This window comes from Pungitius pungitius, chromosome 1, assembly GCF_949316345.1.
Source record: "Pungitius pungitius chromosome 1, fPunPun2.1, whole genome shotgun sequence".
NCBI classification, from domain to species: domain Eukaryota; kingdom Metazoa; phylum Chordata; class Actinopteri; order Perciformes; family Gasterosteidae; genus Pungitius; species Pungitius pungitius.
In genome coordinates this window covers 12,721,913-12,866,091 of record NC_084900.1, presented here as the reverse complement: position 1 = coordinate 12,866,091, position 144,179 = coordinate 12,721,913, and the positions used below count along the sequence as shown (strand labels likewise).

The window sequence follows — 144,179 nt, the reverse complement described above, 5'->3', positions numbered from 1 at the left end:
CATTGATCCAGTATTGAGTTAACTGATCATCTGAACCAGTGAAGAGATTGATCATGATTGATTTGATCTGCCTCCTAGATTTCCCATGATTCAGTTCAATGACGAACCCCTGCAGTAGCAGTTGACACCAGCAAGGGTCCAAAAGCAGTAAGCCCGATTGATCGTCAATGACGTAAAGGATGGTCCAGTGGTTCCTATGCTAAAGGAGCTAAGTAAGGAAGAATTGAAGCTCCTTTCCTTAGCATCAGAGAAGAGAACAGCTCTTAGCGCCACTTACACTACAACACTTTACATTCCATCACATGTCATTTATCTGAGGCGTTTATCCACAGTGACTTACAATAAGAGCATTTCAACCATAAGGAAACAAACTCAGAAGAAGAAGAAACAAGAAAATGCAAATTTGACAACTCCAAATCCAGCCCGTTTCCTACCTGTCTGGCTGAGCAGCGCCGGTTAGACGGATAAACCAGGAATTTGTAGAGCAGGTCGACGGCCTGAGGGGAAGAGTCCGGGACAATCTGCTCCAATGGGATCGCTGGATTCTCCTTGAAGGTGATTTTATTGTAATCTGGCAACTCCACAATCTCCTAAAAGAGAAAAACTTCTACTAATACTATATACTTCTGTGTACTTACATATGAATGTACTTAACTTCCAACAGCTTTTACCCTCCAAAATAAGACAAACCGTCTCAACATAAATATATGAAATAGCAACACCTGAAGTTCTTCTTCAAGGACGACATCAGCCAATCAGAGAGCAGAACGGAGCCTCAACGTCCAATAAAATGACCCAATTTATCTTATGCAATTCTTACATTGGTGATGTAAACAACAATGTGAAGTAAGCAGAAGAAGAAGATGCAGAAGTAGAAAGTGTCCCTGAGGGGCGGTGTCTCACAGGCCAGCTGTCCTCGGTCGGTGTCCCCAGCACTCGGAGGACACAGCACAGCTGTTCAATGTCGTTTTCTCCAGGAAACAGAGGAGACGAGTTCAGCAGCTCCCCGAAAATACAGCCCACCGCCCTGAAACACACACGTTTTTATTATGAAGGGCTGCAGGAAGAGGAACATCTAGTCTGATGGGGGGGTGGGGGGGGGGGTAGAGACTATGAAGGACAAAGTCAACCTTCTTTTAATAATATTAGTATATTCATATAAATACTATTATTGAAATAAACAGAGAAAAATCTCAAACTTCTTATGATCATGTTATAATAATAGTCTTACACTAATTACTAGTTACTATTATATTAATAATATACTAATAATGATAATATATAACCTCATTAAATTCATATCTGGAATAATGCTATCCTTTATGAATTATTAGACCTGATGAGCATCAGCTGTGATAAGAGGAGGAGGTGCAGTTTTTGACCTCCCGTTAGAACTAATTTTAGTGAAGTTGGAAGAAACTGCAAATAATTTAATTAGATGATGGAAACACAACAGGCGTCTGCAGAGTTATAATTTTGGACGTAATGTGGCACAGAAATGAGGAAACACAAAAAGCAGGCCATCTCAGTACTGGTCGTTATAGTAGTAGTAGTATTGGTAGTACTCTCTGTAGTATTGGTGGTTGTCCTGGTAGTGGTGGTAGTAGTAGTAGTAGTGGGAGTATTTTCAGACAAGTTTTCTCACCACAAATCAACTCCTTCGTCGTACTTTCTGGCGCCGTACAGCAGCTCAGGGGCTCTGTACCACCTGTAAGTGTAAGTTGTAAAAAATAGAGCATTAATGGATTAATAATATGGTAAACATTATTGTGATGATGAGACTAAATTATAGATTAAATCAAAAGTAAACAATAGAGTAATAGAATAAATAAAGCCCTAATAATAGAGTAAATAATAGAGAATATAGAACAGTAATAATAAAACTGTTATGGTTTACTAAATAAACCAGTAATATTATAAAACAGTAATAGCACAGGAAATGATAATGGGGTAAAAAAACAGCACAACAGTGTGTGAGCACAACCTGGTGGCCACCTGGTGGCTGTACAGTCGGTCTTCCTGCTCAGTGAACAATCTCGCCAAACCAAAGTCTGCAATTTTCAGATGACCCGAAGAGCTGATGAGGAGGTTTGCTGGCTTCAGGTCCTACACACAAACCCATCAACACACGCAAGCACACAGGCACACACACACAGACCCACACATACATCAGAGCAAAGGAGTTAACACTGCCTGGTTTTTTCCTAACTCCTCATGAAATCCATCTTTCTTTGACCTTGTGACGTTTTCCACAGGTCATTTTAATTCAAATTGCCATTGAACAGCTCTTATCACGGCGGCCACTTAAATACTTTCGGGTCATTTCACTCAGTTAGAAACCTTCCCAAGAAATAAAGACTATTTAAAAGCAGCCACGGTCTTTCTCACTCGGTGCATGATGTTGTTGTGATGCAGGAAGGCCACGCCCTTCAGCAGCATCATCATGTAGCCTTTGACCTGAGCCGGGGTCAAAGGTCGCTGGAAGTTCCTGATCACCTCAGAGAGGTCGGACAGCATGAAGTCAAACACCAGCACAAAGCCCGTCCCATGAGGGAAGACGTCCTTCAGCTTCACCACCTGAAAACGGAGAGAAGTGTGAGGCTGACCCCTGACCTCCGACCCCCTTAACCCCGACACTCACATGCTTGTTGTCCTCGATCTCCTGCAGGGCCTTAATCTCCCTCAGAGCCTGGTTGGGAATGCCGTCCTCCAGCCGCCTCAGAGCCACTTTCTTCAGAGCCACTGTCTCTCCAGTCTGAAAGACGACGTCATCAACACTTTCATTTGATTGGTTTCATTGATAACCCAGCGGGGAGAAAGAGCTGTATCGTGTATTACCTCAATGTGTTTGGCCTTGAAGACGATGCCGTGAGCTCCCTCACCTATCCGACCAAGAATACCATACTGCTCCATGTCATCCACCTGGACGACAGGTGGTGGTACCGATGGACTACTCTTTAGCCCCCAGTTTACTATCTGAAGCCAAAAGGCAGGATTAAAAGAAAAAAAATCAACTCCAATGATAAATCAATGAATTCACTGACGTTGCGCTCATTTCTTGAAATGTACTCAACAAAACGTATTTTAATTGAAAACTCTCATTCAGTGCTCAAGAAAACCCCAAAGAAAAAAGGTGTTGTAGAGGAACAAGGTGCAGGAAATAAGGTGCCTGCTAACTTAGTTACCTGTTGGCTGACGTTGCCTTGGTAACCTGCTAGCTAACCTAGCTCACGTTAAATCCATCAACCGTAACATACTAGATCCAAACTGCTGCTGGTGTCGCCCCACAACGTGTCCGACAAGAACCACAGTGACACGGAGTTCCGGCCGTTCACCGGCATGTCTGTTCTTTAAATGCTTTAAATGAAAGCTAACGTTAGCTACAGAGCTTCTAGCTATGCGCCTCGTTTGTTTACAGGGACGACATAGAGCCAGAGCCGGTAGAAGAGACTCAGCTTCTGATATTTACATGTACTTTTATTATATGTATAATTAAATGTATTGTATATATTATAGTACTTATAGTATAGTATATATTATATACATATATTATAGTATAGTATAGGCATTTAATTCAATACACGCACACAAATGTACAATTTATTTTTGCTCATGTTTTATTCGTAATGTCTATATTTTATTTATTTATTTAACAATACCTTTATGTATATATGAATATTATTTCAAAGAGTATTAAATAATGCTTGGGTGAAATACCTTTGTGGGTTAGGGTCAGAAATTGTACTATTTCTGAGGTTTAGATGTGCAGAAAGAAGTATCATGTCCAGGAATCAACAAACGCCCAAATGTTATATATGGAGTCGTCTCAATCATACCATGTGTTTATTTATTACTATTTAAAATGAAACTTAAATACATTTCCACCACCTGGTATTCATTAATAATGTACACTTTAAAAATTGCTCTCTTTTGAATAACTGAACAAAAAAGACAATATTTGATTCTTCATTGCAATGCAGGAATGTAACAAAGTACATTTACAAGTACTGTGTGAAATTACAACTTAAAGCAGTTTCAGTCTTAGTCACTGGTGTATTATTGATCCTAGTATTTTCTTAGCTTTCGTCTACTCCACTTGTATTACTACAGCTGTTATTTCCTAGGTTAATTAATACAGAAATATATGATCAGTGTATATATATTAATCTGTATTACAGATTTCATCATCCAACATAATATAAAAGTTATAACATTTAAATCTCATCTATTTACTTTACCTCTGTGGCTCTAGCTTCTGCTGCTTTAGTTTTGAAATCCGGAAGTACTTTTTAATCCACATCCGGGGCAGCTCGATATTTACGTCAGGCTTCCAGCGTGCTTACCGTTTGTAAGAAAGTGAACGTAACGTCGTCAGTAAGAGATTCACCGGTTACCGGAGTTAATGTTGCTCACGGAACCGGAAAAAAACACAGACACGATGTATCCGCCTGATGATGCTAATGCTAATGCTAACCTGGACCAGAAGGTTGTGCAGTATGAAAACTTCATAAATGAAGTTCTGAGGAGAGACTTACAGTAAGACACACACTTACCCTCTCTCTCTCACACACACACACACAAACATTGACTCACACGCATGCACACGCTGTGTTATTTTATTGCTGAAGTGAAACAGTTAATAATCGGCAGGCATTACAGGGCTCTATTCCCCGTACGTGGTTCAACTAAGTCGATGAAATATCCCAATATCCAACTCAAAATAACCAGATGATTGAAGTCGGGCTATTTTGACGCGAGGAACGTAAGGAGCCTCCAGCAGCTCTTCTGCTGTTCGCTAATAACAGCAGTAAAGCAGCTAGCAAGACTAAACACACGTTATTATTTACTCGACAAATAGATTCTTATGTGTTGTACTTTTTAATCCTGTCATATACAGTAGTCTAATGCGCTTGTGCATATACTGGGTTATACGGTAGTTGGTGTGATGCCTGTAAAAGGAGACACAGGGTGATCCATTAAATTAAGAAGCCTCTAATGCATTTATTTACAAATGCCATTTTAAATTCATCTCAAAATTCTGGTATATAGGGACATCAGGTGTTTTGAGACAGCATAAGGAAAACGCATTTTACCTCTTGTCTTGAAAAGGCTATGGTAAAGTTAGGTGTGATAGTGCATTGCTTAGGAAGCATATAACTAAAGCCACATGACATAACGCAGGTGACATCACACAGGTGTGTGGTCAGCCTCAACAGGAAGCAACCCTCTACAAAAATGTCCCAACATACCCGAATCCACCCTAGCACTTATTATTGTTCTTTTTTAGCTCTATTTAGATGTGGTGTATACGTGTACTTAACTTGCACTACAGTGATGGTAGTACTTTAATGAATAAGCTTCAAGTGAAAATGGGGGTCTGTATCGGAGCGTGTCTGAGTGTGAGAGTGTGTGCGTCTGTGAGTGTAGTATAGAGAACAAGTTCTGACGTTAAAACAAATCCTGTTAAATTTTCTGATTCGTATTTGTTTGTTTTTTATAAATTAATATGTTCAAGGAGCAACCTGTACATATATTTGCAATGTGAATTTGGAGTTTTGTTTTAGAATAAAGGGTTGGCAATTAAAGCTTTTTAATGCTGTTTTTAATTTCCAGATTCATCGATTATCAAAGTAATCGTTAGATGCAGCTCTACTTGCTCTACTTAGTATGTAGCAGCATTAATCACTATATTATACACATAAAATATTGGGTTAATTACCATTAATGTAGAGATACAGAAGAGGTTCAGGTGCATCTTCAATTTTATTTATAGTGATGTTTGTTCATTTAACCTGGATGACGACTACCACTCTGATTATTGAGCCTCTTGATGTTTGAGTAACAAAAAGACAAATGGTGGGTGTGTGTGGAATTTAGTCAAATATGAACTGTTTAATTGTGTTACTGCATTCAACCGTCTCTTACTTTATGAAACCATTATAAAGCAGTGTGATGTAACAACAGGGTCGAGTTGGGCAAACGGGTCACTGGTGCTCTCTGCCCGCTGCTGCAAGCGACAAACATATTTGCGACATATTAATGTCAGTGAGGAACTGCCGTACGTGGATAAAAATATCAAAACCAACAAAATTCTAAAAACTTTTTTTTTAATTGCACACGTCATAATGGTAGGGGAAACACTGCAGTGTGTGAGACACTGATGCTCGGCTGCAGCGTGTGGTGTTTGTCACATAACGTTACTGCTCCAGGTCTTCTTGTACAGAAATGATTCTATCTTCAGCATCGATGGCGCTCGTACAGAAAAGGATGTCATAACGGATCTTTGTGATGTCGTAGAACTCCCTTTATTAAAGCAATAAGGTACGAGAGGCTGTACTTTATCGTCCAATAATGTAACAGTTCGAGGGTGTAGTGAGGCAACCCTCGGTTACAATGTTGAAGATAATGTAGTGCCTCAAGTACCTTATTGCTTTCATAGTGTATAGCATGTAAACGCACCATCTCATCCACCTTAATTGTCCGGTTGCGAAAGCTCGCTTTGCCTCAAAATGATAATTTGTGGGATTTCCGGGGGGGTTTCTGGCGATCTCCACCGAGCTAAAAGCTAAAATGTCAACTAACGTTTGCACAAAATCCAATGTGTTACTTTGAGTGCACAGTGATATGGAAAAAAAGAGTACTTATTGTCTGTATTGAACTGACGTGCAAAGCAGATAAGATTCAAGGTTTCAATTTGCAACTGTGTCTGAAGAAGGGAGGGTGAGTCAACTTGTTCTCACAACAAATGCTCAAACAAAGGAACATTTCATACGTGCCACTGAGGATGGCCTTCACATTGTGTATAAAAGCTCTGCGTTTTCACTTCTCGAAGACGCCATCTCCACAGAGCACCGTAATACGTGCCTGTGTATCTGACCTCCTGCTTGCAAGCAATAGATGGACTTTCTGCAACTTTCGTCATTCATCAAGACTCTGTTTTATGAACTTAGAAACAAATCATTCTCTTCTCCCGAACTTTTATTGAAATATTCCACAATACTCAACCAATCAGAACGATGGATTTCATTTACCTGTGTTATAAAAAAACGTTAATCTCACTGATATCACTACTTCATCACTGAGGAAGAGAGCTGCCTTTTTCCTGGGGAGTGGTGAACTAATCCAGCTGACTTAAGTTAGCCTTCTCCGGAGCAGGTTCACGTTTTTGGATGTTGCTATGGTGATCAAACCCACTTTGGGCTACCGAAAAGCCTGATCTACATCAGCTTATCCTGAAAATTATCAAGCTAACTCCGTTATCCAGGTATGAGGAACGGGGCCCTGGTTTCAATTCGGTGTTTCCCCAACCACTGAAAACACTTGAATATGTCCTTCTGCGTGGACAGAAAGCACCGGCAGACAGACTGATGATGACGAGTGTCTCCACAGGAAGGTGTTGGAGCAGAGAGATTCAGTCTATGAAAAGATTTCTCACTACCTCCAGTTGAAGAACTCTATCCAGAGTCTGCAGGTAAAACTATGATGAACATTTAGGATGTCTTCTTACCTCAATGATTCAATATCTTACTAAATGAAGAAAAACATCTGTTTAATAGAATTTGGGGAAAAGAATCTTTTTAATCAAAGTTCTCTCTGTACATATGTCCCTGCAGCATTCCGGTTCTCAGCTGAAGACTGATGTTGATCTCGGCTGTAACTTCTTCGTCCAGGCTGAAGTGTAAGCCATTGATCGGGCAGAGACAGAATGACTTTAGCATTAGATAAACACTCGTCGACTTCTTCCAGCTGATCAAAACCAACAGAAAACATGCTATCGACCTTAAATCATTACCCAGAAGCCTCTTCTTTTTCTTCTTCTTCTTCTTCTGTCAGGGAGGACTCGTCCAGGATCTTTGTGGCGGTCGGTTTCGGTTTCTTTGTGGAGATGACCCATGACGAGGCTCTGCGATTTATTGAGAAGAAGACGAGTCAGCTCACTGCGTCAGTTCTTTTACTTACTCTTAGATCAACTTTACTTACTTACTTTACTTTAGATCAACTTTACTTGCTTAGTTTCTGTCGATAACGTTTAGTGAAAAGATGAACTAACCTGGTGTGTTAGCTCGATGCTAGCTGAGTCCCTTACTGTGAGTGAGGGAAGCTAACAGTGCTAACTTTGTGTTTTTAGCTTCACAGAGCAGCTCACCAAAGACTCTGCTAAGATCAAAGCCAACATCCGCATGGTGATCGAGGTTAGCGAGTTGTCATCTTCATCTTCGATACTAACAAGCAATACTAACAAGCAATACTTATAAAATGCTTCTCTTCCTCTTCCCTCCGATTCTACCTCATCTTTAGGGTCTGAGGGAGCTGCAGGGATTGACAGACATTCTCTAAACCCATCCTTCAGGACGTGTTCACCATGGCGATGTGATACTGTGGTCTGTGACAGAATCTCAGAAGGACCAAGAGTCTGCATGGGGAGAGTCTGAGTCACAAATCATTATTGTGATCAGAGACTTTTTCCTTTGATGAATGTGATTCTGGGTGGAAGTATCCGTGGACCTTGGATGTTTTTTTTTTTTTAATTATTGTTTAGTATTATTAATAATATTCACTCTGTTGATGGTTTGATAACAAGAAAATATAGCTATAAATGAGATGTTGAATTCAGATGTTTTGGCAACAACTCAGAGCCTGTTACCTTGGAAACTGATGCTGAAAAAAATGATTGAAGCAGCTGAGCGATGACTGGAAATAGACTCACACATGTAGGTATTTGTGTGTGTATATATATACATATATTTATATTTCTGAGAGGGAGAAATATGAGTCATATTAAACACTCTAAATATACAATATTCAGATTCTACATTTTTTCTTTTTTAATTGCTGATTTTATTCTTTGTCCATTGTTTTAAAATTACCTGGTTTTATTGTAGGGTAAAATCTAATCTATCAAACTACTTTAATTTTGAAATACTTGTTTGTTTGAGTGCCTTGCTCAGCAAGGGGCATCTGCACATTCCTCCTGTTAGAGGAAAGCCTCCACTAAACAGCAGTATGTTAGCAAGTAAGTAAATAAAAAAGTATAAAGTACGTGAGTATGTTCAAAAGTATGATACTGGATAGTGGATCAACAAACAAAAAAGAGACATGTGTTCAACAATAAGATCAAATCAAGTACTACAATATTGTTTTTTATAAAGTAAATCAATACAAATACTATTATTTTGAAATTGATCATCGGAAGTGTGGTTCCGTGAACGCCGGCTAATTTCATGCAGGTAAAAAGTAGCGAGGAGGCGTTCTGCTCCAAACAGGAAGAAACCGGCAAAACACACCGAATTCGCGGACGACTCGCTTCGTTAAACCGACACAAACAACCGGGAGCATCTTACGGTTGGCTTTCTGTCCGTGTCGGAGGTCTCTGGACGGTTTCCGGTGCACTCTTAAGTCCGCAGTGAGCAGCACTGTACGGGGGCCGAAGTGTGGTGGGGGTGGGCACAGGGGGCTGTCAGTGCAGCAGGCTAGGCTAAACCGAACCAACGTTACGGTAGCTGGTTAGCACGTTATGCTATACCTAATCTGACAGGATGAGACAAGAGCGCGTTAGCCTGCTAGTGTTACTGTTGCGAGTTAGCTAATTAGCTACTTAAGCTAATCAGCTGCGAGCGCTGCTGAAACAAACTACATGTCAAACTCCCCTCCGGTCGGTGTGCGTCGTTTCCCAGAGCTGAACTTTTAAGTGTGTCCATTAGCATTAGCATTAGCATGGAGGCTCCGCAGCCTGGCAACGGCTGCAGCGGCAGCCCGGAGCGGTTACATAACAACGGCGGGGCGCGCGAGAAGCTGCGGAACGTCACCTCATTGGACCGGCTCTGACGGCTGACCGCAGCTCCGACGACACCCCCCCCCCCCCCCCCCCCCCACACACACACACACACACACAGGTAACACAACAAGAGGCAGCATGGAGAATGTTTGCTAGGACACAACACAGGACGTAAGATGGAGTCCAACCCGCTGATTAACGGTGAGAGACGGTGCTGTGTTTACATGCTGCAGGTGTTTGTGTGTTTTCTGTGCAGAATGGAGGGAAGCATCGGCATAGCAACAGGTGTGTGTGTGGAAGCTGCTGAGGCCTGCTGCAGTTTGTGCATGTTTTTTGCGTCTGTCTGTTTGTGTTTATGCGTGTGTGTTTACATGTGTGTAGAAGCTGGTCTGGAGGCTTGTGACATTTCATCTCAACCTCTTTGAGGTCATGATGTCACACCTCCCTATATCACAGCTGACTTCTTCCTGTAGAGTTCCCCCTCTCTTCTGTTTTTTGTTCAATAAATAATATACATAATGGGTTTATTATTGACCCAAAGCACACATTTGGATCAATACATTTATATCAACAGATCACATGATTCATTGAGTAACAGATGAACAGTTGATCAAACTGAACGGGGACTGAACACAATGATCGATCACCCAGAGTGACAGGGGACGTGAAGTGGTCAGAGCTTCGTCACCACAACAATAAAACACCTCGTTGGCGTCTGAGAGAAAAGTATAGATTCTTGGGGAAGATTTTTGCCTCAGAGGGCTTTACAGTCTGTACATGTGGGATATCCTCCATCCCAAAACACTCCCATCGACACAGGAAACCCCCCCCAAAAAACGTCATATTCTATTTGAAGAATATTGTGTTATTGAAACATTTCCAAGAACTCAATGTTATTAAATTCTTAAGTCAATATGTTTTATATTAGCGTTTAGCCTCCCAAATTAAAGAGATAAATCCTCAGATCAGCTGAAGTCCCTTTAAGCAGGGTAATCGTTCCCTGGTTACCGATGATGAGAGGTCCGTCACCATGACGATGTTTTCCATGGTGTCTGATAAGTTGGTGGTGTGGACCAGCGATGCGCTAGAGGATCTTTGGCATGCTTGGACTAGGACTAGGACTACTACCAACATCTGGATGTGTTCACAGAGGCTGTAACTTCGGCTTCTGTGAGGACAGCTGTGTACCATCATGCACCAGGTTGAGCTATAACAACGACAAACCCTGGTTCACAGCGGAACTCAGAAAACTACGATTGCAGAAGGATCAGGCATTTAGGAGTGGGGACAAAGACTTGTACACAGAGTCTAAATACAGGTTTAGCAAGGCGGTGAGAGACGCTAAACGACTGTACTCTGAGAGACTCCAACGTCAGTTCTCAGCTAATGACTCTGCTTCAGTTTGGAGAGGCTTTAAACACCTCAAAAACTACAAGCTGAAAACCCCCCACTCCATGAATGACATCAGCCTGGGAGACGAGCTGAATGAGTTCTACTGCACATGTCCTGACTCCATCCCCCACAATTCCACCCTCTACGACGCCCTCCTGGACCCCCTGCAGTTCGCCTACAAAGCCAACTGGTCTGTAGACGACGCTGTCAACACGGCCCTCCACTTCGTCCTCCAGCATCTGGACGTCTTCTGCTCTACCTTCGAACCCAACATCCCGTCTCTGTTGTAGGACAAACCTTCTCAGCTGCACGTGCCCGACTGTGTGTGGATCACTGACTTCCTGTCCGACAGGACGCAGCACGTCAATCTGGGGAAGTCTCTGCCTCTCGGACCATCAGCACCAGTTCCCCCCAAGGCTGAAGACAGTGGAGATGAATGTGGACTTGTTAACAACAGGCTAACACGCTAACTGCTGGCCAGTTGTGCGCAATTTGGCCAGCAAGAGGTGAACAGCTGTTCGGGTAGCCGCGGCCGTTTTCGGGTTCAATGAATGAATGCGTTTACTTGAAAAAGCAATACTGTGATATACCGGTATACCGTTTAGAACGTTTCCTAATACAGTGATAGGGATTTTTGGCCATACCGTACAGCCCTACTTTGAGCCCCTTCCATCTGGCAGGAGGCTGTGGTCCATCAGGACTAAGACCTCCCGCCACACAAACCGTTTCAGGCTCATCAACAGAGTCCCCCAAAGACTCTGACATCTCACCGGCCATCCCTTCACACTCCACATGCACATACACATTCACTTGTCACTTTCTGTTCCCTAGTGCACTTTTAACTTATTTTTAAATTTCTCTTGCACTCACACATGTTCTCTTGTAGTCCATAGTCTTACTGTCTGCTGTTATGCACCAACCGCCTAGTCAAATTCCTTGTGTGTCTGACGTATTTTGGTAATAAATGTTCCTGATTATGAGGCTAATTAACATCAGCTAATTGATGTGTTTATTCATCAGTTAGGATGTGGCATGTGTACAGACTGTAAAGCCCTCTGAGGTAAATTTGTGATTTGGGGCTATACAAAAAAGTTAATTGAATCTTCACAGGATATTCAGCACTTTTCTACCCGTGACGAGCAGGGGACTTCTCTCTTGATTTATTCTCTCAGTAAACATAAGTTTATGGTTTTAATCTCTACTTTAAAGTCTTCTTCAATACAGCATGATGTTCATGGCGATGTGCTCTTCCTTATCTCAGTCGCAGTATTTATGATAGAGAACTGGTCCCTCTGCCTCTCTGTCCTTAGCTATGGACCCCTCCGTCACGCTGTGGCAGTTCCTGCTCCACCTACTGGAGGACCAGCAACAGCATCACCTGATCTCCTGGACAGGAAAGGATGGAGAGTTCAAGCTGCTGGACGCTGAGGAGGTGGCTCGCCTCTGGGGCCTCCGCAAGAACAAGCACAACATGAATTACGACAAGCTGAGCCGGGCCCTCCGGTACTACTATGACAAGGTAGTATCAGTAGTACTACTGGTGATACTAGAGCTGTGTCTCGTTTGGTGGGCTCCATCCTCCTGAGGAACTGGCCTTCTGGTCTACGTGGGCCAGGTCCCCCAACAACTGAATCTGAACCAAGCGGTCCCTGAAATGGAGACTTCCTTTTTGCGATATAGCTCTGCCACTCCCGTTGCCTAGCAACCTGCTGCGCTTGAAGGTAAAAGCCTTAGAACCCTGGAAACCCCGTAGATTTCATTTCATGTAGGAAGATATGCTTCACCTTTGGAGCATGATAGATTTCAGGCTCAGAGAAGAACACTCACCTTAAATACAAATCGGTTAAGTAATATTGCAATCTTAAGGCAGAAGAAATCAATCAATACAGTCAATAAAATCCACCGCAGCAAACACATTCATTAACTTGTATGCACAGAATTTATTTCTTGCACATGAGCTACTTTAACTGTAACTTAAGATATTACAGAATATGTCCAAGCTACAGAAGCTGAATGTCACCTCACACATGGTTCTCCTTCAGCTTGATGCTTTCTCCTGCTCCATAAAACACAAATAAATGTAATGTTTATAATCACAAAACAAAGGGAGCAAAGCAAGTTCAGTTTCTTTGTGTATTCTCGCAATTTGTAACATTACTGGACTATTTAGAAAACTATGAAATGTTTTATGTGTATTCTAAAAACTCCCACTTCCCCTTGCTGTCGGCTCATCTGTCTCCACCCTGAATAAATTCAATTTAATTCAGCCGAATCCTAAGATGGATCAATTGTGTCTCTGAATTGCCGCTTGGAGACCTGCATTCTTCAACCGCATTCGGAGGAGCCAAAGTGACAAATGCATCCTTCATCCATCCATGAGGGTGCAGCCAACCAAATGAGACATATCATAGGACAGTGGTTCCCACACACACACACATGTATCGAAAAATATAATAAAATAATACCAAATAGTAAAGCTAGGGCACTATATCAAATGGTGAGGGAATGGTGAGATTGCTTGTTAGTGATGAAGATGACGACTCGCTAACGTCAATCACAGCGTTCGCTTTGATCTTAGCAGAGTCTTTGGTGAGCTGCTCTGTGAAGCTAAAAACACAAAGTTAGCTTCCCTCACTCACCGTAATGGACTCAGTCAGTTCATCTTTTCACTAAAGGTTATCGACGGAAACTAAGCAAGTAAAGTTGATCTTTCATTCTTACTCTTCTGAAAACCACAGAAGAAGAAAAGCGGAAAAAAGAGAAGACTGACAAGAAGTAAAAGAACTGACGCAGTGAGCTTACTCGTCTTCGTGTTGCATCATCTCCACAAAGAAACCAAAACCGCCACCAAGATCCTGGACGAGTCCTCCCTGACAGAAGAAGAAGTAGAAGCCGAGGCTTCTGGGTATTGCCTTTAGATCTAACATGTTTTCTATGATCAGCTGGAAGAAGACAGGAAGTCCTGAATGATCTCAAACCTGATGGCAACACGGCCATGCAAGGCATATCTGTCCCTCTTCACAGGAAGAGAGGCCCCGTGTGTCGAGTCTTTAAATACTGACAGCAGACAGCCTGAAGCCTACCGAACTAAAGACACTTGGAAACCAAAGCTGACGATTTAGGTGTATGTACTTATTTTAGAAAGTTTATACATCACAAAACAAAGATACTACCTCAATGTTCATAGGGGCAATTGCCAAAAAAGGTTTGGGAACCACTGTACTATGAAATGTCAGTCATTCATATCAGTAGTACTGTATATTTGTAGTACTCATAATGAATGTATTTGCATCCCTCAGAACATCATAAAGAAGGTGAGCGGTCAGAAGTTTGTCTATAAGTTTGTGAGTCAGCCCGACCCCGCAATGCATGATGGGATACGTAACGTAGACCAAGGCCAGAGGATGGACACCGCCGACCCCATCAGCCAATCAAAATGCCCAGGGGGCGTGGCCTCACCCTATACATCAAAGGGCTTACCCCAGGTACCCGTCTCTCTGTCTCCATTCGGTCGCTCTATCGATCACTTATTGAACAATCTGTGTTATTGAACCAGGCTCTATTGACACCGTATGGATATCAGGTATTGATTGATCTCTTTTATTGATCCAGCGCTCGTCACCCAGCTCCCAAAAAAGCTCCCGTAACGACTACATGAAGTCCGGCCTCTACTCCACCTTCACCATCCAATCGCTGCAATCTTCGCCCGGCCCACAGCCAATCAAAACAGAGTTGCTGCCGCTGCTGCAGCAGGATTCCGCCTCCAAGGCCAGAGCGGTGAGGGGTCGCCGATGGTCGAGTTCACACCAGTAAAATGATGGTGGTCAATGGGTCTTTATTTATTGCGTTATTGCAATTTTCCGACCAGCTTCTTACTGCGCTGATCAAACATTTTGATTGTTGGTCAGAGAGACACAGACCTGCCGCTTCATCCATGTGAATCCATCATGATTTATGTATTAAAAGTACATTTTGTAGGTGGGTTTGATCTCTCGTAGCTATTAGTTCTCTTGGTGAATAAAAAGAGCCCTGCAAAAAAAGTCATCAACCAATCAGGTCATAAGAAATGAACATATTCCATACATTTCATGTTTATGAGAACTTTATTACTCCTTTCAATATCTGAGACGAACAATTGTCCTCTTCTGTCCTACTCCCATCCCCCCTCCTGCTCCTCTCAGGTGTGTGTACAGGCAGAGTCCACGTCGCCCCCGTCAGGAGGAGGAGCAGTTGAGTCCTCCCTCCAGGTGATTGTGACTCACCCGTCTCCCTGCGAGAGCCCAGCTCTAAGCCCACAGATACCAGTCAGCACCACCAGCCAATCCGAGGTCAGCTCCGCCCCCTGTGTGGTCACCCAGTTCCAAACTGGTGTTAAGCTAGTTTCTTCTCCTCTCCCAGAATCCTCTTGGTCCTCCAGTGGGCGAGCCTCCTCAGATTTTCCTCACCAGAGTGGGAGATCCGTCCTCCCTCATCCCCCTGGGGGCTGCTGGGCGGGTCGGGAGTCCTTTGCCTCCCCCACACGTGTTGATGGGCCCCCAGCAGGATGACTTTGGGGGGGCCACCAACCACCCTCCCGTCTTTGTCATCATCAACTCTCCTCCTAACCATCAGCAGTGTGCTCCTCCCTTGGTCATCCCTCCCCCCGCCCCCATCGCCATCAAGGAGGAAAACCTGCTGTCGGAGGAGGAGCTGCTAGGGATGGTGTCTCTGGAGGAGAGACGGGTGGAGGAGGTCAGAGGAGGAGGTGTAGGTTCCTGCTGATTCCTCCTTTCAGACTGATTACTAATGACACCTCTGCTCCTCCTCCAGGTCCCTCAGCTGATCTGTGGCCCTGGAGATCCAGAGCCCTCCCTCACCATCACAGAGAGCCCGCCGCCTCCGTGCATGGAGCCCGGGGTCGTAGGGCAGCCAGGGCAGGACACGCCCACAGGTGATTCTACTTCGCAGCTTACCTATATTCTGCGATAAGTCAATGTATTGCATATCACAACGGCCTAATAATATACACTCACCTAAAGGATTATTAGGAACACCTGTTTAATTTCTCATTAATGCAATTATCTAATCAACCAATCACATGGCAGTTGCTCCAATGCATTTAGGGGTGTGGTCCTGGTCAAGACAATCTCCTGAACTCAAACTGAATGTCAGAATGGGGAGGAAAGGTGATTTAAGCAATTTTGAGCGTGGCGTGGTTGTTGGTGCCAGACGGGCCGGTCTGAGTATTTCACAGTCTGCTCAGTTTCTGGGATTTTCACGCACAACCATTTCTAGGGTTTACAAAGAATGGTGTGAAAAGGAAAAACATCCAGTATGCGGCAGTCCTGTGGGCGAAAATGACTTGTTGATGCTAGAGGTCAGAGGAGAAGGGGCCGACTGATTCAAGCTGATAGAAGAGCAACTTTGACTGAAATAACCACTTGTTACAACCGAGCTATGCAGAAAAGCATTTGTGAAGCCACAACACGCAAAACCTTGAGGCAAACATTTCTAAAGAATGCTTTCAGCACCTTGTTGAATCAATGCCATGTAGAATTAAGGCAGTTCTAAAGGCGAAAGGGGGTCAAACACCGTATTAGTATGGTGTTCCTAATAATCCTTTAGGTAAGTCTATAATAACATTCGCACTATGTCACAGTAAAGGTTATAATAATTCAGTTGATTCTGATTCTCTCGCTAAGTAGAGCTTGACATCACTTCCTGTTTTAACACAGAGCCTACCGCCCCCCCGGTGACCTCCTGCTCCTCGACAGGGCCTCCTCCTGTGACCTCCGATGCTGCTCCTTCGAAACCCAAGAAGCCTCGCGGCCTGGAGCTGCCCTCCTCACCCTCCCTCCCCCACGGCCTCTCCCTGGATAAGGTTCATGGACAGGGTCATGTGACCTGATCAATGGATAACGTAGAATGAGCCGCAACGGGTGTGACATTACTTCCTGTTTCCGCCCCCAGGTGAATGCTGCTGTGAACAGTCTCCTGAATCCTGGATCAGCAACCAACAGCCTGACGCCCTCCGTCATCACCTCCCATGCCCTGGTGTGTGTTTGTGTGTGTGTGTGTGTATGTGTGTGTGTGTGCGCGCGTGTTTATGTGCGTGCGTGTGCATGTTCTAATGACTCATTGTGTGTGTTACAGACCCCAGTCCTCCTCACTCCTACTCCTCTCCCCTCCACCATACACTTCTGGAGCACCCTGAGCCCTATCGCGCCTCGCTCTCCAGCCAAACTGTCCTTCCAGGTAATAGTCTCTGCCCAGCTCTGTAATAGATCAGCTTTGTGTTTGTTACACTTTGTTGGCTCCTTCTGGTTCAGATGAGAAAAACAGGCCAATGTTATATAACCCTAACACCTAACCCTATATATATATATGGTGTAAGACGCAAATTTCAGTGCTCCTGCAGAACCGGCACTATTTTGATTAAAAAACAGCTCCTAATACAGAAATACCAGCCTAAAATCTCACGAGGACACCTTAAAAGCTGTGCAAACTACGTTGTTTTAAATGGCCTAAAAATATAAATATAGATCCGGCTCTGGCTCATCAGGGTTAGCTACAAAAACCCACGAGGCAGAGCCCCCCAGAAGAGTGCGCTAGCTGAAGCAATACAGTCCAAAATTGCTAAAAACACGACGCTATCCAAACAGAAGACTACATGAAAGTCGACATACAAAGAGCAGCTATTCAACATCAACATGCTACTATAACCAGCCTCCAAAGACAGATCCCAACTTTAACAGGCCGATGCGAGGATATGGAAGGGAGAATGAGACTTTGTCATATCTGAATAGCCGGCATTCAAGAACAACCAGACTCCCATTCCCCGAAAACAGTTTCCAGTTATTAAAGAAGCCCTATAGATGGACCAGGACATAAAGATCGACCGATCGCACCGCAAGTTTGCCACCAGGAAACCAGGGGACCGCGAGAAAGCACGAGTGATCATCGCTAAACAACACAATGACAGAGATGCAGTGGAGATTCTGAGGAGAGCCCGAGACAGCAGCGCTGGTCTACAACGACAACCGGATCGCTATCTTCCCAGACTACACACCCGGCTGCCAAAGCCAGAGCCGCGTTCACAACCATACGGAAGACTCTACGAGGGAAGAAGTGAGTCCGCTACGGCCTACTGTACCCAGCCAGACTTCACACAATAAGGACGAGGAGTTTCTGGATCCCAGCAAAGCCAGAAGAAGGTTCTCCCATCTACTGAGGCTGCTGACTAAATGCATCCTTACCAATACTGTTAACCACAATAAGGTCTGACCAGTGACTTTTGCAATTTCACATATTGGCATATAATTATTTCCAACATTAATTTTATATGTGAAATATTTATATAATTATTTATTTATTATAACACTCGAATTGCACCTGAGAAGGGAAAAGGAACATTTATCTCAAAGCTAATATTTTCAATTTCGGGGGGGGGGGGATTAGTGATGTGTTGGTTGGGTTCAGCCGCCACATGGACATTTTTTCACAGTAAAAGAAATATGTGTGTGTGTTGTCATAGCGATTATGTAAGTCACTCTTGATTATTATGCAACAGTGATTTATCTCATTTACAAAATTTAAATGAGATAAATCAAGTTTTCTGGTGACGGAAGCCAGCGTTTTGAGACACACGCACTTCAATCAGTTCACACGCCACATCTTGAGAAGACAGTGTTAAACCGTCTCGGCCACCGTACGTTTGTTACTAAGCAACAAAGAACGCGCGAGAACATGTGATAGGTGGAGGCTTTTGATAGAACTGCACAGGGAAGGTGAAGGATGTGGCGGCACAGAGCAGGTGGAGGAAAACTTGGAGGACAGACACAAGAAACAAAGACTGGTCATGAAACCCAAAGATAAAGAGGAGAGAAAGAGAAAGAACTGTGAGAGTCGAGTTGAGAACGGTTGGTTCATGATCCAGCCCAAAAAATAATGTATTTCACCGATTGTAGGACGTTAAGGGGTCTATTGTTGGGACCAGCCATTTCACAGTGGAAACAATAAAGGACAAAAGACAACAAAGTGTTGCGTTTAGGTCAGTGGAAGTCGGTGGAATTTTACACCCTTGCAAATATGTTGAATTACCTTGTAAATGAATGCTTGTTAAAAGCCAAATCCTTTCATTTAATTTTTTTTCACATGTCATCTATATTAGCTCACACAAACACTTCATCCCTTTGTTCCTGGCCCCTCTGTCAAATTTTAGAACCCATTGTGGCCCGCCAGTCAAAGAGTTTGCCCACCCCTGCTATAGAACTATCCTAGGAGGCATAGGCCTAACCATTGGGGGGGGGGGTCGTGTCCCCCCCAATATACAGCAGAAAATATGTAAAATATTTATGGATCTGTCTCTCGGCTCGTTGGTTCTCGCACATCGCTGCCGGCATCTTTCTCTCCAACGTTTCACTGCGCAACAAACTGGACCAACTCCAGCTGCTGGTGAGGAGAGACAGATACTTTTCTACATCCTCCATGTTGAGCTTCATGGAGACCTGGCTCTATGGATCGATACTGGACTCCGCGCTCCGGCTGGCGGGCTTCAAGCTGCTCAGTGTGGACTGCAACACGGAGCAAGACAAAGGGTGGAGGAATCTGCTTCTACTCCAACAGCAGCTGGTGCAACGACGTAACAGTGATCCAACAACACTGTTCTCCTGATGTGGAATCTTTATCTTTATCATTAACTGTAAACCCTTTTACTCCCCCTTGAGTTTGCTTCATTCATCTTGGTCAGTGGCATTAAATAGAATACAGGTGGACTCTATCTACTAATTATGTGACAGATCTTTTTGAGGTGATTTACAGTAAAGAGGGTGAATACTTTATTTTAACACTTTTCAGATTTTTATTTTTAAATCTTTTTTAAATCCCTGTAATCTTTCCCCCAACTTCCAGTTGATGGACCATTTTCTTTTGTTACATTTGTAAAATCCCAATTTAATACATCTGAATCTATGGTTATACCATGACAAGATGTATAAAAGTCCAAGGAGGTGAATACTTATGCAAGGCATTGTGTGTATATGTGTGTTTGTATGTATATCATTTGATGACTTTATGAAATGGATTCTTTTTTTGATCCCTTATCTCCATCAGTTTGACATTTAGAACCATTACAACGGTTTTAATGCTCCTCAAACACACGCCTGATATAAATCTGTACATGTGTTCAGGGATTGTCAGTAAACCCTAAAGAAGCTGTTTCAAATGGACTTCTCTCTGTCTCTCTCCCCTCCCCCCTCCCCCCCTTCTGACCTCTAGTTTCCCACTAATGGCAGTAATCAGATCCACATCCCGGCTCTGAGTGTGGATGGTCTCTCTACCCCTGTGGTTCTGTCCCCTGGCACCCAGAAGTCATGAGTCCCCTCCGTAGGTGCGGAGGACAACTGGATCTCAAGTCCAACCAGGAACCACGTTGTTGCTTTGGGGAGATTTGATTGGTGAAGTCACAGGAGAAAATAACTTCTTCCTCTCCTGTAGTGAGAAGAACGGATGTTTCTCTGGAACCCTGAATGCATCATGAGAAGTGGACCAGACAATTTTTTCTTCTTCTGCGGATGCTGAAACGGGCGTAAGGGGCGTTTCTTCCGGTCGCTGGATTATTTATTGGCGAGGAATTTTTCCTGGAATTATTGATTTCCTGACCTTTGAAAATGAGCTTCGTAAATATTCTTGAGGAGGTCTTTTTTATTTTGCTCTTTACTCTCTGTTTTTATAAGAAAATGTTTATTTATATCCGTTTCCTGTTTCAAGCTGCGGGTATTTGAATGCGAATCATCATCGAGGCTCATGATTGGTCTCTACCCAGTGACTATAAAGTTATTTTGCTTCGCTCTCATTGGCCAATTTTTCAAGGCCCGCCTTTCTCTTCTTATGCATGCTTTGTTATTGGACTGGAGTCCACAGCACTGTTTTTGACCCAATCAAAAAGGAGGGATAATGATGATAGATTGTATATTTTCTAAAAGAGTTTTCAAATTTTTATTGATGAATGACTGCAGATCTTTTTAATTACAGAACATCAGTCTGTCTTTCCACGTTGTTCCTGAACGCATTAAACTTGTTTCAATGTTCCTCTGCAGTGATGTTGCCTCAAGTTGTCATAACAGCAATGCTTCACATTCAACCTGGGACAGAGCGACGTGAAGACCCGAAGACCTCAAGACGACCTCATGACCTACAGACAACCTGGACAGCTAAAGTCAAACAGAAGACCTTAAGACGACCTGGAGACCTAAAGGCAACTCGACACAACCTGAAGACCTTAAGACGACAGGAAGTCCAACCCACTGCTCCTGTTAAGTTGAGTAGATTGTGACAGCAGTTTTTATACAGTAACTTTCATCTGGACCCTGGAGACCTAAATACTGCCTTAGGACCTAAAGACGACCTAGACTTATGGACAACCTGGAGACCTAAAGACAACCTGAAGACCCAAAGGCAACTCGACACAACCTAAAGACCTTAAGACGACAGGAAGTCCAACCCACTGCTCTTGTTAAATTGAGTAAATTGTGAAAGCAGCTTTTCTACAGTAACTTTCATCTGACTGTTAAAGCTCCTCAGAAGTAGACCACTAGGTTTGATAGAAAGCCTGAGGACCAACAAATGGGAGGAGCTTATCAACTTGTGACAATGCTATTGAACAAAACATCCGCAAACACAAAGTCTTCTTTGAGACTGAAGCGGACTTGTTGCCGCCCTGCAGGTTCCTTATGAAGGTCCTCGCTACGACTAGTACTACGTACTAGAGGAACCTATTGTATTTCAAGGAATTATTTGTACTTTTACTCTGTTTGCCTTTTTGGGGGCTTTTTCAAATTCAAAAAGTTGTTAAGTTTGGCATGCATATCTGGACTGGTGAAAAATGTGAGAATTTTGGCGTATAAAGAAATGTCTCTATAGCGCCCCCTAGAAATTTGAAAAGTACCACAGTAGGCCAGTTTTTTCCCCGATGCCTCTTAGACATGCTCTACAAAAAAGTCAATCATGGTATGCAAATACGCCATTTATAATTTTGCCACACACATTTTTGTCCATTTCTCCTACTAAACGCTGTGTTACAAAATCTTCAGTGGATCGTTATTGGTTCCAAATCGTGTTGATATCTCATTGCTTTGAAATTAATCAGATCCCTCTCACTCAAATGTCAGAAAAGACCTAAGACCTTAATAATGTTAAAGATTAGGTTTGCAAAGCATCATTCCCAGCATCGACTGATTTGCAGGTGCAAGTTTAAAATTGTTTTCACAGTAAAAACATCTAAAATAAATTAACTTCTTCAGAATTCACAGTAGAAAAAGATTTAATTTCAGTCTTTTTAAAGTAGTTTCACAGGAATGAAAAAAATAACGTTTATGATTGAAATAAAACATCAGTAATATTCTTCTCTTCCAAAATTCTACTTGGTTCTCTGCAGATGTTTTCAGATCATTTTTGAGATTATATATATGGGTTAGGGGTTATATGGTATTCATTAATCACATTCAACCAGGTGACTGATCAGCTGTTTAAAAGGCTTTCATTTATGAGTATGCACACACATACATACCAATAAAGAATAGAATAATAAAGACTATGTTCATCCTCAGATCAGCTCCTGGCGGTGAGATTTCCCAGCCACTGCAGTGCCTGGAATGCATTACCGAGCCATCATGTCCCGACTGTTCTCTACTTTTACAGCATGACTTTATTTTTCTACCAGAGAAATGATTATATTGACTTCAAATAGACGAAGCCTTTAAGAAGAAGTAGTCATTTCCAGAGAAATTAGGAACTTTGGACACAGGTTTCTCAAACCAACGTCTTTCAGCGTCGACAAAACTTTTCTCTACAACGGCAGCATTCAAAAGAATGTAGTGGCTGAAGCCAGTCACTTCCTGTCATGTGGCGCCATAGATGGAGCGGAAGGTTTCCTGTGCTTTTATCATAGTTTCTTCATCTCTGAATGGCCTTTTTTCTTTCTTTCGCCAGTACAACATGAATAATGTCTTAATATTGTTTAGGACAACGTTGCATTATGGCTAGTCCATAAATGGAAATACACACAAAAAAATGATGTGCCACCTATAAGATTTTTTTTTTATTAACAAAGTTTAGAAGTACTGTGTTACCGTTGTAAAAGTAAAAATGCCACATTGTAGAAGTACTTGGTTAAAGTGGCACATTATTATTTTGCTTGTTGGTGTTTGATTGGTGGATAGTGATTTCACAGTGAAGCTCTCTGATTAGACGATGAACTAACATGGCTAAAAGTATGTGGACCCCCCCCATTCCTTCTTAAAGTGATCAAACTTATTGATCAGAGAGTTACTATGTGGTTAACATGTGTGAGGGTCCAACACATGCTTAACCTTCCATTTCAGGGTATGATGACTTCATTGTTAAAACCTGCTGTGACCTGATTGGTCGATATATTTTTTATTGAGTGTAAACATGAAACATCAATGTTATAAATACTATAATAATCTCAATATAATCTATAATATTTTGTCCGGCTGAGGAGTCTTAATGACGTCTTGTTTCTGTAGCCTAACGTCACTGTCATGCTTGGCCCTGCCCCTCCCCAGCTGTGATTGTTCGGGTGGGTTATTGATGTAAAGGGGCTTGCTTTTTATTTTTCTGAGAGTTCTACGTGTCATTTACTGGAAATATTAAAAGATATTATTTTGGGACTTTGTTTAATGAATCATTTCCAGAAAGACCAAACACACATAACCACACATCCACTAACACTTATATTTAAACACCTGTAAACAAAGATCAAACAAAGTACAGCTGAAACTATTAACATGAACTTGTTTTCGGAGAAAGCATGACCGTAGTTCAAGATGGAGAGGGCTTTTTGCAAGTTAAACAAACAGATGTAACGTACAGTGAAGAACTGTGCAGAGGAATTCCTACATGTCAAACAAGGGGGTAACGGACCATTTAAAGCACCGCCATGCTAAGCTAGCTGCTAGGCTAAGCTAGCTGCTAGGCCACTTCCATCACGATATCTGCCCTGCAGAGAAGCACTACTGTGTCAAAAATAAATGTTTAATCTGTCTAGTTTATTTTCCAACTCGGCCCAAATTTAACCACGATCACACCTGACAATGATTACGTGTTTATTGTTCCATTTCATTACAAAACTGAAGGCCTTCATGAGTCAGGCTCCTATCACCTATACCACAGACAACCACCAGGGGTGATGGATATTTTGCCTCAACTCAATTAAGTCAACTTTACTTATAGAGCAATTGAAAAACAAACAAGGAGGAAGTGACAGCAAAGGGTCTCTTAACAGAGGTAAAATGGCACTCTTAAAGGCTATAAAATGCAAAGTTGATAGTGAAAACAGGTCCTTTAATGATGACTGATGACAATGGACTGAGATGTACGCATTTATCATGCCAACCTTCAGAAATGCCTCACCAGTATGTCTAATTTGCAACAGTTGCTGTAGCAAAATAATACAATCTGCGCCGTCACCACGACACTAAACATTCAAATTTCAAGATTTCATATCCTGAGCAGTCAGAGGCGCGTCAGAGAAAGATCGCCACATTGAAATTGGCCTACTCCCGTGCAAGTTATTGCATCTGTCAAACAAGTTGCAGTTGGACGAGGCAGCCATTCACAGCGAGCTGGCTGAAATTCAGGCCGCAGAAGACATGAAGGCTGCTCTCCGTGGTGCTGAAAGCCTGAGCGCTTTTCGGGTATCTTGTCCCGAGGTCTATGGCGCATTGAAGACGCTGGCTATGTATGTGCTCACCATGTTCGGTTCAACCTGCACCTGTGAGGCTGCGTTCTCCAAGATGAACTCGATTAAAATGCACGAGAGGAACCGACTGTCAACCCAGTCTTTGGAGGACTGTTTGCGCATAAGTCTGATGTGAAAAAGTTGGTGTCAGTTGGAAAATGTAACTTCAGCCATTGATTAAGTAGTGTGAGTACAAGTCCATTTCAGCCTTGTGATTTGATTTTGCTATATATAGATTTCGCCACTTAACGTTTTATTTGAGACCTGTTTTGTTCTGGTTCCAGGCTATTTATTTACCATGCTATTTTAAGTTGTGCCAGATCTTTTTCCCTTTTTTAGTCCCGAGGAGTCTGCTAGTTCCAAGCATGTTGTTGAGACTTTGAAATAAAAACCAAATGTTATGGGAATGAGGAAAAGTTATGTTTTTTTTAAAACTGTGTGAAACAATAAATACTAAACAATGTAACAAGTCTGTCCTCATTACGGAGTGCAGCCTAAATAGAGTCATAAATGGTGGTGATTACTGATAAGAGACTCAATTGTAGCTGTTTTACCTTTAATAGTGTGGAATAGGCCTACATATCTTCTCTTTGATCCTCGCAATTTTGGAATCCAGTCACAGGCCGGATCGAATGGCTTGGCGGTGCGCATTCGGCTTGTTACCAGTTGATGATCACTGATCTATAGAGAGAGAGAGACTCCCATGTGGAGGCCCTCTGAGTCCACCTGCAGAATGTCTTCTTTGTCTTTACATTACACGCATTTAGCTGACGCTTTTATCCAATGCGACTTAGATCGCATTATAACCCATTAGGGGTCAGGTGTCTTGCTCAGGGACACTTCGACATGGCTCCCAGTGCATCACACCACTCCATGCGCACCATCGCGTCTTCATCACTTGAACTGAAACGCTGACTCAGCAGCACTCCACCACTGACCAGGTGACGTAGGGTAAGTCTCCAAGGGGTCAGAGTTACGGGAGACACCGGTATTGGGCATCACACTGAAGATTTACTGGATATCTGTGACATCATCAGCGACCTCATCAGTGATGTCACAGCTGTTCCCTATTTCTTCTTCTCTTGTTATTGATTAATTGAAAACTATTAAAAACAGGTTTAGGATTGTCTTCTGGGATGGCAAAAAATATATTTCTGTTGTTGTTGTTGTTATAGTTGTACTACTTTGTATATTTGTACTGTGTGTACTTTGTATACCTGTACAGTACAGGCTTTCATGTCGGGAGAAAAGGGTTAGAAGAGGGTAGTGAAAAATGCACGGACTCGTCAGGGGAATCTGGAGCATTACGTCATTTTCGTAGATTTATCCCCCCCCCCTCCCCATATTGCCACTGTGCAGCATCCGAGTTGTGATTGGTCCGTTGGCCCGTGGCCTATGAAGCACATTGGCTGATCGCGAGTCATGCTGCGGACCTGATAGAGGACGGGGGTAAAAGCTAAAAGCGGCAGCAGCGGGACTCTTCCTTTAAACCCGAACCGAGCACCGACTCTCCGGCTGCCACCGGACCTGGCTCCTCTCTACCGGACCCGGCTCGTGATCCCGGTGTAGCCCGTGAGGTGAGAACGTGGGCGGCTTTCCACCGACTGGTAGCGCGCGCGAGGCTCTAAGGGGAGATGGAAATTAATAATAGTAGTAAAAATAGTAATAGCGTTAATCATTCGGTTATAAACCGAGAGTCTTTCTCCGGTCGCTGCTTTTAGAATAATCTGAATCATCTATTGTACGACGGTTCGCAAACGCATCACTCGGCAGGTGTTAAAACACATAAAAGTGTATATTGTAATAATTAGAAACGAGGACAACCACGGTGACGTGTAAACTGTTACTATATTACTTTATTATCTTTGGTCTATTGATTTAAACCATCATATATATATTTACACAACTATTGGGTATAGTATTATCTGAACAATTACTGTAAAACTAATAATATAAAATAAATAACAGATTTAAAAAATAGTTCGACATTTTTCTGTGAGAGTACAGAGCTGGAGTCCGAAATTACTTAGAATAGAGGGGACGGTTGCTGCGTGTTGATTGTCTTTGATCAACATGTTTTATTTCCTTTTTTATTTTATTTTAAAACAAAGAAATATTTATTCACTCAAGTTCGTGTCCTTTCCTTGTCTCCTGTATTGTGTCCTCGTCTTGGCTCCTCAACTTGTCCTAAGTGTTGTGTCCTAATCTCGGCATCTCATCCTCTCTCCTTGGCTCCTCTTCTTGACTCCTCTCCCTGTCTCTTCTCCTCCTCCCCTATTCTCTTTGCCTCCTCTCTTTGTCTCCTTTCCTCAGAAATGGTGGGATCAGTGGATTTGTCATAGATTCATTGTTTTTTTTATTTTTTACTTTGAATGACTTTGTTTCCCATTTGGAACATTTCCATGACAACTATGTTTTGTCTTTTGTGCTCTATGTTCTCAATGTTCTGCTCTTTTTTTCTTTGTTCTTGCTGTGTAATGTTCCAATTATAGTTTTAAAAAAACTATTAAATGATAACGTAAATTCTCTTTTTTCTAAAGTCTTTAAACTGATGATGATCTGCATAACAAGTACCTTTTACTAGTATTGGTATACGGTGGTTATCGAAGTTTCACTGCAGTGATGTGTGTGACATTGCTCAGAGTTCACTAACCAGCTCTTCTCCAATCACAGCCTGTTCAAACACTTGACAAGGCGTTCACAGCTTGTTAAATTATTGATATGGAGTCATGAATATTCCATCCGCTCAGAGGCCGAGGAGGAGGAGGAGGAGGAGGAGGAGATGTGTTCAGATGTGGAAGCAGAGTGAACCTCCTTCACTATGTTAACAAGAAGAAGGAGGTTCAGGTCTCTGTGCTTTGTTCAGGGTCAGTAGGGAAAGCGAGCTGCACTTCGCTGTTTAGTTTCTGAGAAAATTCACTGGATTTATTAACAAATACTCAGCACTGCAACATCAAAGGTTGTTTTAATAATTGTAATCATAGCAGTAATCCTCCTGTTTTGACTTCTTTGTTGTTTTTCTAGCAAATTAAAGTCTGACACAAAGTTATGTGACTTGATAGTGAACTCATGTAGAGGTGAACAAATTACATAAAGCTCAACTCCCCTGCACACTGTTGAATCCATCCACGATGCTCCAAGGGAGAACTGCCAGCTGCTGCTTCACTTCTCAGACTGAAGGATTTTTCATATTTGATTTGTTTTCTTACTAAAATAAGAGAAGATATATCCTGGACCAAATATTTTCTTTTTGTGACCATTCAAACCCCACTGATGTCACTCCCTGGCTGGTTGCCATGGCAGCAGAAGAAACATGTCCCAGAATCCTGCCTCACTGGGAAAGAGTGTGTGTATTTTTGCGTGCGTGGCCTGTGTGTGCCTGTATGTGTGTGTGTGGTCGGATCACATTTGGAAACTCTTTCCTTCTTGTCTACCTAAATAATTCTAAGTGTAAAGACTCATAGTTGGCCAGACTCATGTCCTCAAATCTACGAAAACATGTACCTTAGCACAAAGATATCCAAAAATTAGTTTTACCTTAGTAAAAAGTAGAAAGACAGCTAAAAGTAAACCAGAAAGGTCTTAATCAAGAATCAGGAATTGTTTACTATCATAATATGTCAGATTTGGTGGTTGGTGCATGACAGCAGACCGTACAATAATGGACAACAGACAACGTAGTGCAGGAATAATATAATACAATATAAGCTATGGGTTAGTAAACTAAAGCAATAGGTTAGTGAGTTAAGAAATAAAGATAAAGTGCACCAGCTAAACATAAAGTGACAAGTTAAAGTGACAAAGTGTATGTACAGAGAGTCAGTTGGGTGGGGGGGTGGGGGGGGTGAGCTCGGTTGATGAGCCTGACTGCTGACGGGAAGAAACTCTTAGTGTGGACCTCAGCCTCCTGCCGGATGGAAGGGGTTTATGTCCGGGGGGTGAGAAGGATCAGCTACAATCCTACTGGCCCGCTTCAAAGTCCTGGAAGCAAACAAGTCCTCGAGGGACGGCAGATTGAAGCCAATCACCTTCTCTGCAGAGCGGATGACCCCTTTCGGACCATCGGCACTGGTTCCCCAAAAATGTTGTGTCCTTTCCCCTCTGCTCTTCTCCCTGTACACAAACAGCTGCACCTCCAGTCACCAGTCTGTCAAGCTCCTGAAGTTTGTGGATGACACCACCCTCATTGGACAGATCTCTGGTGGGGATGAGTCCGCCTACAGGTGGGAGTCTGACCACCTGGTGACGTGGTGCAGCCAGAACAACCTGGAGCTCATGGTCGTGGACTTCAGGAAGAACGCAGCCCCACCTTCCCCCCTCACCTTGTGTGACTCCCCTGTCACCACTGTGGACTCCTTCCGTTTTCTGGGCTCCATCATCACCCAGGACCTCAAGTGGGACCATGAGTGAACATCAGCTGCATCATCAAAAAGGCTCAGCAGAGGATGTTCTTCCTGAGGCAGCTGAAGAAATTCAACCTGCCAAAGACGATAATGGTGCACTTCTACACGGCCATCATCGAGTCCATCCTCTGCTCCTCCATCACCTTGTGGTATGCTGCAGCCACTGCCAAGGACAGGGGCAGCCTGCAGCGTGTCATCCGCTCTGCAGAGAAGGTAATTGGCTGCAATCGTCAGTCTCTCCAGGACTTGTTCGCTTCCAGGACTTTGAAGCGGGCCAAAAAGATTGTAGCCGACCCCTCTCACCCCGGACATGAACTGTTTGTGCCCCTTCCAGGTTGTGCAGGAGGCGGAGGTCCATCAGGACTAAGACCTCCCGCCACACGAACAGTTTCTTCCCTTCGGCAGTCGGACACATCAACAGAGCCCGGGGCCCCCCCTGACTGACTCTCACTCCCATGTTCATTCACTTTGTCACTTTCACTTGTCACTTTGTTTAGCTTGTGCACTTTATCTTTATTTCTGTTTATCTTTATTTCTTCTTACTTACTAACCCATAGCCTTAGCTACTAACCCATAGCATATATTTTTAGATGGGCCTGTAGTCATTCAGTCCTGTGATCCTGGGCTTCCTGGGAACAGGGATGATGGTGGAAGCTTTGAAGCAGGCTGGAACGTGGTATGTCACCAAGGAGGTGTTAAAGATGGCAGTACACAGGAGACAGCTGGTCAGCACAATGGTTCAGGGTGCGGGTCGAGACGGAGTCCGGACTGGGTCCTTTACGGGGGTTCTGTCTTTTAAAGAGCCGGTTAACGTCTCGTTCCAGAACAGAGAGGGTTGTTGGGGGTGGGGGAGGGGAGGGTAATCCAAAGGTGTGAGCTACTGATTGGTCGAGGGGAGGAGGGGTGGTGGAGCTGTGGGGGATGAAGTCAGGGCATTGTCTTTCAAATCTGCAGTAGAACTCATTCAGCTCGTCTGCCAGGCGGAGGTCATTCATGGAGTGGGGGGGTTTTGGCTTGTAGTTTGTGAGGTGTTTAAAGCCTCTCCAAATTGTCATTGTTATAACTCACCCTGGTGCATGATGGTACACAGCTGTCCTCACAGAAGCCGATGTAAGAAGTTACACTCATCTAGATTGTCAGTAGCAGTCCTGAAAACATCCCAGTCTAGCGCCTCGCTGGTCCACTTTTTAGATTCCCTCACCACAGGTTTTCAGAGCTTTAGTTTCTGCCTGTATGAAGGAATCAGGTGGACCATGACGTGGTCGGAGTGTCTCAACGCAGCACGAGGGACGGCGGGACTGCTTACTGTAGTGTAACAGTGATCGAGGGTGTTCTCTCTGGTCGGGCATTTAATAAACTGTTTGAAACCCGCCAGCTGGAGCGCGGAGTTCGGTATCGATTCACAGAGCCAGGTCTCCGTGAAGCACAAAACGGAGGATGAAGAAAAGTCTTTGTCTCTTCTCACCAGCAGCTGAAGTTATGTTTTTTTAACCTGAGTTTACGGATTAAACTGATGAAAAGTATCAACACTTTCTACTGAGATGTTAATAATGACATCGTATCCTGTGTGTTTCCATCAAGTTGTGGATGTGACCCGTCTTATCTGAGGTTCAGCAAGAAGTTCAACCAACACAAACTCTCTGTGGCGCCACCAGTGCATTATGGGATTTGCGGCATTTACCTCCCTCCTCCTCAGCGTGGTGACATCCTCGGCGTTTGCCGGAGTGATCGGTATCATTCAGGGTAAGTAGCAATTCTTTAGACTTCCGATGGACACATGGAGGTTAATGTAGAGCCTGAGTGTGTGGGTGTGTGTGTGTCCTCCAGGTGGCGCTGTGCGGTGTCCTCTGCTGTGTGTGTGTGAGACCAGACCCTGGTACACGCCTCAGTCCATTTTCCACCAGGCCAGAACTGTGGACTGCAATGAGCTGCATCTCCACTCGGTTCCAGCCAACGTCTCCTCAGATACTCAGGTGACCGTCACACCAACAGTTAAGATAATTAAGACATTAATAATCTTTTGTGATTACGTTCTAACTCTGAGACGCGTTTCAGGTTCTGCTGCTGCAGAGCAACAACATCTCCTCCATCGACACAGAGCTGCAAGGTCTGACCAACTTAACAGAACTAGACCTGTCCCAGAACCACTTCACCCAGGTACCACAAGTTTACTACTGGTTCTCCTCCACGTCCTCCTCTATGAACTCTCATAGTAGTCTCATAATCTTCATAGTTCTCAATATGCCTCTATTCCCAGGTGAGCTCAATGGGTCTGTCCTCCCTGGGCCAGTTGGTGACTCTCTACCTAGAGGAGAACCACATTGAGGTGTTGGAGGACCTCAGTTTGAGGAATCTTTCCAGTCTGGAGGAGCTCTACATTAACCACAACCGCATCTCCTCCATTGGACCTAAAGCCTTCACCGGACTCACCAACCTGCTACGGTATCTTGTTAGTCTTTGACCTTCCAACACATATGTCAAACTCGCGGCCTAGGGCGTCTGGTGCGGTTCAGTTTGGCCTGCCGCCGGAGTGCGTATGGCCCGCTGGGTGACAGCCGTGCCTTCAGCGGACCGTCGGCCGTACAGTTCGCCGGTCGGATCGCCAGCGCCACCCCCCCATCAGCCATTTGCCAGTCGGACCGTCACCGCGCCCCTCCCCCCCATCAGCTGTCAGCATGCACCCCCCCCCCGTAGCCTTGTTTGTGGAGCTAATGCAAATGAAATCCTTAAATGGACTCCTCCCTTTTTTATCGGTTTCTGAGACTATAAATGTGCCAGAATTTGTTCTTTACGTGATTAACTGTAATATAATAATTTCTAATTCCCCAATCTCTGACAATCAGTCGTGATGTGTAACATAGAGTGGAGGGGTGCGCCGGGAACCGCAGGTCGAATCCCGCCTACTGTCAGCACACTGCTCCCACTGTGTGGGATGGGTTGAATGCAGAGAATAATTTCCCCAGGGGGATCAATACAGGATACTTTCTTTATTTCTAAATGAAATGTGATGCAATCTGCCTCTGAGCCTAAGCATGTGCCCTAGCCATCCCTTAAAAGTGACTTTATTGAATTTATTAGAACATTGTTTCAGTGTATCAGAGCATTCTCTCCCCTGTAGTTTGTTCCTTCCGATTTGAGATTAATATGATACAATGTTGCAGTTACATTACATGTCATTTGGCTGACGCTTTTATCCAAAGCGACCTACAATAAGTCCATTTCACCAGGGATACAAACTCAGAAGGTGGAGGGTTTGACCATGTCCTGGACGTAGACTGGACCCGATGCATTCACAGCGTGAGCATCAATGTTTTGATTTTTAGATGGTGAGCGGACATCCACTCAGAGATTTCAGTCAGACAGGCAGAGTGTCCGAGTGAGAGAAGGAGTGATTTGGTCGGGTGTCATCGGCATAGCTGTGGTAGGAGAAACGATGCGAGCTAATAACAGAGCCGAGAGAGAGTTGGTGTAGAGCGACAAGAGGAGGGGACCCAGGACAGAACCCTGAGGAACTCCAGTAGTAAGAGGACAAGGTTCCGACACAGATCCTCTCCAGGTTACCCGGTAGGTGTGGCCGTCAAGGTAGGACGAGAGAAGGGAGAGAGCAGAGTAGGAAGTAGGTTTGAGAAAGAGGAGTTATTTTATTTGTAAAATAGTAGCCAAGGTCTCCCGGATTAAGGGGGGAGGAGGTTGGAGAAGATAAACGTTTTTGGCATTAGAAAATGAAGACTCAATTCTGGATTGGTAGAAAAGAGCATTTGGCAGCAGAAGTAGAGCCAGGAAAAGAGGAGAGAAGAGATTGAAACGCATGACAGTGCCGGAGGGGATTTGCTGGGCTGTCATGTTATAAGAGGACCAAGACAGTCGTGAGAGGAGGACAGAATTGAGAGGAGAGTCTCTGCAACAGCGTTCGGATTGAAGAGGGAGAAAGAGTCAGTTGAGGGGAGAGCTGTTAGAACAAATGAGGCCTGAGAGGAGGGAGCGAATGTTGCGATGAACAAGTACAGAGTCAGCTGATGGGGCGGGTCGTTGGAGAGTGGAAAACAGTAGGAGATGAAGAAGTGGTCAGAGACGTGAAGTGGAGTTAAAGTGTGGTTAGTAGTAGAGCAGTTTCTAGTGAAGATGTAGTCAAGGTGATTCCCGGCTTTGTGAGTGGGAGGAGAGGGACTGCACGAAATGAAGTAGGAGTAAGAGGTCAGATAACTTCTCTTTGTGGATGTTGAAGTCGCACAGGAGGATGGGCGGAGGGCCATTTTCAGGGAAGTCAGACAGGAAGATGTCCAGTTCTTCCAAGAAATTACCCAAAGAGCCTGGCGGACGGTAAAGAATAACAATATTTAATTGTACTGGGTGAGTGACTCACAGCGTGGAATTCATAAGACAGTAGGGTGTACAGTTGCCCCTTTGGTGTTTGTTGACACTGCAAGATATATAATCGAAATATTAGATAACATTACCATGCATGGGGAAACTGTTCTTTCAATGGTCCAATTTTATTGCAGCTATAAATAGGCTCTTTTTTATATTGGGGTCTGGATGTAGAAGGGGCTGCGTGGCCTAAAGAGTTTCCACAAGCGTGGCAAACCTATTTCTGGGCAGTTTCTCCCATTCTTCTTTGCAGAACGTTTCAAGTTCCATCAGGTTGGATGGGGAGTGTCGGTACACAGCCATTTTCAGATCTCTCCAGAGATGTTCAATCAGAGAATTTTGTTTCTCATGGTCTGAGAGTCCTTCAGGTGCTTTTTTGAAAACTCCAGGCGGGATGTCATTTGCTTTTTACTGAGAAGTGGCTTCCGTCTGGCCACTCTACCAAACAGGCCTGATTTGTGGAGTGCTGCAGAGATGGTTGTCCTTTTGGAAGGTTCTCCTCTCTTCACAGAAATCTTTCTGTACCCTTCGCCAAATCTGTGCCTCGATACAATTCTGTCTCGGAGGTCTACAGATAATTCCTTGGACTTCATGGCTTGGTTTATGCTCTGATATGCACTGTCAACTGTGATATAGACTTATATAGACAGGTGTGTGCCTTTCTCAATCATGTCCAATCAACTGAATTTAGCACAGGTGGACTCCAATCAAGTTGTAGAAACATCTCAGGGATGAGCAGTGGAAACAGGATGCACCTGAGCTAAATTTTGTGTGTCATGGCAAAATTTGCAAAAAACAGTTTTCACTTTGTCATTATGGGTTGTTGTGTGTATAATGTTGAGGAAAATAATGAATTTAATCCATTTTGGAATAAGGCCTTAACATAACAAAATTTGGAAAAAGTGAAGCACTGTAAATACTTTCCGGATGCACTGTAACAGTTCAAGGGTTGCCCTAACAACACCCCTGAACTGTTACATTATTGGACGATAAAGTACAGCCTCTCGTACCTTATTGCTTATATAGTCTTTTACGTGACCAGTTTTAATTATCTCACTTGAATTTTATTTCATCAACAATAGATCTTTCTTTTCATTTCATTAATTCTATCCATTCGTCGTCACAGGTTATCTTCCAGTAGGACCAATCCCAAGATAGCTATAAGTATATATAGCTATATACTGCCAACTTTGATCTAAAGCAGGCCAGACCATTAAAATTACAAGGAGGGGTGGCGCTGACGGTACGGCCAACGCAAATCGATATAAAAGCGGCCGCGTATGCGTGTGGACCTTTCTGTAATCCTCAGAGCCGGCGAGTTTGACATGTGGTGTAGTGAAAGGCACAGGAATCACAAAAGAAAAGATAGAGAACACCAGGACATCAATGGCTAACGCTACCATAATCTAGTATATATGCCTTACAGCGAACTAACGTGCAGGATGGCTGATTGCAGCAATAATTCCGCAACATCGCCATCCACTCGATGTTCAACAACAGTAACCATATAGATTGTCCCGAGTAGCATAAAGGATATCATTTAGAACCTCTTGAATGATCATCAGAAACCTAGAGCCACTAGAATCTCCTTAGCGACCACAAAACCCCCTAAAGAACTACCGCTCTCTAGGCTCCACCTGAACTCCAACCGGCTGGTGGCCATCGACAGCCGCTGGTTTGAGTCCCTGCCATACCTGGAGATCCTGATGATCGGGGAGAACCCCATCTTGGGTCTAGAAGAGAAGAACTTCTTGCCTCTGTCTCGCCTTCATAGCCTGGTCCTTGCTGGGATGGGCCTGGTCTCCGTCCCTTCTGCGGCCTTTCTGGGCCTTGACTACCTGGAGAGTCTCTCATTCTACGACAACCGGCTTAGGTGCGTATCTGCTGTGACCGTCTCTTACCGTGATACTGGTGTGACCTCCTCCTCCTCTGTACAGGTCAGTTCCTCAGGGCGCACTGAGTGTGCTCTCCAGCCTAAAGTTCCTAGACCTGAACAAGAACCCAATCAGCCGCGTTCAACAGGGAGATTTCCAGAACTTTCTGCACCTGGAGGAGCTCAGGTGAGTCTGAGGACTTGTGGATATGATGTTCAATGAACATAAAGAGGACGAGGAGAAGATGCCTCACTCCGTCCTCTGTTGGTGTGAGACATCTTCCACCTCCTAAACTCTTTGTTTAGGGCAGACGCAATTAATTAAGTTTAATTAATTATTGATGGGAATTATAAAAATAATTATAACAATGAAAATAAAAAAATACTTTCTGTGTGAAGTCTGCATGTTCTTCCCGTGTCTGCGTGGGTTCTCTCTGGTTCTCCAGCTTCTTCCCACAGTCCACAGACATGCGTTGGGGATTAGGTTAATTGCCCGTAGGTGTGTGGATGTGAGTGTGATTATTTATCTTCCTCCCCCCGCATCTAAAGATCCGGTCACATCCCATGTCCAGAACTCCTAGCCTAACATAAACAATGAACAAAGTGTGGATGTTGGATCGTGTGGTGTGAATTTCAAACTCCCTAATCTAGCACATCTGCTGGTTGACCCGCTGACCTTGCTTCCTCAGTCAGGACAGAAACCGATCTTCTTATCAATACACACAGAGAAACTTCTGTTTGTCTGTGTTGGTCCCAACTCTTAACTAATGTCCAGACAGGAACCCCCATCCAGCCAGACTGTCTCTGACTTTGAAATCTTCAGCAGAACAGGGCAACAATTTTCTAACTCAGCACTAAGAAAAAACTTTTGATCATCAGGCTGGAGCCACAGACCAACTTGAAAAAAGGTTTTGTTAGCTTTGCCTTTTTATTCAGCGATGCCATGTATTTTTGATTGCGTCAATTTCCATGGTCTATACAAAGGGAAAGAAAAGAGTTACAGAAATTGGTATGTCACAATAGGACAGTCTCCAAGTGCTAAAAAACAAATCATATACAAACTAGGCTACACCGTAGTAAGGATAAAGAAAATTAAGCTCTACTTACGTTAGGATCAGTCCAACAGACACATGGAAACTGACCAAACAAATGTCAGGAAAGAAAAACAGGAAGTTGGCCTCAACAGGGCCTCTATTTATAGTGTTTGGAGGTAACTCCCCACTTGGTGCCTCCTGTGGACAGGAGGGCGAATTGTATGCAGTTTCTAACAGTAGTAATAAAAATAACTATCATAATGATAATATTATTAGTTATACTATAATGTTTTGATTGTTTCAGTCTGAACAACATGGACGAGCTTGTGATGGTGGAACGAGCAGCTTTCAAGAACCTTCCGGAAATTGTTAAACTGGAAATCTGCAGCAACAAGAAGCTGTCTTACATCGACCCAAAGGCCTTCAGGTGTTTTTCTGTCCGTGTGTCTGAAAGTTTTTTAATAAAGGTTATGTTCCCCCTCCACTCCTTATCTCCTACCGCCCTCCCGTCCCTTCAACTCCTTGTCTCATCACCTGCTCCCCTGTCCTCCTCCTCCTCCTCCTCCTCCTCAGTGAGCTGTCCTCCCTGCGGACCCTCCTACTCCACAGCAACCAGCTGAGCCTCCTATCTGGAGACCTCCTCTCTTCCCTCCCTTCCCTAGAGGAGGTGTCTCTTCACTCTAACCCTCTAAGGTGTGACTGTCTCACCTCCTGGGGGACTCACCTCAGCAACCAGTCGCACCTCAAGGTGCTTGAGTCTCCAATCACGCTTTGCTCCTCCCCACCTCACCTGGTTGGCCGGGAGCTGCAGGAAGTGGTGGGTTCGGGGTGGGGCGGCTCCGGGGGAAACAGCTGCCTCCCCCACATCTCCCCCCACACCTTCCCCCCCACCATTAATGTCAGCGTAGGGCAGCCAATCACGCTGGAGTGCTGGGCAGATGCCGACCCTCTCCCCCAGTTCTACTGGGTGACGCCCACCGGAGACAAGGTCAGCGTGGTACGGTCTTACCGATGTCAGCGCTACAGACAACCGAAGCTGAGTTTTTGTTTTCGGTTTCCTCCTCCCTGGTCAGGTGAGCTCGGAGGCTGTGGCTGGACCAATCGTACCAGAGGAGGGGCTCGGCCTGAGTACTAGCAGCAGGAAAAAGAAGCACCGTGTCTTGGAGTCTGGAGCATTGATGATTGAACATGCGGAGCCTTCAGACGCAGGTCAGCACTCAAAAACTTTAAGTGGAAACACATAAAAACTTAAAACATACAAAAATCCTTCTTTTAAAAAGAATTGTAAGGATATTGCTTCCATAACATCTATAGCAAGTTGCAGTAATGTCATAGTTAATTAAAGTTAGTTAAATTTGTGATTAACTCATTACAATTAATCACAAATTTTATCTATTCTAAATGTCCCTACATTTTTTTTCATTTTAATGCTCTTATCAACATGGAAAAGGGGTTTGGCTTGCTTCATGCAAATGTTTTAGTTTACTGAAAAAAACATTGCCAAACAGTGTGGTATAAAATTATAAAGTGCACATTTCAGGTAAACAAGGACTCAGCCTGTAGTGCAGTTAAACCATGACCTAATATTTGCTTTATTTCATGTTTGCTGTGAACAAAGCAGTCAGGCCTTTTATTTCAGAAACAATGAACCGTAACAGTTAGGTTACCAATAAAAGGTGAGTCTACTACTTCTTTGCTTTCAGCAGCTACTCAAACAGACAAACCTGTTGACATTTTCAGCCAACAGTCATCACGTTTTAAGAAAACGTTAATCTCGTGAAATGGGTTTGCATTAATGTCGTTAATGGCGTGTTTAACTGACAGCACTAATATATGTACCAATAAAGGCACATAGGTGACCGTGCCTCCTCCTCAGGTGTGTACACTTGCGTGGCGTGGAACATGGAGGGAGCCGACACTAAGAGCGTCTTGGTAAACCTACAAGGATTCGTGGACTCGTGGACCGGTCGGCTGGTCCGGTTGATGAGGAACCAGTCCGGCGCTGCAGCCTCTCTGGTGGTGCTCGCCAAGGTACTGGCTTGGTTGTATGACCATTTGAGTTGGTGTTATTATTTCAACTTACTATAAACTAGTCTTCTGACGGGTGTCCTCCATCTCTTGTGCAGGTAGTGCACGCCCAGTCAGTGGTGTTGGAGTGGAAGTTGTTTTTTGGTGGTAGACCTACTACCACGGGTCAGAACCAGCAGGGGGTTCCCCTTCCTCTGGCCCGCTGGACGAGTGCCACTGTGCACATCGACAACCCTCAGATCAGCTACACCGCCAAGGTTAACTCCCCCACAGAACAACGCCCACAGACAGGCTAGCCACACCTCCTGATAGGTTAGACAGACTGACATATATGTTAGACACACGTATAGGGAGGCTACCCACACCCACAGAAAGGTGCGCCACACCTCCAGACAGGTGAGGCCCAACCACAGAAAAGTCAGCCAAACCCACAAAGATGTTAGCCACACATAGGTAAACCTATAGGTAAAACATCCCTCCAGAGAGGTTTGTTTGCACCTACATATAGCCACACCCATATAGACAATAGCCAAAAGCTCCAGAGATGTTAGCTACTGAGCTGGGACAGGAAGTGATCCCTCCATCGCCATAGTAACCCCCAACCTCCTTTCTCCAGGTCCCAGTGGACGTCCAGGAGTACAACTTGACTCACCTCCTTCCTGCCACAGAGTACCGCGTCTGCCTCACCGTTTCCTCCACTATTCCTCCACCATTCTCCTCCCCCCCTGTCTGCACATCGTGTCTAAACATCACCACCCGGGAGGTGGGCTTTCTGGTGGAGCCAGTGCCGTCACGTCGTGGCGGAGTGGCGTTGGCGGCTGTGATGGGCTCCATGTTCGCGCTGTCCATTATGGTGCTGCTGGTGGTCTACATGGGCAGGAGGGTCCGTTTCCACGAGGCCTGTGGCCCCTCACTGAAGGAGTACATGACGCACACCTCCATCCCACTCAGCGAGCTGTACCCCCCCCTTATCACCCTGTGGGAGAGCGAGGCCGAGAAGGACAAGGGGGAGGAGGCAGGGGCAGGAGCGAGTCCGGCGGGGATTCAGATCGACACCACCAAGACGTACATGTGGTAGTGGGAGCAGGGAGAGGAGCAGGAGCTGGAGGACGAGGTTGTCAAGGATGATCTCAAACATCGACTCTGGACTTGTTTCACACTTGAGGTTCAAGCTATGGTTGGGGGGCCATTATCGTTATGTCAGCTTGTTCTTACAGGCCCCTAAAAATATTCTTATTCCTCAAATGATTTACATTGTCTGATCAACATTGTGCACATTATTATTACCTGCTGTTCACCAAACCTGCTGTTTAAAGTATGGTTACTGTACACTTTTTCTACAACAATCATTTGTTAAATAATTCAGTTTGAAAAATTGTTTAAAAATTGTTCAATTATCTTCACGACTAAGCTTCAAGAAAATGTATTTAAAGAAAAGAAAGTGACAGTTGGGTGTTCAATAAGACTTTCACTTTTGAACCAAACATACAAACAAACTGACAAATGAACCAACAAACAAAACATCTGACTGCTTGACTGATTTGGGACCTTTGGTCACTCTATTGTGTCTGCACACCAGTGGTTGTTGTGGTGACGGTGGTTGTCGTGTATATGAATCGATTCACCTCAAAAGCCACTGTTATGTCCACCTAAATAAACTTTATTCACACGCTACACACGGATGATCGAGACAACAATGTTTATCTGTTTTATATCCTGTAACTACAAGTTCTTACCTGATGATGATGATGATACTCTGAGTCGGAGGTAAGGATTAAGACTAAGTCAAAGGTAGAGTTGGAGGAGGTGGAGGTAAAGGTAAACCTGAAAAAAGGGGAAGGTATTGATAGATGGGTTAGTGTTAAATGAAAATAAAACGATAAATGTGAGGGTAAAGACAAAGGTAGTGGTGGAGAAGGATATAAAGGTCGAGTTAGAAAGGTGGAAGTAAAGCTAGAGATGAAGGTCGAGGTGGAGCTCTCATCCATAGGACTGTTAGCATTGAACCGTTTCGCTGTGATGACCTCAAACCTCAGAGTTAATTAATGAGACATGATCAATCATCAAGAAAAGAAACACCAAAGAACACAGATGCGTCTCATTTATTCTGATGATTCTGATGGTTATGACTCATTGAACCTTGAGTTTGCATGTAAAGGTCAGGGTTTTAGCCAAACGTACAAATGTACAAAAAAAACTCCAGGAATAAAAACTCCAATCATCTAAGAGAATTTAATCTGGCACATAAATATATTGAGATCATAATCTGTACATATTTATTCCAGAGATTAAAATCGGTATGTATTGATTTTATAGAAAAATATGTACAGATTATAATCTGTCATATATGATTTATGTTTTAATCTGTCATTATTTTAGAGACTACAATGTGTACATTTTGATTTCATAGACAATCTGTACATACTTAGATCGTATTTTGTTATGAAGATGCCAATCAGTAAACTGTTGGATGATCACTTGGAATTCTGGAGAAATCTGTATCAATGAAAAAACTGAAAGCCACAATGACAGCACGTCAATAGCATCACATCTCTGACCTATTACAGTGAAATACAGAGAATTTTGTATGAAGTGTATTCCTATATTTGAAGACCACTGTTACTTATAATGTCGTTAATAGTATTATTATTATTACTCGACACTGAGCATCAATTGTGATTTAAGATGTATGTGTGGGGCGAGGGGGGGGGTCTATAACTACACTCTCCACACCTGGTGTCTAATTCATCACTCCAGTCTCGAGTCAGACTTTGACAAAACTCATAGATACGCAGCCACAGAGAACTTGTGTGCACACGTACAAATCTTTCTTCCAAGGTGCCTTCTTCAAAGACAATGGACTGTTGTGTAAGCAGGAAAGCATTTATTGATATTAAACCTTGACAAATTTGAAAAATGTAATCCCCTGGGTACATCCAGGAGGAAGCATAACATTTTCAATTTGTAATGGTTTCATAGAAACTTACCACCAGGTGTCATGTCCAGGAAATTGTGTTAGCGAAGCTGCCTTGTGTCTGTCTCGTGAGTTTGTTTTATTTTGAAAATTAACCCTCTTGTGTCAGGCAACTTGCCCCTTCCTCCTGTGTCTGTCTGATTGTCTGCCCTGCCCCTGATTATTTCCACCTGTGCCCCCACCTTGTGTGTGTATATATTGCCTGAGTCTTCCTTTGTCCTGTGCCAGTTCGTCTTGTCCCATGTCATGGAACCATCGTGCCGTCAGCTAGAGCTTATGTTATGGATTTGTTTTTGTTCTTTGATTTTGTGTAAGTTTTTCCTCTCCCACGAGTGATTTTCATTTCATCGGCTCTTGCCACGTTTTTGTTAATAAACTTAGATTTTTTTGGAGAGCCTTGTCGTATGAGTTGTGCGTTTGGGTTCAGGACCATTGTCCGGTCGTGACACCAGGCCGTACCTCAGTTTTGTCTTCCATCTATTTGGCTAACCCTTTCTGAGAGACATCAGCATTGCACATCATTTAAGCGTTTGTAGCTTTACCAGACCTCCATTGGAAGTTTCCACTCTTCACATTAATGTTCTTAAAGTGATCTCAAATTCTCTAAAACAAAAGTCTTCAACTACATGCAAGCTTGGCCAAAAGTGTGGCATATAATAGACCAAACTACAAGTGTGGAATGATTTTGATCCATGGCTTACTGGGTGCATGGACAGAGTTGAATGAACTTGGATGAAATCATCTAAATGGTGAAACTGCAAGACAAGATCATCTTTGTTGTGAAGAAGCTCAGCCTGTAAGATTATAAATAAATGAGTGGCATTATAAATCATCTTTTTGTGTAGCCAGTGAGGAAATGTCCCTCCTGAGCTACTATAGGTTCAGACAGGCCTTGGTACCTCCTTCTTCCTGGTTCACCAATTAGACAGGGTTTAAAAGCTTCACGTAATGACGCTGCATCAGGATGCTTGTCCCTTTCTCTGTTGGAGTCTGGCTTGAGAATTCCAAGAGCTGGTAGCTGGTTTTATTCTCAGTTCTTGGGCAAATGATCTGGCTGTTGGTGATTCTTGTGGTTTGTCTCCCAGCTCGTCAGGGCCCAAGCCACTGCTGTTTTTGCTATATTCTTTTCTGGTTTTGTCTTTCTTTATTTTAGAAGTATTAAATTCCAGAAGATACTTATTGTTAAATTGCTTCTTTTTAGGAGTGCTTGAGGCTCAACAGTGTGGCTACCCAGGTGGTGGTGAGTGTGGTGATTGGGCCTCTTACCTCCACCTCACAATCTCAGTTGTTTTGTTGGTATTTTTTTACATAATTCTTCAGTATATTCCATAGTTTGATCTGTATTTGTGTGGAGCATCTAAGCCAGTGAGGGCCCTGTGGCCTAGTCACCAGTAGAATTAAATTTGTTTGTTGATGCCCATTCGGTTATTCTGAGACTCTGGTCACCTGTCGATCCGTGTTGGTTTAATAATGAATTTTATGAGGAAATCCACCCTGTGCTACCAGTGGTTACAAATGTCTTTCCTACACTTAATCAACTTAATATACATTTAATATACACACTATGCATTAGCAAAAAGTATTGAATTCAAATTAAACAGCCTTACAACGATTTCTCTAGATCAATCTAGTGGTTTGGAGGGGTTTAATTTTTGTCACAACCAAATAGTCCTGTCGGTTTCTTTTTTCCCGAAGGCCGGAATGATCCTGTGGTCCTGCAGGATGGAAGACCCTGTGGTGTGGGAGAGGAATCTCCTCCTGCATCCTCTGACTAAGTCAACAGTGGAGGGTGAGTAGGTAACCACACATGGAAGGCTGGAGCCCACAGCGATGGGCTTCTGATCGAGAAATGACCGCTGGCATCTTCTAAGAGATTCTAGAGTACCCTCTCGAGGACAGAGCGTGGAAGAGCACCTTGACTGCAGTGTGGAAGTCCTCTCTGCTGCAGAATCTGACACCTCAACTGTGATTTGATTAAGCCAGCACAATTGCTATGGTGTTTGGATAAATTGGATTTGGTAACGTGGTGTAATATGTTTGGATCATTGAGCTGTCTGTACCCCTCCCACAGGTATTGCGCTCTGACTATGGCACTTCCCTTGTCAGCCGGCTAAATAACAATGTGTTTATTAGCCAGCTCATCAAGTGCCTTCAATTCCTCCCTGCTGAGGTTCGGTGGCACCTGGTGTATTTAAAAATGATTGTCAATGTTCAGTGTCTAATTGAATAAGGGATGTGATTGTTGTTGAGCTGCAGGCCGAGCCCCTCTCTGGCTGAGAGGCGGGCTTAGGTGTGTCTCCCAGGCTGGAGGTGGGAAATGGAATGTAGCAGGTGGAGATGATCTGGAAATCAGAGTGAGTTGGAGGCACTCGCACACAGGACGGTGAAGAGCAAGCAGGGTGAAAAGCGAAATAGAAGAGCTTGGAGAGAAGAGACTGCAGAAAGAGAGCTTGCAAAGACTGGAGAAGGAGCCGGTGAGCTTTTGAGTGATCGAAATTACGGCATCAAATGCAAGAGAAAATGCTATATATTTAATGAAAATGTGTGGTTTAAGAGTATTCAAGCTAAAAGTGATTAAGGAATTGATTTGTGTGTATTCACTTGAGTTAAAAGCTGCAAATCTTTAAGGTTAAAACCATCATTAAATAGTGTTAAATGTATTAATGTTGGTTTGGGATACTTTAGATATGGGTTTGCTTCTTACTTTAGGTTAATTTCCAATAGATTAAAATTAAGTATGTGATGTTTGGTATGTGAATTAATTATGGTTTCTTGGGTAGATTTCTTTGACCTTGTGTTTGTATTTCAAGGTTTTTCACCTGGTTTGACCTGGACAATTTTAAGAATAGAAAGCAAGCTGCCCTTTCAAGTGGGGAGCTGCAGTTTTGAACCTCACAAAAGTGAGACACTTGTTCTTGGTATCTGTGCACGTACGGGAGTCCAGACCGATCTACTGCTGAATGGCAGACGTTCACATTCTTTGGCATTTTGAAAGTAAGCAGCCAGTTTCAATTTTCTTGTGATATTGCTGTAAATGAAAACGACTGCTCCACCATGTGTTTGTTAACCCCCTTAGTGGGAATAAAATTCAAGACCCTGCCCAAAAGAGGGAATTGCGCGTGAGTTAATTTAAACCGTTTAGTCAAATGAATCAGACTTATCCCCCTCCTGAGTAGGTAGGCTTGTGGGGACAACTAGTTTAAGTAATATATCCAGTGGTCAAGCATGCGCTGAGCTGTGGACTCAGACCAGTGGATGTTGTCTGGACCTGTGCGGAAGAGGTTCGCGGGCAATGCTGAAATGTACTCCCACATCCTTGTGATGGCAGAGTTCAGGTGTGTGAGTGTGTGAGGCTGGTGGAAAAGTTCACCTGGGGAACAAAAATTTCAGCAGAGGGAAAAGTACGCTTTTCAAAGCTCTCTGCAGCTGTCTCTTGCGTCTTCTGCACACGATTATGGATGCCAAATGACAAGACGGCCTTCTCCACTGTGACATCACAGGTCGTTTTTATCCATAAGCAGCTCCGCATTTCTAAAAGTGGCGCCCGGAAACGCATCAATATGCAGATGCACGTGGTCATGTCCTGGGAGAAGCACAGTCGAAGCGGCATGAGGCATAGCAAGAGAGGAGTAAAAAAAATGTAAAGAAAAATAAAAAGCAATAGGGATTAAAATAGCATCTATAAAAGGTGTGTAGGGGACATGCTAAAAATGGGATGAGCGAAGAAAGACAGATTAAAACACCGTTGTTCCCTGACTAAAATAAAAGTATAAAAATCATAACAAAAGCATAAGCATGCAATAAATCACCTCTAGGAAAAAATATCTCATTTGCTTGATAGAAACAGGGTAAAAAAAAGAAGTCCCTTCAAAATAAAATCACATGAATTTTTTTTTAAATTTTAAAATTTTCCCATGCAGCGGGAAAACAAACACAAACACCAGTTGAGAACCACTGACCTAAAGTATTCTTCAAAGAGTCCGTTTTAGCTGTTTTCTCCTTCTGCAAAAGCTTTGAAAGTAACAAATGGTCAAAACATAGTTGGGTGAATCAGTTTGTAAAGCTATACCTATTCCTCAATACGATAATGAAAATGATAAAATAAGGTAATTTGCTTGATAGAAACGGTGTAACCTAAAGCATTCTTCAAAGAGTCCGTTTCAGCTGTTTTCTCCTTCTGCAAAAGCTTTGAAAGTAACAAATGGTCAAAACATAGTTGGGTGAATCAGTTTGTAAAGCTATACCTATTCCTCAATACGATAATGAAAATGATAAAATAAGGTAATTTGCTTGATAGAAACGGTGTAACCTAAAGCATTCTTCAAAGAGTCCGTTTCAGCTGTTTTCTCCTTCTGCAAAAGCTTTGAAAGTAACGGTGGTGGCCGGCGCGGCTTCGGCTCGGCTGCAGGGGGGAGGGAGGGGGAGTGGCTCGGGGAACCGTGCCAGGTGGAAACAATGACAATCAGCAGGCGGTGCGCTCCTCTCCTTATAAACAGTAAGGCGGGCGGAGGAGAGGAACGACCAGTGAGCTGGACGCCGGCGCGTTTCCCAGATCAAAATAAAGCATTATATATATCATCGACCCCGGTGTCGAGTCGCCTTTGTCCGGAGCCCGAACGACCCACACCCCTTTACAAATGGTCATAACGCTTGTATACTCCCGAGGAAATAGGTTGATGAAAACGTTTTCAACTAATTCATTTTTCCATAATGTCTGTTTTAGGTATAGGCATTTTCTCCAATAGGATGATGAAAACACTGTCAACTAATGAATTCTTCCATGATGTCCGTATTAGGCATAATTATTTTCTTTATTAGCTTGAATAGCATTATAAAACTAATGCTTGTATACTCCCGAGGAAATAGGTTGATAAATGCTTTCAACTAATGCATTCTTCCATGATGTCTTGATGATTTATCCATAGGCATTTTCTCCATTATTATGATGAAAACACTGTCAACTAATGCATTCTTCCATAGGCATCTTCTTGTGCAGTATAATAGTGATGAAAAGCAATAAGCTATTAGGATAGCATTATAATATTAATGCTTGTATACTCCAGAGGAAATAGTTTGATGAAAATGCTTTCAATTAATGCATTCTTCCATAATGTCTGTTTTAGGTATAGGGTTTTTCTGATGATTCTACTTTCTTAGTTAAGTGGATAAAACACCGTCAACTATTCTTCACTGCTGTCCATTTTATGCACTTTCTCCAGCAAAAGCTTTAAAAGTTATAAAAGGTGTTCAAATATTATGATACCATCATTAAACGGATGACCGTACATTACTGAGATAATCAATAGAAAAAATGACGTCACGGGCCCCACTGACCCTTGCTTACAAACAGACGCATTTTAGATCGCCATGACTTTAGTTAGTTGAAAATTAGCGTGGGCACCCCTGATGTCAACAATCTTGCAATTCCTAATCATCCAAGGGGAGGTGAGGAACACCCACTAAGCCCACTATGTGAAACCCAACCTTATCAGCCGACAACAGACTCAAAACATGATGTTCACCCACCCATCCATCCAATAGTGAACAACTTCCTGGCTGTCATATCTATTTGACAGCTTAACATTCTGGCCGACAAACATCTGGAGAGAAGAGATATAAAAGGTTTTGCCCCATTCCCGCAGATAACCAAAGTTAATGACTAGCTAAAGGGCAATACAGAGCTTGTTACGTGGTTTTGTTCACTACTTTGGTGAGGAAAGGAATATATATATATATATATATACACATATATTTGTATATATCAACCCAACGATTTCCGTTGTTAAATAATTGGAGCCATCATAAAGGAGTCTGGATATAACCGCAGCTAACAACTATCTCTGATGAAGACACGTTTCATGTTGTGGACGAAGGAACATCACAATCCAAAGGTAACTTCTATGAAATACTGTCTGAGTCAAATTAGGTAAGACAAAAGATGGAAATGTATTTTAAACAGAGGGTGTAAGAGGGCAAGAATAACATTACTGGTAAAAATTTGGTATGTATTTTGACTAGTGTGTTGATTGGTAGCGCCTTGAGATGCATTGATCTAATCCGGCAGTATTTCAGATGGCTGTTTCATATTTCTAAATAAACATATTTCAGCAACTAAACTTTTTCATACTAGTAGGGCTGCAACTAACAATTATGTTCTATTTCTATTTCTTTGATTAGTCAATTAATCAATGTAACAACTATTTACAAAACTATTCCTTTTGGCTAGGTGTGGCCCCTATTTCTATACATCTCCCACACATTCACTTCCTGCTACCTTTTTTCAAATTGCTCCCTGCGCAGATAGTTTAATTAACTTCTGGCAAAATGCAATTTTTAGAGCCCAAGGTCTCAAGATCACACTGCGTGAATTTGAAAAGGAGGAGGAGTTCGGTCTTTTACAACTGTAAGAAAATAGGCCAAAAAGGCAGATTAAGAGAATAATTGCATCACCCCCTATTCTTCCAATATTATGAAAACATCAAGGTGTGTTCAGTTCAATGTTCACACGTTACGATTTTGGTGAGGGCAGGTCAAGTCACTTTATGACACAAGTAATATGTCTTGCCAGATTAAGGCCAACACCATGTGAAGTTCATTAGCCCATATCTAAACAATGAGCGATACGATTTTCATAATGCGGGGGGGACATTAAACCCATTATGATGCACAGAAAATTTCGTGAGAATCGGACTCCGCTTTAGGGAGAAGTGGACCAAAATGTGTTTGACAAATCTTTGCTAAGTGTAAAAATGACAAAGACAAATTGCATTTCTATAAAAGTAGCTGCTATTCCTAAAAACTCCACTGGGGGTCGCACTCTGAGTGAGCGCATGCGTTCACCAACGTTGTGCCGGAAAAAAATGGAGGGAGGCAGGCAAAACGAATCAATATACAAAAAAAAACACGAGCCTTTCATCTGTCAGAAGCGACCTTCCTGTGCTCTATGACTAGTTGTAGAGAGGACTCATCATTTCTTGAAAAACAATAGGTTCCTCTACTAATCGTAGTGAGGACCCTAAATATTCCCAGCACACACAATCAAAAGCTTTAACTCGTCTAGGCCGTTTTGGCTTGGCTTTCCTGATATTTTCTATAATATGAACAATATAATATAATATAATATGAGCATCTAATATTATCTTGAGATGCCAGGCCCTGGCGGTAAGCAGTTTCATTACGGAAAGGAAAAAATATCTACAAGCACCTAATATATTATGGATTTAAAATGCTTTTACAATAAGTGCATAAGGATACACACTCAGAAGAACAAGAGAACAGAATGTGCAATTTCATGAAATAAGCCAATTTAACTTTAACAAACTGGTAACAAAAACTTTATTTACAAGACATAAATTGCATTTCTATAAAAGTAGCTGCTAAGTACAATTTAAGTCCTAGTGTTTTTAGTTAAAGTATAGTCTTTAGAGGTGTGTCTTTAGTATGCGGCTGAAGATGTAAAGGCTCTCTGCATTCCTGATGTAGTCAGAGAGCTCATTCCACCATTTAGCCAGGATAGCAAAAATAGCAAAGAGTTGTGATCTTGTTTCGCGTTTGTTTCGAGTGTTTCGCTCTCAGCGAGGGAGGAAAGCAGTTTGGCAGATGCAGAGTGGAGTGTCCGGGTTAGGATGTAGGGTTTTACCATGTCCTGAATTTAGACTGGACCTGATCCATTCCCAGCATAGAGCGTCTGCTTATCATCTGAAAATCCACTGAGACATCCGTGCCAACACCGGAGTGTCTGAGTGAGGGAAGGAGAAAATTAGTTGGGTATCAGCAACATAGCCGTGGTAGGAGAAACCATGCGAGCGAATGACGAAGAGTTTGTGTAGACAGAGGAGGGGACCCAGGACGGAACCCTGAGGAACTACAGTAGTAAAAGGACATGGTTCCGACACAGATCCTCTCAAAGTTACAAGGTAGGATGAGAGAAGGGAGAGAGCAGAGCCTGAGAGACCAAGTTCCAGAAAAGAGGAAATAAGGATCAAGTATTCTTTATTTCATTTTCAATGAAATTTCCAGTACATGTGCTTTAAATACTTTTGACATTATTAGCAGCGCAATTGCAGGATATTTAGAAAAACGGCTCAAATAACTTCCATTCGTTAACAGTCTGATTATCAAATCATCTTACTGAGCCAAGGCTAGGTGAGTCATATATGGATAGTACATGTTAGACTTGTCTGTCTTTGTCGGTGTTTGCAATGGCTTGTTACTTCATCTTACCTATTTCAAAAGTTAGTAGTTTCTTCCTTGGTTTAACACAGTATGGGATTTAGTGTGTACTGACAAATTATATTCTGTACTTTTGTCATGACCAACAGAGCAAGGACACAAGACCGGCAGAATGACCCAAACCAAACATAAGTGGACAATGGAGGAAAGAAAGCAACCAGAAGAAAAAAAAGCACAAGCAGTCATCAAAAACCAGATGGAAACCATCACAAGACAAAAACAATCAACATGTCAATTATTGGGAGGGATTGAAAAACTTTTGGAGGATGCACAAAGAGACTTGAATGAAATTGAATACCTGATGAAAAATACAAAGCAACAGGACATTGACAGATTGAGAGGTGAAAAACATGAGCACCACATATTAATTAAAAGACTGAGATTACAGATAAAAAATGTTGTCCAAAAACTTGAGAGAAAAAATAAAGCTACACAGGAAAGTATGCAATTTCTGAAAATACAGATGGAAATATACCAAGAGAGGGGAACTCTGGAAGGACAACATAATGAACTCATTGAGCAGCAAAAGTTGGAAATTGTTAAATTGAAAGAATGTAGGGAACAAATGAAGAGAGACCAGGCGATAACAGAGAAAACCATGGCTGACTATCTGCTGAGTCAAATTAAAAACAAGATGATGGTAATGGTTGAAGCAAAGCAGACTAAAAAACAAATGGACAAAAACATGGAAGACATGAAGCAAGAGATGAAGCAAAATAAACCAGTTATTTCACAACATCAATATCAAATGTATCAAATAAAACATAATATGAAGGTAACTATTAACAAGATGAAGCAACATTGGACAAAACTTCAAAGCGCTGAAAGGCAGAGAAAAGAAAAAGACACTCAAGCAGAAATAAATGCAAGAATGTCTGTACAGGGAAGTTCAGAAATTAAAGTAGAGAGCGCAAAGACAAAGAAAGAGAAAAGAGAGATGGATGTTATAAACACTGACATTGAAATTAGGGAAAATTACCCTGTAAAAAGGATGAGAATGAGCAGAAGAGCAAAAGAAGAGGTCAGTAGGATGGAAGAAACTGAATCTGATATACAAGACATCGGTGGACGACAAGTTAAGACTGAGGAGCAGAGGTCAGAACATCGATTTGATGATCGGAAAGTACGAATTCAACAGGTGGACAGAACCAGAGACGTAATACAACATAAAGAAAATCAGTTAGAGGAAGACAGCATAGACCCAAGCAACAAGAATGAAGTGAACATTGATATGGAGAGAGGAAATGTAAAAGAAATCAGAAATATGTTGTGTAAAAAGAGGGAAGATGCAGAGCAAAGCAGGAAGGACTTCACAGAAGAAAAGAGCCAGATACAGTGGATACATTTTCAAGTTAAAAAAAAGAGAAGAGAACTTGACCAATGTCTGGAGAGGACCATGAGGGAAAGGGATGAGGTAGAAATCATGAAGGTAAACATACAACAACAAAGGAATGTGGTGGAACAAAAGCTGAAAGGCACAATAACTACCATTCGGACGATAAGTGAGATAAAAGCCAGCATGGAAAAAGCTGCTAGTGAAATGAACATCACAAAGGAAAATATACTCAAAGTCCAAATAAAGATGAATCAGAACAAGGAAGAAGTAACAAAGAACATGGTAAGTAAATGGTACTTTTTTCCCTATTTCATCTTGGATCAGTAATAAATATTTTACATATGTTTGTCAGAGCTTTATTTAATCTAGATTAATCATTTTGAACATAGCAAGCTTAATGGTAGCTCTCAATATTGTTTGATTACATAAATGCTAAAGTAAAATAAAACAAAGGATCAGGTGAAAACACTCTTCGCCTCAAATGAGGATATTAAAAAAGCACTATATTACAAATACAAGTTTTAATTACTTGCAGCAGATTCCTTTTTGTACTTACAGAAGTATAATAGAACAATTACACAAATGTAATTAACATTTTTAATGCAAATCTTTACTTAGAAAGTTGATAGAAAGGCAAGGCCTAATTTGCCTAATTAATATAAAAATTATAATAAAAGTAAAATTACAATAAATTGAGAAATCGATTCTAAAACGTTCTTCTTTCTTTGTTTGAAGGACAAGATGACCTCCTTGAAAGCTCAGGTCAGTCAATGGATGTTGACTAAATCTGCTATCAAAAATATTTTTAAATCTCTGGAGCCATGGAAAGAAACAAACAGACACCCTGTGAGAGAAAAAACATTTAAAATTCCAACAAATATAAAAAAAATACATGACAAAATGAGTGCTGAAGTAAAAGAACAGGAAAATATGCATTCAGGGCATAGACAAGAACTCCCTTTTTTTGCCGTGGACATGAAGGAAAAGCAGGATGTTGAAGAAACTTTAATGGATGATGATGAGACAATTGTGATACATGTCAGAGAAATGGAAGAAGTCGAAAACCAGATGTCTAAACTAAAAGAGAAAGAGGAGAAAATAAGCGAGAAAATAAAGTATGCCGCACATAACATGGAGCAAAAGAATAAAGAGATTAAGAGCCTCATTATAGATGTAAATGTCTTGCAGAGTCAAAAAACTGAAACTGAAATTGAAAGTGGGTTGCGAATGATAACTGACAGTACTGATCTAACACGACTACGGGCAGAGATTCATAGAACCCAAGAAATCATAAGGCAAAGTAATCTAAAACTTGAAAAACACACTGGCGAAAGTAATATCATCAAACATCATGAGGATGAAGAAAGTGAAATTGAAAGATTGCTAGATGACATGAAACTATTCCAAGAGCTTTTGAAACTAGTAAAAAATGCAATAGGTAAAGGGTCTCAGAAGGAAGAAAGGACAACTGCAGCAAAAAAACAGAAAAGACAACAAGATCAGAGGTTAGAGAAAACCTTGAGAGAAAGAGATGAATTGGATATTTTGAAAATTAAACTGCAAAGAAAAACTGATATGACAGAACAGAAATTTCAGAAAATAGCTAAGGTTATGATCACTGCAGAGAAAATTGCTGCCAAGATCAGATTTAAAAATGAAAAAGTACACATTATTACGAAGACAGGAGTACTGAAACGGTTGGATGACCTGAACTTTAAGATTGAGGCTACAAAACAAGAACCAGAAAAAATACTTAATTTAATATCACTGGGAAGAGCTGACCTATTAAAAGTCAACAATGCAATTTGGCAGTATAAGGCTAGAGAACATGCTGTTAAAAAAACTGAAAGGGAGGGGGGAGATATAGAGAAACATGACATGTCAAAAAACAAAATGGGAAAAATGATGTTCCAACTGAGATCCGAAAATGTCAAACTGAAAAAGGATATTTTAGAATCACAGCATAGCTTATATCAGAAAATGCGGGAAATTGAACAGCTGAATCTCTTTATAAGTGAGCAGGTAATTGATAGAGGAGAGACTGAGATGGTGAATCAACAAATTCAATTTGAGATGAAGAATGTGGGAATAGACAACCAAGTTGAGGCCAAAATACAAAAGATTAACTGTTTAATGACAAGCATGGAAAGAAACAAACAGAAGATTATTGACATTGTGCAAATGGTCAAAGGAGAAATAGAAGAAATGGAACTAAAGTCTGAGCTGGAATTTAAAAAAAGAGAAAGTAAACAATTATTTGAACAAAGAATGCAACTGATGCAGGATAGTGAAATTAAATGGAATGAACTAGAAAGAGAAAAGAAGACAAGAAGAGAATTAAAGCAAATACAGGAAAATAACATGAGAGAGGTGAATGAGCCAGAAATATGGAGGATAAAATTGCAACGCCAGAAGGAGGAGCTGGATAAGGAGAAGCAAATATTCAAAGACAAGACTACTCTTTCCCAAGTTTCCAGAGAGCAATATGAACAAAGTCTGGAAAATAATCAGTTGATAAACATCAAGGGGGAAGTTAAAAAGATACACAAAAAAACAAAAGCCCCAGATTGTATTATTAAACATCACAACATAGGACAAGAGATTAATGTAAATTTGGAGACAATTAGGACCAAAATGACAATTGTGGAAAATGTAAGGATTAATTTACAGGAACAAAGAGAAACACTCAAAGCATTTAAAACTGACAACATGTTTATAAAAGGCAGCATCAGCAAAATAAAATATCAGTTAGATATAATAAGGGGGATATCATCCATCTCTGCATTGAAGCCTATTGACCACAATCGGAAGAATATACAAAAGCATGGACACAAAAAAAGAGGCATTCAAGAAGAGCAGGAAGGTAAAAATATCCTTGTTGTTGAGAAATATGCTCTCAAAATGGAGACACAGAAGAGGAAGAAGGAGCTTGACCAGCGATTGGAGAGGATCAACAGAAAGAGGGATGAACTAGAGATCATGAAGCTGAAGATGGAGAGAGAAAGAGACAGAAGCAAAGGTGAAATGGGACAGAGGTTCATTCAGGTTGATCATTTTGTTCAAAAGCACTGGGAACTAATTCAGATAGGTATGGAGGAATTTAGAGAGATGAAAAAACAGAGTGAAGATGTAAATGAATACTTTAAAGATCAAAAGCAGCACATGAAGACCCAGGCAAAGAAAATAACCAAGGCAAGGGAGGAGATGGAAAAACTCAAGATGCACATTCAAAGAAAAAAAGAAATTATGAAATGTTCTTTAGAGAACATGCAACAAATGCAAACAAATTTAGAACAAGAGAAATTCAAGACTGTAAAAGTCACGGTCAATCAATCAATGAAAAACGAAATAGAGAGAAACAAAGAAAAAGGTGAAGACATAGTGCTGAGACAGAACAAATTGGACAATGAAAGAGAGTTATTGCTCAAATATGCACAGCAAGACCGGAAGGAAAATAATGACACGAAGAGACTGATTAGTGGTACGGACAATGGGGGTAAAAAAAGGATGTCCAGAACTAAAAGGAAACCAAATCGGAACAAGGTAGTTGAAGTACAATGTGCAAAAGAGGATAATAAAAAAGAGGGAAATTTAAAAAGAGGTTACATTAAAGATCTGATCCTTAAGGTTCATGGAGAAAAAGACAAGTTTAAGATGGACATTATTCATTTAAAACAAGAACTAGAACTCAAGAAAGACAATTTCAAAAGACAAAAACAAGAACTGGAAACCATAAAGACGAGTGTAATGGCTGGGAGACAGGAACTGGAATTTTGGAGGGAGGATCTCAACAAGAAGAAAGAAGAGATTGGAGCTGCCATGAACACCATCATCGGAGAGAAAGAACAACTCTGTCAGATGAAAAGTAGTGCTGACATGAACCGACACAGGTTGGACAATGAGAAGGTCAGATTGGAAGGAGAAAGGTCCGAACTGAAACTAAGAGAAGATCATCTCTTGAATAGAACGAAAGTAATAGAAACCCTTAAAGGACAAATTAAAACACTGAATGACAGACTGAATGAAGACAAGAAGGAGAAGATGGAGCAACTACAAACAAACAGTGAAGACGTAGTAGAGCTGTACACTGAATTAAAGCAAAAGCTTGAGGCTCTAAATGAACAGAAAGAAAATATGGCTTGTTTCACTGAGATGATAGAGGTGGAAAAGAAGGGTCTGATAAGAATACTGTCAGACATGGTGATTCAAAGAGAAAACATTCAATGCCAAAGGAGGCAGACATTTGACTCGCTCAAACAATATGTGAACAAACTGAAGGCAGAGTTAAGGCAAGAAAGAAATGATCTCGATAGAGAGAGTGAGACAATGGCGAGAGAAAAACTTGATTTGGAGCAGATGAGGTCAGACACTCTGAAACAAAGAGACATGTTAGAACAAGAGCAACAAGATATAAAGACGGAACAAATCAAACTGGAAACCACAAAGATTCAGTTCCAAAAGGACAAAGAACTTGGAGTAAATCAGTTTTTCGAGATAAACAGAGAGATAGGCTACTTTAAAGATCTGATCCTTAAGGTTCAAGCAGAAAAGGACAAGTTTAAGATGGACATGGACATTATTCCTCTAAAACAAGAACTAGAACTCAAGAAAGACAATTTCAAAAGACAAAAACAAGAACTGGAAACCATAAAGACGAGTGTAATGGCTGGGAGACAGGAACTGGAACTTTGGAGGGAGGATCTCAACAAGAAGAAAGTAGAGATTGGAGCTGCCATGAACACCATCAACGCAGAGAAAGAACAACTCTGTCAGATGAAAAGTAGTGCTGACATGAACCGACACAGGTTGGACAATGAGAAGGTCAGATTGGAAGGAGAAAAGTCCGAACTGAAACTAAGAGAAGATCATCTCTTGAATAGAACGAAAGTAATAGAAACCCTTAAAGGACAAATTAAAACACTGAATGACAGACTGAATGAAGACAAGAAGGAGAAGATGGAGCAACTACAAACAAACAGTGAAGACGTAGTAGAGCTGTACACTGAATTAAAGCAAAAGCTTGAGGCTCTAAATGAACAGAAAGAAAATATGGCTTGTTTCACTGAGATGATAGAGGGGGAAAAGAAGGGTCTGATAAGAATACTGTCAGACATGGTGATTCAAAGAGAAAACATTCAATGCCAAAGGAGGCAGACATTGGACTCGCTCAAACAATATGTGAACAAACTGAAGGCAGAGTTAAGGCAAGAAAGAAATGATCTCGATAGAGAGAGTGAGACAATGGCGAGAGAAAAACTTGATTTGGAGCAGATGAGGTCAGACACTCTGAAACAAAGAGACATGTTAGAACAAGAGCAACAAGATATAAAGACGGAACAAATCAAACTGGAAACCACAAAGATTCAGTTCCAAAAGGACAAAGAACTTGGAGTAAATCAGTTTTTCGAGATAAACAGAGAGATAGGCTACTTTAAAGATCTGATCCTTAAGGTTCAAGCAGAAAAGGACAAGTTTAAGATGGACATGGACATTATTCCTCTAAAACAAGAACTAGAACTCAAGAAAGACAATTTCAAAAGACAAAAACAAGAACTGGAAACCATAAAGACGAGTGTAATGGCTGGGAGACAGGAACTGGAACTTTGGAGGGAGGATCTCAACAAGAAGAAAGAAGAGATTGGAGCTGCCATGAACACCATCAACGGAGAGAAAGAACAACTCTGTCAGATGAAAAGTAGTGCTGACATGAACCGACACAGGTTGGACAATGAGAAGGTCAGATTGGAAGGAGAAAGGTCCGAACTGAAACTAAGAGAAGATCATCTCTTGAATAGAACGAAAGTAATAGAAACCCTTAAAGGACAAATTAAAACACTGAATGACAGACTGAATGAAGACAAGAAGGTGAAGATGGAGCAACTACAAACAAAATGTGAAGACGTAGTAGAGCTGTACACTGAATTAAAGCAAAAGCTTGAGGCTCTAAATGAACAGAAAGAAAATATGGCTTGTTTCACTGAGATGATAGAGGTGGAAAAGAAGGGTCTGATAAGAATACTGTCAGACATGGTGATTCAAAGAGAAAACATTCAATGCCAAAGGAGGCAGACATTTGACTCGCTCAAACAATATGTGAACAAACTGAAGGCAGAGTTAAGGCAAGAAAGAAATGATCTCGATGGAGAGAGTGAGACAATGGCGAGAGAAAAACTGGATTTGGAGCAGATGAGGTCGGACACTCTGAAACAAAGAGACATGTTAGAACAAGAGCAACAAGATATAAAGACGGAACAAATCAAACTGGAAACCACAAAGATTCAGTTCCAAAAGGACAAAGAACTTGGAGTAAATCAGTTTTTCGAGATAAACAGAGAGAGAGGCTACTTTAAAGATATGATCCTTAAGGTTCAAGCAGAAAAGGACAAGTTTAAGATGGACATGGACATTATTCCTTTAAAACAAGAACTAGAACTCAAGAAAGAAAATTTCAAAAGACAAAAACAAGAACTGGAAACCATAAAGACGAGTGTAATGGCTGGGAGACAGGAACTGGAACTTTGGAGGGAGGATCTCAACAAGAAGAAAGAAGAGATTGGAGCTGCCATGAACACCATCAACGGAGAGAAAGAACAACTCTGTCAGATGAAAAGTAGTGCTGACATGAACCGACACAGGTTGGACAATGAGAAGGTCAGATTGGAAGGAGAAAGGTCCGAACTGAAACTAAGAGAAGATCATCTCTTGAATAAAATGAAAGTAATAGAAACCTTTAAAGGACAAATTAAAACACTGAATGACAGATTGAATGAAGACAAGAAGGAGAAGATGGAGCAACTACAAACAAACAGTGAAGATGTAGTAGAGCTGTACACTGAATTAAAGCAAAAGCTTGAGGCTCTAAATGAACAGAAAGAAAATATGGCTTGTTTCACTGAGATGATAGAGGGGGAAAAGAAGGGTCTGATAAGAATACTGTCAGACATTGTGATTCAAAGAGAAAACATTCAATGCCAAAGGAGGCAGACATTTGACTCGCTCAAACAATATGTGAACAAACTGAAGGCAGAGTTAAGGCAAGAAAGAAATGATCTCGATAGAGAGAGTGAGACAATGGCGAGAGAAAAACTGGATTTGGAGCAGATGAGGTCGGACACTCTGAAACAAAGAGACATGTTAGAACAAGAGCAACAAGATATAAAGACGGAACAAATCAAACTGGAAACCACAAAGATTCAGTTTCAAAAGAACAAAGAACTTGGAGTAAATCAGTTTTATGAGATAAACAGAGAGAGAGGCTACATTAAAGATCTGATCCTTAAGGTTCAAGCAGAAAAGGACAAGTTTAAGATGGACATGGACATTATTCCTTTAAAACAAGAACTAGAACTCAAGAAAGACAATTTCAAAAGACAAAAACAAGAACTGGAAACCATAAAGACGAGTGTAATGGCTGGGAGACAGGAACTGGAATTTTGGAGGGAGGATCTCAACAAGAAGAAAGAAGAGATTGGAGCTGCCATGAACACCATCAACGGAGAGAAAGAACAACTCTGTCAGATGAAAAGTAGTGCTGACATGAACCGACACAGGTTGGACAATGAGAAGGTCAGATTGGAAGGAGAAAGGTCCGAACTGAAACTAAGAGAAGATCATCTCTTGAATAAAATGAAAGTAATAGAAACCTTTAAAGGACAAATTAAAACACTGAATGACAGATTGAATGAAGACAAGAAGGAGAAGATGGAGCAACTACAAACAAACAGTGAAGATGTAGTAGAGCTGTACACTGAATTAAAGCAAAAGCTTGAGGCTCTAAATGAACAGAAAGAAAATATGGCTTGTTTCACTGAGATGATAGAGGGGGAAAAGAAGGGTCTGATAAGAATACTGTCAGACATTGTGATTCAAAGAGAAAACATTCAATGCCAAAGGAGGCAGACATTTGACTCGCTCAAACAATATGTGAACAAACTGAAGGCAGAGTTAAGGCAAGAAAGAAATGATCTCGATAGAGAGAGTGAGACAATGGCGAAAGAAAAACTGGATTTGGAGCAGATGAGGTCGGACACTCTGAAACAAAGAGACATGTTAGAACAAGAGCAACAAGATATTAAGACGGAACAAATCAAACTGGAAACCACAAAGATTCAGTTCCAAAAGGACAAAGAACTTGGAGTAAATCAGTTTTTCGAGATAAACAGAGAGAGAGGCTACTTTAAAGATCTGATCCTTAAGGTTCAAGCAGAAAAGGACAAGTTTAAGATGGACATGGACATTATTCCTCTAAAACAAGAACTAGAACTCAAGAAAGACAATTTCAAAAGACAAAAACAAGAACTGGAAACCATAAAGACGAGTGTAATGGCTGGGAGACAGGAACTGGAACTTTGGAGGGAGGATCTCAACAAGAAGAAAGAAGAGATTGGAGCTGCCATGAACACCATCAACGGAGAGAAAGAACAACTCTGTCAGATGAAAAGTAGTGCTGACATGAACCGACACAGGTTGGACAATGAGAAGGTCAGATTGGAAGGAGAAAGGTCCGAACTGAAACTAAGAGAAGATCATCTCTTGAATAGAACGAAAGTAATAGAAACCCTTAAAGGACAAATTAAAACACTGAATGACAGATTGAATGAAGACAAGAAGGAGAAGATGGAGCAACTACAAACAAACAGTGAAGACGTAGTAGAGCTGTACACTGAATTAAAGCAAAAGCTTGAGGCTCTAAATGAACAGAAAGAAAATATGGCTTGTTTCACTGAGATGATAGAGGTGGAAAAGAAGGGTCTGATAAGAATACTGTCAGACATGGTGATTCAAAGAGAAAACATTCAATGCCAAAGGAGGCAGACATTTGACTCGCTCAAACAATATGTGAACAAACTGAAGGCAGAGTTAAGGCAAGAAAGAAATGATCTCGATGGAGAGAGTGAGACAATGGCGAGAGAAAAACTGGATTTGGAGCAGATGAGGTCGGACACTCTGAAACAAAGAGACATGTTAGAACAAGAGCAACAAGATATAAAGACGGAACAAATCAAACTGGAAACCACAAAGATTCAGTTCCAAAAGGACAAAGAACTTGGAGTAAATCAGTTTTTCGAGATAAACAGAGAGAGAGGCTACTTTAAAGATATGATCCTTAAGGTTCAAGCAGAAAAGGACAAGTTTAAGATGGACATGGACATTATTCCTTTAAAACAAGAACTAGAACTCAAGAAAGAAAATTTCAAAAGACAAAAACAAGAACTGGAAACCATAAAGACGAGTGTAATGGCTGGGAGACAGGAACTGGAACTTTGGAGGGAGGATCTCAACAAGAAGAAAGAAGAGATTGGAGCTGCCATGAACACCATCAACGGAGAGAAAGAACAACTCTGTCAGATGAAAAGTAGTGCTGACATGAACCGACACAGGTTGGACAATGAGAAGGTCAGATTGGAAGGAGAAAGGTCCGAACTGAAACTAAGAGAAGATCATCTCTTGAATAGAACGAAAGTAATAGAAACCCTTAAAGGACAAATTAAAACACTGAATGACAGATTGAATGAAGACAAGAAGGAGAAGATGGAGCAACTACAAACAAACAGTGAAGACGTAGTAGAGCTGTACACTGAATTAAAGCAAAAGCTTGAGGCTCTAAATGAACAGAAAGAAAATATGGCTTGTTTCACTGAGATGATAGAGGGGGAAAAGAAGGGTCTGATAAGAATACTGTCAGACATGGTGATTCAAAGAGAAAACATTCAATGCCAAAGGAGGCAGACATTTGACTCGCTCAAACAATATGTGAACAAACTGAAGGCAGAGTTAAGGCAAGAAAGAAATGATCTCGATAGAGAGAGTGAGACAATGGCGAAAGAAAAACTGGATTTGGAGCAGATGAGGTCGGACACTCTGAAACAAAGAGACATGTTAGAACAAGAGCAACAAGATATTAAGACGGAACAAATCAAACTGGAAACCACAAAGATTCAGTTCCAAAAGGACAAAGAACTTGGAGTAAATCAGTTTTTCGAGATAAACAGAGAGAGAGGCTACTTTAAAGATCTGATCCTTAAGGTTCAAGCAGAAAAGGACAAGTTTAAGATGGACATGGACATTATTCCTCTAAAACAAGAACTAGAACTCAAGAAAGACAATTTCAAAAGACAAAAACAAGAACTGGAAACCATAAAGACGACTGTAATGGCTGGGAGACAGGAACTGGAACTTTGGAGGGAGGATCTCAACAAGAAGAAAGAAGAGATTGGAGCTGCCATGAACACCATCAACGGAGAGAAAGAACAACTCTGTCAGATGAAAAGTAGTGCTGACATGAACCGACACAGGTTGGACAATGAGAAGGTCAGATTGGAAGGAGAAAGGTCCGAACTGAAACTAAGAGAAGATCATCTCTTGAATAGAACGAAAGTAATAGAAACCCTTAAAGGACAAATTAAAACACTGAATGACAGATTGAATGAAGACAAGAAGGAGAAGATGGAGCAACTACAAACAAACAGTGAAGACGTAGTAGAGCTGTACACTGAATTAAAGCAAAAGCTTGAGGCTCTAAATGAACAGAAAGAAAATATGGCTTGTTTCACTGAGATGATAGAGGTGGAAAAGAAGGGTCTGATAAGAATACTGTCAGACATGGTGATTCAAAGAGAAAACATTCAATGCCAAAGGAGGCAGACATTTGACTCGCTCAAACAATATGTGAACAAACTGAAGGCAGAGTTAAGGCAAGAAAGAAATGATCTCGATGGAGAGAGTGAGACAATGGCGAGAGAAAAACTGGATTTGGAGCAGATGAGGTCGGACACTCTGAAACAAAGAGACATGTTAGAACAAGAGCAACAAGATATAAAGACGGAACAAATCAAACTGGAAACCACAAAGATTCAGTTCCAAAAGGACAAAGAACTTGGAGTAAATCAGTTTTTCGAGATAAACAGAGAGAGAGGCTACTTTAAAGATATGATCCTTAAGGTTCAAGCAGAAAAGGACAAGTTTAAGATGGACATGGACATTATTCCTTTAAAACAAGAACTAGAACTCAAGAAAGAAAATTTCAAAAGACAAAAACAAGAACTGGAAACCATAAAGACGAGTGTAATGGCTGGGAGACAGGAACTGGAACTTTGGAGGGAGGATCTCAACAAGAAGAAAGAAGAGATTGGAGCTGCCATGAACACCATCAACGGAGAGAAAGAACAACTCTGTCAGATGAAAAGTAGTGCTGACATGAACCGACACAGGTTGGACAATGAGAAGGTCAGATTGGAAGGAGAAAGGTCCGAACTGAAACTAAGAGAAGATCATCTCTTGAATAGAACGAAAGTAATAGAAACCCTTAAAGGACAAATTAAAACACTGAATGACAGATTGAATGAAGACAAGAAGGAGAAGATGGAGCAACTACAAACAAACAGTGAAGACGTAGTAGAGCTGTACACTGAATTAAAGCAAAAGCTTGAGGCTCTAAATGAACAGAAAGAAAATATGGCTTGTTTCACTGAGATGATAGAGGGGGAAAAGAAGGGTCTGATAAGAATACTGTCAGACATGGTGATTCAAAGAGAAAACATTCAATGCCAAAGGAGGCAGACATTGGACTCGCTCAAACAATATGTGAACAAACTGAAGGCAGAGTTAAGGCAAGAAAGAAATGATCTCGATGGAGAGAGTGAGACAATGGCGAGAGAAAAACTTGATTTGGAGCAGATGAGGTCAGACACTCTGAAACAAAGAGACATGTTAGAACAAGAGCAACAAGATATAAAGACGGAACAAATCAAACTGGAAACCACAAAGATTCAGTTCCAAAAGGACAAAGAACTTGGAGTAAATCAGTTTTTCGAGATAAACAGAGAGATAGGCTACTTTAAAGATCTGATCCTTAAGGTTCAAGCAGAAAAGGACAAGTTTAAGATGGACATGGACATTATTCCTCTAAAACAAGAACTAGAACTCAAGAAAGACAATTTCAAAAGACAAAAACAAGAACTGGAAACCATAAAGACGAGTGTAATGGCTGGGAGACAGGAACTGGAATTTTGGAGGGAGGATCTCAACAAGAAGAAAGAAGAGATTGGAGCTGCCATGAACACCATCAACGGAGAGAAAGAACAACTCTGTCAGATGAAAAGTAGTGCTGACATGAACCGACACAGGTTGGACAATGAGAAGGTCAGATTGGAAGGAGAAAGGTCCGAACTGAAACTAAGAGAAGATCATCTCTTGAATAAAATGAAAGTAATAGAAACCTTTAAAGGACAAATTAAAACACTGAATGACAGATTGAATGAAGACAAGAAGGAGAAGATGGAGCAACTACAAACAAACAGTGAAGATGTAGTAGAGCTGTACACTGAATTAAAGCAAAAGCTTGAGGCTCTAAATGAACAGAAAGAAAATATGGCTTGTTTCACTGAGATGATAGAGGGGGAAAAGAAGGGTCTGATAAGAATACTGTCAGACATTGTGATTCAAAGAGAAAACATTCAATGCCAAAGGAGGCAGACATTTGACTCGCTCAAACAATATGTGAACAAACTGAAGGCAGAGTTAAGGCAAGAAAGAAATGATCTCGATAGAGAGAGTGAGACAATGGCGAGAGAAAAACTGGATTTGGAGCAGATGAGGTCGGACACTCTGAAACAAAGAGACATGTTAGAACAAGAGCAACAAGATATAAAGACGGAACAAATCAAACTGGAAACCACAAAGATTCAGTTTCAAAAGGACAAAGAACTTGGAGTAAATCAGTTTTATGAGATAAACAGAGAGAGAGGCTACATTAAAGATCTGATCCTTAAGGTTCAAGCAGAAAAGGACAAGTTTAAGATGGACATGGACATTATTCCTTTAAAACAAGAACTAGAACTCAAGAAAGACAATTTCAAAAGACAAAAACAAGAACTGGAAACCATAAAGACGAGTGTAATGGCTGGGAGACAGGAACTGGAATTTTGGAGGGAGGATCTCAACAAGAAGAAAGAAGAGATTGGAGCTGCCATGAACACCATCAACGGAGAGAAAGAACAACTCTGTCAGATGAAAAGTAGTGCTGACATGAACCGACACAGGTTGGACAATGAGAAGGTCAGATTGGAAGGAGAAAGGTCCGAACTGAAACTAAGAGAAGATCATCTCTTGAATAAAATGAAAGTAATAGAAACCTTTAAAGGACAAATTAAAACACTGAATGACAGATTGAATGAAGACAAGAAGGAGAAGATGGAGCAACTACAAACAAACAGTGAAGACGTAGTAGAGCTGTACACTGAATTAAAGCAAAAGCTTGAGGCTCTAAATGAACAGAAAGAAAATATGGCTTGTTTCACTGAGATGATAGAGGTGGAAAAGAAGGGTCTGATAAGAATACTGTCAGACATGGTGATTCAAAGAGAAAACATTCAATGCCAAAGGAGGCAGACATTTGACTCGCTCAAACAATATGTGAACAAACTGAAGGCAGAGTTAAGGCAAGAAAGAAATGATCTCGATAGAGAGAGTGAGACAATGGCGAAAGAAAAACTGGATTTGGAGCAGATGAGGTCGGACACTCTGAAACAAAGAGACATGTTAGAACAAGAGCAACAAGATATTAAGACGGAACAAATCAAACTGGAAACCACAAAGATTCAGTTCCAAAAGGACAAAGAACTTGGAGTAAATCAGTTTTTCGAGATAAACAGAGAGAGAGGCTACTTTAAAGATCTGATCCTTAAGGTTCAAGCAGAAAAGGACAAGTTTAAGATGGACATGGACATTATTCCTCTAAAACATGAACTAGAACTCAAGAAAGACAATTTCAAAAGACAAAAACAAGAACTGGAAACCATAAAGACGAGTGTAATGGCTGGGAGACAGGAACTGGAACTTTGGAGGGAGGATCTCAACAAGAAGAAAGAAGAGATTGGAGCTGCCATGAACACCATCAACGGAGAGAAAGAACAACTCTGTCAGATGAAAAGTAGTGCTGACATGAACCGACACAGGTTGGACAATGAGAAGGTCAGATTGGAAGGAGAAAGGTCCGAACTGAAACTAAGAGAAGATCATCTCTTGAATAGAACGAAAGTAATAGAAACCCTTAAAGGACAAATTAAAACACTGAATGACAGACTGAATGAAGACAAGAAGGAGAAGATGGAGCAACTACAAACAAACAGTGAAGACGTAGTAGAGCTGTACACTGAATTAAAGCAAAAGCTTGAGGCTCTAAATGAACAGAAAGAAAATATGGCTTGTTTCACTGAGATGATAGAGGTGGAAAAGAAGGGTCTGATAAGAATACTGTCAGACATGGTGATTCAAAGAGAAAACATTCAATGCCAAAGGAGGCAGACATTTGACTCGCTCAAACAATATGTGAACAAACTGAAGGCAGAGTTAAGGCAAGAAAGAAATGATCTCGATGGAGAGAGTGAGACAATGGCGAGAGAAAAACTGGATTTGGAGCAGATGAGGTCGGACACTCTGAAACAAAGAGACACGTTAGAACAAGAGCAACAAGATATAAAGACGGAACAAATCAAACTGGAAACCACAAAGATTCAGTTCCAAAAGGACAAAGAACTTGGAGTAAATCAGTTTCATGAGATAAACAGAGAGAGAGGCTACTTTAAAGATCTGATCCTTAAGGTTCAAGCAGAAAAGGACAAGTTTAAGATGGACATGGACATTATTCCTCTAAAACAAGAACTAGAACTCAAGAAAGACAATTTCAAAAGACAAAAACAAGAACTGGAAACCATAAAGACGAGTGTAATGGCTGGGAGACATGAACTGGAACTTTGGAGGGAGGATCTCAACAAGAAGAAAGAAGAGATTGGAGCTGCCATGAACACCATCAACGGAGAGAAAGAACAACTCTGTCAGATGAAAAGTAGTGCTGACATGAACCGACACAGGTTGGACAATGAGAAGGTCAGATTGGAAGGAGAAAGGTCCGAACTGAAACTAAGAGAAGATCATCTCTTGAATAGAACGAAAGTAATAGAAACCCTTAAAGGACAAATTAAAACACTGAATGACAGATTGAATGAAGACAAGAAGGAGAAGATGGAGCAACTACAAACAAACAGTGAAGACGTAGTAGAGCTGTACACTGAATTAAAGCAAAAGCTTGAGGCTCTAAATGAACAGAAAGAAAATATGGCTTGTTTCACTGAGATGATAGAGGTGGAAAAGAAGGGTCTGATAAGAATACTGTCAGACATGGTGATTCAAAGAGAAAACATTCAATGCCAAAGGAGGCAGACATTTGACTCGCTCAAACAATATGTGAACAAACTGAAGGCAGAGTTAAGGCAAGAAAGAAATGATCTCGATGGAGAGAGTGAGACAATGGCGAGAGAAAAACTGGATTTGGAGCAGATGAGGTCGGACACTCTGAAACAAAGAGACACGTTAGAACAAGAGCAACAAGATATAAAGACGGAACAAATCAAACTGGAAACCACAAAGATTCAGTTCCAAAAGGACAAAGAACTTGGAGTAAATCAGTTTCATGAGATAAACAGAGAGAGAGGCTACTTTAAAGATCTGATCCTTAAGGTTCAAGCAGAAAAGGACAAGTTTAAGATGGACATGGACATTATTCCTTTAAAACAAGAACTAGAACTCAAGAAAGACAATTTCAAAAGACAAAAACAAGAACTGGAAACCATAAAGACGAGTGTAATGGCTGGGAGACATGAACTGGAACTTTGGAGGGAGGATCTCAACAAGAAGAAAGAAGAGATTGGAGCTGCCATGAACACCATCAACGGAGAGAAAGAACAACTCTGTCAGATGAAAAGTAGTGCTGACATGAACCGACACAGGTTGGACAATGAGAAGGTCAGATTGGAAGGAGAAAGGTCCGAACTGAAACTAAGAGAAGATCATCTCTTGAATAGAACGAAAGTAATAGAAACCCTTAAAGGACAAATTAAAACACTGAATGACAGATTGAATGAAGACAAGAAGGAGAAGATGGAGCAACTACAAACAAACAGTGAAGACGTAGTAGAGCTGTACACTGAATTAAAGCAAAAGCTTGAGGCTCTAAATGAACAGAAAGAAAATATGGCTTGTTTCACTGAGATGATAGAGGTGGAAAAGAAGGGTCTGATAAGAATACTGTCAGACATGGTGATTCAAAGAGAAAACATTCAATGCCAAAGGAGGCAGACATTTGACTCGCTCAAACAATATGTGAACAAACTGAAGGCAGAGTTAAGGCAAGAAAGAAATGATCTCGATGGAGAGAGTGAGACAATGGCGAGAGAAAAACTGGATTTGGAGCAGATGAGGTCGGACACTCTGAAACAAAGAGACATGTTAGAACAAGAGCAACAAGATATAAAGACGGAACAAATCAAACTGGAAACCACAAAGATTCAGTTCCAAAAGGACAAAGAACTTGGAGTAAATCAGTTTCATGAGATAAACAGAGAGAGAGGCTACTTTAAAGATCTGATCCTTAAGGTTCAAGCAGAAAAGGACACGTTTAAGATGGACATGGACATTATTCCTCTAAAACAAGAACTAGAACTCAAGAAAGACAATTTCAAAAGACAAAAACAAGAACTGGAAACCATAAAGACGAGTGTAATGGCTGGGAGACAGGAACTGGAACTTTGGAGGGAGGATCTCAACAAGAAGAAAGAAGAGATTGGAGCTGCCATGAACACCATCAACGGAGAGAAAGAACAACTCTGTCAGATGAAAAGTAGTGCTGACATGAACCGACACAGGTTGGACAATGAGAAGGTCAGATTGGAAGGAGAAAGGTCCGAACTGAAACTAAGAGAAGATCATCTCTTGAATAGAACGAAAGTAATAGAAACCCTTAAAGGACAAATTAAAACACTGAATGACAGATTGAATGAAGACAAGAAGGAGAAGATGGAGCAACTACAAACAAACAGTGAAGACGTAGTAGAGCTGTACACTGAATTAAAGCAAAAGCTTGAGGCTCTAAATGAACAGAAAGAAAATATGGCTTGTTTCACTGAGATGATAGAGGTGGAAAAGAAGGGTCTGATAAGAATACTGTCAGACATGGTGATTCAAAGAGAAAACATTCAATGCCAAAGGAGGCAGACATTTGACTCGCTCAAACAATATGTGAACAAACTGAAGGCAGAGTTAAGGCAAGAAAGAAATGATCTCGATGGAGAGAGTGAGACAATGGCGAGAGAAAAACTGGATTTGGAGCAGATGAGGTCGGACACTCTGAAACAAAGAGACACGTTAGAACAAGAGCAACAAGATATAAAGACGGAACAAATCAAACTGGAAACCACAAAGATTCAGTTCCAAAAGGACAAAGAACTTGGAGTAAATCAGTTTCATGAGATAAACAGAGAGAGAGGCTACTTTAAAGATCTGATCCTTAAGGTTCAAGCAGAAAAGGACAAGTTTAAGATGGACATGGACATTATTCCTCTAAAACAAGAACTAGAACTCAAGAAAGACAATTTCAAAAGACAAAAACAAGAACTGGAAACCATAAAGACGAGTGTAATGGCTGGGAGACAGGAACTGGAACTTTGGAGGGAGGATCTCAACAAGAAGAAAGAAGAGATTGGAGCTGCCATGAACACCATCAACGGAGAGAAAGAACAACTCTGTCAGATGAAAAGTAGTGCTGACATGAACCGACACAGGTTGGACAATGAGAAGGTCAGATTGGAAGGAGAAAGGTCCGAACTGAAACTAAGAGAAGATCATCTCTTGAATAGAACGAAAGTAATAGAAACCCTTAAAGGACAAATTAAAACACTGAATGACAGATTGAATGAAGACAAGAAGGAGAAGATGGAGCAACTACAAACAAACAGTGAAGACGTAGTAGAGCTGTACACTGAATTAAAGCAAAAGCTTGAGGCTCTAAATGAACAGAAAGAAAATATGGCTTGTTTCACTGAGATGATAGAGGGGGAAAAGAAGGGTCTGATAAGAATACTGTCAGACATGGTGATTCAAAGAGAAAACATTCAATGCCAAAGGAGGCAGACATTGGACTCGCTCAAACAATATGTGAACAAACTGAAGGCAGAGTTAAGGCAAGAAAGAAATGATCTCGATAGAGAGAGTGAGACAATGGCGAGAGAAAAACTTGATTTGGAGCAGATGAGGTCAGACACTCTGAAACAAAGAGACATGTTAGAACAAGAGCAACAAGATATAAAGACGGAACAAATCAAACTGGAAACCACAAAGATTCAGTTCCAAAAGGACAAAGAACTTGGAGTAAATCAGTTTTTCGAGATAAACAGAGAGATAGGCTACTTTAAAGATCTGATCCTTAAGGTTCAAGCAGAAAAGGACAAGTTTAAGATGGACATGGACATTATTCCTCTAAAACAAGAACTAGAACTCAAGAAAGACAATTTCAAAAGACAAAAACAAGAACTGGAAACCATAAAGACGAGTGTAATGGCTGGGAGACAGGAACTGGAACTTTGGAGGGAGGATCTCAACAAGAAGAAAGTAGAGATTGGAGCTGCCATGAACACCATCAACGCAGAGAAAGAACAACTCTGTCAGATGAAAAGTAGTGCTGACATGAACCGACACAGGTTGGACAATGAGAAGGTCAGATTGGAAGGAGAAAGGTCCGAACTGAAACTAAGAGAAGATCATCTCTTGAATAGAACGAAAGTAATAGAAACCCTTAAAGGACAAATTAAAACACTGAATGACAGACTGAATGAAGACAAGAAGGAGAAGATGGAGCAACTACAAACAAACAGTGAAGACGTAGTAGAGCTGTACACTGAATTAAAGCAAAAGCTTGAGGCTCTAAATGAACAGAAAGAAAATATGGCTTGTTTCACTGAGATGATAGAGGGGGAAAAGAAGGGTCTGATAAGAATACTGTCAGACATGGTGATTCAAAGAGAAAACATTCAATGCCAAAGGAGGCAGACATTGGACTCGCTCAAACAATATGTGAACAAACTGAAGGCAGAGTTAAGGCAAGAAAGAAATGATCTCGATAGAGAGAGTGAGACAATGGCGAGAGAAAAACTTGATTTGGAGCAGATGAGGTCAGACACTCTGAAACAAAGAGACATGTTAGAACAAGAGCAACAAGATATAAAGACGGAACAAATCAAACTGGAAACCACAAAGATTCAGTTCCAAAAGGACAAAGAACTTGGAGTAAATCAGTTTTTCGAGATAAACAGAGAGATAGGCTACTTTAAAGATCTGATCCTTAAGGTTCAAGCAGAAAAGGACAAGTTTAAGATGGACATGGACATTATTCCTCTAAAACAAGAACTAGAACTCAAGAAAGACAATTTCAAAAGACAAAAACAAGAACTGGAAACCATAAAGACGAGTGTAATGGCTGGGAGACAGGAACTGGAACTTTGGAGGGAGGATCTCAACAAGAAGAAAGAAGAGATTGGAGCTGCCATGAACACCATCAACGGAGAGAAAGAACAACTCTGTCAGATGAAAAGTAGTGCTGACATGAACCGACACAGGTTGGACAATGAGAAGGTCAGATTGGAAGGAGAAAGGTCCGAACTGAAACTAAGAGAAGATCATCTCTTGAATAGAACGAAAGTAATAGAAACCCTTAAAGGACAAATTAAAACACTGAATGACAGACTGAATGAAGACAAGAAGGAGAAGATGGAGCAACTACAAACAAACAGTGAAGACGTAGTAGAGCTGTACACTGAATTAAAGCAAAAGCTTGAGGCTCTAAATGAACAGAAAGAAAATATGGCTTGTTTCACTGAGATGATAGAGGTGGAAAAGAAGGGTCTGATAAGAATACTGTCAGACATGGTGATTCAAAGAGAAAACATTCAATGCCAAAGGAGGCAGACATTTGACTCGCTCAAACAATATGTGAACAAACTGAAGGCAGAGTTAAGGCAAGAAAGAAATGATCTCGATGGAGAGAGTGAGACAATGGCGAGAGAAAAACTGGATTTGGAGCAGATGAGGTCGGACACTCTGAAACAAAGAGACATGTTAGAACAAGAGCAACAAGATATAAAGACGGAACAAATCAAACTGGAAACCACAAAGATTCAGTTCCAAAAGGACAAAGAACTTGGAGTAAATCAGTTTTTCGAGATAAACAGAGAGAGAGGCTACTTTAAAGATCTGATCCTTAAGGTTCAAGCAGAAAAGGACAAGTTTAAGATGGACATGGACATTATTCCTCTAAAACAAGAACTAGAACTCAAGAAAGACAATTTCAAAAGACAAAAACAAGAACTGGAAACCATAAAGACGAGTGTAATGGCTGGGAGACAGGAACTGGAACTTTGGAGGGAGGATCTCAACAAGAAGAAAGTAGAGATTGGAGCTGCCATGAACACCATCAACGGAGAGAAAGAACAACTCTGTCAGATGAAAAGTAGTGCTGACATGAACCGACACAGGTTGGACAATGAGAAGGTCAGATTGGAAGGAGAAAGGTCCGAACTGAAACTAAGAGAAGATCATCTCTTGAATAGAACGAAAGTAATAGAAACCCTTAAAGGACAAATTAAAACACTGAATGACAGACTGAATGAAGACAAGAAGGAGAAGATGGAGCAACTACAAACAAACAGTGAAGACGTAGTAGAGCTGTACACTGAATTAAAGCAAAAGCTTGAGGCTCTAAATGAACAGAAAGAAAATATGGCTTGTTTCACTGAGATGATAGAGGGGGAAAAGAAGGGTCTGATAAGAATACTGTCAGACATGGTGATTCAAAGAGAAAATATTCAATGCCAAAGGAGGCAGACATTGGACTCGCTCAAACAATATGTGAACAAACTGAAGGCAGAGTTAAGGCAAGAAAGAAATGATCTCGATAGAGAGAGTGAGACAATGGCGAGAGAAAAACTTGATTTGGAGCAGATGAGGTCAGACACTCTGAAACAAAGAGACATGTTAGAACAAGAGCAACAAGATATAAAGACGGAACAAATCAAACTGGAAACCACAAAGATTCAGTTCCAAAAGGACAAAGAACTTGGAGTAAATCAGTTTTTCGAGATAAACAGAGAGATAGGCTACTTTAAAGATCTGATCCTTAAGGTTCAAGCAGAAAAGGACAAGTTTAAGATGGACATGGACATTATTCCTCTAAAACAAGAACTAGAACTCAAGAAAGACAATTTCAAAAGACAAAAACAAGAACTGGAAACCATAAAGACGAGTGTAATGGCTGGGAGACAGGAACTGGAACTTTGGAGGGAGGATCTCAACAAGAAGAAAGAAGAGATTGGAGCTGCCATGAACACCATCAACGGAGAGAAAGAACAACTCTGTCAGATGAAAAGTAGTGCTGACATGAACCGACACAGGTTGGACAATGAGAAGGTCAGATTGGAAGGAGAAAGGTCCGAACTGAAACTAAGAGAAGATCATCTCTTGAATAGAACGAAAGTAATAGAAACCCTTAAAGGACAAATTAAAACACTGAATGACAGACTGAATGAAGACAAGAAGGAGAAGATGGAGCAACTACAAACAAACAGTGAAGACGTAGTAGAGCTGTACACTGAATTAAAGCAAAAGCTTGAGGCTCTAAATGAACAGAAAGAAAATATGGCTTGTTTCACTGAGATGATAGAGGTGGAAAAGAAGGGTCTGATAAGAATACTGTCAGACATGGTGATTCAAAGAGAAAACATTCAATGCCAAAGGAGGCAGACATTTGACTCGCTCAAACAATATGTGAACAAACTGAAGGCAGAGTTAAGGCAAGAAAGAAATGATCTCGATGGAGAGAGTGAGACAATGGCGAGAGAAAAACTGGATTTGGAGCAGATGAGGTCGGACACTCTGAAACAAAGAGACATGTTAGAACAAGAGCAACAAGATATAAAGACGGAACAAATCAAACTGGAAACCACAAAGATTCAGTTCCAAAAGGACAAAGAACTTGGAGTAAATCAGTTTTTCGAGATAAACAGAGAGAGAGGCTACTTTAAAGATCTGATCCTTAAGGTTCAAGCAGAAAAGGACAAGTTTAAGATGGACATGGACATTATTCCTCTAAAACAAGAACTAGAACTCAAGAAAGACAATTTCAAAAGACAAAAACAAGAACTGGAAACCATAAAGACGAGTGTAATGGCTGGGAGACAGGAACTGGAACTTTGGAGGGAGGATCTCAACAAGAAGAAAGTAGAGATTGGAGCTGCCATGAACACCATCAACGCAGAGAAAGAACAACTCTGTCAGATGAAAAGTAGTGCTGACATGAACCGACACAGGTTGGACAATGAGAAGGTCAGATTGGAAGGAGAAAGGTCCGAACTAAAACTAAGAGAAGATCATCTCTTGAATAGAACGAAAGTAATAGAAACCCTTAAAGGACAAATTAAAACACTGAATGACAGACTGAATGAAGACAAGAAGGAGAAGATGGAGCAACTACAAACAAACAGTGAAGACGTAGTAGAGCTGTACACTGAATTAAAGCAAAAGCTTGAGGCTCTAAATGAACAGAAAGAAAATATGGCTTGTTTCACTGAGATGATAGAGGGGGAAAAGAAGGGTCTGATAAGAATACTGTCAGACATGGTGATTCAAAGAGAAAACATTCAATGCCAAAGGAGGCAGACATTGGACTCGCTCAAACAATATGTGAACAAACTGAAGGCAGAGTTAAGGCAAGAAAGAAATGATCTCGATAGAGAGAGTGAGACAATGGCGAGAGAAAAACTTGATTTGGAGCAGATGAGGTCAGACACTCTGAAACAAAGAGACATGTTAGAACAAGAGCAACAAGATATAAAGACGGAACAAATCAAACTGGAAACCACAAAGATTCAGTTCCAAAAGGACAAAGAACTTGGAGTAAATCAGTTTTTCGAGATAAACAGAGAGATAGGCTACTTTAAAGATCTGATCCTTAAGGTTCAAGCAGAAAAGGACAAGTTTAAGATGGACATGGACATTATTCCTCTAAAACAAGAACTAGAACTCAAGAAAGACAATTTCAAAAGACAAAAACAAGAACTGGAAACCATAAAGACGAGTGTAATGGCTGGGAGACAGGAACTGGAACTTTGGAGGGAGGATCTCAACAAGAAGAAAGAAGAGATTGGAGCTGCCATGAACACCATCAACGCAGAGAAAGAACAACTCTGTCAGATGAAAAGTAGTGCTGACATGAACCGACACAGGTTGGACAATGAGAAGGTCAGATTGGAAGGAGAAAGGTCCGAACTGAAACTAAGAGAAGATCATCTCTTGAATAGAACGAAAGTAATAGAAACCCTTAAAGGACAAATTAAAACACTGAATGACAGACTGAATGAAGACAAGAAGGAGAAGATGGAGCAACTACAAACAAACAGTGAAGACGTAGTAGAGCTGTACACTGAATTAAAGCAAAAGCTTGAGGCTCTAAATGAACAGAAAGAAAATATGGCTTGTTTCACTGAGATGATAGAGGGGGAAAAGAAGGGTCTGATAAGAATACTGTCAGACATGGTGATTCAAAGAGAAAACATTCAATGCCAAAGGAGGCAGACATTTGACTCGCTCAAACAATATGTGAACAAACTGAAGGCAGAGTTAAGGCAAGAAAGAAATGATCTCGATAGAGAGAGTGAGACAATGGCGAGAGAAAAACTTGATTTGGAGCAGATGAGGTCAGACACTCTGAAACAAAGAGACATGTTAGAACAAGAGCAACAAGATATAAAGACGGAACAAATCAAACTGGAAACCACAAAGATTCAGTTCCAAAAGGACAAAGAACTTGGAGTAAATCAGTTTTTCGAGATAAACAGAGAGATAGGCTACTTTAAAGATCTGATCCTTAAGGTTCAAGCAGAAAAGGACAAGTTTAAGATGGACATGGACATTATTCCTCTAAAACAAGAACTAGAACTCAAGAAAGACAATTTCAAAAGACAAAAACAAGAACTGGAAACCATAAAGACGAGTGTAATGGCTGGGAGACAGGAACTGGAACTTTGGAGGGAGGATCTCAACAAGAAGAAAGAAGAGATTGGATCTGCCATGAACACCATCAACGCAGAGAAAGAACAACTCTGTCAGATGAAAAGTAGTGCTGACATGAACCGACACAGGTTGGACAATGAGAAGGTCAGATTGGAAGGAGAAAGGTCCGAACTGAAACTAAGAGAAGATCATCTCTTGAATAGAACGAAAGTAATAGAAACCCTTAAAGGACAAATTAAAACACTGAATGACAGACTGAATGAAGACAAGAAGGAGAAGATGGAGCAACTACAAACAAACAGTGAAGACGTAGTAGAGCTGTACACTGAATTAAAGCAAAAGCTTGAGGCTCTAAATGAACAGAAAGAAAATATGGCTTGTTTCACTGAGATGATAGAGGTGGAAAAGAAGGGTCTGATAAGAATACTGTCAGACATTGTGATTCAAAGAGAAAACATTCAATGCCAAAGGAGGCAGACATTTGACTCGCTCAAACAATATGTGAACAAACTGAAGGCAGAGTTAAGGCAAGAAAGAAATGATCTCGATAGAGAGAGTGAGACAATGGCGAGAGAAAAACTTGATTTGGAGCAGATGAGGTCAGACACTCTGAAACAAAGAGACATGTTAGAACAAGAGCAACAAGATATAAAGACGGAACAAATCAAACTGGAAACCACAAAGATTCAGTTCCAAAAGGACAAAGAACTTGGAGTAAATCAGTTTTTCGAGATAAACAGAGAGATAGGCTACTTTAAAGATCTGATCCTTAAGGTTCAAGCAGAAAAGGACAAGTTTAAGATGGACATGGACATTATTCCTCTAAAACAAGAACTAGAACTCAAGAAAGACAATTTCAAAAGACAAAAACAAGAACTGGAAACCATAAAGACGAGTGTAATGGCTGGGAGACAGGAACTGGAACTTTGGAGGGAGGATCTCAACAAGAAGAAAGAAGAGATTGGAGCTGCCATGAACACCATCAACGGAGAGAAAGAACAACTCTGTCAGATGAAAAGTAGTGCTGACATGAACCGACACAGGTTGGACAATGAGAAGGTCAGATTGGAAGGAGAAAGGTCCGAACTGAAACTAAGAGAAGATCATCTCTTGAATAGAACGAAAGTAATAGAAACCCTTAAAGGACAAATTAAAACACTGAATGACAGACTGAATGAAGACAAGAAGGAGAAGATGGAGCAACTACAAACAAACAGTGAAGACGTAGTAGAGCTGTACACTGAATTAAAGCAAAAGCTTGAGGCTCTAAATGAACAGAAAGAAAATATGGCTTGTTTCACTGAGATGATAGAGGGGGAAAAGAAGGGTCTGATGAGAATACTGTCAGACATGGTGATTCAAAGAGAAAACATTCAATGCCAAAGGAGGCAGATATTTGACTCGCTCAAACAATATGTGAACAAACTGAAGGCAGAGTTAAGGCAAGAAAGAAATGATCTCGATAGAGAGAGTGAGACAATGGCGAGAGAAAAACTTGATTTGGAGCAGATGAGGTCAGACACTCTGAAACAAAGAGACATGTTAGAACAAGAGCAACAAGATATAAAGACGGAACAAATCAAACTGGAAACCACAAAGATTCAGTTCCAAAAGGACAAAGAACTTGGAGTAAATCAGTTTTTCGAGATAAACAGAGAGATAGGCTACTTTAAAGATCTGATCCTTAAGGTTCAAGCAGAAAAGGACAAGTTTAAGATGGACATGGACATTATTCCTCTAAAACAAGAACTAGAACTCAAGAAAGACAATTTCAAAAGACAAAAACAAGAACTGGAAACCATAAAGACGAGTGTAATGGCTGGGAGACAGGAACTGGAACTTTGGAGGGAGGATCTCAACAAGAAGAAAGAAGAGATTGGAGCTGCCATGAACACCATCAACGCAGAGAAAGAACAACTCTGTCAGATGAAAAGTAGTGCTGACATGAACCGACACAGGTTGGACAATGAGAAGGTCAGATTGGAAGGAGAAAGGTCCGAACTGAAACTAAGAGAAGATCATCTCTTGAATAGAACGAAAGTAATAGAAACCCTTAAAGGACAAATTAAAACACTGAATGACAGACTGAATGAAGACAAGAAGGAGAAGATGGAGCAACTACAAACAAACAGTGAAGACGTAGTAGAGCTGTACACTGAATTAAAGCAAAAGCTTGAGGCTCTAAATGAACAGAAAGAAAATATGGCTTGTTTCACTGAGATGATAGAGGGGGAAAAGAAGGGTCTGATAAGAATACTGTCAGACATGGTGATTCAAAGAGAAAACATTCAATGCCAAAAGAGGCAGACATTTGACTCGCTCAAACAATATGTGAACAAACTGAAGGCAGAGTTAAGGCAAGAAAGAAATGATCTCGATAGAGAGAGTGAGACAATGGCGAGAGAAAAACTTGATTTGGAGCAGATGAGGTCAGACACTCTGAAACAAAGAGACATGTTAGAACAAGAGCAACAAGATATAAAGACGGAACAAATCAAACTGGAAACCACAAAGATTCAGTTCCAAAAGGACAAAGAACTTGGAGTAAATCAGTTTTTCGAGATAAACAGAGAGATAGGCTACTTTAAAGATCTGATCCTTAAGGTTCAAGCAGAAAAGGACAAGTTTAAGATGGACATGGACATTATTCCTCTAAAACAAGAACTAGAACTCAAGAAAGACAATTTCAAAAGACAAAAACAAGAACTGGAAACCATAAAGACGAGTGTAATGGCTGGGAGACAGGAACTGGAACTTTGGAGGGAGGATCTCAACAAGAAGAAAGAAGAGATTGGATCTGCCATGAACACCATCAACGCAGAGAAAGAACAACTCTGTCAGATGAAAAGTAGTGCTGACATGAACCGACACAGGTTGGACAATGAGAAGGTCAGATTGGAAGGAGAAAGGTCCGAACTGAAACTAAGAGAAGATCATCTCTTGAATAGAACGAAAGTAATAGAAACCCTTAAAGGACAAATTAAAACACTGAATGACAGACTGAATGAAGACAAGAAGGAGAAGATGGAGCAACTACAAACAAACAGTGAAGACGTAGTAGAGCTGTACACTGAATTAAAGCAAAAGCTTGAGGCTCTAAATGAACAGAAAGAAAATATGGCTTGTTTCACTGAGATGATAGAGGTGGAAAAGAAGGGTCTGATAAGAATACTGTCAGACATTGTGATTCAAAGAGAAAACATTCAATGCCAAAGGAGGCAGACATTTGACTCGCTCAAACAATATGTGAACAAACTGAAGGCAGAGTTAAGGCAAGAAAGAAATGATCTCGATAGAGAGAGTGAGACAATGGCGAGAGAAAAACTTGATTTGGAGCAGATGAGGTCAGACACTCTGAAACAAAGAGACATGTTAGAACAAGAGCAACAAGATATAAAGACGGAACAAATCAAACTGGAAACCACAAAGATTCAGTTCCAAAAGGACAAAGAACTTGGAGTAAATCAGTTTTTCGAGATAAACAGAGAGATATGCTACTTTAAAGATCTGATCCTTAAGGTTCAAGCAGAAAAGGACAAGTTTAAGATGGACATGGACATTATTCCTCTAAAACAAGAACTAGAACTCAAGAAAGACAATTTCAAAAGACAAAAACAAGAACTGGAAACCATAAAGACGAGTGTAATGGCTGGGAGACAGGAACTGGAACTTTGGAGGGAGGATCTCACCAAGAAGAAAGAAGAGATTGGAGCTGCCATGAACACCATCAACGCAGAGAAAGAACAACTCTGTCAGATGAAAAGTAGTGCTGACATGAACCGACACAGGTTGGACAATGAGAAGGTCAGATTGGAAGGAGAAAGGTCCGAACTGAAACTAAGAGAAGATCATCTCTTGAATAGAACGAAAGTAATAGAAACCCTTAAAGGACAAATTAAAACACTGAATGACAGACTGAATGAAGACAAGAAGGAGAAGATGGAGCAACTACAAACAAACAGTGAAGACGTAGTAGAGCTGTACACTGATTTAAAGCAAAAGCTTGAGGCTCTAAATGAACAGAAAGAAAATATGGCTTGTTTCACTGAGATGATAGAGGTGGAAAAGAAGGGTCTGATAAGAATACTGTCAGACATTGTGATTCAAAGAGAAAACATTCAATGCCAAAGGAGGCAGACATTTGACTCGCTCAAACAATATGTGAACAAACTGAAGGCAGAGTTAAGGCAAGAAAGAAATGATCTCGATAGAGAGAGTGAGACAATGGCGAGAGAAAAACTTGATTTGGAGCAGATGAGGTCAGACACTCTGAAACAAAGAGACATGTTAGAACAAGAGCAACAAGATATAAAGACGGAACAAATCAAACTGGAAACCACAAAGATTCAGTTCCAAAAGGACAAAGAACTTGGAGTAAATCAGTTTTTCGAGATAAACAGAGAGATAGGCTACTTTAAAGATCTGATCCTTAAGGTTCAAGCAGAAAAGGACAAGTTTAAGATGGACATGGACATTATTCCTCTAAAACAAGAACTAGAACTCAAGAAAGACAATTTCAAAAGACAAAAACAAGAACTGGAAACCATAAAGACGAGTGTAATGGCTGGGAGACAGGAACTGGAACTTTGGAGGGAGGATCTCAACAAGAAGAAAGAAGAGATTGGAGCTGCCATGAACACCATCAACGGAGAGAAAGAACAACTCTGTCAGATGAAAAGTAGTGCTGACATGAACCGACACAGGTTGGACAATGAGAAGGTCAGATTGGAAGGAGAAAGGTCCGAACTGAAACTAAGAGAAGATCATCTCTTGAATAGAACGAAAGTAATAGAAACCCTTAAAGGACAAATTAAAACACTGAATGACAGACTGAATGAAGACAAGAAGGAGAAGATGGAGCAACTACAAACAAACAGTGAAGACGTAGTAGAGCTGTACACTGAATTAAAGCAAAAGCTTGAGGCTCTAAATGAACAGAAAGAAAATATGGCTTGTTTCACTGAGATGATAGAGGGGGAAAAGAAGGGTCTGATGAGAATACTGTCAGACATGGTGATTCAAAGAGAAAACATTCAATGCCAAAGGAGGCAGATATTTGACTCGCTCAAACAATATGTGAACAAACTGAAGGCAGAGTTAAGGCAAGAAAGAAATGATCTCGATAGAGAGAGTGAGACAATGGCGAGAGAAAAACTTGATTTGGAGCAGATGAGGTCAGACACTCTGAAACAAAGAGACATGTTAGAACAAGAGCAACAAGATATAAAGACGGAACAAATCAAACTGGAAACCACAAAGATTCAGTTCCAAAAGGACAAAGAACTTGGAGTAAATCAGTTTTTCGAGATAAACAGAGAGATAGGCTACTTTAAAGATCTGATCCTTAAGGTTCAAGCAGAAAAGGACAAGTTTAAGATGGACATGGACATTATTCCTCTAAAACAAGAACTAGAACTCAAGAAAGACAATTTCAAAAGACAAAAACAAGAACTGGAAACCATAAAGACGAGTGTAATGGCTGGGAGACAGGAACTGGAACTTTGGAGGGAGGATCTCAACAAGAAGAAAGAAGAGATTGGAGCTGCCATGAACACCATCAACGCAGAGAAAGAACAACTCTGTCAGATGAAAAGTAGTGCTGACATGAACCGACACAGGTTGGACAATGAGAAGGTCAGATTGGAAGGAGAAAGGTCCGAACTGAAACTAAGAGAAGATCATCTCTTGAATAGAACGAAAGTAATAGAAACCCTTAAAGGACAAATTAAAACACTGAATGACAGACTGAATGAAGACAAGAAGGAGAAGATGGAGCAACTACAAACAAACAGTGAAGACGTAGTAGAGCTGTACACTGAATTAAAGCAAAAGCTTGAGGCTCTAAATGAACAGAAAGAAAATATGGCTTGTTTCACTGAGATGATAGAGGGGGAAAAGAAGGGTCTGATAAGAATACTGTCAGACATGGTGATTCAAAGAGAAAACATTCAATGCCAAAGGAGGCAGACATTTGACTCGCTCAAACAATATGTGAACAAACTGAAGGCAGAGTTAAGGCAAGAAAGAAATGATCTCGATAGAGAGAGTGAGACAATGGCGAGAGAAAAACTTGATTTGGAGCAGATGAGGTCAGACACTCTGAAACAAAGAGACATGTTAGAACAAGAGCAACAAGATATAAAGACGGAACAAATCAAACTGGAAACCACAAAGATTCAGTTCCAAAAGGACAAAGAACTTGGAGTAAATCAGTTTTTCGAGATAAACAGAGAGATAGGCTACTTTAAAGATCTGATCCTTAAGGTTCAAGCAGAAAAGGACAAGTTTAAGATGGACATGGACATTATTCCTCTAAAACAAGAACTAGAACTCAAGAAAGACAATTTCAAAAGACAAAAACAAGAACTGGAAACCATAAAGACGAGTGTAATGGCTGGGAGACAGGAACTGGAACTTTGGAGGGAGGATCTCAACAAGAAGAAAGAAGAGATTGGATCTGCCATGAACACCATCAACGCAGAGAAAGAACAACTCTGTCAGATGAAAAGTAGTGCTGACATGAACCGACACAGGTTGGACAATGAGAAGGTCAGATTGGAAGGAGAAAGGTCCGAACTGAAACTAAGAGAAGATCATCTCTTGAATAGAACGAAAGTAATAGAAACCCTTAAAGGACAAATTAAAACACTGAATGACAGACTGAATGAAGACAAGAAGGAGAAGATGGAGCAACTACAAACAAACAGTGAAGACGTAGTAGAGCTGTACACTGAATTAAAGCAAAAGCTTGAGGCTCTAAATGAACAGAAAGAAAATATGGCTTGTTTCACTGAGATGATAGAGGTGGAAAAGAAGGGTCTGATAAGAATACTGTCAGACATTGTGATTCAAAGAGAAAACATTCAATGCCAAAGGAGGCAGACATTTGACTCGCTCAAACAATATGTGAACAAACTGAAGGCAGAGTTAAGGCAAGAAAGAAATGATCTCGATAGAGAGAGTGAGACAATGGCGAGAGAAAAACTTGATTTGGAGCAGATGAGGTCAGACACTCTGAAACAAAGAGACATGTTAGAACAAGAGCAACAAGATATAAAGACGGAACAAATCAAACTGGAAACCACAAAGATTCAGTTCCAAAAGGACAAAGAACTTGGAGTAAATCAGTTTTTCGAGATAAACAGAGAGATATGCTACTTTAAAGATCTGATCCTTAAGGTTCAAGCAGAAAAGGACAAGTTTAAGATGGACATGGACATTATTCCTCTAAAACAAGAACTAGAACTCAAGAAAGACAATTTCAAAAGACAAAAACAAGAACTGGAAACCATAAAGACGAGTGTAATGGCTGGGAGACAGGAACTGGAACTTTGGAGGGAGGATCTCACCAAGAAGAAAGAAGAGATTGAAGCTGCCATGAACACCATCAACGCAGAGAAAGAACAACTCTGTCAGATGAAAAGTAGTGCTGACATGAACCGACACAGGTTGGACAATGAGAAGGTCAGATTGGAAGGAGAAAGGTCCGAACTGAAACTAAGAGAAGATCATCTCTTGAATAGAACGAAAGTAATAGAAACCCTTAAAGGACAAATTAAAACACTGAATGACAGACTGAATGAAGACAAGAAGGAGAAGATGGAGCAACTACAAACAAACAGTGAAGACGTAGTAGAGCTGTACACTGAATTAAAGCAAAAGCTTGAGGCTCTAAATGAACAGAAAGAAAATATGGCTTGTTTCACTGAGATGATAGAGGTGGAAAAGAAGGGTCTGATAAGAATACTGTCAGACATGGTGATTCAAAGAGAAAACATTCAATGCCAAAGGAGGCAGACATTTGACTCGCTCAAACAATATGTGAACAAACTGAAGGCAGAGTTAAGGCAAGAAAGAAATGATCTCGATGGAGAGAGTGAGACAATGGCGAGAGAAAAACTGGATTTGGAGCAGATGAGGTCGGACACTCTGAAACAAAGAGACATGTTAGAACAAGAGCAACAAGATATAAAGACGGAACAAATCAAACTGGAAACCACAAAGATTCAGTTCCAAAAGGACAAAGAACTTGGAGTAAATCAGTTTTTCGAGATAAACAGAGAGAGAGGCTACTTTAAAGATCTGATCCTTAAGGTTCAAGCAGAAAAGGACAAGTTTAAGATGGACATGGACATTATTCCTCTAAAACAAGAACTAGAACTCAAGAAAGACAATTTCAAAAGACAAAAACAAGAACTGGAAACCATAAAGACGAGTGTAATGGCTGGGAGACAGGAACTGGAACTTTGGAGGGAGGATCTCAACAAGAAGAAAGAAGAGATTGGAGCTGCCATGAACACCATCAACGCAGAGAAAGAACAACTCTGTCAGATGAAAAGTAGTGCTGACATGAACCGACACAGGTTGGACAATGAGAAGGTCAGATTGGAAGGAGAAAGGTCCGAACTGAAACTAAGAGAAGATCATCTCTTGAATAGAACGAAAGTAATAGAAACCCTTAAAGGACAAATTAAAACACTGAATGACAGACTGAATGAAGACAAGAAGGAGAAGATGGAGCAACTACAAACAAACAGTGAAGACGTAGTAGAGCTGTACACTGAATTAAAGCAAAAGCTTGAGGCTCTAAATGAACAGAAAGAAAATATGGCTTGTTTCACTGAGATGATAGAGGGGGAAAAGAAGGGTCTGATAAGAATACTGTCAGACATGGTGATTCAAAGAGAAAACATTCAATGCCAAAGGAGGCAGACATTGGACTCGCTCAAACAATATGTGAACAAACTGAAGGCAGAGTTAAGGCAAGAAAGAAATGATCTCGATAGAGAGAGTGAGACAATGGCGAGAGAAAAACTTGATTTGGAGCAGATGAGGTCAGACACTCTGAAACAAAGAGACATGTTAGAACAAGAGCAACAAGATATAAAGACGGAACAAATCAAACTGGAAACCACAAAGATTCAGTTCCAAAAGGACAAAGAACTTGGAGTAAATCAGTTTTTCGAGATAAACAGAGAGATAGGCTACTTTAAAGATCTGATCCTTAAGGTTCAAGCAGAAAAGGACAAGTTTAAGATGGACATGGACATTATTCCTCTAAAACAAGAACTAGAACTCAAGAAAGACAATTTCAAAAGACAAAAACAAGAACTGGAAACCATAAAGACGAGTGTAATGGCTGGGAGACAGGAACTGGAACTTTGGAGGGAGGATCTCAACAAGAAGAAAGAAGAGATTGGAGCTGCCATGAACACCATCAACGCAGAGAAAGAACAACTCTGTCAGATGAAAAGTAGTGCTGACATGAACCGACACAGGTTGGACAATGAGAAGGTCAGATTGGAAGGAGAAAGGTCCGAACTGAAACTAAGAGAAGATCATCTCTTGAATAGAACGAAAGTAATAGAAACCCTTAAAGGACAAATTAAAACACTGAATGACAGACTGAATGAAGACAAGAAGGAGAAGATGGAGCAACTACAAACAAACAGTGAAGACGTAGTAGAGCTGTACACTGAATTAAAGCAAAAGCTTGAGGCTCTAAATGAACAGAAAGAAAATATGGCTTGTTTCACTGAGATGATAGAGGTGGAAAAGAAGGGTCTGATAAGAATACTGTCAGACATGGTGATTCAAAGAGAAAACATTCAATGCAAAAGGAGGCAGACATTTGACTCGCTCAAACAATATGTGAACAAACTGAAGGCAGAGTTAAGGCAAGAAAGAAATGATCTCGATGGAGAGAGTGAGACAATGGCGAGAGAAAAACTGGATTTGGAGCAGATGAGGTCGGACACTCTGAAACAAAGAGACATGTTAGAACAAGAGCAACAAGATATAAAGACGGAACAAATCAAACTGGAAACCACAAAGATTCAGTTCCAAAAGGACAAAGAACTTGGAGTAAATCAGTTTTTCGAGATAAACAGAGAGAGAGGCTACTTTAAAGATCTGATCCTTAAGGTTCAAGCAGAAAAGGACAAGTTTAAGATGGACATGGACATTATTCCTCTAAAACAAGAACTAGAACTCAAGAAAGACAATTTCAAAAGACAAAAACAAGAACTGGAAACCATAAAGACGAGTGTAATGGCTGGGAGACAGGAACTGGAACTTTGGAGGGAGGATCTCAACAAGAAGAAAGTAGAGATTGGAGCTGCCATGAACACCATCAACGCAGAGAAAGAACAACTCTGTCAGATGAAAAGTAGTGCTGACATGAACCGACACAGGTTGGACAATGAGAAGGTCAGATTGGAAGGAGAAAGGTCCGAACTAAAACTAAGAGAAGATCATCTCTTGAATAGAACGAAAGTAATAGAAACCCTTAAAGGACAAATTAAAACACTGAATGACAGACTGAATGAAGACAAGAAGGAGAAGATGGAGCAACTACAAACAAACAGTGAAGACGTAGTAGAGCTGTACACTGAATTAAAGCAAAAGCTTGAGGCTCTAAATGAACAGAAAGAAAATATGGCTTGTTTCACTGAGATGATAGAGGTGGAAAAGAAGGGTCTGATAAGAATACTGTCAGACATGGTGATTCAAAGAGAAAACATTCAATGCCAAAGGAGGCAGACATTTGACTCGCTCAAACAATATGTGAACAAACTGAAGGCAGAGTTAAGGCAAGAAAGAAATGATCTCGATGGAGAGAGTGAGACAATGGCGAGAGAAAAACTGGATTTGGAGCAGATGAGGTCGGACACTCTGAAACAAAGAGACATGTTAGAACAAGAGCAACAAGATATAAAGACGGAACAAATCAAACTGGAAACCACAAAGATTCAGTTCCAAAAGGACAAAGAACTTGGAGTAAATCAGTTTTTCGAGATAAACAGAGAGAGAGGCTACTTTAAAGATCTGATCCTTAAGGTTCAAGCAGAAAAGGACAAGTTTAAGATGGACATGGACATTATTCCTCTAAAACAAGAACTAGAACTCAAGAAAGACAATTTCAAAAGACAAAAACAAGAACTGGAAACCATAAAGACGAGTGTAATGGCTGGGAGACAGGAACTGGAACTTTGGAGGGAGGATCTCAACAAGAAGAAAGTAGAGATTGGAGCTGCCATGAACACCATCAACGCAGAGAAAGAACAACTCTGTCAGATGAAAAGTAGTGCTGACATGAACCGACACAGGTTGGACAATGAGAAGGTCAGATTGGAAGGAGAAAGGTCCGAACTAAAACTAAGAGAAGATCATCTCTTGAATAGAACGAAAGTAATAGAAACCCTTAAAGGACAAATTAAAACACTGAATGACAGACTGAATGAAGACAAGAAGGAGAAGATGGAGCAACTACAAACAAACAGTGAAGACGTAGTAGAGCTGTACACTGAATTAAAGCAAAAGCTTGAGGCTCTAAATGAACAGAAAGAAAATATGGCTTGTTTCACTGAGATGATAGAGGGGGAAAAGAAGGGTCTGATAAGAATACTGTCAGACATGGTGATTCAAAGAGAAAACATTCAATGCCAAAGGAGGCAGACATTGGACTCGCTCAAACAATATGTGAACAAACTGAAGGCAGAGTTAAGGCAAGAAAGAAATGATCTCGATAGAGAGAGTGAGACAATGGCGAGAGAAAAACTTGATTTGGAGCAGATGAGGTCAGACACTCTGAAACAAAGAGACATGTTAGAACAAGAGCAACAAGATATAAAGACGGAACAAATCAAACTGGAAACCACAAAGATTCAGTTCCAAAAGGACAAAGAACTTGGAGTAAATCAGTTTTTCGAGATAAACAGAGAGATAGGCTACTTTAAAGATCTGATCCTTAAGGTTCAAGCAGAAAAGGACAAGTTTAAGATGGACATGGACATTATTCCTCTAAAACAAGAACTAGAACTCAAGAAAGACAATTTCAAAAGACAAAAACAAGAACTGGAAACCATAAAGACGAGTGTAATGGCTGGGAGACAGGAACTGGAACTTTGGAGGGAGGATCTCAACAAGAAGAAAGAAGAGATTGGAGCTGCCATGAACACCATCAACACAGAGAAAGAACAACTCTGTCAGATGAAAAGTAGTGCTGACATGAACCGACACAGGTTGGACAATGAGAAGGTCAGATTGGAAGGAGAAAGGTCCGAACTAAAACTAAGAGAAGATCATCTCTTGAATAGAACGAAAGTAATAGAAACCCTTAAAGGACAAATTAAAACACTGAATGACAGACTGAATGAAGACAAGAAGAAGATGGAGCAACTACAAACAAACAGTGAAGACGTAGTAGAGCTGTACACTGAATTAAAGCAAAAGCTTGAGGCTCTAAATGAACAGAAAGAAAATATGGCTTGTTTCACTGAGATGATAGAGGGGGAAAAGAAGGGTCTGATAAGAATACTGTCAGACATGGTGATTCAAAGAGAAAACATTCAATGCCAAAGGAGGCAGACATTGGACTCGCTCAAACAATATGTGAACAAACTGAAGGCAGAGTTAAGGCAAGAAAGAAATGATCTCGATAGAGAGAGTGAGACAATGGCGAGAGAAAAACTTGATTTGGAGCAGATGAGGTCAGACACTCTGAAACAAAGAGACATGTTAGAACAAGAGCAACAAGATATAAAGACGGAACAAATCAAACTGGAAACCACAAAGATTCAGTTCCAAAAGGACAAAGAACTTGGAGTAAATCAGTTTTTCGAGATAAACAGAGAGATAGGCTACTTTAAAGATCTGATCCTTAAGGTTCAAGCAGAAAAGGACAAGTTTAAGATGGACATGGACATTATTCCTCTAAAACAAGAACTAGAACTCAAGAAAGACAATTTCAAAAGACAAAAACAAGAACTGGAAACCATAAAGACGAGTGTAATGGCTGGGAGACAGGAACTGGAACTTTGGAGGGAGGATCTCAACAAGAAGAAAGTAGAGATTGGAGCTGCCATGAACACCATCAACGCAGAGAAAGAACAACTCTGTCAGATGAAAAGTAGTGCTGACATGAACCGACACAGGTTGGACAATGAGAAGGTCAGATTGGAAGGAGAAAGGTCCGAACTGAAACTAAGAGAAGATCATCTCTTGAATAGAACGAAAGTAATAGAAACCCTTAAAGGACAAATTAAAACACTGAATGACAGACTGAATGAAGACAAGAAGGAGAAGATGGAGCAACTACAAACAAACAGTGAAGACGTAGTAGAGCTGTACACTGAATTAAAGCAAAAGCTTGAGGCTCTAAATGAACAGAAAGAAAATATGGCTTGTTTCACTGAGATGATAGAGGTGGAAAAGAAGGGTCTGATAAGAATACTGTCAGACATGGTGATTCAAAGAGAAAACATTCAATGCCAAAGGAGGCAGACATTTGACTCGCTCAAACAATATGTGAACAAACTGAAGGCAGAGTTAAGGCAAGAAAGAAATGATCTCGATAGAGAGAGTGAGACAATGGCGAGAGAAAAACTTGATTTGGAGCAGATGAGGTCAGACACTCTGAAACAAAGAGACATGTTAGAACAAGAGCAACAAGATATAAAGACGGAACAAATCAAACTGGAAACCACAAAGATTCAGTTCCAAAAGGACAAAGAACTTGGAGTAAATCAGTTTTTCGAGATAAACAGAGAGATAGGCTACTTTAAAGATCTGATCCTTAAGGTTCAAGCAGAAAAGGACAAGTTTAAGATGGACATGGACATTATTCCTCTAAAACAAGAACTAGAACTCAAGAAAGACAATTTCAAAAGACAAAAACAAGAACTGGAAACCATAAAGACGAGTGTAATGGCTGGGAGACAGGAACTGGAACTTTGGAGGGAGGATCTCAACAAGAAGAAAGAAGAGATTGGAGCTGCCATGAACACCATCAACGCAGAGAAAGAACAACTCTGTCAGATGAAAAGTAGTGCTGACATGAACCGACACAGGTTGGACAATGAGAAGGTCAGATTGGAAGGAGAAAGGTCCGAACTGAAACTAAGAGAAGATCATCTCTTGAATAGAACGAAAGTAATAGAAACCCTTAAAGGACAAATTAAAACACTGAATGACAGACTGAATGAAGACAAGAAGGAGAAGATGGAGCAACTACAAACAAACAGTGAAGACGTAGTAGAGCTGTACACTGAATTAAAGCAAAAGCTTGAGGCTCTAAATGAACAGAAAGAAAATATGGCTTGTTTCACTGAGATGATAGAGGGGGAAAAGAAGGGTCTGATAAGAATACTGTCAGACATGGTGATTCAAAGAGAAAACATTCAATGCCAAAGGAGGCAGACATTTGACTCGCTCAAACAATATGTGAACAAACTGAAGGCAGAGTTAAGGCAAGAAAGAAATGATCTCGATAGAGAGAGTGAGACAATGGCGAGAGAAAAACTTGATTTGGAGCAGATGAGGTCAGACACTCTGAAACAAAGAGACATGTTAGAACAAGAGCAACAAGATATAAAGACGGAACAAATCAAACTGGAAACCACAAAGATTCAGTTCCAAAAGGACAAAGAACTTGGAGTAAATCAGTTTTTCGAGATAAACAGAGAGATAGGCTACTTTAAAGATCTGATCCTTAAGGTTCAAGCAGAAAAGGACAAGTTTAAGATGGACATGGACATTATTCCTCTAAAACAAGAACTAGAACTCAAGAAAGACAATTTCAAAAGACAAAAACAAGAACTGGAAACCATAAAGACGAGTGTAATGGCTGGGAGACAGGAACTGGAACTTTGGAGGGAGGATCTCAACAAGAAGAAAGAAGAGATTGGAGCTGCCATGAACACCATCAACGCAGAGAAAGAACAACTCTGTCAGATGAAAAGTAGTGCTGACATGAACCGACACAGGTTGGACAATGAGAAGGTCAGATTGGAAGGAGAAAGGTCCGAACTGAAACTAAGAGAAGATCATCTCTTGAATAGAACGAAAGTAATAGAAACCCTTAAAGGACAAATTAAAACACTGAATGACAGACTGAATGAAGACAAGAAGGAGAAGATGGAGCAACTACAAACAAACAGTGAAGATGTAGTAGAGCTGTACACTGAATTAAAGCAAAAGCTTGCGGCTCTAAGAGAACAGAAAGAAAATGTGGCTTGTTTCACTGAGATGATAGAGAGGGAAAGCAAAATTGGAGCGCCCATGAACATCTTTAGTGGAAAGAAAGAACTCAGTTACATGACTAGTCGTGCTGACAAGGATATGCACAGGTTGGACAACGGGAACAGAATGGAAGCAAAATGTTCAGAACTGAAAACTAAGTTCTCTAGGTTAATTCACCTCGTACATTCCTGGACACCAAAAGTTCTTAAATTGAATCCAAGGAGACATGAAGAGTACATAATGAACATGCATACATCCGGGAAGATTAATGGGGACTTGCTCCCTTTTGGACTGATGCCAAAACCGAAGAAACAAATGGTTACAATTAAGATTGAAAAGGCAGTCCAAACTGAGGAAGATTTCGACAAACAGTATTTTATTAATCTTATAGAATTTGAACATGAGAAGGGTGAAAAACATCCTGATGTTAACATACAGACTCAAAAAATTCAACACCAGGGGAAGTTAGGAGACTCTCATTATTTTGGAATAAATTACTTATTAACTAGGATGGAAGATATGCTGCTAACCAAGATTGAAAAAGTAAAAAATGTTAAAATTCCTAAATTTCAAAAAACATTGTCGTCCTTAGGTTATGTTGATTTTACAGATTTGAAAATGTCAAAAAGAGATTATTTGCAAAAGCTCTTGAAGGACACAAAAATGGAACGGATGGAAATTGAAAAGATGAAGCGCACAAGTCATGAAAGGAGAAACTACCTTGAGAAAAGAATCAATGTGATTGATCGCTTTGTCAAGATAACGTGGTCCCAAAAAGAAAAGGAACTCTTAGAGACACAGAACCAAGAGTTACGTAAAAACATGACATCCCAGAGGAACTTCGGGAGAGGCTGCACAAAAACCAATGACAAATACACAGAGCTTCAACAATGTGAAGTTCAATTTGAGAAAATACGTGTTAAAGGTGTGTCAGGGACCGTGACAAATAGCGACAAGGCTAAACAAACCAACCAGGTTAATACAACCAAGAATGCAACATTGCATGTGACAGAACATGCTTTTACAAAAATGTACCAAGAGCCAATAATAGAAGAAACTGAGGTAGCTCCAGAGATGTCCAGTGGGCTCCTCTGTCAGTTGCAGCATTATTGCTATCGATGCTGCTACCACTGCTTTGAATGCTGCAAGCCTCCATGAGAATTGAGAGAACTGTATTCTGTATGTGAATGATCCATTTTAAACACAGTATTTCTAATTTGTCTGAAACAAATATTTGGCATTAAAGATATGCATCAGTAACATATAAGTAAACCATGTTTAGCCTAAAAGTGTAGAATTGACATGCACTTATATGAAAATTACGGAGTTTCAGGAAGAGAGCCACCCAGTAAATCTAAATGCAGGCCAGATGAGAAGACTGGATACATTGTATTGTATGTTTTTAAGTAACTTAAAAGGTGCCAAGTGAAAAGACACTGGTGCAACGGCTCACAAGAAGTAGCTCGCAGGAATGTGGAGACAAGCTCCGAAGACTTGGAGCTCTGTTTTGTAGCAGGTAGACATAGCAATAGTGTGGAATATGCCTTTGCAACAACTTTTAAAGAACCCAAAGCCAGCTCCGTCGCTGTTTAATACTCATAATAAATCAGACAATACCCAATAAGAGACGACTACACCCGAATGATGGAGAATGTATATGATGGATTCCTTTTTTTGTGGTTCTTGAGCGAAAGCATAGGTCTGTATTGTGGAAGCTCAGGAACGGTCCGTATTACAATTTATCTTTTATATTAAAGCCACTTTAATGTAACCCAAGGTATCCTGAAGTTCTTTGTCCCAAGATTTTCTGAACATAACACGCCCCAATATATTTGGAAGCATTAGAGTCCTGGCTACAATAAACACCAAACCACTTAAAAATACTCCAAACACAATTTTAATTAAAGCTGTGAGCAGCATTGGACGGGTCCTCGCTACTCCTTGCACCTCGGGGCACTGGCCGGACGGTTACAAATGCAGAGGAACCTTGCGTCGGACGAAGAGTTCGCAAGTCAGTGGTCGTTAGCTGTGTGGAGCAACGCCAGGAATGCCGCTTTGCAAACTTTATCTTTGACATAATCATGGTCTTAGGCCTTTTATGTCAACACATAACCAGGAGCTTCTGATGTACCATTAAAAATTAAAGCCTCTCAAAATACCATACAATAGTCATTTTCCTTCAATATCTCAATTACCAGACTACATTTTCTCATTTTCAGATTACATTTAAAAAGAAATAATCAATACTTTCATGACCATTCCACTTCAGGCAGAGAGTACACATCACCATGGTGTGACTTGGTGATGTACCAGTCCAAAATAAAAGCCTCTCAAAATACCATGCATGAGCCAATTTCCTTTAAAATCTATCACCAGACTACATTTGGTCAATTTCAGATTAGGTTTAAAAGGAATCAATCCATACTGTCATGACCTTTCCACTTCAGGTTGATAGTACACATCCCCAAGGTAACACTTACAGATGAACTGGACATTATGATGTTCCATCCCAAAATAAAAGCCTCTCAAAATACCATAGATGACCCAAATTCCTTCGAAATCTTTTAAAAGGTGTTCTTTTAAATTGCGCCCTACCCACATAGTTTAATATTTCTTCCGGCAAAATGCAACTTTTAGAGCCTAAGGCCTCAGGATCACACTGCGCGATTTTGAAAATAATCAGATTTAATCCCTGGGAGGAGGTCGGTCTTTTATAACTGTAAGAAATAATGAAAATGAACAGGCCAAAATGGCAGATTTTCAACCATTAATTACAGCGCCCGCTATTCTTCAAAAATTAGGAAAAAATTAGGGTGTGTTCAGGGCTTCAATGTTTACACATGCTATTATTTTGGTGAGGGCAGGCCAAGTGGAAGTTAAAAATCTGCCAGATTAAGCCACACCCCTTGCGAAGTTAATTAGCCCATATCTCATCAAAACAATGAGTTATCAGCACCATTCTGATATATCAAGGGTACATTGACCCAATAATGATCCACCGACGGTTTTGTGACAATCAAAGTAAGCGTTTAGGAGAAATTGCCAAAAATGTTTTTCACTAAATTCAAAATGGCGGAAAATCTTGTTAGGCGCATTTCCATACCACGATTGACTTTTTTGTAGAGCATGCTGAAGAGCACCTGTGTGCCAACCTTCAAGTTGATCCGACATCGGGGGAGGAAACGGGCATGGTGTGGTCTTTTTTAAATTTCTAGGGGGCGCTATAGAGACATTTCTTTATACCCAAACGGGAGATCCAAAAATTATCTATTTTTTGAAAAGTCCAGATATCCATGCCAAATTTAACAACTTTTTTAATATGATAAAAAACCCAAAAGGCCCGTGGTTTGTGAGAATAATAATAATAATTCCTTGAAATAGGTTCCTCTACGACTAGTCGTAGCGAGGACCCTAATAATAATAATTCCTTTAAATACAATAGGTTCCTCTACGACTAGTCGTAGCGAGGACCCTAATAAATTCTATAAAAAGAAAACACACCAAATGTGATGTGTGTTACTGTGAACTCGTTCATTCTGGTGTCTATGAACGGCACGTTCTTTAAGGTTAACGTTGTTCAAATAGGATGCCAGATTTCTATAGAAAACACACCGTAAACGCGCCTTAATAAGTAGCGGAAAAAACACCCAATCTGGCAACACCAGCCACCAGTGTCGCACCGCGTATGCGTCATCAAAAAAAAAAGAAATGCATGGAGGCGACAGCTGCGTGTAGCAAAGAGGCGGCGTATAATAATTTAAATGAGTTTTATGAAGTTACTGACAAGGTCGGTGAGGATGGGAGGAATCTTTCTTTGCAAACATTTGCACGTTAATGATAACTGTTGTGTTTTTATTCCTTATTTAAAAAAGACCATTCAAGCAGCATGTGTTTGAGAATGTACTGTAGGGGTGAACGCTGCAGCTGCTGCTAGTGTGGAGTGAATGGACAGCAACATTAAAGCAACAATGGGGAAATGCTGTCCCCTCAATGCTAATGTAAAGCCTGGTTGGATAAGGATTAAAAATTGGAGATGAAGATGAAATCTGATGCGTAGCTTCAGTGTTAAAACTGATAAAATAATTGCTATCTGTGGTTCTTGTCTGTGGCAATAATTTAAAAAAATAATAGCTCGCAGCAACGTATGGAAAAAAAAGAACTGAACTAGTTGGAACTATGAACTTAGTTCAATTATTTTGAAGTTTGAACTATGAACTGAACTATGAAAATTTGTGAACTGAACTTTGAACTAGTTCATGTAGAAAGTGAACTTTCCCAACACTGACTATACAGACCATCTGTGGGATGGTGAGAGCAGCGGTCAGCCGTCCACGCGGGTCAAAAAGAGGAAGAAAAAAAAAACTTGAGTGCCTAAACCAGGAATCAAAGGTCTACAGATTCATCAGCATGGGGCCAACCTCAACGACAGAGGACTTGTGTGATCAATGATCAAAATGTCACTGAAATAAATTGGATCACCCCCATTCAGTCAAGGCAAGATTGCCCTCCATGAGCCTTTTCATATGTGGCATGACAAGCTTTTTACCCAGTTTATTAATTAATAGCCACCATGCATTGTTAGCCCTCCTTGCAGAGAAGAGTTGCAATGATCAAAAAGAAATCAAGGTACACACTTGACACCTTGGGAAAGAATTGATCACAACAGTTTCTGGAGCAGATTAGATGAAATACAAAGCCAAATTGAAATGTGGAAGCATTGAAATCATAAGTCTGTAACTTTATTGTGGGAGCCAAGTTTAGTAAAGAATGGAGCATATTTAGTATCTCAAAAGCACCTTAGTTTCTTATATCATGCTGGACAGGCGGTTAAAAAGAGAAGAAGAAAATAAATCTGTGCCTCTGACAGGATTCGGGGTCCCGGGTCTACGGCATGGTAGGCTCAGGGCTAAGCTTTAGGCCATCAGCTCTCTTGTAATTGTGTAATAAAAAACGTCACTAAAATATGTTGGGTCACATCCATTCAGTCAAGGCAAGGAATGTGATCCGTGGGGACTATTTATTTGCAGTTAGTTAGCTATTTGTTCTTAAATGTTATTGTTTAATTCTTTAGGTTGATATATGAAGACCGAGAGTTTTCGTAGTCAATTTTTCACTTCTGATCCAAAACTCCACATCAGATCTGTACGTAGGATGGTAGATGGTGTCGTCCTGGCAACAAAGTTGGTCCAAACCTCCCAATATTCACGGTCACCTATCATCACAGTCTTAAGGCTTATATTCCCAGATTTGAAGTGGATCAGATTAAAGGGCTAGGAGATGGACATCTTACTGTAGAAATTTGCATTGACCGAAGCCAATAGGTGGCGCTATACTTTTTCGAAAATCACTGCATGGCAATACTTATAGGCCTACAAAAGAATCATGAATAAACATTTCTAGCCATAAATATCAATGTTCCTTGGAGTTATAACATTTTACATTTTGAAGAAAATTGTCCAAACTGGACGCAAGATCACGGCCAGGTAGTTTTATGAAAACTCTTGATTTTAATAACTTTTGACCCCACGGTTGTCTGCATCAACTCGGATTCAAACTCTCTGAGTTTGTTCGTTTGTAAATGCAAAAAATGAAGGAAAGTGCAAAAAATACAGAGAATCACTATAGCGCCCCCTAATGTTCAAAAAATTTGGGGATGTTCTAAGACCCAATGTGAACATGTCCTATAGATTTGTTGAGGACAGGCCTTATACTTTTGAAGTTATAGGTCTTTCCTTTCAAGGCCACACCCCTTACAAACTTCATTGGTCCAAAACCTTAAATGAAAAATTAGATATCAACATTCTTTCAATAAATTTTGATGGCATTGAGCCAATGATCATTTTGCCGAAGATTTCGTAACAATCGGACCATGCGTCCGGGAGGAGTTTGCAAAAATGTGTTTTTCACAAAATTCAAAATGGCGAAAAAAAAGCCATGTGCATTTGCATACCATAATTTACTTTTTTGTAGAGCACAACCAAGAGCACCTGTGTGCAAAGGATCAAGTAAATCTGTAAAAGTGGGAAAACATGTCCCCCTAGTGAGCACTTACGGGGGCGCTAGAGAGCACTTTTTTTATCACCTAATGGTGCAACCCGAAGAATATATAAATTTTTCGCACTTCTGAGTTTTTTAACATGATAAAGTCGCCTTACTTAAGTGCCTCAACCAGGAATCAAACCCAGGTCTACAGATTCCTAAGCATGGAGCCAAACATCAATGTTTAAAACGTCCAAAAGACTTCCTGTTTGTATTAGATCAGTGTCCCCAGTCCCTCTCCAACGTCTGTCTCATTAAAGCATATTATCCGAATTGAACGACAACATCAACTGCTATCTCATGTCGAATTAGCATTAGCTTCACTTTAGCTTCAGAAATATCACAATGCTAAAACTATGATATGCAGGCACATTAGCACTGAATGCAACCACTAGCTAGTACGTCGCTAACCCGTGTTATACATCCAGTCTCTTTTCACTATACCAGTTATAGCTATGTGTGCTAGATATAGCACAACATACAGGCATACACATTATATTCACCTCTTGCAGGTCACACAGAAGTTCATATCAGGACCACGAGTAGTCGACCTCCATGATAAAACTTCCCCACAACACGATGCCTCTTCCCTTAGCTCTCTCTGGTCGATGAGCTGTTTCCCTCCTTTCACGTGCTCACTACTCCCCACACTAACCTGCGCCATTTTTACCGCCCCTTACACGTGACTTTGCACTGATTGGCTCGTGGGTTTTAACTTAGCAAAGGTAAACAGGAATGAAACAATTTGACAGGTGACAGGTTGGGTTACACATAAACATGCCTTCTTACTCTCTTCTTTTCTCTCGCATCACAAAAAATGTAACATACTTTGTGAACTTAAAGACCTTTATATGAATTTATCTTTCAACTGAAAAATAGTTGTATTAATCAAACTGTACATATTGTAACAGTTTTTCTTAACTATTAACAACTCTATTTATTTATGAACCTTTTTTCACAGCATGTTATTATACTGTTAACTATTTATTATGCTCTGTAAAATATGACTTTTGTACAGGCCTACATTAATATCATTGCTTCTTCATCCAAAACGTTGTTTAGAAATGGGCATGCCTTGGTGCAGGAAGGAACATAGGTGATTGCGACTTCATATATATCGCCTGTCCTTCTTGACCGGTCCACAAAATGTTGTCTGACATGAAAACTGTTTGTGAGACAATATAGGTTGGGGACCACTGATCTAACTCAAAGAATTGCAAAGAAAAAACAAAAATGGGAAAAGCTGTTGGCCCATATTAAGAGGATAGCATTTTGCAGTTCATGGAGATTTGGGGGATGCACATCCAGGGCACGAAGGTCCCGTTCCACCACATCCCAAAGATATTGGGTTGAGATCTGGGGACTCTGGGAGCCATTTTAGTACAGTGAACTTATTGTCATGTTCAAGAAACCATTTTGAAATGATTCGAGCTTTTTGACATGGTGCATTATCCTGCTGGAAGTAGCCATCAGAGGATGGGTACATCGTGGCCATAAAGGGATGGACATGGTCAGAAACAATGCTCACGTAGGCCGTGGCATTTAAACGATGCCCAATTGGCACTAAGGGGCCTAAAGTGTGCCAAGAAAACATCCCCCACACCATTACACCACCACCACCCTGCTCAGTGGTAACAAGGCATCATGGATCCATGTTCTCATTCTGCTTACGCCAAATTCTGACTCTACCATCTGAATGTCTCAACAGAAAGAGAGACTCATCAGACCAGGCAACATTTTTCCAGTCTTTAACTGTCCAATTTTGGTGAGCTCTTGCAAATTGTAGCCTCTTTTTCCTATTTGTAGGGGAGATGAGTGGTACCCGGTGGGGTCTTCTGCTGTTGTAGCCCATCCGCCTCAAGGTTTTGCTTGTTGTGGCTTCACAAATGCTTTCCTGCATAGCTCGGTTGTAACAAGTGGTTATTTCAGTCAAAGTTGCTCTTCTGTCAGCTTGAATCAGTCGGCCCCTTCTCCTCTGACCTCTAGCATCAACAAGGCATTTTCGCCCAAAGGACTGCCGCATACATTTTCCTTTTTCACACCATTCTTTGTAAACCCTAGAAATGGTTGTGCGTGAAAATCCCAGAAACTGAGCAGATTGTGAAATACTCAGACCGGCCCGTCTGGCACCAACAACCATGCCACGCTCAAAATTGCTTAAATCACCTTTCCTCCCCATTCTGACATTCAGTTTGAGTTCAGGAGATTGTCTTGACCAGGACCACACCCCTAAATGCATTGGAGCAACTGCCATGTGATTGGTTGATTAGATAATTGCATTAATGAGAAATTGAACAGGTGTTCCTAATAATCCTTTAGGTAAGTGTATACAGAAATGTACACCCAAGACCATGAGGACACCTACTGGCCCAATTTGGTACCTTCCACACATTGACATTAGATCTGGCTCCTACAATAATAACAACAACAACAACAACTACCCACAAACGATCCCAACGTCCGCCAATAAACGTTTCCCATACAGCATTCAAGGGTAAAACATAAACAACCAAATGTTTTTCTCTTACTGCTGCCGTGGAACAAAGGCAGACATATGTGATCTTCACAATTATATATTTTAGACTACTCAATTACAAGCTGCAACATAAACATTAAGTTGCCAGTGAACAGTCCCAAACTCACACAGATTAGCTGCAACATAGAATAAACAATAATTTATCAATAATTATTATCCAGCGTTGTGTTGTTAAATGCTTTAAGCAGGTTTGGTACATTTTAAGCATTTTAATGAGAGTATGGTGCATTTTCTTTACAAGGCTTTTGTTCACTAGAAGTTAAGTTCTTTTTTTTTTGTCTTTTACTACTTTACTATTAGAACTTAATATTTTTTTAGTAAATATTGTTTACATAGTGCCTCAGAAGATCAGATTTTCTTCATGAAAAACAGATTTATCACAAAGCTGCATTTTCCCCAGAAGACGTTTTAGATCGAAAACAGCTTGTATAAAATACAGTTTATAGGATTTTCTTAAGGGACGTGCCTCGGAAAGGCAGTTTCCCGTTTCCATTAAAACCTCAGGCCTTTACACATTTTAAGCACCCAAAACACATGTTAGTAACCGCACAAAAGTGGATCTTGTAATGATTTGACAAAGGAGCTTCAAAACAGCAGATTTGACAGTTTTGTCCTTTTAATGAAAAAATGATTTTTTTTACCAATACTGAAACAAAGGATCGTTAAGCAGCTAAATGTAAATGAAAACTAAACTAATGGAAACAATCGCATGAATCCAATTGACTGAGGAAACTACAGTGTTAAAGAAATAAGGGAATACAACACAGGTTCCATAGCTTCCTTCAAAAGTGCTAACTGTTAATGCTGTTCTACAATCTTTTGCTTCTGGTCCTCTGAGGCTTTGAAGACGTTGGCTCTGTAGTACTGTAGCTCTTTGATGCTCTCGTGGATGTCATCCAAGGCCCTGAAAGACAGAATAAGACTTTGAGGACGACTCCCCCTGTGTTCAAAGAACTCAGCAGTTACCGTAAATTCCAGACTATAAGCCGCTACTTTTTCCCCACGCTTTGAACCCTGCCGCTTGTACAACGGTGCAGGTAATGTATCATTTTTTACGGGCTAACGCGCTAGACAGACAGGTGCAAGTTACTGCAACCAATCTGGCTGTCTGAGAAGAAAACTGAGCGGCTGGTCTTAATGGTGAAACGTTAGGCAACGTAAAGAACTCCGGCACAGATGACTATGCAACAGCAGTCATTTTCTGCTGAGTGGACACATACGGCTTATAGACCAGTGCGGCTTATACATGTACACAGCTTTTTTTCGTTCTAATTTTATGTGGTGCGGCTTATATTCAGATGCGCTCTGTAGTCTGGAGTTCACGGTACTTTGGTGAGTACAATGTATAATAATCAACAGCAACAAAGGCAAAACGAAATTAGATTTGTATTCGTTACCTGTGGGCTGCTTTCTTGTGAGGCACCATTTTGAATTCCTCTGGAAACCACCGCCTGAAAGCATTTAAAAAACAAAATAAATTGAAGAGAGAGCCATGTTGTCATCAAAGTAGATGCACAAATTACAGAAGCTACTGCAATAATAAAAATGGGCCTTTGATTTGCAAACTGATTAATGAAAGATCATTTGTGGGGATAGACATACATACATATATATGATTGATATATATGATATATACATGATTGTGATAAATATACAAATCCTTTTGCAACGTTTTGAAACTGCCACACAAATACTGACCTGCAAAGTTCCTTAATGGTGCTGACATCAACAATTCGGTAGTGAAGATGATCCATAAACTGGGGCATGTACTTGTCCAGGAACCTCTTGTCAGCATGCACAGAGTTTCCTGCAAAGAGAGCAATCATAGGACATGCATGTAGGAGCAAACGTATGTGAGGAAAAATCACAATCCTGTCGCTGATGCTAAAGTGTTCACTCACCGGCAAGGGGACACTGTCCAGCTGGGGTGTGCTGTCTGATAAAAGACAGGAACTCGTACTGTGCCTGCTCCAGGGTGATGTTACTGTCCTGTACAGCCTGCGTCAGTCCTGACTGAGACACAGTCACACCACTGAACACTTCTAACAGATATAGAAGTTTATAACAAATTCTCCTTTTATCTCTGCTGACAGATGTGCAGCGTAGCTTAAATCATCGAAATCGTGAACACATGGAAGGAATGTGTATTGAAGGGTTTCATGAGGGGGTGCATTGATGCATTCCAAGTATTATTCCTTGAATATTTTTGTTGGAATGCAGTGATGCAGAACATCCCCAAATGTTTTCACAATATTTGAACATTAGGGTGCGCTATAGTGATTCTCTTTATTAGGGCCTGAGCCGACAGAAAGTCGGGCGAAGACCTATTATGTTTGTAGGAAGTATTATTTTATTTCTGCCACTTCAATCGCACTTTTGGGGACTTTATCATGTTCAAAAACTCTTTAATTTTTGCACGCGCTTCAGAAGTGCGAAAAATTTAGATATTCTTGGGGTCCCGCAATTAGGGGATGAAAAAAAGTGCTCTCTAGCGCCCCCGTAAGTGCTCCCTATGGGAACATTTTTTCCCACTTTTACCGATTTACTTGATCCTTTGCAAATAGGTGCTCTTGGTTGTGCTCTACAAAAAAGTCAATTATGGTATGCAAATGCACCTTTACCGCCATTTTGAATTTTGTGAAAAACACGTTTTGGCGAACTCCTCCCAGACGCTATGTCCGATTCTTACGAGATCTTCAGCTAAATGATCCTTGGCTCAATGCCATCAAAAGTTATGAAAGAATGTTGATATCTCATTTTTTAATTAAAGTTATGGAACAATGAAGTTTGTAAGGGGTGTGGCCTTGAAAGGAAAGACCTATAACTTAAAAAGTTATTAACGTCTATCCTCACCAAATCTTTAGGACATGTTCACATTGAGTCATAGAACATCCCCAAATAGTTTCAGAATATTTGAACATTAGGGGGCGTTATAGTGATTCTCTGTAATCAAGAGTTTTCATAAAACTACCTGGGCGTGATCTTGCGTCCAGTTTGGACAATATTTGACTATTTTCTTCAAAATGTAAAATGTTATAACTCCAAGGAACATTGATATTTCTGGCTGGAAATGTTTATTCTAGGGCCGGGACTCGATTAAAAATATTAATCTAATTAATTAGAGGCTTTGTAATTAATTAATCGAAATTAATCACATTTTAATTGCCTATAGGTAAGTAGACCTTCTGTAAACTACGTTTTTTTAAGTAGACCAATACTTTCAAGTACATTCAGAACATTGGTTATTTTTTCAGACGTGGTCTTAGTTACCCTGGTCCTTAAACCAGTCATCTGGTGCAGTGTGGGTTGGGTGTGGGTCCTTGTACGTCCACGCTAGCTGCTAATTGTTTTGCGTTGAGGTGATACTTGAGGCTCGATGTGAATTCCTTGTTGCACAGCTTGCACACAACCACGCTCTTATCGACGCTTCCATCCGTGTGTTTATTATAATAAGATTTCCCATTCACGGGGCCACCCGACACGGTCTCGTCAGCTTCTTTGTTCATGTTCACTGTGGTTTGTTGTTGTCTGAAGTCATGAACGCTAGTTGGTGCTCCAGTATAATCGGTCCTCCGAAACTCATCCAGTGAGAAACGTTCCGCGGTGCAAAAAATAAGTGTAAAAATGCGTAAAAAATGTTTAATGTGTTATTTTTTGTGTAATTAATTAATCTCAATTCACATTGTAATTAATTAATCGTAATTAACGCGCTAAAGTCCCGGCCCTAGTTTATTCATGATGCTGGTGTAGGCCTATAAGTATTGCCATGCAGTGACTTTCGAAAAAGTATAGCGCCACCTTTTGGCTTAGGTCAATGCAAAGTTTCTACATTTAGATGTCCATCTCCTAGCCCTTTAATCTGATCCACTTCAAATCTGTGAATATAAGCCTTAAGACTGTGATAATATGTTACAGTGAATATTATAACTTTGTTGCCGTGACGACACCATCTTCACATGAAAGTTCAAGCACATAATAAATTATTTTTATTTATTTATTAATCAGGTATCAGATGACTCACATTTTACTGAAATCTGTCAGAACAAAAACTCAGACATGCACAATTTGGTTTAAGGGGTGGGAAAAATCCATTCTGTTTCCCCAATTTGGGAACCGTGTCTTAGTTCGTCAATAAACTGCTAACCTGAATTTGATGCGTTGGCCTTCTAGTCATTACATGTGGAGGGAAGCTTCATGTGACTGTCAATATCAGGTAGGCTGGCATAAAGATGGAGAAACGAGTTTTTTGTCACTCCCAGAATACTTTGTCATTACTGACTGAGCTGTTGCAAAATGAATCAACTTGCAACACAGAGACCTTTGCAGAAACAATGATTTTACGTTTTTCTTTTTCCAAACCTCGACCATCAAATAAGGCTTACCTTCCCATGGTGCTCTTTACACCATTCTGACATCCCGTCAAGCAGCTTTTTTGGCTGGTTAATAATCAAGTTGGGACCCTGTACGACAAATAATGGATGAGTTTAATTAAAATGCTCAAAGGAAAGGAAGCTGCAGTCTAGTTGTGTTCATGTTTGTATTACCTCAGCCAGAATATTCAAGTCGGAGTCAGTGACAATGCAGGCCATCTCAATGATCTGGTCCTTCTCAATGTCCAAACCTGTCATCTAAAACACACACGAATACTAACATGTCAGTTTACCTGTTACAGTTCTTACTTATTTATTTTTAATAGTAGGGATGGGTTTACATCCACAACCTACAAGTAGAGAAAATTAGAATTGTAATATGAATAGTATTTTGTAGCAGTATGACTGCATCAATCATTTTATACATGCATGCAGTATACAAGATGCAATAACCATCCATTTTGAGAAATTAACAATAAACAGTTAAAATGTTAGTTGTGACTGAGTGTCCAAGTAACCACAACTTGAACTCTGGGCCTGCTCGGATTAAGTGCCACATACTATAACATTTCGATGGTTAATTGTCAGGAAAAAAATATTGTGATTACATTACATTTAGCTGATGCATTTATCCAAAACGACTTACAATAAGTGCATTTCAACCATAAGGATACAAACTCGAGAACAAGAAACAGGAAAGTGCAATTCCAATAAATAAGCAGATTTACATCTTGCTATAGTGATGTTATAAAAGTTAAGTCAACTTGCTGTATTTATCTAAACATTTTATATTCTGATAGTTTTTTACAGATACTCGTACGAAATGATCGTATCGACTATCGTACGAAAACATATGTATACATTAGTATTTTTAAGTACATGAAACACCAGAGGCATGTTGTTGTATTGCTGCGAACTACAGTGAACAACATGCAGTTATGTCGGCGTTCATAGAGCTGACCTCAAATCAGGCACGAGCTCCTCAGTCACATGCTATTCAAAATAGTTTTAAAGCTTAACCGTGCTGTTAGTGTTTAGCCATGCATCATCCTGGAGACACAGATCGCGTAAGCGTTAGCGGAGTTACATAACGGTGCTTCCCTTCGTTAGCTGGCGTTAACACCTTACCGTTGTCGTTAGCCACACTCCGCAGACTAAAGAACTACATTATTAAGCAGTTTTAAGTGATGCACAGTTCAACGTGATACTGGTACCAAGGGCATTTGGTCTAATTCCACCCGGTTAGCTTGGCGTGCTACATGCCATTAGCGTATGTTATCAAACTTAAAAACAGTTTAAGCCCTATGACTTGCCTCCAGGTCGACCCAAACCATTCTCTGAGATACTGCGACGGACAACATGTTGATTTGCCGGAACACTTGAACGTCAACTTTTGAACTGAATCTGAAAGTGAATGTGTTAATTACACGGTAAACGTTTCGCCATAACATCACTGAAGTATGAATGAATGAAACGCTGCCTCGCCGGGCCGGTGTTACATCCCTACTGGTTTTTACACCTACTGGTTTCCCTACGCGTGCGTGTTTGTTTTGCACCGACAGCGGCAGATGTTGTCTGCCTCGGTCACCTGATTCGTCACACATTCGCAAACATATTTCGCGTAGCGCCGCCGTCTCATGATGTAATGTTGTTTTGCTCGACTGGGTTCGAATCCAGATTGTGGCGATCTTGTAATAAATATATGTTCTTTTATGTATTTCTTCATACGTGGCGGTGACGTAGTGCTCACTTATACAATCATAATCGATGCATTGGATATGGGATGCATTTTGAACATTTTCAGCAATATGTTTGCGAATGTGTGACGAATCAGGTGACGGAGGCAGAGAACATCTGCCGCTGTGGCAGGGGCAAAACAAACACGCACGCGTAGCCAAACCAGTAGGTTAAAAAAACAGTAGGCACGTAACACCGGAAGAAACGTTCCCTCCCGCAGAGAGCCTCGCAAATAAATAGACCCCATGCCAAGTTTCGCGAACACACTGAGATTATGGATTATGGGTATGACTTCAGATTTGAACCGTGGCAAATATGACATCCCATCAGAAAAACAATAAAAGTAATTATTGCATCGCTGTGTCGCTCACTTGCGTCCTTTCCTTGCGTGTTAGCTCCAGTAATGCAAAGAGGGGAAACCATGCAAGGAGCGAGGAAACGAGGAAATATGCTTTTTCGAGATGAGCCATGCCCAATCCACTTTTCTTCTTCTGGTTTTATGGCGGTTAGTATCCAGTGTACTGCGGGGCATTACCGCCCCCTCCGTAATTGCGGATCAACCAAAACACTTACACTATCCCCGCCCCCGGAACAACAAAAATAAAAAATAAAAATAAATGACCACTTATACAATATTAATCCGTCCCTACGTCTGGACCTTGATTCTCCCAGTGGGTGCACAATCTTTGCTTTTAAAAGAGTTTGAGCATTACTGTACACACAACAGACCCACCAATTGTGAAGGAATGCATCCGTACCCATTTGTGAACAAAGAATGCCTGTTCTAGAAAAAAAATCAACTGCGGGAGATTTCAAATGATAGTGGTTTGAAACTACTAGTAGCAATTTTTTATAGTATTAAAAGTAATATATCTTATATCTCAGTATAGTAGTAGTAATATTAGTAGTAGTCGAAGTAGTGGGAGTAGTATAAACAGTTGCAGTGTAACCACTCAATTCCATTACCACATGCTGTGTCCAGCTGTGCTGCGCGTTACAAATAAAGGTGAAGTCCGACACCTGAGGCCCGCGAATGAGACACAGTTGAACAAGCTGGCATGCTTATGTCTTGGGGAAGGAACCCACAGTTATAGTGAAATCCTACCTTGTGACTGCATTGCTTGGTCAAGCGTGATCTTGGCAACAAATGTCCCACTATGTCCTAAGAAGTCCCCCGGCAGTCTAGGCCTATAGCAGCTTGACTAAGTGTAGCAGTAGGTTTGTATGGCCCCCTTAAACCACTCTGGCCTTTATATTGTAGTTATATTGTCCAATTGTGTTGTATTTGTTTCTTTATAATCTGTTATTGATGGTTCTTTTGATATTCCTTTTGTGGAGTGAACCCTATGTTAATTGTGTGTGTGTGTTTCCCATTTCTCCTCCCATTTTCAGTTGCTGAGACCCGAAAGTGGTGGTGGTGTCCGTGTGGTGGTATCTCCTTCCCTGTGTGCTGTGTCTCCCGTTTTCATTTGCGGTGTTCACTGTTGTGTTTTCTCATTTACGGGTGACTTTCCCTGGGATCCCCTTTACTGCCCTCGTACCCCCTTCTCCGCCACTGGTAAGCCTCAGCACAGTCATATAGTCAGATACGGACAATAGGCCTGCATAGCCGTGTATAATCAATGCTATGACTTTACCATGTCGTTTTCATTCATATCTTGCTGTGGGCTAACACTAATATGAATTTGTTTAAGTGTTCAATAATCTGGGCAGGAACCTTATAGACGTTTTATTTATTACTATCATTTATAAATATTCCAGTATTTTATTTGTGGTATCGTATCGAAAGTATCAGGTATCGTAATATTTTGGCATCTATAGTATCAAAGTCATAATTTTGGTATTGTGACAACCCTACAACAGAGGGGCTTGAATTACCTTAAATCATATTCTTGATTTAACAGGTAGCCAGTGCAAAGAAGCGAATACAGGAGTAATATGATCCATTTTCTTAGTTCTCTATTTAGAGGATCAAAGTCACGAGATGCGCTTGCCTAGCTACTCATTGCCTTTATAGAATTATGGTTTCTGCAGACGAAGATAGAATCTTGCTTCACGTGTAGAAGCACTAAAAAAGTGGAATTTGCATAATATATCCCCTTTGATGTCCACATATGGATGAGTGGCCCAACCTAAACAATGAGCTCTGGATAATGATTTAGGTATTGATACTTAGGCTTAAGTGGATTATCCACAAACGTCTGCTTTCTGGTTTGCAATTACTCATCTATCAGAACCCTTAGATATGCTATCTCACCTGTGGAAATTGTTAGAAATCCACAATCTCTCTCAGCTGTGAAAAAAGCTGCCACACATCACTGCCTCCATAATGTATAACAATAATAATGGAAACATTCTCAGGAAACAACAATTCTGCATGTCCAGAGAGTCTCTCAGCCGCTGGCCGTCCCATCCGCACCCAAAACCCATGTGATACCAGTCGACTTATTCAGTCTTTGGATTGCAGGCAGGACAACAGCGTTTCTGCAGTGCAGATGTCACGGTTTGGCTCTGCTTCATGTCTTATTTTGTAGTTTTTATGTCTCTTGTGTCCCTGGGTAACTTCACTTCCTGCCTTGTCCTGTGATTGCCTGATTGCTTCCACCTGTGTCCAATCACCTGCACCTCCCTTGTGTATTTAAGCCCTGTGTGCCTGTTGTCCCTTGTCGCGTCATTGTCTATTGTCAGTCGTCGTTGGTGGTGCACGGTCTTCGGTTTTGGTGTAACTAAAGAGCACCTTTGGAAACGCCTGCATCTGAGTCCTGCCTGCCTTCAACCTGCACCCTCGCTTTGTGACAGCAGACAGATGAGAGTGATTGGAGTAAATTAAAAATAAAAAGACGGTAGGAAGAAAAGACAAGAGAGACGGAGAAAGCAAGAGAAAGGGAGGGTAAAATAAGGAACAAATCCTTCAAAAAGTGGAAAGCTAAAGTAGAGCATTTAATCCAGAATGGACAGCTTGTTTCTGTTCATACTTCCCACTTAAACCATTGTAGCTCATATGCTCAGAACCTGTTGAAACACCATTATGAGGCACAATGAGCACCTCCACGAGAGGAGAACGGCCCTGATGCATTCATGCCCGGTTTAAAATCCTGGCAAAACAAGCTGGAGCTCAATCCTCCTAATGAGCAAAGAAATTTACTTTATTTACTTAATGAGAGAACATAATTTATATTTGCAGTCTTACATATATGTTCAGTTCTTTGTTAGGTGACAACTGAATTAATTTGATTTATCAGTCGTGTATTGATTAAATGCTCTCTGTTTCATCACACTCAATAGTCACATTATGATCTTCTGGACCTTAACTTGACCTTTTTACATTTTAGTTGACTACATTCGTGCCAGTGGTGGTAAATCACAACTCTAAACATGTTTTCATGAAAATATTAATTAAATACACAGGGGAAGACAGGACAAGGCAGGAAGTGAAGTTACCCCAGGGACACAAGAGACATGAAACTACAAAATAAAACAAGACATGAACCCAAGCCGTGACAGCAGGAGACTTGCAAAGGATGTTCCATGAACATTAGGAACATGATAACATCAGCAGAAGTAGTAGTGTGCAGTATTGGAGCAGGTCAAGCCTACTCCCTTTTATAAGTGTATTTCTTGTCCCTCCATGCAGCACTGAGAAGCTGTTTGTCCTTCTACACCTACAGTAAAACTGAAAAGGACTGCTCAAAGTTGAGAGTGATCAAGAGCTCACTTCTAATGAACTCCACAGAGCACCTGTTTCTGCTGTCACTTTATTTGTTGGTATTTGTCTAGACTCTCCACATAACCAATGGATGCTGGGATACTTAAGATGACGAAAGAGTGGACAGGGCTGTCCAAAATGTAGAGCAAACCGGGCTGTGACTGGAAAACGACAGCAGAGTCATTACATCGCACGGTGCGCTAGTATTTTTTTAGTCTTATAAGGATTTCAAAATTAATTTACCTTATGTTTTTAATAAGGGGAAAATATTTGAATCTGTTTATTCATTTTTATTTGTTCTGTTTATAACTACTTTCTTATTTCTGTTATTTTAACTTCCCTTTGGGTTATTACTTTGAGCAAAGACAAAGGATGACAAAATATACAGTTTGTTTTACAACACATCCGTCTACAGTAGGAAGAGACAATTCCTATGAAGGGAATGCCAAAGCCAGTGTGAGTAAATGCATATACGTCATTCATAAGTTCTTTTACCTCTATTAAAAGAAACCGCATCAGTCATTCAGTGTTATTTTATGACAAATTACTTTTTGAATGTGTATTTTTTTCTTTCTTCTAAATCCCTTCATAGACATTTCTTTGGGTAGGCTACTCTGACGACAGTGAGAAGAAAAATCTTAATCTTAATATAAGCGGTCCAACCACTGGTGACACAGCGGCCTCTCCATCTTCCATCACCTCCACAGCTAGACAGTGGAAGACCATCAGAAGGAACACCTTCTACAAGCCAGTAAGTCACCCAGCAACCGTAAATAATAGTCTGCTTGATGGTTTTTAATCTATTTTAGATTTCCTCCCTCCCTTCCTGACAAAACATGTCACGTGGAGCTTGCCCGCGTGTTCAGTGGTGATGGTTTGGAAGTCTTCATACCCACTTTAAAAACCATTCGAACTTAATTCATTTTCTATATTCAACAACTTTGGGTCTAGAACACAACTGCTGGAGGAATGCGGCGAGGAGGCGGGGCTCGACATTCTTCTTTTACGGCAGACCAAGTGTGGGGGCGCGAGCGCTTCCTGCTCCCTTCTTCTTCTTTTTTTTTACGGGAAAACATGAGATTTACAGGGAAAGACGAACACTTTTTGGCTGCGAATACCGTGAACCTTCTCGCAGCAAAGACTCAAACTAGCTGCGACACCAGCCTCGGGGCGGCGGCAGCTTGTCGTATCGTTAAAGGGGGTTTGTCTGCACGAAGAAAAAGGAACTGCGGGATGTGGCGGTGAGATGGAGCAAAAAAGTAAACGGGAGAACTCAACTGAAAGGTCTGTTGCATCATGTCAGGGACTATGAAAGATAATATTCACCAAGAATATGCTTATTTTTCCAGCAGCGATGCATCTTAAGTCCGCTAGGCTTTTAGGACAGATAACGTTATATGGTTTCAGAAAGTGCTTGCGCTTTTCCAACTTGTTTTACCGATAGGCCTAACGTCATCTAAAGCTCATGGCAGTAATACATGGTTGGAACTTTATACATCAGTTGGGGGTCATAAAGTGACAACTGAAGCAAGGATTATGTGGAGTTGAAGTGTGTGCACCCGTCACGTCATTCTTGCCTTTGTTACCAGAAGGATCGCTCATTTTGCATCAAATTCACATTTTTTCCAGTGTGGGTGCCACATGGTTAAGGGGGTTTCTAATTTAGGTAAATTGACTTAGTTGCGACTGGTATTACAAAGTTTGACTGGAATTAGTACCACTGGAGTTGTATACTTCGGTCAACCAGCCTCTACTTCGAAAAACACACCTTGGCCTGCCAACAAGTTATTTTGCGGTACGCCTGTATACTAGAGATTACGGTAGTGGCGTGCAAGAACTGACATAGAAAAGAGCAGTTCTAGTTAACGTGAAATATGTAATATGTAATATATATGTTACATCTTTCTAAATGATCATTTTAAACACAATAATTACTGTATAACTATTGGGGGCAGACCGGAGCATTCCAAGGCTCATTCATGAACCAGATTTGATTTGAAAGGAAATGGTCAGTAGTTACATACTAATTTGTGTCACTCAGGGTTAATCAGGGTTTTCTGATGTAGCATTTTAATATTAAACGCTCTCAAATATCATTCATCAGCCAACTTCTACTTCAACTAAAAATGTAATAGTTCATGAGACAACTTCTGTTCTATTTTCAATAGGATTTTAAAGGAAGTGGTCCATAGTTACATAATGATGTAATTTCAGGGTGACAGTACACTACCCCGCGGTGTCAGTCAGGGATAATCAGGAGTACTGCTAACAATTATATTATGAGTTAAAAGAGACATAAAAAAATGGGAGTAAGACAGCATCCCTAACTAGGGTGCAAAATTCTTTTCAAAGTTGGAAACTTTCCACGGGAATTAACATGCGACTTTTTGTATATTTTATGAGTATAACTTGGGATTTGGAGAGTGATGGAGGCTCCAGGTCATTTAGCCTTAGATCCTAAGTCCCTTCCGCCAGGTGGATGCCGATATGTGCTGGCACGACTGCCATATTCCATCTCTTTCCCAAAGGCCTTGCTTGGTACGGTACTTTGCCAGACTGCCGAGAACTTTGCCGTCATCAAGACCCAGGTGGTTAGATTTAGTAGTTATAACTGTGTAAGCTGAGAGTATGCTTTTCTCATACCTCTTTGGGTCCAGCATGTATGCTGCTGCGTGTACTGGCTTTATGCAGAACTCTTAACGCTTCTCCATTGATTGGACCACTGCGGTTACCTCTGCTTGGAGCAGCAGGGAAGTGGGCAAGGCAGTTTGGTTCTCAGCAAACAGACATTGGACATCTGACAAGATGGCATCATCACTTTCTATCTGGATAATAGCTGCCGCTATTGGTTTGAGAATTTTTAGGCTGCTAGTCACTTTTTTCGCAAAACACATCATCCAGCACAATTCTCTTGATGGCGCTTTCCATGGCTGCAGACTCGGATATGGCCATCTCTTGCAGAGACTCCTTCCCCTCTATTAGACTGTTGTACATGTTAACAACCCCACCTCATCGAGTGAAAATTGTACTTTCTTGTTACTTGTTCTTCTGAGTTTGTATCTCTATGTGGAAATGCACTTATTGTAAGTCGCTTTGGACAAAAGTGTCAGCTAAATGACATGTGATGTAATGTGATGCTGGGGAGATTCAGTGTGGTGCTCTTGTTTTTTTTAAGTTTGCTTTGAGAGATAGATTCCTGAAGCTACCTGTTTGCCCTTCACGTATCTAACTAATTGTTTCGCTCTCTTGGACAGTGTGTCCATTTTTTTTCAGTGCCATGATGTCCCTGAGGAGATGATTGAGAGCATGGGCAGCGCACCCAATGGGTGTAAGCAGCCTTCATGTTTGCAGCATTGTCCGTTACAAGTGCAAAAACCTTGTTAGGCCCAAGGTCATCGATGACTGCTTTCAGCTCATTAGCAATGTAGGGGCCTGTGTGTCTGTTGTCCTTTATGTCTGTGCTCCTGTAAAACACTGGCCGAGGGGTGGAGATAATCAAGTTTATGATTCCTTGTCCCCGGACATTTGACCACCCATCAGAGATGACTGCGATGCAGTCTGCTTAGTCAATGGTTTGCTCGACCCTTTCTTGCACTCTGCTGAATTCTGCATCCAGCAAATGGGTAGATAGAGCATGTCTGGTGGGGGGTGTGTACGCTGGGCATTCAGGAAAGGCATTATCTGTCAGCATCAGAGGTGAGCCAGTTGCATACACTGCTCGAGGAAAACATTCATCTGCATTTCTCTGGCTAGGTACATCCATTGAGTCAAAAAATGTGTTGATTCCAGAATGACCAGGAGCTGTTAAGAGGCTGTCTGCACTTCGAATAGAAGCAGAGGAAGTGGACATCTTGTCTGGGGTTTCTTGATTTGAGCCCTGAGGAAACTTTGGGCACTTAACTATATGCTTCTGCATTTTTGTGTCATTCTTGACATACGTCTTTGCACAGTATTTGCAAATGTACACAGCCTTTCCGATAGTGTGTGCACGTGGCATTGTTTTGAAGAATAAGACATGAATGCAATGCCATGCACAGATGTATGAATAATTCGCTAAACAATTGGAATAGTCTGTAAAAATATTTTACAATTGATTCTATGATACCATGAAATCATCCGCTTGACGGTCACTTTTGGTATTAAACATACATCTTTCTGCGTTTTCTCGCTTACATTTTTAAAAGAGAAAAAGACTACCCGATAACGCCATTATTGTAACCAGCAATAATGGTTGATGTGATTTGCGAGACGTCAGTCAGCCAACTTTCTAACATTAGCACGTTAGCCTAATGTTCTTTCAGCCCACCAACTCAACTATCTTAAAGTTGAAATGTTTTTGAGATGCCTTCACCTGTAAAAATATCTCGAGTCAGACACCTGTCTTGACGAGACATAAAGGTAGTAAGACAGCTATCTTACTGTTAAGAGTTTTCGAACACAGCCAGTAGCCATGGGTACTGTACAGTAACCATGCCCATCTCCTACTCGCTAAAAATGACACATTGCGCTTTTCTACAGCGATGATCGGTCAGTTTGTTAATGACTAGCAGCTTGTTTGTCTTATCAATAATATATTTACCCCAGTAATAGCATGAAAACTTACCTCGATGTGCTCAAAGCAGTAGCAGCTCTCTCACGTTTCAGGCATTGACCGTGACAGTAACTCTCTAGTCACGCCCTCCGCCCTTGTTTTTCAAAATCCAGAGGCAAAATTCCTGTGGAAACTTTCTGGAAATTTAACTGAAACTTTGCAACCCTATCCATAACTGCAGGCTGTCTGGTAAAATTATCATCAGAGAGGCCCAGAAGATTATTTCAGACTCCACCCATGTTCCCCCCCCCCCTTGAATACCATCTTTATCCCTGAGGCAGATGCTTCAGTGACCCCCAGGGCAAGTTCAACCGCTTAAAGAACTCCTTTGTCACCCTGTCCATTAAAGACCTAAATGGAATTATATTTTTTTAATCTTACACTAGATGTAGCATTTAAAAATCTCATACATGACAGAACTTCCTTCTAAATCTCATTCACAAACAAAACTTCTGTTCAATGTACAATTTCATTTAAAAGGAAATAGTCCATGGTTTCATAATGATTTCATTTCTGGATAGTCCATCACCTCGACAGGAGTTGTCCTTTATAGCACTGTCATGTCAAGTTGGTTATGGTCTACATGGGTTTGTAGCCGTATGGCCTTGGCCTCAATGTGCGCAGAATAGTGAGGACCCGTCCATCGTTTCTTGCAGCTTTAATGTTGTATTTGTATTTTCAGTGTACAGTTTGTTTCAAACCTGTTGCCTCACTGCTCGTTATGTCCATTTCCAAAGCCTAAAAATTATGGAACCATCCCATTATTGTCCAAGGTGAGGCAGTGCTGATGAAGGCTTTTAGAATTTCTTAAAATTAAGTTTCCAATTTAATTTCTAAGAATGTTGAGGTGTAATCGAAAGTTTTAAATGTTTTAATTTTCTCCTTTCCAAATATGTTTTTTTTTTGTGGTTTCTTTTGTCTTTTCATTAGGAAGATAATTGACCAATTGCTTACGTCTCTTTAAAGCTAACATGTTTCCTTTTGTATATTTATTTACAGGTGTTTTGGAAAAAAGCTTCTTCATCCTTGAGAATGAGAAGAATGCTAAATGACAAAGGTGCCAGGTGTAATCATTTTTAATCTACAGAAAATGGTGTATTCAATATTGTCAGAAACCTCAATTATTTTATTATTATGTTCAAGCTCCTTAAACAAGGAAATTATCCCTTCATTTGCAACGTAACAGCAAATAAATCCCAAGTGGTTTCCACTGACTGGGTGTTTTTGTTTTGGACTCAAGATTAGACAAAACCTAAATAAAATCACATTAGATTAAACTTTTTTTCTTGTAATGCAATACATGAAATGGTACACTGGTAACTTGAGAAAAAGTCTAAATCATTTTTATTGACAATAATCATTACCCGGGACCAAATATTTCATACTTTCGAGGCACTTCATCAATAGTCAAACATTTCATTGAATCTTGTGTGACTCGTAGATATTCCATTCCTTTACACTGCTAGCATCATTTGTGATTAAATCACAGTAGTTTCAGTCATAGCTAATATACGTTTTGCTACTTTGAGTTGCTGCACTAGGACATATTCTTTTCAGTTTATGTATGTCTTAAGATCAAATTCATTTCTGTCTTTTCAGTCTCTCTTTTTCCTTCACATTCTTCACCCACTGCACTCTTTTCCTTGTTCTCTCAGGGAGTATCAACCGTGGCCGGAGCTTGTCCTTCAATGAGGTGCGTGAACAGCGCCAGGCAGAGATGCGGGCCACCAGCGGAGGGTCGTCCAACAACACTGTAGGAGGTTGTGGCAGCACCGTCCTGCAGCGTCTCCTGCAGGAGCAGATGAACTGTAATTACGTGCTGCAACAACAGAAACAACAACCAGGAGGGGCAGCGGTCGGAGGAGGTTACTCGGGCCAGGGACAGATAGGCCCCTCTGATGATCACTCCATGAGCCCACACATTGCCCGTCAGGAGCCCCAGGGACAGGAGCTGCAGACGGACAACTGCATAGAGAAACTGGGATCAACCAAAATAAAGGAGGGTGGGAGCAATGGAGGTGGTGCAAGCGGCCAAGGGCAGTGCCCAAACCTAGAGGACCTCCCGACGTACGAAGAAGCCAAAGTGCAGTCACAATACTTCCGTGGGCGTTGTCCTCCTCAGCCTCAGCAGCAGAACAATCAGCCACAGCAGCCTCCTCCCCCCCCTTCAGTGGGCACTGCCTTCTACGCCACCGGGCTTAGCGGTGCCAAGGTGCGCACCGATGGTCGTCCGATGGTGCAGCGAGTGAGTGGAACAGGCAGGGTGCACCAGGATGATGGGCTGAAGGATCTGAAGCAAGGCCATGTTCGGTCTCTCAGTGAAAGACTGATGCAACTTTCCTTGGCCACCAGTGGCATAAAGGCCCACGCTCCTGTCACCAGCGGCCTGCTTTCCCCGCAGCTGCCCCGGCAAGGGTCGCCAGGCGACTACTACAAGCTGCAGCACAGGGGTCCACCTCCAGACTACCCCAACAAAGAAGAGGGCTCTCCTACCAAGCAACAGGAGCCTGGAGGTCATTTTTTCCAGGAGCAGAAAGGGAGGGAGCACTCAAGGGAGGTGCACCACATCAGATACCAGCCCCCGCCCGAATACGGCTCGTTAAGGTAAGGTTAATAAATACAGATACCCAGCCCTGTTTCTACACACAAATATATATGCATTTAAAGATGCTTGAAAATAAATATTTGTAAAATGCTAAATATTAATGCTTTGTGAATGCACGTAAATGCATGTAGGCCTATGCATGTAAATACAAAGGTGTCGCATTTCAAACCAAAAGAATGTCACACCACTTTGAAGTTGTAAAATCCACTTTATAGTGACACAAACAATGAGGACAAAAAAAAGTGTCTGAAAAAGAATCTGTTGGATGCAGAAGTATTTATCCCCCAGAGTCAATACTTGGTAGAACCCCTTTTTGCTTCAATTTCGGCTGCAAGTCTTTACGAAGGTCTCAACCAGCTTTGCACATCTACAGATGGAAATGATTGTCTATTATTCTTGGCAAAGAAGTTGAAGCTCAGTAAGATTATATGGAGATATTCTAACAGCAATTTGCAAAACTTGCCATATATTCACTGGTGGGGCGATAACTACTTTTTGTTGTGCGATTATTGCACCAAAATGAATTGGGATATACAATATTATTGTAATTTTTAACAGCAAACACATTTATTAACTTGTACCGGCGGGAGGAGGCTTGTACCGAATGTCCAAAGGTTTGCCAACAACACCATATTGACGATAATTTGTCAAACAATCAACAAAACCAAACTGAAGCATGAAACGTTGGTCTACCAGGCCAAAACAATAAACAAAAACCCCACACTTGCTAGAAAACAAAGTATTTCTGGCCTACGGTATGAAAATGAAAAACAATACTGACCTCCCTGTCTATCCACAAAACAGGAGAAAACAGAACAGAAATGGCAGAGAACCCTTACGTGCCCACCCTGGTTCAGGGAGTCTTTATCTGATCCCGCTAATTTCCTGACGTCTCCCAGGTGGCGCTGGTTCAGGTTAATCACCTGAGGGTTAATTTACCCGGCCCTCTTCATAGGAGAAGGTGGAGCCGCATCAGGGAACGTAACACTGAGACGGAGGTACTGGTTCAGCCTCCAGGAGTGAAAAGCAGGAAGGGAGGCGCACAGTCGGGCTGCCTCCCTTACCGCGTATTCACTGCGGCGTTATGTCAGATTAACAAGATTAACCCTAACCCTACTAACAAGACTAAAATACGTGAAACACATGACCCAGGCTATGGGGTGTGATGACATGTGATAAAACTGTACAAACATTACATTGGAGACATATAGAGACAATTACACATGCTCAAATTGAGCAATAACCTGAGCTGCTCAATGAGGGATTGCGCAATCTGAGTGGAGGCACCGCTCGTCGCTGCCGCCTCCCCGAATTTGGACAGGAAAATCCACACATTCAGCGATATTGCCCATAATAACCATTGGAATAATTCTAATAATTACCCTTCTATTACAGATTAGTGGAAAAAATATATTTTATTTAATCATAAATGTTTCTCCAACCTTCTAGCAAGTATTTTTGCTAATTTTGCATTGTTGTTGCTTAAGGAGATGGGACGGTAGGATACACAATTTGTTGAGTGCTTACCTGGTTTTAATGTTATAAGCGCGCTTCGCAGAGATCGGGGCAGCTCATCATTTCCAAGTGGTTCTTCAAACATTCTGTTTTTGTTATACCATGAAAAAATGTATAAAGGTCCAAGGGGGATGAATACTGTACTATATACTAAGGCCCACTGACTTATGATTTTCACACGGCCACAAGTTGTCCCATTGGGAAGAAAAAAAACCTCCACAGTCCACTTCTGCTAACTGTTTTCTCTTTGAGTTAAATTAGAATGAATCAATTCTTCTGAATCAAACAGCTTTTGTGTGCCTACTACATTTACATTAACACAAGGCACCAGCTGAACAGTGTAAACACACATCTCATCTTTTTCTCAGGTCCAGTAAGGGGAGATCTGTTTTCATCCAGAGGCCTCTTCATCAGCACAGCCCCACCTCCTCGGTCACCTCTTTGGGCTCCTTGTCCCGCACCCAGTCCTCCACCCTAAGCAGCGTGCTCAGTGCATCCCACTCCTCCCATTTCTCTTTCCCTAACCAATACCCTCTCAGCCAGGGAGATCCCTTCCCTAGTATGGGGCTCAATAGTCCGCAGAGTCCCAGCTCCCACCCAGCAGGCAAGCCCTCGAACCTAGGCCCCCTTCAGCTGACACATCCAAGAACTCTCGGTTTACCTCATGACAACTACGGCTCTACACCCAGGATGCAACATCAGTATGAACAATATCAACAGCAGCAGCAGCAGCAGCAGTTCCAAAGACCTCCCCCTTCAGAGTCCCAGACACAGGTCCAGACTGGACATTTCCCTCACCCATACGCCTACTACCCCCTTCAGGGGAAGCCTTTCAACTTGATGCACGCCCACCAGATGGTGGATGCGCTAAACGAGGAGAACAGGATGCTAAGGCAGGAGATGGTGGCTTGCCACGAGAAAGTCACAAAGTTGCAGAAAGTAAGCTTTAAATGATCCGTGAATGTTTATTTAAGTCATCATAAAATATTACTGACATGCCGAGATGTTTACTGTAATCATTTATTATTTTTCTTTATAAGTTCAGGGGAACAGCGGGAGCTATTTAAAATTTTTTGGACAGACACATTTTGTGCTTCAATATAATTCTTCCTTTCTTTGGATTATCCGTTTATGACAAACATCCCGACATGGCAGGGTGAATAGTAAAGACCTTGCTTTTGGTCAAGGTCAGGCTGTAAACAGAGTTTAGGTGAGGCCTGTTCTTCACACTTTCTTACGTTTCTCCTGTGTCTGTTGGCAGTTGGAAACAGAGATCCAGCTAGTGTCAGAGGCATATGAAAACCTTTCCAAGTCTTCATCCAAGAGGGAAGCGCTGGAGAAAACCATGAGGAATAAACTAGAGCTGGAGTTGCGCCGGCTGCACGACTTCAACAGAGACCTCCGAGGTGAGAGCACAAGCACATTTTCACTCTAGTCACAACTAAGAAGCTTATTGGAAAGTTTGTCGGACCATTGCAGTGATGCATTATTATTTAAAATACCATTAGATGATTGATTAGATGAAAGTTTTATTTCTTTCCTATGACTAGTCAATATTGTTTAAACTTGAACTAAAATTAAAGAAGGTCTTGCCTGCCCTCTTCTTAAATTGATCTCAAGAGTACAATAATTGGTAGATAGGGTTAGACAGCCATCGATTTTTAATAGTTACCCTATCGCAGACCTGGGCATTGTACGGCCTGAGGGAAGTCATCATTTTTTCTTTTCAATTTGCAATCATTGTCACGGGAGAACAAGGATTAGGACCCAAATGCAACCACAGGAGCCAGTATCGGGTAACCAATTTTTTTGGTTGCCCCAAAAAACGACGTCGGAGGCAAGTGGAGTACAGGAACTCTGCAGACGGAGAGAGACAATGTCAGTAACGCACAACGTCAGGCAGCGGAACTCACAGATCGACAGTGGTGACTGCCGAGGAAAAAGACGAAAAAGACTGGGGGTTGAAATACCGCCAGTGACGAGTTAGTCGCAGCTGTGGACCGCTCGGGAATGTGGCCATGAGCGGTGTCTAGAGGTGGGACCCAGAACACACCCACAAAAAGCACATGGCCAAACAAAACAAACAGGGAGATGACAGACACATGACGGAGGGATACTTGGTGAGGAAAACGGAGGCAAAAGACGGGCCAGACACGAATCCTGACAACTATTAGTGCAGGTGTTGCTGCTGCGTCACTTGACGTGCATGGAAAAACTGAGTTAACGGAAAATCTAAATCACCGTTTAACACTAAAATGTCAGCCTGTATTAAAAAGATTTACACAGTAGTTTTAAACATGGACAAGGTATTTACTCACTAGAGTCAAAGGTCATGCTGTGTGTTTGGTTTGCAGAGAACAAGGCGCAGTGTTTAAGGATTACAATTTGAATCTCCATTACGAGAGCAAATGCGGAGTAATACAAAACTTTGACTGATGTGGAGCGGGTAAGGATGTCTGACGCCTTGCTAGCTAAACTGCTAAAGCAACAAGACCTTTTTACCAAGCTTCATAAATCCAGGGATGCAGCAGCTAAGACCGGCTTCGAGTAGATCAAAGAGTGTTTGGTAGTGCTCGTCTGCAATAGCTTTACTATGTCATCTATTTTGTATTTACAGTGGGGTCCTTTATCTGATCATCACTTCTAAACATTTAGGCTAAATATGATTTACCAATACATAATAGGATTAAGCTGAGTCTATGTTGTGTTTCACATCTAGGTATTTTAGTGAGCAAACTGAAAGAAGAAAAAACATCACAATCTTCAGGCTGAAGGCAAGGGCAAGACAAGTCCCCCACTACCCATGAAATCAGACCCTAAAAGGAAAGGGAATGCAGTGGAAGTTAAACACACATCCATTAGCATTTAGCACCGAAAGAAAAACCCCTGGAAATTGTGCGTTCTTCAATTTATGATTGAATGAAGAATAGTAGTGTGATCTGAGTGATTGGTGTATGTTTTCCCCTAGCTCTGGGACGGTTTGTCTGAGAGAAATGAAACTTAAATCAGCGGATTCAGGGTGGAATGCTCTGTTTTGTTAGCTCGTAGCTTTGATCGAAAAGTGTACAGATGTACAGTGTGGGTTCAGTTTTACAAATTTGTATACACTATTGTATAACTGTGTAATTGGAGTTGTGTTTGGAGCATGTTCAAACTGATTTCTTTTTATCTTTGTAGCTCAGACTTTAAGTTTTCCAGCTATGTGTGCCATTATTATATTGATTCAGTGCCTGTTACTTAACCGACGTTGGCGGAGATCTCCCTCTTGGAGGCCAGCCGCGCGTCTTTATAGTCCGCCAATGACGGGTTGTATAAATGGTCATATTTATGGATTTCCTCCGACAAAAGCTCTTCATTCCGATCCATTCTCTCGTAAAAAATCGTTGTTTTAATAATGACTGTATTATGCTATGAAACCGGAAATGTGAGGCTCCGCAAAGGATGTAGTTAGCAGACCAATCACAGCTTAGCGGGCAGCGTGACCCTCCAGTGGGATTTGTTCATTTTTCTCACCTGTCCCTTTCTCTCATTTTCTTTGTCTCACTCGTCTTTTTCTCAAATTTTGCTATATTTATTTTTCTTCCTACCATTTTTTATTTGTAATTTTAATTGCTGCTACCTCTCTCCTCTGTCTGCAGTATTGAGACGGTTAAAAGCTGTGCCGGTCGAAAACTGCACTGTCACGTTTAAATCGCAACCGTCTTTTTTGGCCTTTTGTCCGTGTCGGTTAACCGCGTATGCAAGCCCCGTTATTATTGGACATGGCTAAGGTGTATTGGGTGCTCGCTCCTTTTGCTTGACGCACGCTCCTGATCTTGAATCTAGAATCGATTGCTCTTCCTTAGTGTCCCGGATATTGGTGTCTCACGGCTGAATTTTTTGGGCTGAATATTGTAACCATGATTTTTATGGCGGCTGAATATTTTAACAGTGATTTTTTTTAATTACAGCTACCTTGAAGTACTGTGGTACATGTCCTGTCAACAAAGACAGATTCATAATATCCAGTAGGGATGTGCTAATTAACGGGAAAACTTCCTTAAGCAGCTTAGTTGGAATCGGATCCAAGAGACAAGTGGAAGAGTTGGATTTCAAAATTGTAGAAGTCAGTTGATCAAGGTTGATGGAAGAGAAACCATTCAAGTAGGTATCAGGGCCCGCGGCTGCATCCAAGGTTTCTACGACGGGTCTGTTCTGGTTGGGGGCCATCAATTTTCTCAGAATCTTATTATTGAAGAAGTTCATAAAGTCGTTACTACTGAGGTCCACAGGAATACACGGCTCGACAGCGCTGTGACTGTGTCAGTCTGGCTACAGTGCTGAAGAGAAACCTGGAGTTGTTTTTATTTTTCTCGATTAATGATGAGTAATAAGATGCTCTTGCGTTACGGAGAGCCTTCTTATATGTTTTAACACTGTCTTGCCAAGTTAGCCTAGATCCTTCTGATTTGGTGGATCGCCATAACCGTTCAAGTTTCTGCACAGTTTGCTTTAGGTTCCGGGTTTGAGGGTTATACCAAGGGGCGAACTTCCTTCTTATTGCCATTCTTCTTTCGAGGGGAGCAATACTGTCCAGCACAATTCTCAAAGAGCCGGCTTCTTTAAATGAGGCTTCAGCATTATCCGATAAACATCGACTGAAACCCTTGGCAGGAGGAGGAGATTCCGGTAGCATACACTATTATAAAGAGAACCGGCTGGAGTATTTTCCAGGTTGATTGTGAAAGACTAAAAGTCAGGCTTTCAAAAGAGTTATAATCCAGTTTAGGTTTAAGGTTTATTAAAAGGCAGGAGTCATTAATTGCTGCCACTCCACCCCCTCGGCCTGTGCCTCGGGGGATATGTACGGTGGCCCTGAAGTGCAAAGCAACATTACAAAGAATGAAACACTTTTACAAAGCTCCAGGCAAATTCACATTTTGGAAAACAAATTAACATTTTATAAAACACATTTACATTTTATAAAACAAATTTACATCTTAGAAAACACATGTACATTTTAGAAAATGAATTTACATTTTAGAAAACAAATCATCAAGACGCTAAACACTTTTACCAATCCCGAAACAAATTTAGATATGACAGATTCTTCCCGGAAAGGGAATGTACTACATACTGGAAGTGACGGAAGTGTTGAGCACGGTGTTTTTGAATTGTCGTTGGTTGTAGAGTTTATGGCGACAAAGACGTTCATGGTGACCGTCCGAACACGGACTGCGGCCGAGGCATGTTTTGCCCGTTTTGTGGCAAACAAATGAACAGTTTAACGCGGTTTTGCTTTACGTGTGGTCGGTGTTTTTAAAGGACCAGACGGAAACACCAGACATACTGCATCATTGCGTTCAATATTTTAACGAGGGTCACTCGTAAGCTGTAATCGTGGACATGATGTCAAGTCTACACGGTGTAAACGCCAGCTTGAGGACTCTTAAAAGTAAACTGAACGAAGCCGGGTTGTACCGCAGAAAGGATTATTCCTCGCCGAACGCCGTTGTTACGTGCCTACTGGTTTTTGAACCTACTGGTTTGGCTACGTGTGCGTGTTTGTTTTGCCCCGACAGCGGCACATGTTGTCTGCCTCGGTAGATAAAAAATAAAAAAACATACATTTATTAAATGGTCTGCGTTCGGTCGAACTGGGCAGTATCTGGCCCGAACCTGAAATGAGTTCGACACCCCTGGTGTAATTGGTCTCACTCATTTTCTAGAGGTAAGTATACTAATAGATGTGACTTCTTCAGCTCGGTGAAGACCAAAACCAGTTTAATGCTGCCTGCTCCTTTTGATAACATCTTTTCAGCTGCTTCCTTCTATTAAGCAAAATATTTTCAGCAAATCTTTCTCTTTCGTTGTTCAAAAGAGCGCATGGAGACAGCCAATAAGCAGCTCACTGCTAAGGAGTGTGACTGCTCAGAGGACAACCACAAAATCATCTCCCAGCTGCTTGTACAGAGTGAGTACCTGTATCTGACATGGATATGACTGAAAAAACACAAACAATCAAAGTTTATAGCAGGGGTGCCCAATAGGTTGAGCGGTCAACTGGTCGATCGCCAAGGCAGTGTCAATAGATTGTCTGCCATTTATTTTTTTTAAACTACTGCTGCCAGAGCTAACGGAAACTAATGCAAATTAAAAACCCTAGCTGGCTCCAATCAGTGCAAGTCGTTGAGTAATGACTATGTGAATGTGGAATGGTTGTCACAGTTCCCTCCCTTCCGACAGATGAGAGGCTCATTGTTGTTTTTTATCGATTCATTTTGCATTTGTTTGGCATGCAGCCCTGTTCTGTTTGGTTACCATTACTACTTTATCACCCCCCCCCCCACGACTTGGTCGGTTGAAATTGATCTTTGAGTTGCAAAAGTGTGGGCACCCCTGGTTTATAGTATTTACAACATCCTTGCATAACAATAACTTTTTTTTTTAAATAAGGAGAAAATGGACTGTGTTTGTACATGTGTTCAAGACAAAGAGACGATCCGTGAGAGGGAGAAGCTGGAGATGAATTTGAATGCGCTACGTTTTACCACAGAGGACCAGAGAAGATACATTGAGATCCGAGACCATGCCCTCAACAACGCCCAAGCCAAAGTGGTAAAGCTTGAGGAGGAGGTAACCGCATCACTCTATGTATTTGGGTTTAAGTCTAAGAAGCTTCTGTGAAGATGAACAATTCCAGCCATGATGTTCTTATTAAACTTAACAGCCAATGCAGGCCAATTGTGTCTTGTTCATTAGTTGGAATGCAGTGATGCATTCCTTCCAACTACATTTCTCCTCTGCCCTCATCTCTAAAGGGCCGGTCCAGGTCTCGGTCCTTACCTCCTGAATCCATCCTAGACTTTCAACAACTAAAAGAAGCCTTTCTGACTGCTCTCATCTTGGTTGATCCTAACTGAGACATATACCGTTTGTTGTTGAAGTGGACGCATCCTGAACAGGAGTTAGCGGTTCTCTCACAGCGGCAGGGTGATCCTCCCAAACTCCATCCTAGCGCCTTCTACTCAAGGAAGCTGTTCCCGGCGGAGCGGAACTATGACATTGGGAATCGGGAGCTGTTCGCCACCAAGCTCGTGTTAGAGGAATGGAGGGATTAGCTGTAGGGAGCCAATCACCAGTTTGAGGTTCTCTCTGGGTTCTGGACATCCAGGTAGCAGGCGTACCCTCTCGCTCCTCAGTAATCGGTACTGGTGGCCATCCATCTCTCAGGATGTTTCCAGGTACGTTCGGGGATGCTCAGTCTGGCCATTACCAACACCTCCAAGCTCGTGGCACTTCCAATCCCACAATGACCCTGGTCGCACATTGGAATTGATTTCATGACGGACTTTCCCAGATCCAGTAACCACACTTGTGTCCTCTTCGTTGTGGATCGCTTTTTGAAGGCTTGCAAGCTGATCCCTTTGCCGGGACTTCCTACGCCATTTGAGGTTGCGGAGGCCCTCTTCAATCATGTCTTCCTGAAACTTCGGTATCCCTGAAGACATAGTGTTGGACAGTTCATCTTAAGGGTTTGGCGGGCGTTCTTCAGACTCCTCTGGGCTGGATCTTCCTCCACAATACAGGATTTCACCATCTTTCCATGTGTCACTGTAGAAGCCCTTCATTGAACCTGTCACTACTCCTCCCACAGAAACCGTTCTGGATGACGTACCTCCTCCTCCTATAGAGTCCGCACCATCATGGACTCGCCTCCCCTTATATTCGACTCCTCTTCACACACTCATTGTCTGGTCCGGTCTCTACATGACACTACAGACTCTCGCGCAACTTACCCGCTACTTACCTGGATCCCTTCCGTCGATCACCTGCTAACCTTCATATTGAAGTCCTATCTCCAGTCTTCAATCCTCCGTCAGAGTTATCCTTCAGCTAAGTTACATCCTGATTACCATCTGTCTGCATACTCACCATATCTCCGTCTGGTTCCGCAATCATGTGAATAAACACTATTGTGCTTACCACCTGGCTGACTCCTGTCCCATCCGTGACACCCAGTATGGACAGAATCAACAATGTAAAATGTGCAGTACGTTTAATTCATACGGATCTCCAACGGATTATCACTTGAAGTCTGATGTTTAATATATTCTTTCACATTTTTTCCATGTATTCGTCATAATATGTTGAATGCACATTTTGTGTGTGTGTTTGTAGCTTAAGAAAAAGCAGGTCTATGTGGAAAAGGTAGAGAGGATGCAGCAAGCTCTGGGTCAGCTACAGGGGGCATGTCAGAAGAGGGAACAACTTGAGCATCGCCTCCGTATTCGACTGGAAAGAGAGCTTGAGTCGCTACGCATGCAGCAGGTAACATCCTAGGTCCTACATCCTATACTGGTTGACGTTTACATAGACAATGAATGAAGAGACCACTAGGGTGTGCTTATGCATCTTCCCATTTCATATGTATATATTAGGTCGCAAACATATTAATGAATTGTATACAAATCGAATGACTCTACCAGTTCTGCTAGTAAATCATTTTATCTATGCACAACATTTTAAAGTTGAAAATTAAATATTAGCTGATAACACGTTCTGTTGCTGAAGTGTATATGTGTTAAATACACTGGGAAGATGCAGGTGATTGGACACAGTCAGGTACACAACCATTAAATCACATGACACACAAAACACACGGTGGCAGTAAGTGAAGTTAACCCATGGACCCAAGAGGCAGGAAAGTACTAGGAAATAAACCCACACCTCGACACATATACACTTTAGATGTTTAGTTAATTTTGAGTTCACTACTTTTGACACACATACTAACAACGATGTTGGAGATGTTGACCTGAAGACATTTTATCTTTTAGACTTTTTAGAGCCATTTTAGCATTAACAATTGAATCTTGCTAAAACAGCAATTCCTAATACTTTTGGAAGGTAAAACAGCTTGGTACAGATCTTATGTTGAATCCACCAATGACATTTCCACTTATTTTGTTCTGACTCCTTCATTCTTCTGGTTCCCCTCTTATCCCTCCCAGCGACAGGGAGGCACTCAGAGCCGTGGTGCAGTGCCATCGGAGAACAATGCAACAGCGCTGATGGAGCAGTTGAGGGAGAAGGAGGAGCAGATCCTGGCTCTGGAGGCTGACATGACCAAATGGGAGCAGAAGTACTTGGAGGAGAGTGTAATGAGGCAATTTGCCCTGGACGTTGCTGCCTCTGTCGCCACTGAGAGGTACATGTACACGACAGTTATTGATATTTCCTTCACTAAGGCATTCTTTCAGACTCTGGTGTCTTACTTATGTTCAAGATGAATTTTAAATTATTGTAGAAATTATAGTCTCACTAAGAAGAGAGCAGTCAATCTCTCTCCAATTGCAACTGGACAGCGCATGCCCACCGATGAGCAGAAATACGTCAAATGTGTTTTTATACAAAGTACCCCTGAAATAAAGGTATTAAAATAAAATGCTGATGCCAGAAAATACAACAATATATATATATATATATATATATATATATATATATATATATATATATATATATATATATATATATATATATATATAAATATTAAATGTATGTATTTAAAATATAGGGAATACGTTCTTCTGAATTATCTATTTTTTCCTAATTTGGTATCTCAGAGCATTCAGGTGTTTGGGCTATATAATGTACACAAACCTCTGGTGGACACCCCACAAAAAGATCAATGTAAGACAGGTAAAGACAACAACTTGATTGTGTGTGTGTGTATATGTAGCTACCCTTTTCACTTGCACTTCTAGTCAGGGTCCTCATACCATACCCCCGTTGCATGGGAGAGGCATTGGATTGGGTCTGCTAAATTATTTCTGTACTGTCAGAGTGACCTCAAACTCCCATGCATTATTGATTTATCACTGGAGACTCCGTCCTGCTTCCCTGTCCGTCGCCGCGGCGCAGTCTTAGCCCGTTAGCCTCTTAGCCGCTGGCCTGGTAGCCGCTAATTCCAGACGGTAATGACCTCATCGCTCCAATACTCACGGCCTCCAACACGCTCACCTTCTACTTACCCTAAAAAAATATATATACACACACGCACTCTATAAAAGCAAAATATAGAATTAAGAGCAGTTGTTAGTCCTTCCTAGTCGTAGAGGAACCTATTGTATTTTTAAAGTACCATATTTGGCCAGTTTTTTTCTGCAATGCAGGATTGACTTGAAATTTGGCCCACTCTTGCTTGCTTTTGGTTATGCTCTACAAAAAAGTAACTCATGTTATTTAAATGCGTCTGCTTACAGTTTCAGCCATTTAGGGGGGGTAAACGAGAGAAAACGTCATAGTCTAATGGAGTTTAATAAATAAATGCACATCAGCCTCTCCTTTTATTAAAACACTACCCTAGTTTGTGCAGCTAACATCAGCTTTACAGACTCCATTTATTCAGCTGCATTCATACAAATATGTTCTGCTCTCTGAGACTATATATGTGCCACTATTTGTTCTTTATGTGGTTTACTGTTTCATTTCAAATTCCTCCACTTCTGGTGATCACTTTAAATTTGTATTTAATGTAACGTATGTAATGTATAGTATATTGTAAATGAAATATGGTGCAATCCGCCTCTAAGCCTGTGCGTGTGTCATCGCCATCCTTATTGCTGTTTAAAAAAGTCATGTAACTGGCATTTATTGAAACTGTTGCAGTGTTTCAGAGTATTTATATAGTTGGTTTGCTTTGTTCTGATTCAGGATTATGATGATACAGCGTTGCAATGGCCCCTTTGTTCGGTTTGTGTTCACACTGTCCGCTGTTAAACTGTGTCCAACTGTGTTTAACAGCGGACTAAATATTGTAAATAAACACCACGTGTTAGCAAACTGTTCTGTCATTTGGTCCAATTTGAATGCAGCTATAAATAGACTGCTTCTTTTGGGGGGGTTTTAAGTGTGAGGAATTGGAGGGGGCATGACCCAGTTGGGTTGTAGAAGTGGGTGCGTAGCCTAAAAGGTTTGGGAACTGGTGTGGTGTTTTGTCTCTTTGGGTGGAAATGTTGACCCCCGTTTCAGGAGTCAGCAAACATCATATTTCATTACGTTAACCCACCTATTACGAACTATGTCAAAGGCGACAGACAATTTTGTGTTTTTTTTCTGCCAAATAAGATCAATAATAATAATAATGCCACACACTGCTGGAAATCTTAAAGTGCTACAACCCCAAAATCAGTTTGGACATGCTCCAAATACAACTCCAACAATTGTTACACACTTATAAAATATTTTATGCAAATTAAGGCTGGGCGGTATGGTCAAAAATTCATATCACAGTATTTAGAAAGATTCTGATGGTATCCTGGTATGTGACGGTATCTCTTGATCAAGTCAACACATTAATTCATTGACCCCGAAAAGGACCGCCAGCTACCCGAACATCATGTTAGCGTATTAGCTTGTTGTGGCTGCAAGCCACCAGAGGAAATACCAGCTGCTCGACAAGCTTTGCAATACATTTTTTTCTCTTCTAATTTACGGATTTTACAAAATCCTCCAATGAGACACAGCTCCTCCTTGTGTTGGTGCATATCTGGTCTCTCGTTCCTCCTACTGTATCGCTCTTTTCCATGTTTTCACGGGATACCAAACAACACCGCCATTCGACCCTGAATCAGCACATATCATTTACAGTTCTCTATGAGAAACCTTCCCAGAGCTAGAGGAAAACCAACACCAAGCACCCAAATCACATTATTATAAATTACCTTACTTTTGCCGTTTTCAACAAAAGTTTAAAACCCAGGACCCTCTTGCTGTGAGGCGAGAACTAACCACCACCGCCCCGCCTCCTAATCATTATTGCATTTTTTTAAAGTGAGTCCCTATTGACAGGCATTGAGAACAGGTCAACCATCTAGTCTGAAGTCTGATGGCTGAGCTAGTCTTTCTTGCATTGCAGGGATACATCTATTGCAGTAATGAGCCATTCTCCAAGCATCAGCTATGACACATCGGTGGAGGCTAGAATCCAGAAGGAAGAAGAAGACATTCTCATGGCCAATCGGCGCTGTCTAGACATGGAAACCAGGTAAAGCACTCTCCACATACAGAGCCTTCCTGATTTACAGCTGCCAGGTAGAGTTGCATTCCTGAAACTTGTATAAAAAAGATTTTTATTACTATAAAAAAGACAATACATTCACAGAACTTATAAAAATGTGCCAAAATAACTATCACTATTCCTCAACAAAAAATTAGTATTGTGGGATATGTAGGACAATATATTTTCAATTTTGTGTATATCGATGGAAGATAAAAAGGAGGAAATAGTTATTCGATCTCTTGAATATATTATTAGAATATAATTGTAATGTGAGGTTCATTCAAACTTTAAAACACAGAATATGAAACAAAAAATGCAGAAAATCCCACCATATAAAAGTTACTTTAATTTGCATTTGAATGTAGGAAATACGTATTTGATCTCCTACCAAACCATGACTCAGTACTTTGTGGAGAAGGTCCTGTTGGCAAACACAGAGGTCAGCCGTTTCTTGTAGTCCCCAAGGTGGCCAAAATGAAAGGGCACCCATTGCCCAAATGATTTATGAAATTAAAAATAATATTAATAAATAAAAAACACAGTATAGTAACAGGACCAGGAAGCTACAAAGGGACCCGAAACACAAGCCCATTCATCTCTGAACGGCCGTATCAAGTGCCACGGGCATGAGTATGGCATAGACACGCAGCGTCTCGTTCCCTTCAGGGAACTAAGGTTACATACGTAACCGGAGGCGTTCCCTATCAGGGAACTCGAGCTGCGTGGAAACGCTGTGGGAACGCCAATACCCACTCCGCCATATGTGCCAGTGACCGTAGTGTGAAATCATATCTCCAATTCTCTTGAGGGAAGAAATAGCGAGCAGGAAGAGGGTCTTAAGAGCCACATACTCCACTGCGACCTCTGCGATGGGCTCGAACGGAGCACCGGAGACCTTCTAGCACGATGGCCAGGTCCCAAGACGGTACTCTTGTATGGGCTGGTGGCCTCAGCCTCAGAGTGCCACGAAGGACGCGGGATACTAGTGGGTTTCTCCCCAGAGAACGCCCATCCAGTGGGGCATGAGTCGCCGACAAGGCCGCCACGTATACTTTGCCTTCCTGGTAGCGGGGGCTCTGGAGTGAAGGACGGTCTTAACGACCTCGGTCGAGAGACCAGATTCTAAGAGGCGGGCCCGCTTCGGGGGCCACGCCCATAGTTTCCATAGCTCCGGGCGGGGGTGAACGATGGTCCCCGACGCCTGCGACATCAAGTCCGCCCTGATTCGAATCTCCCAGGGAGGACCTACTAGGAGCGATATCAGGTCCGCAAACCATACTCGGGCCGGCCAGTACGGGGCTACTAACAGTAGACTGACACCGTCCTGACGGACCCTCTCCAGAACCCCTGGGAGCAGAGCAACCAGGGGAAAGGCGTACAGGCGTGACCTCGGCCAAGCCTGCCCCATTGCATCCCACCCCTAGCGGGGTGGGATGCGTAAGGGAGAACCACAGAGGACAGTGTGTCGTCTCTCTGGAAGCAAACAGGTCTACCTCGGCACGACCAAAGTGTCTCCACAGGAGCTCTACCACCTCGGGGTGGAGTCTCCAGTCCAGTCCAGGGTCCCTCCATCTAGCCAGAACCCGCAGGCACCGTCGTGTGACCTTGATCGGACGGCCAGGTTTCCCATCGGGGACAACCCTTTGGCTCTGACCACCACTGCAATGGTCTCAAGTGCAGCAGGCGGTCCTTTATAATTTTAGCTTGATATGAAAGGAAAGATTTCTATTGGCCCTAAACTAGCATTGAGGAGGAGCAGGTCCTCCCACTGCAACACAAGATCCAATCACATCCAATGTGTGGTCTCCTAACATTAATGTAACATAACGAACAAAGAGTGAGTGTTTTATGGTGCTTGGTGTGTCTCTAACTCTCACCCTTATTAGATCTGTGTCTGACTGGTTGGCACTTTCTGCTTTGCCCTCTGACCTTGCACTCCTCAACTAGGATAAGACAGTGACTCCCTAAATGACTATCAAAACGACGCACATTTGTCTTTCCTTTCGGTGCCTAAGCCAATTTTAATACTTGATTTACACTACTCTGATGACACTGTCCTCGCAGCAGGTAATAATAGCCTACTGTTGTACAGCTACAGTAGCTAGTTAGCAATCAACCTTTTTTAAATTTATTTAAGTCAGTGTTTCCCCTACCATCAAGAAATAAATAGTTTTTTTCCTGCGCACAGCAGTTTTGCCCCAATGGACACACAAAACCATACGTAAGCACACTCCCACCAGCGGACAAAGAGGGCATGGCAGCAACTAAATTTTAAGAAAAAATGAGGAACCAGTTAGTCACTTCATGTTAACTTAATCCAGATGAATTGAATAATTGGTGGTGTCAAATCACTTCTATAGCTCTTAGGGTTTCATTGTCTATGGACGTTTGATCCTTTCTCTTGTCACGGTTTGGGTTCTTGTCTTGTTTTATTTTGTAGTTTCATGTTTCTTGTGTTCCTGGGGTAACTTCACTTCCTGCCTTGTGTCTTCCCCTGTAATTGTCTGCCGTGTCTGATTGTTTCCAGCTGTGTCCAATCACCTGCACCTCCCTTATGTATTTAAGCCCTGTGAGTCTCTTGTCTCTTGTCACGTCATTAGATGTCAGATGCCTGTTGCATGTCCTAGTGTTGCGTTGTGTCCCCATGCCATGTAAGTTGTATTTGTTGTTGTTTCATGTCCAGGTCCCTGTCTTGTCTTTGTTTTTTTTATCCTCCTTCTCACATTGGTCGGTTTGAGGGATTTTGAGTTACTTTAGAATGTGACTAATAAAGTCTTTTTTGTTGCTCAAACTCCACATCTGAGTCCTCCCTCCTTGTCCCTCACATGCACCGTACTGACATTATATATATATATTATAGAGAAGTATTGTTGGAAAAGTGTTTAAGTTTCCTACAGTTTAAATTGCATTGATCGATCGGTTGCTCTGGTGTTCACACGGGGGGAGGGAATCAGAACAAAGGAGGGGGTTGGGTTGTATATGTTGTTGTTTCAAGTCCAGGTCCCTGTCTCGTCCTTGTTTTTTCCCTCCTTCCCCTTTTTCTAGGTTTGAGTGGTTTTGAGTTTTTGCCTGAAACTCCGCGCCTGAGTCCTCCCTCCTTGCCCTCGCACCGCACATACTGACATTCTCTTTTTCTGCCTAATTCAGAATAAAGAACCTTCATGCTCAGATCATAGAGAAAGATGCTATGATCAAGGTGCTTCACCAGCGCTCCAGGAAGGAGCCAATCAAGTCAGATGCACAATCTGCCATGAGGCCCACCAAGTCCTTGATGTCCATTTCCAATACTAGCTCTGGTGGTTCAGGAGTGCTCTCTCACAGCCTGGGCCTCGGTAGCTCCTCCATCACCAAAGAACGCAAGGACACCAGCTGGAAGGGTAGCCTGTGTAAGAACCTTAAACTTTCTGTTTTTACAAAGTAATGTGCTACTACTACTGTGCTTGTGATTAAAGATTGGTCTCATCACATGTTCTTCCAGCAGGTCTGCCGGGTTACGAGTCTCTCCGGACAGGGTCAATTTCATCATCTCCCTCACCAGTGCTTCCTTCCACCCCCATGACTACAGGACATTCGAAGACAAGCAGCCGGGATAGTTGCACGCAAACCGAAAAAGGACAGGGTCAGGAAACCAGCAAGCTCAGCACTCCGGGCCTGCAGAGCATGACGCTGCCTGCTTGCCTGTTGAGCCCCAGCCCTGTCTACATCCCTGACCGCATAGCAGGTCAGCTTACCCTTTCTATCCAACACATTAGTATGAGCTGGTGAATTCCTGAACAAATCTGTTTAATCGCCAGCCTGGATAACAATTAAAAAGGAAATTTGCTCTGTGAAGACAATTTATTTGTTATGTCTCAGAGTATTATCATTATTACACTATACTAAAGCAATAAGGCTGTACTTTATTGTCCAATAATGTAACAGTTCGAGGGTGTAGCAACCCTCAAACAGTTACATAATTGGAAATATACTCCAAAAAATAGTTGGTACATTTAGCATTATCATACGAAAAAAAGCATGTCAATATTCATGTTTTTCCAATATTTAGAGGGAAATTCATGAAAACACATGCAATAACCTTTCCATGAATAATGTTTGGCCGTAATACAAAGTTGTTGTAAATAGAAATGAATTAAAGCTGCGAGCAGAGTTGGACGTGTCCTCGCTACTACGCATGCTGGGGCACCGGCCGGACGGCTAGAAATATAACCAAGAACTCCTGCGGCCGTCGGACAAAGTGTGATTCAGCTGTCGTTAACCGCGTGGAGCGATGCGAAATGTCAACCATTACCAATCTCCTTCACCAGTCAACTTCTAATCAGTTTCAGATGGGATTTAAAAGGAAACAATCAACAGTTACACAGTATTTCCACTTCAGGCAGAGAGGTTGAGAGAGAGAGAGGACATTCTGATCTGATCTACCATTTTAGAAATTAAAGCCTCTCAAAATGCCACCTTCGTTTACTGGATACTACATTTTTTTACTTCCTGTTACCAGTAGGTGGCGCTATGACTTTGATGCAACTATTCAGGCCCACAGTCTAAAACATTACAACGGTTTAGTTGTTCTTGGCGAAGGATCAACTTTGCCGATGCTCCCTCTCGCCACTGATTATCAGATTCTTATAATACATTCACAATGAAGCATTATCAAGGTCTTAACTCTCTGCTAAGAACTTTTAAGAGGGATCAGATTAACCTTTGAGGAGCATAGCCTGTGAGGAGCAGGGTGTAAAATATAAAAAAAACATCCAACTTCCTGTTTTCAGGTGGTGCCATTAAAATTGATCATATGGATGTCTACAGGGTGAGAAGGTCATGCTATATGAAAAATATAGAGTTGATTAGATAAAAGTATGATCTAGTAAAACAACTAAAAAATGTCATGGCGAAGGGTGCTTTTTGGAAAATGCTCCCAACAATTAACTGCAGCGCCCCCTATTATTTAAATATTATGAAAGAATTAGGGTGTGTTCAGGGGTTCAATGTTTACACATATTACAATATTGGTGAGGGCAGGCTAATTCATTTGTAAGTTATATGGCTTGCCAGATTAACCAACTTTCATGGCGAATGGTGTTTTTAAAAAAAACGCTCCCTACACAGATTCATATTTCTTTTCAATTTAGCAGCACTCAGCCAGGGACTTGTGAGTATCCCCACAGCGGCCTGGCGCCTCATACCACGGGCCACTCCAGAGTAGAATACCAGTCCATCCCCTATCCAGGAGTGTGGTTCCAGAGCCGAGGGTGTAGCAACCCTCAAACAGTTACATAATTGGAAAAATAGTTGGTACATTTAGCATTATCATATGAAAAAAAGCTCCGGCTCCTTCACCCCCAGAGTGGTTACGTTCCACGTTCCCAGAGCCAGCATCTTCGGCCCAGGTCTGTTCCACCTAGACCCCCCACTGTCACTGCCACCCTGCGAACTGCTACCCCATCGGTTTCCCCCACAGGTGGTCAGCCCATGGGGATTAGAGTCTTGGGGTGCCGCGTCACTCTTTCGGGTTATGCCCGGCCGGGTTCCACGGCGAAGCCCGGCCACCAGACGCTTGCTGTCGAGCCCTCTATCTGGGCCTGGCTCCAAAAGGGGGCCCCGGGCTTCCTCCGGGCTGGGTAGCTCCTTCACTTTTCTGCTTTTTCATAGGGCCTTTTGAAGCTAAAAGTCTTGCCAGATTAAGCCACACCCCTTGCAAAGTTCAATATCTTCTAAAAACCATATAATAGGTTAAAAATAATGATATGGATGTTTACAGATTCATGCTATATGAGTGTAACTGCTGGGTTCGTAGGGGATCGGAATGACCGACGGACACTTTCTCACAGTTTGGTATATAGTTTATTAGTATTACTACTTTATTTCTCCATCTCTCCGGCTCGCGCTGGCCGTTCTCCCGCACTCGCTCCCGTCTCACTCCTAAATAGAAGGGGAAGCACCTTGTCAATTGCCCTCAGCTGGAGGTTCATTACCTCATTCCCATGTCACCATTCCCCGAGCAGCCGAGCCGAAACCACGCCCGCCACCACAATGAGAGTATGGTCGAGTTAAAACAACTTGAATGTTGGTTTTTGAAAATGCTCCCTGCACACAGTTTAATATTTCTTCCGGCAAAATGCAATTTTTAGAGCCCGAGGTTTCAAGATCACACTGTGTGAATTTGAAAAGAATCTGGTTTAATCCCTGTTATGAAAATAGGCCAAAAGGGCAGATTATCAATTATTAACGGCAGAGATCCTGAAGCTGAGAAAATATGTTAACGAGGTGGTAACAGTTCCTGAGCGTTTCAGCTGTAGCATTAGTTCCTGGTTTGCTAAGTGACGATGTGGCAAAAAAATGAGTGGATAGCTGGAGAATATCAAGCCTGGAGCTTGATTGGGGAATGAATTCCACCTGCGCCAGTCAATTAGTGGGCCGAGCACAACCCAGACCATGACACTTTCTTGGTCTTGGTGAAGATGAATGCATGAAGTCTTTCCAAATCATGTTGAGACATAAGTGCTCTAATCCATCATATATTCTTGAGGCGATAATAGGCGGTTTTTGGTAATTGTTTATATATTCCATAACTACACCTAAAAACTCCCAATTCATATGCCTCAACATGTTCTCATGACGTGATGGTATTAAAGCGCAGGTGCTATACTAGTACAGTACAGTCAAGTACCAATGTTAAAAAGATTGACTGGATCATCAGAAATTCTGGACTGTATAGATGTTCTTTTGTCAACTCTTTTCCAGATGTGCCAGTGTTTCAAAGTAATACCTTGGAACGAAGGCTCCCCCTCCAGTCCCATCCACATCAACAGGCCTCTGCTCCAGCCACACCGACCCAACAGGAAGTGGAAAAAGAAATGGTGGAGATCCTCATCTGACCGTGAATTTGAGGAAATAAATATCTATCATCACAGATCGAGTGACAAACATTTAAATCACCCCGCTTTATCATCCAGACTTGGAACATATTTTGGTGGGTTTAAGATTCACTGTTTGACTAATTCATATCAAGAAACATTTTGATACTCTGGATGTGCATTCAGTCCAACACATGAAGCCTGACCTGAGATTTTACATATTTCCTTCTTTAAATCAATCCACTAGTCAAAAGCATAAAGCTGAAGCCCTATGTCCCTTTGTGTCTCATTTTATCGGCAGTCCCCACAGTTGTGTTAATAGGACGTTGCCAATGGAACCTTTAAATGGAGCAATTTTATGATGCTTTTTGCACCCTTTTTACAATGATGAATTTAGCTGTTTAAGCATGAGTGAATTACACATTATTGCAAACAAATACATTTTTTTATCAAGTTGACCTGCTATAAAGCATACACACAAACAAATCCCCAAATACATTTTTTGCTGATACATTTAAAGTGACGGGACCTCTTGACCTGGAAACAGTAAACAAGTTTAAGACAAAACTACATATAACCTTGACACATCATAGAGATATATAAGCTCTCCAATAATGTTTCTAGACGCAGGTTGGACCAAAGATATCGGTTATTGTATTGTTGCATATATTGCACTACTTTAAGGTTTTTTTGTTTTTTCTATATTACTTTAAGATGTCTGATACAGTGCTATTTTTTTATGTATGTACTTTATATATATTTTATTTACTTTTGCCATGTACTGTAATGGCCAGTTTGGAACCATGGAGGGATCTGAGGGCTGAGCCTTTGATCTGTTTCATTCATGATTGAACTTCTGAGTAACCTTTCTGATAGTAGACATGTTTTGCTTAATTATTAGACGCAGTAGTGCTGTATTCCACTGGTACAAGAATCATATATTAGTACCTGTGTTTTTACACTAGTGTTTGCGGCTCCTGTGACTCATGCATTACAAAGTAAAGTGGCTACATCACTGGGTCAGATACAATGGCTAGTGGAATTTACGTCGAAGCGGACACAGCGTGATCCAGTCTGGTTAGAGGGCTGCTAACTTACTTTGGGGATGCACATATAAATGGCCCAGCAATTAGTGTGGACCTTTGCTTCGCTTCCAATGGCGCCCTCCTGTGGTCCTTGATGTGAATAAAGTTCTATCTCAAAAGTTCTGAGGCAATCTTTGTTTTCCTATTTGCGCAAGCATATAAAACACCACTAGGGGTAGTGCTTTTAACTATGACAATCCAATTTCATTGAAGCTGTTCGTCAATATGTTGGAGTTTAGGTTTAAGTTAACTTTCATGGTTTGTTTTATTGTTTCAAGATAAAATAATCACAGCCATGTGGCATTACATTTACAGTCCACATCAATCCTGTGTTTGTATTCTTCATTACATGTCATTTAGCTGACGCTTTTATCCAAAGCAACGGCCATTGCACTTAAAACATTTTTGCCTGGGGAGCAGTTGTGTGTCTTGCTCAGGTACACTCAACATGGGGTATGGAGCAGTCAGGGTTCGAACCACCAGCCTTGCAGTTCCCGGCACACCTCCCTCTTCAGAAAGCAATGACAATGTAATTGTTTATGCTCTTTGTGTTTAATTAATGAATAGTGACTTTAAGTTTCTCTACTTCAGTTTATCACAATATAATATATTTTGGCTGGCTGTTTATGTTAATGCCTTTTGAAAGTAAAACACAAAGAGAACAGTACAGAAGCCTTTTCGCAATTTTGCCTTGATTGTTCATTCTCCCGCTCCAATGCACCTGCACTCTGTGGGTGATAGGAACAGCGGTGGCAAATGTTAAAACCAAGGTATACTGAGACTTCATTTAATGCAGGTATTTTCCAACCAGACATATTCTCTGTAAACAATGCTTTAGCTACTACCTGTGCATCTTATTTAGCTGATGGTAACACTTCAACCCATTTACAGTACGGGTCCACTGTCACAAAGCAGTATTTGCTGCTTTCACAGGATGTTCGCCATGAAGGCAAATCAATGTTAAAATCAGAGAGCGCATATGAGGTCCATGCGCACGGGCAAACAGTCACGAGCAAAAGTCACTCTCACGTGTGCCAAAGTTGCTCATTTATCAAGTATCTAATTTGCTCACGCGTGAAACTTGATCCTGCTCGCTTGGGAGTACATTTTCTTCTTTCCATTCACCATGGTATCTCTACATCTAATTGGTGCAAACCTTGTCTTTGGATTATCTGGATCTCATTTCTGTTGAGAGTGCTACATTCCCTGCTATTAAAACAGTTCAAAAATTTCAATATTCAGCTCCTCTAGGTCTTTCCAGTCCATGACTTTTCAGCTGTCTAGCTCATAATTGAATTTATATGAATAAATTTTTTTTCAGCTTTGCCAGTCTGCCAGTTAGAGAAACAATTTAAACTTTAAAATTTTGAGAAATCTAAACTATTTTATAAAAAAACAGCTTGTTGATATCATCTATAGAGTGTACAGCAGTGTCAAAATACAGTTAAAAAAAGATTGCTCTCCTGCCCTTACGGCCACAATATTCTATTTTCAGGCTTCATTGTTGGTTCAAATGATGCCGTGCCTATGCTGATTGGACTCATGTGGGTATGGATACAGATATTTACTTTTTAGCCTTAGGAGCCAAGAGTGAGACAAAGTCTGACTCAAGCTCCAATACAAATCTGGTGACATATAAAAAAACAAAAAAACAGAAGGTACATGTTTTGTAAACTGCCGCTAGAGTCGTATTTATTACCGGATAGATATATAAACCACATGGTCGCATTCGATAGAGTATTGGGTCTCTAAAAATCAAAAACAAAAAAACAACTGAAAGAAACGGTATATATGATGAACAAAGTTTGACAACACAAAAAGGAGGAGGAGGAGGTCCTGCTGCTCTTCCAACGGACGGACGCAATCACGGTGCGGAGAGGACCCCTTCCACCAATCCACACATGGCCATGGCACACCCCTATTTGCATGAGGGAAATGAAATGCAAGAAAGAAGCAAAGGAAAAACACAGGGCGCACACAGCCGACTACAGTACACATATGACCACAGTCGTAACACCGTTGATACTTACACACGAGCTCCACTCTTGTCAGTTTGTCTCACACAGCGGAACCATTATGAAAGTAAATCTGTGTCATCGGGGGTTGAAATAAAAAGGTGATTGAATTTCTAGCACTGAATATTTATGCATTGAAATAATGTATCTGAATGTTTTTCAACATTAAAATAATGCAAAAAATTACACCTAATATTAATATTAACTTGATGTTATGATTGCGGAGGGTAACTTATTGTCAAACCTTCTTTATTACATCAATGTATATATTGAGATTTATAATAATTTTAGTATTTTGATGATGCGTAAAGGGAATATTACATGTAAAAAACACCTTATTTGTGTTTAGTTAATAAATAAAAGTGCCAAATACACTACTTTTGAAATATATTATTGATTTTTGTGGATTAAAATGGGATTAGAAGCAAACATCTGAATTAAATGTATTAAAAAGTGTAAATGTTTCTAGCAATAAGGAACAAAGTTTGGAAGGTAGAACCCATTTGGGGTGGGTCGGGTTGGTTGGTTGCGGTGGGGGCTTACAATGTTCCTAAATCCTCAAAGGGGAAACCACTACACTACGGCGTCAGCAACTCTGCTGAATGATGTATGATGCATACAAGGTGTTATTTGGTGGAAAGCTTTTGGGATTACTCTCATGTAAAACAAATAATGAATGTAGACTGGACAGCTAACCAGCAAGTGTCAATGTAGGAGGCCTTATGGTGCTGCATGCCAACATGTTACGTCTAGGCTTTGTATTTAAATCAAGGTGACACTAAGCTTGTCAACTTGAAGAGCGGGTTTGCACTTCACAAAGTGCAGTGTTGCGTGCGTCACTGAATGGAACACTGTGGGTAAATGGTGGGAGGGGAATAATTAAATACAGGAGGTCGAACCTTTGGCTGGCAGGGAAAAAGTGACAGACCCAATTGACGCTCAACTTGCTTAAGAAATCATTGAGAGACATTTGGAATATCTTGTGATCATTTGGGTTTTTATATTAGGTAAAGATGAGTTGTATTCCTGCCTCACACAGGTAAGCTACACAATCTAAAGTACTTTTAAACAATGCAACTATCTGCTCAAACTCTCATCTATGTGAGAAAGGAAGTTTGTCGTACCATATTCTTTGAGTAGATTTTTAAATATGAGGCAACAACTTGTGGGTGACTGGATAAGAATTAAAAGATTGGCGGTTTTGATCATGGGCTCTGCTAATCTGAATGTCAGTATGTTCATGGACAAGACACTTAATGCCAATCTTGTTCCAGTAGCTCTGGCTAAGGTGTGTGAAATGGTGTAAATGCTAGTAACTGATTGGCAGGTGGCACTGTGTATCGTAGTTCACATTATTAGTGTAGCAATGGGTCAATAACTGCAATATCATGCAGTGTTAAAGAGCTTTAAAGACTATAAACTTTTCTTTACCTTAAATGAAGTTCCCTGCAATGAGATAACAAATTACTACCCCAGGATAAACAATATCAATTCAAAAGAAATACTGTGGGTTCAATTAGTACTGCAATTGATCTGACTAAGTATCCTTAAGTATTTTGATTGTAGACTGACAAAGATAAAAAATGGTGTATCCCTTTTTTTATTCCAATGCTCCAATCCTGGCATAATCAACATATATTTAGTTTTATGCATTACATAGTAATTCATCTGTATTCATGCCTACTTGTAAATCATGACCTTTATAGTAGTATACCATGGCTGTCGTAGTAGTAGTAGTAGTAGTAGTATGTAGTCAAAAAGTATAGGTAAATCATGGACAATCCCTTTTGTACATTATATAGTGATACCAAATACTTTTAATTTTCTTTTCATAATCACCCTCGCACAGGTCCTTCTTCCTTGATCCTCCTCTCCCATATTTGGAGTTCAGTAGTCTCTTGTTTTTTCAGGCTGTTATGTCATTAAGGGCTTACCTGCAGCGGGAGATTATTTCCCTGCCCCCTCATCCCTACGTGTTTGATCAAAGCTGCTTACACGTATGGGAACACACTCTTTCATCCACTATACAAAGTTTTGTTTAAACGGTGAGGATAATGTCTTTACTTGGGATGAGTTGGAAAGCTCAGATGGGTCATTTCTGTGATGAATTACTAACATTTTCTTATAATTTCAGTGTTGATTTGGATCAGAAACCGTATCTGGATTCTGTACTATTGAAATTAAGTGACCCAGACAGAGTATTGATGAAGTTGGATAATATACACATCACATAAAGAAACAAAAACTATTCACCCAAATGTATTCAAATTATTGTTGGGTGTGTGTTTTTGCAGTGTCCCCAATCTCAATCAAGTGGAATCTCAGATGAAAGAAAGTCCAGTAAAGAGAAGAGGGAGCAAAGCCTACCAGGTAAAACATACATATTTATTCAATATATGTTGCTTTTTCCCAGTGACCACCTTCTTTTTCCTTCAAATAGCTTCGCTTTTAATTTAAAAAAAAAGATTCTAGTTTTTTGTGCATGTTGCAGGTTGTGACGTGAGCACAAATTTCAACCTGTGCATTGTTTTTTATGACCTTTTTCTTTTTATTGTTTTTTTAAGTATGTATAGTCGACGTCATTTAATAAATTGATAGTTTTAATTTGAATATTAATCATTAAAAAACTCACTCCCTTGAGCAGATTTTTCCTGAAGCCAACCTGAATGAAGAGTCAGATTCCAGCTCCTACCCTGAAGACTTTCTTTACAGGAGGGAGCGTCTTCCCTCCATCGTCGTGGAGCCCACAGAGCACAATGAGGTGGAGAGCTGGGAGCGTTATCTCATGAGTAATAATGCAGAGCAGGGGGACAGCCATGCTGATCACACAAACAGGTCTTCGGATGGAGAGGAGCAGGGGGGGAAAAAAACGGGGTAAGAAACGGGGTGTCGTAAAGGGCACCAACACTGTTGTTGACAACTCCTGGTTGATGTTGGCAATATCTTTAAGTTGCAGTGAAAGAATTAAATTAATATTTAATGCTACCGTTCAAGCATTTTGACAAATGATCCCATTATCTAACTTTCCACTATAGGGGAAGTCTAGACAATGCACATTTTTTTTGCTGGATTAAAAAGGAATTAAAATTTATAAAAGGTGAATTTTTATTGAAACCTATATCCAATGTAGTACCTGACTGTTTATTTCCATTTCTACTGCTGATGTTTGGTTACTAGGAAGTCTTCTATTGAACCGTCTCTGAGTCAACGGCGCCTCTCCCAGCTGACCCCACCTGCCTCCCCAACTCCACTTGAAGCTGCCCCACCCTCCCTGAAGAGCTGAAGCAGTACAACCATTACGGACTTAAAGCAATGCAGTTCACCTGAAATGTGTGTCATTTTTAAAATGTGTAACTTCTGCATTTCTGACTTTCCTAATGAAAGAGAAAGGTTGAGGAGTTTACCTATGTACAAAGATTTGGAACTTTCCCTTTGTCATACAAATCTCACCGTATTGACAATCAGGGCCAGTTCACTAAATACAAGCATAAACACACAGCACTGTTGTTGTTGAAGGGGCCCATACGGGTATTTTGGAAAGAAAAATTGTCCTAATGGTAAAGTTTATTTTTTTTCCATGAACGTTTTTTTAAATTGTTTTTTCTGTGTCAACGTGCAAAAACTGATTAAAAGGAATTTAAAACCAGTTGGGAAACAACAGTACTAAATATTAGCAAAACACAACATATCTAAAATATTTACTCCAACATTTATAATGACCTTATTCCTGGATACATGTGTGCAGTCCCTTTTTAAAACATACAAATTCATATAGGGAACTCACATTATTGTCAATATACAAGTTACAGTGATTAAGTAGCATCCATCTAATACTGAAATGCTGCTAGTCGTATCAAAAACTTTAGCTGCATGACGTTTGTTGAGAAATCCTCTGTTAGTTGTTTTCACAACCAGGTCTAAAATATTTAGAGATTTTTAGATTATATTCATAAGTTCTTGAATTTCAACATCAAACATTTTAGTTTTTCACAAATGCAATACCATCATGTCCTCATGTCTGCAACTTGACTTTGTTCAGGATAAGTAAGATGAAACATAGTTCCAGAAGAACAAAGTAGAGAGAATTGAATCTAGATCCCTTTTGCTACTGATATAAGAAACAAAAGTAATAGCAGAGGCCTGCAATATGACATCATCCTTTATGTACTGCCAGGTCAGTCTGCGTAGATAATGCACAACAATAAATTAGCATTTTTCCCACTATGGTTTTCGTGCAAATGTTCAAGTGTTTACTTCAACAGCAAAATTAAGTGGCAAGATCTATGAAGAACTTTGTTTTCTTGTAAACAATTTTTCTCTCATTTAGGTAGTTCAATAAGAGTGATTTGTAATTAGGTATGTGTAGGCAAAGCACAATAATGTACTTAAAATGTATTTTTGTGGGATTTACCTTAGTGTGTCCTTTTTTAATAGCTGAAAGTGTGAAGGAGTTGAAACGTGCCACAGAAAAAGTTGAATAAAGATTCAAAGAACAATACTTTGAAGGCTTCAAAGCATTGCAACAACTAGAAAATGCATCTCCTGCTGAAAATGCGTCAGAATGCTAAAAGCTGAAATGAATATCAGAAAATTGCTCAGAATACAGAAATGAAAAAAGCTCAAATAAATTTGAATTAAAGCTGCTAGCAGCGTTGAACGGGCCTTCGCCTCTCCTTGCATGTCGGAGGGGCAGCGGTCAGCCGGACACGTGGTCAAAAAGAGAAAAAAGAAACAGTAAGTGCCTCATCCAGGAATCGAATGTGTGGAAAACACATCGAAAATGTGTTTTCCAAGTTTAGTAAAGAATGGTTTGTCAAAGTATAGCGTTTGTTCAAAAATCATCATTACCTGTACTTTTTCGAAGATCACTGTAATAATAATAATAATGATCATGAATAAAAATGTATAGCCAGAAATATCAATGTTCCTTGTTATAATCAGGATCTGGAATTGTTTATTGCATATGTCAGACATACATGCAATTTGTCTTGGCGGTTGGTGCATGACAGCAGACAGTACA

At 41.1% G+C, this 144,179-nt stretch overlaps 6 protein-coding genes and 1 long non-coding RNA gene across 17 annotated transcripts in view; 4 read left to right on the top strand and 3 right to left on the bottom strand.

Moving 5' to 3' along the window:
- The window catches only part of cdk20 (cyclin dependent kinase 20), a 5,229-nt gene extending 944 nt beyond the window's left edge, over positions 1–4,285 (bottom strand). Inside the window, exons 1-8 of one of the 3 annotated variants that reach the window (XM_037479752.2) lie at positions 4,239–4,285; positions 2,839–2,976; positions 2,642–2,755; positions 2,389–2,577; positions 1,985–2,106; positions 1,646–1,708; positions 904–1,027; positions 435–590 (exon numbers count right to left, since the gene is read on the bottom strand). In XM_037479752.2, coding sequence (XP_037335649.2) covers positions 435–590; positions 904–1,027; positions 1,646–1,708; positions 1,985–2,106; positions 2,389–2,577; positions 2,642–2,755; positions 2,839–2,913 — 843 coding nt within the window. In that variant the 5' untranslated portion in view covers positions 2,914–2,976; positions 4,239–4,285. Of the gene's footprint in view, positions 1–434; positions 591–903; positions 1,028–1,645; positions 1,709–1,984; positions 2,107–2,388; positions 2,578–2,641; positions 2,756–2,838; positions 2,977–3,185; positions 3,424–4,238 lie in introns of those variants that run through there. The other 2 variants (XM_037479751.2, XM_037479753.2) reach the window with 2 other exon arrangements.
- Positions 4,286–4,401: 116 nt separating this feature from the next.
- uxt (ubiquitously-expressed, prefoldin-like chaperone) lies at positions 4,402–8,794 on the top strand. Its single transcript, XM_037479754.2, has 6 exons — positions 4,402–4,536; positions 7,390–7,471; positions 7,614–7,678; positions 7,834–7,941; positions 8,129–8,192; positions 8,299–8,794. Exons 1-6 carry the CDS (start codon positions 4,403–4,405, stop codon positions 8,335–8,337), a joined length of 492 nt encoding a protein of 163 aa, XP_037335651.1. The 5' UTR covers position 4,402; the 3' UTR covers positions 8,338–8,794.
- On the bottom strand, positions 7,479–9,481 carry LOC119222827 (uncharacterized). 2 transcript variants are annotated; one of them, XR_005120833.2, is made up of 3 exons: positions 9,342–9,481; positions 7,780–7,903; positions 7,479–7,671 (listed from the first exon to the last, which is right to left on the bottom strand). It is a non-coding gene; the product is annotated as an uncharacterized LOC119222827 (long non-coding RNA). The 2 variants fall into 2 exon arrangements; XR_005120834.2 differs by having other exon boundaries at positions 7,480–7,671; positions 7,793–7,903.
- A 353-nt stretch (positions 9,482–9,834) lies between these two features.
- elk1 (ETS transcription factor ELK1) lies at positions 9,835–23,835 on the top strand. Its single transcript, XM_037479750.2, has 11 exons — positions 9,835–9,976; positions 12,478–12,686; positions 14,467–14,652; positions 14,780–14,944; positions 15,349–15,495; positions 15,566–15,898; positions 15,977–16,097; positions 16,882–17,027; positions 17,117–17,200; positions 17,300–17,401; positions 20,423–23,835. The coding sequence occupies exons 1-11, from the start codon at positions 9,952–9,954 to the stop codon at positions 20,519–20,521; spliced, it is 1,617 nt and encodes a 538-aa protein (XP_037335647.1). The 5' UTR covers positions 9,835–9,951; the 3' UTR covers positions 20,522–23,835.
- Positions 23,836–26,330: 2,495 nt separating this feature from the next.
- si:ch211-180f4.1 (uncharacterized protein LOC100144405 homolog) lies at positions 26,331–40,285 on the top strand. Its single transcript, XM_037480620.2, has 13 exons — positions 26,331–26,482; positions 30,890–31,051; positions 31,136–31,281; positions 31,364–31,465; positions 31,566–31,750; positions 35,307–35,549; positions 35,614–35,736; positions 36,888–37,010; positions 37,157–37,571; positions 37,657–37,792; positions 38,460–38,614; positions 38,710–38,868; positions 39,228–40,285. Exons 2-13 carry the CDS (start codon positions 30,970–30,972, stop codon positions 39,687–39,689), a joined length of 2,331 nt encoding a protein of 776 aa, XP_037336517.2. The 5' UTR covers positions 26,331–26,482; positions 30,890–30,969; the 3' UTR covers positions 39,690–40,285.
- Positions 40,286–98,472: 58,187 nt separating this feature from the next.
- On the bottom strand, positions 98,473–105,281 carry smfn (small fragment nuclease). 4 transcript variants are annotated; one of them, XM_037481050.2, is made up of 8 exons: positions 105,120–105,264; positions 104,325–104,415; positions 103,186–103,269; positions 103,024–103,101; positions 100,543–100,654; positions 100,340–100,448; positions 100,039–100,092; positions 98,475–99,545 (listed from the first exon to the last, which is right to left on the bottom strand). In XM_037481050.2, the coding sequence occupies exons 2-8, from the start codon at positions 104,370–104,372 to the stop codon at positions 99,440–99,442; spliced, it is 591 nt and encodes a 196-aa protein (XP_037336947.1). In that variant the 5' UTR covers positions 104,373–104,415; positions 105,120–105,264; the 3' UTR covers positions 98,475–99,439. The 4 variants fall into 4 exon arrangements, with proteins under 4 accessions (XP_037336946.1, XP_037336948.1, XP_037336947.1 ...); XM_037481049.2 differs by lacking the exon at positions 104,325–104,415 and having other exon boundaries at positions 98,473–99,545; positions 105,120–105,281; XM_037481051.2 differs by lacking the exons at positions 104,325–104,415; positions 105,120–105,264 and adding an exon at positions 104,140–104,290 and having other exon boundaries at positions 98,474–99,545.
- An 822-nt stretch (positions 105,282–106,103) lies between these two features.
- amot (angiomotin) lies at positions 106,104–137,254 on the top strand. Of its 5 annotated transcripts, XM_062562086.1 has the most exons (16): positions 106,104–106,306; positions 107,110–107,591; positions 108,526–108,910; positions 109,047–109,205; positions 114,045–114,102; positions 114,701–115,649; positions 117,534–118,104; positions 118,427–118,571; positions 123,026–123,118; positions 123,635–123,780; positions 125,326–125,475; positions 126,159–126,355; positions 129,065–129,193; positions 132,356–132,594; positions 132,687–132,929; positions 135,947–137,254. In XM_062562086.1, the coding sequence occupies exons 3-16, from the start codon at positions 108,827–108,829 to the stop codon at positions 136,078–136,080; spliced, it is 3,297 nt and encodes a 1,098-aa protein (XP_062418070.1). In that variant the 5' UTR covers positions 106,104–106,306; positions 107,110–107,591; positions 108,526–108,826; the 3' UTR covers positions 136,081–137,254. The 5 variants fall into 5 exon arrangements, with proteins under 5 accessions (XP_062418070.1, XP_037336227.2, XP_037336226.2 ...); XM_037480330.2 differs by lacking the exons at positions 106,104–106,306; positions 107,110–107,591 and having other exon boundaries at positions 108,214–108,910; positions 132,690–132,929; XM_037480329.2 differs by lacking the exons at positions 106,104–106,306; positions 107,110–107,591 and having other exon boundaries at positions 108,214–108,910.
- Positions 137,255–144,179: the final 6,925 nt, after the last annotated feature.

Bases quoted from the DNA above. Each gene is read 5' to 3' on its own strand.
- elk1 (XM_037479750.2), top strand. From the start codon at position 9,952: ATGGAGTCCAACCCGCTGATTAACG. The intron at 16,098-16,881 runs GTGATTCTACTT...GTTTTAACACAG, and splicing joins AGGGCAGGACACGCCCACAG to AGCCTACCGCCCCCCCGGTG. The intron at 17,402-20,422 runs GTAATAGTCTCT...TCTGACCTCTAG, and splicing joins CAGCCAAACTGTCCTTCCAG to TTTCCCACTAATGGCAGTAA.
- amot (XM_062562086.1), top strand. From the start codon at position 108,827: ATGACAAAATATACAGTTTGTTTTACAACACATCCGTCTACAGTAGGA. The intron at 125,476-126,158 runs GTAACATCCTAG...TATCCCTCCCAG, and splicing joins AGTCGCTACGCATGCAGCAG to CGACAGGGAGGCACTCAGAG. The intron at 129,194-132,355 runs GTAAAGCACTCT...TGCCTAATTCAG, and splicing joins TGTCTAGACATGGAAACCAG to AATAAAGAACCTTCATGCTC.
- smfn (XM_037481048.2), bottom strand. From the start codon at position 104,462: ATGTTATGGCGAAACGTTTACCGTGTAATTAACACATTCACTTTCAGA. The intron at 103,270-104,324 runs GCAAGTCATAGG...TGTGTGTTTTAG, and splicing joins TGGTTTGGGTCGACCTGGAG to ATGACAGGTTTGGACATTGA. The intron at 100,655-103,023 runs GTAAGCCTTATT...ACTGTGTCTCAG, and splicing joins GTAAAGAGCACCATGGGAAG to TCAGGACTGACGCAGGCTGT.
- uxt (XM_037479754.2), top strand. From the start codon at position 4,403: ATGTTGCTCACGGAACCGGAAAAAAACACAGACACGATGTATCCGCCT. The intron at 7,679-7,833 runs GTAAGCCATTGA...TTCTTCTGTCAG, and splicing joins TTCTTCGTCCAGGCTGAAGT to GGAGGACTCGTCCAGGATCT. The intron at 8,193-8,298 runs GTTAGCGAGTTG...CCTCATCTTTAG, and splicing joins ACATCCGCATGGTGATCGAG to GGTCTGAGGGAGCTGCAGGG.
- si:ch211-180f4.1 (XM_037480620.2), top strand. From the start codon at position 30,970: ATGGGATTTGCGGCATTTACCTCCCTCCTCCTCAGCGTGGTGACATCC. The intron at 35,737-36,887 runs GTGAGTCTGAGG...TGATTGTTTCAG, and splicing joins CTGCACCTGGAGGAGCTCAG to TCTGAACAACATGGACGAGC. The intron at 38,869-39,227 runs GTTAACTCCCCC...TCCTTTCTCCAG, and splicing joins AGATCAGCTACACCGCCAAG to GTCCCAGTGGACGTCCAGGA.